Source organism: Sorghum bicolor, chromosome 6, assembly GCF_000003195.3.
Source record: "Sorghum bicolor cultivar BTx623 chromosome 6, Sorghum_bicolor_NCBIv3, whole genome shotgun sequence".
Classification (NCBI taxonomy): domain Eukaryota; kingdom Viridiplantae; phylum Streptophyta; class Magnoliopsida; order Poales; family Poaceae; genus Sorghum; species Sorghum bicolor.
The window spans coordinates 1,884,716-2,028,894 of NC_012875.2; the positions used below are offsets into that span (position 1 = coordinate 1,884,716).

Genomic DNA, 144,179 nt, shown 5'->3' on the forward strand with positions numbered 1-144,179 from the left:
TGATCAAAACAAAACCATTTTAGATGATGAAACCAAAATGGTTCTCTACGACAGTAAAGTGCCAGGAACAGAGATTAAACTTGAAAGTGGTGGATCTATTTCATTAAGTCGTCATATAGTAGCTGTCCCACTGAATGAAGACCTGGTGAGAACCGTAAACCTAAGCACTGTGAGCTTGTTTTAGGACATGACGTTGAAGACCAAACATGCAAACTAGGCCCTTATATGAGCTGCAGGTGAAGATTATTTGGAGCGGTGTCATCAGACAGCATCTCCCCAAGATGTGGAAACTCATTGGGGATAATTTAGTTTTTTGGTGATAGGATCTAAACCTTTATCAGAATATCTTTGCTTACGCTTAGCAGTTTTTGCTTTTACCCCTGTGGATAGTGTTTTCCTTGTGTTCTCCTGCCCTTGGGGTCCTTAATACCCTTTCTGGAGTGTTCTCTTGCTTGTACATAAACTCTATTTTATCTTAATTCAAAGGCTGCCATTACGTCAAAAAAAGAACCTTTGTCGGAATACTGTTACATCTTGAGCGTTAGCACCCAATGTGGAAACTCATAGATTAAACGGAGCAATGTACTTATCTCTTTCAATGCACTAAGCTGAGCTGGGTGAATTGGATTCTATTAATCTATCCTATACTTCTATAGTTGTCGATCACCCTCCCTCTCTAAAACTCCTGTAGATGAACAGTTCCCTCTCACAGAACACTGTTCCCTCCCTCTCACAGAACACTGTTCTGGGAACAGTAACCAGATAAATACCGTTGGATCTACCCTTAGTGACCATCCATCGTCCACGTAGCTGCCTCCCGAAGATTCACGCTTCAACCAAAATCTTCTCCCGTTCCCCAGCGGTATCTCCATCCCTTCCAGCCACGGCTCTTCCCTTGAATCGCAAAAAACGACTCTTCCTTCATGCGCCATACCTTCTCCACCGCCCACAACCCCGGCCATCTCCGCCGCCGCTCCTGCCGAGGCCGCTGCCAGGTGCCGTGCGCACATCTCCATGGCCCCTCCGCCGTCTCTGGCCATACCTTCTCCACCGCAACCCCGGCCAATCTTTTTCACTGGCAAAATATCTGCTTGGACTTCTGGAAATGATCAAAACAAAACCATTCTGGATGATGAAACCGAAATGGTTCTCTACGACAGTAAAGTGCCAGGAACAGAGATTAAACTTGAAAGTGGTGGATCTATTTCATTAAGTCGTCGTATAGTAGCTGTCCCACTGAATGAAGACCTGTGCTCAAAATTTCTGTTTGGGAGAACAGTAAACCTAAGCACTGTGAGCTTGTTTTAGGACATGATGTTGAAGACCATACTTGCAAACTAGGCCCTTATGAGCTGCAGGTGAAGATTATTTGGAGCGGTGTCATCAGACAGCACCTCCCTAAAGATGTGGAAACTCATTGGGGATAATTTAGTTTTTTGGTGATATACAGGATCTGAACCTTTATCAGAATATCTTTGCTTACGCTTAGCAGTTTTTGTTTTTACCCCTGCGTGGATAGTGTTTTCCTTGTGTTCTCCTGCTCTCAGGGTCCTTAATATCCTTTATGGAGTGTTCTCTTGCTTGTACATAAACTCTATTTCTCTATCTTAATTGAAAGGCAGAACTCCTGCCATTACGTCAAAAAAAGAACCTTTATCTGTTACATCTTAAGCGTTAGCACCCAATGTGGAAACTCATAGATTAAACGGAGCAATGTGCTTATCTATTTTAATGCACTGTGCTGAGCTGGGTGAATTGGATTGGGAACCTGATGTGTGATCTTTGCATTATTGGATGTGTTATAGTCCATGCTTTAACTTCCATAGTTAGTTCACTGCCTTTTGATGGAAAGAATGGAACATTGACTGTATCTACATTTGAGTACAGCAAAACATGGCATCTTGCAGTAAACCATGTGTGTACAACAAAATCAGAAGTACTTGATAGTTGATATGATGATTAACTGAGGTGCTCTCCTCGTGCTTGGGCCATCTGCTTGCCATCCTCTAGAGTCTGGGAGAGGCGCGCCAAATTTTACAACAGCTGAGAATTTAGGATTTTTTATAGTATAATTAATTAGGCCCTATAATTAACAGCTGATCATCAAACTATAGTTAGTAACATAGTTCCATCATCTCAAGTTTTTATTGGAATATGCCATTTTATATATAATTATTATGATCATAAGAGCAACGCTGGTGACCAACAAGTTGCTTTTAGTTGTTTATTACATTATACATTGTTATGCACCCCGGATAACAACTTTGACGATGGTCTAACACATGCGCTTGCATTAAGTTCAGTACTGCAAGCCATCTACTCCTTCCATCCCAAATTATAAGGCATGTCAAAAATCTTAGAGAGTCATTTTAAGTTTAACCAAATTTATATGATAAGACAATAACATTTATGATATTAACTAAGTATGCGTGCGTGTTGAGTGTCTGTGTTGTACTGTGTAATTTAAAAAAAAACTAAGTATTATTAGATTCTTCATTAACTATATTTTCATAATATGTCTATATGATATTATAAATCTTTATATTTTTTTATAATTTTAGTTAAATTTTGATTATTCTTAAAATACTCTCTCTGTCTCAAAAAGACCGTTGTTGTTGACTTTTAGACATCATATTTGACCATCTGTCTTATTAGAACTTTTTTATAAATATCGTCTATTTTGATATGACTTATTTGATCATTGGAGATATTTCAATAATAATTTATTTATTTTAAAATTTGTATAAAAATTTTGAATAAGACGAGTGGTCAAACATGATTGGTCAAAGTCAACAACAAGTCAACAACAACGGTTTTTTTTTTAAGATGGAGGTAGTATTTTATAATTTGGCATCGAAGGAGTAAAGAACAAAAGATAGACTAAGCCATCTACAAATGGGCCGAACCCACTTCAAACTGGAATTTCCTATTTCAGCCCACGGGTCAAATGGGCTTCTAGCATTTTGTGGAGAGCGAAGCCGTCCTCTGTTCCAGAACACTCCGGCACGAGCGCGCTACTGCCATGGCGAGCGGCGGCGGCGGCGCTGCGGCGCGGATGGACCCGGAGGCGGCAACGGAGCTGGTGCGGAAGGGTGCCACCCTCCTCCTCCTCGACGTCCCCCAGCGCACCCTCTTCGGAATCGACACCCAGGTCGGTGGGATTGGGCCGCCAACGGTCCCGTCTCGTAGCGAGCTGTTTGGTTTGGTGCGTGCGTCAAACTATGTGACGGGTTTTCACCTCTGCGGCTCTGCCTGCTTCTTGTTCTTCTGCAGATGTTCTCTGTTGGCCCCAAGTTCAAAGGGATGAAGATGGTGCCCCCGGGGCCCCATTTCGTCTACTACTGCTCCCCAAACAGGTATCGGTATCCGCTAGCTACGAGCACTGATTCTTACAGCACTTCAACTACCAGTTATTGGGAAATAATGTCGAGGATTTGCGTTGAGAATGCTTTCAGTACATGAATCGGTTTTCTTTTTTTTTTTAAATCAGTTACTGTCAGTTGTGCTACATATTCATTGTTTTTTTTTTGGACGGCAGCTATATATTCATTCTTCTAGTTTGTCAGATGAAGTGTTGTACAGAATTAACCCAACAGCTTACTTCGAGTTTGAGTTCCTTTTTAACTGCAATGAAGAAGTGACTGTGATGCTTGTTTTACCATGACATGCTCACAATCTTAGTACTTTGGAAGGGACTTTGCTATATGTGACACAAAATTCTAGAATGCTAATCACACGAATTTCCTGCGATTATGGACCCCATAAACATGGTATAGACTCTAGAGTAGTGGTAGATAAGCACTCCTCTTCTCTTGATTGCTTTCATCCAGCCTTGTAACATTCTTAAAACTGTTTGGCAGTGTGTGAAATGGTTGAGTATTTGTGTGCATGCTCCATTTGGTTTACTTCCATTTGCAATGTGTTCTGATGGTCCTTATCTGTACTGCCATGGCTTCATTTAATAGAGAATGATATAGTGCACTGACCGCTTCCAAAATCTGAACACTTTTAGGCATGGGAATGAGTTTGCACCTACTGTCGGATTCTTTCTTACTACACACCCATCTGAGGTACTTCTTTCTATTGCCCTGAAGCATGTGTATTGACTGCAGAGAGGTTATTGTACCAAGTATTCTTTATAGGAGATTAAAATACATTTTATTCCTTGGGTTATTGACAGTTCATAACCTGTGTGCTAAGGAAAATTGTTGTTTTTATATGGATATATATTTGGGATGAACTGTTGAATTGATCAATAAATCTACTAGACTAGACTATGACTCATGTTTCTTTTATTATATTTCGGCAGGCGGTATCAAATAAGATAGTGAATCATAACATAATATGCTTTATATTTATCTTAACCTTCCATTTTTGTACTTTAATTTTCAAGTATTTCTTTAATTTTCACTTAGACACTTACTAAACAGAACAGGTGCATTAGCTGTTAGTATTGTTTATCTAGTTAATCCATTTGTAATAATGCATAGCACATTCTTGTGTTTTGGTATATAATTATTCTGTCCTGCCCATTTCTGAACTATATTGGCTTTTCTTTTTAATCCTAAAGTATAAAGCTTGTGCATAATTTAGATGCTTGTTGCTCTCTTGTGCCTTCGTTTATTTTGTTGTATCCTAAGAATTTGTGCATAACTCCCAAACATACTATCAACTCCCAGCTTTCCAGTCAAATTAATTGAATAGTAGGGAATTCATGTCATTTTCTCTTCTGGATCTGTCAATTTGCAAATTCTTCACCTGTGTCCCTGTTCAAGTTTTCCTTTCGACAGGGACAAGAGGGAGTACAAATTTTCCTTCTATAGGATGAATACAAAAATAATAACAACAATAAATGTGAATATGGAAACTGATGTATAAAATTTTACTTGGAAGTGTGGTGTAATAATAGAAACTAGAAGGGAAAAAAGAATCAAAGTTAAAAGTAACAAAATCCATTCAATCAAAGGTGTCAACTGATGACACTTAACTATATTTTTACATACATACTCATCTTTTTGGTATTTTCTAGGTGATTGTTCGAAAGTGGGATGTGCAAGAGGAACGGCTAATCAAATTGTCAGAAGAAGAGGTGCTATATTGAATACTATTTGAATCTTTTGTCATTGCTGGACCTTCTGCTTTATGATGTCCTGTTCAATTGCTAGTAGCAAATGTGAGATTATGATAATGGATCATTAAACCAAAACAACTGTACTGGCAGTGTGAGCTGTAGTGCATTGTAGTGATGCTTGCATGAAACATTATTCATGCCCTACTTCAATTATTCTTGTTTTACTTCTCACCTTTTTTTGCATACTGCATCACAAGATATTCTACTGAATTTAAATGACAATTACCCAATATATAATGTAGTTAGACAGATTACATTTTGCTATATGTTAGTGTGGCAGCTTCAAATTCTCATATTTTGTCTTTGTGCTTCATGGGCTATGGCTTCATGCATTGTAATTGTAACCATTTTGCCCCTACAACTTCAACCATATAATGCTAACTAATGTTGCTAATAAGGCACCAGATGGATGGACTCAACTGGAATAATGTGACGACAATAACACAGTACATGAAATGTGATTAATTTAGAGAATTTTATGCTCAGCTTGTTTCATTTTGCCTGTTGCCATTGATAAATGATATGCGAAACCTGAAGTGGAAATGAGGATTATGTATTTGTCCCATTGAAGCGCCACAGATGCTTTTTAGTTATACTAAATTTTGTTTTCTGGTAGGATATCAGATACTCAGAAGCTGTAAGACGTTTTGAATTTGATGATCAGCTTGGACCATACAATTTGGATTCTTATGGAGATTGGAAACAACTTTCAAACTACTTGTCACCGAATGTCATTGAGCGTCTTGGTATGAGATGTGTTCCTTGCTTTTGTTTTGATTGTTGTTTGTTGAGATCAATTAGGGGAGTTGAAAATAACCATGTTTGGTATTTGTCCAGAACCAATCGGAGGAGAAATCACAATTGCGTGGGAGTCATCATGGATAGATAGAGCCCCCCAAAGTGACATGGAGAGACGTTTGGTCGAACAACTAAGAGAAGGAAAGTTTGCAAAGAATGCTCCTGTGCAGTCTGAGCGGAGAGGATGCTACTACACAAGTATCCCTGCTTCAATTAAGCATAAGGACATCTCTGGGGGTGACTTGACGGCCCTGAACTTGGACAAAGTAACGTTCTTATCATTTGTAGTCCACCCATAAACATAACTCACCGTGTTCCAAATTGTAGTTCACTTTATTGTTGTTCTAAGTCGAAGTTCTCTAACTTTGACCAAGTTTATAGAAAAATGCACCAAAATCTATTTAGTTTCCTTGCATTTTCCATGAAATATGTCTTGATAATGCATTTACTTGAACTCGTACATGTTAATAGATATATTTTTTTTCTAAAAAAACTTGGTCAAAATTAGAGAAGTTTGACTTAGGACAAAGCTAAAGTGAACTATAATTTGGAACGACTGAAATTAAACAGTACAAGAGAGTGCAATCATAGTTTGATAACACAGGGATCAATAGGCATGACACAACACTGATTTGCTGCTCCTTTGGACTTCCATATGCTTATAATACTACCATCTAAAATCTTCTGAACTATATTACAATATCTGGATAGCCATGGTAAATTTATGTTGTTATTAGTTGGTTTGCTCAATGTAATCCCTGCAACAGATGTCACTTGTTAATAAAAGCTCTGATCATTGAGTTGGCGACTTATTAATTATTTATTGATGAGGCAATTCAACTTCTCAGACAAGTTTGCTGGAGATTGTTTTGGCCAAAAATTATGACGGTCAAGAAGATCTGTTGTTGGGGGAGCTTCAGTTCGCTTTCATAGCTTTTATGGTACTACAGACAAAACTAAATATTGTAATTGTTAATGAGTTAGGGTGCTACTAGAATATTTTCTGATGTATTTGAGTTATGTAGATGGGTCAGTCACTGGAGGCTTTTATGCAGTGGAAAGCACTAGTCAGTCTTCTTTTGAGCTGCAGTGAAGCTGTAAGTTAATTGATGGATATGATTCTTTTGTGGTATTCCCTTAATTATTGCTGAACATATTTATTCTTGTGCTGAATGTGTACATTCTTATCTTGTTGAGTCCATTCCACTAGCCCGTCACTTATGTTGAAAGTTCTCTTGGTTTAATATTTTGTCACATAGGTGCTTTGCTGAATAAGCTTATCAACTTTGAAGTTTGAACTGCCCTCTCAGGAGTCAGGACACATGTTGATGAAATTGAGAAACCATTCTTCCACATGAAACGGTTCAATCACATTACATAACTTTCTTTTTAAGAGGCTTCAATAGCTCATTAACAACAAATAGTAACCAATTAGTTTGTGTCTGAACTTCCTTCTCAACACACATCTTGATGATTTCCATGACTATGGTTTATGTTAAGGTTTGAATAGTTCATTAGTCATTACCAATAGTGGTCACCGTGGTTTGGAAGTTACTGACCTGCTGACACAGTTAAGAAACATTGCTAAGTATTATATTATAAAATTGGATCCCCAAAATCAAAGTTAGATAACCTGAAAGTGAAATACAGAATGAATAGAATACCAGATATCTGCACTAGGAGTGGCCAAATGGCTGGTTTCTATGAGGAAACTGCAGCTGTCCTTTTGAGACCTAACCACTTCGTGTGTGCATACCTGTGTGGGACGAACACCACTTAATAGCTAATTTTCCCTCTTGATTATTTCTTTGTCTGTGACAGATAATTCTATATACTTATTTAACCCTTTCTTTCTTTATCCTTGGCAGCCCCTTCATACAAGGACTAACATGTTTATAAAGGTATTATCTGGGCATTCTCCTTTTTGTTCATGAGTTCAATTTAGTAAATTATTATCATACTAATATAGCAAACCATGGAAACTAACAGATTTCTGTCACCTGCTTTGTGTTTCATTCAGTTTATAAGGACATTATACTATCAACTCAAGCATGGCTTTCAACATACCCAAGATTCCAAAAGTGGGGATATGGGCGATTCTCTGTGTTTGGATGAAGCATGGTTTTCAAGAGACATATTCCTGTACCGTCTTTCCAAGGTAATTTTGCTGATACAATGTTGATACACACATGGATTAAGATAATATTTTTGTTATTTACTAAATTTAATTATGTGGCTAACAGGAATATTATGTTACAAATGTGAATGTGGTGAAATATAAGTAGAGTTAACCATATCTTGGTATGTCAAGTTAGTCCCCAACAAGCTATCAATAGCAGAGCTAAGTTCATAACTTCCTATTTTAAGATTGTTCCGCCAGATGTGTCTTAGCAACATTTCAAGTTCTACTGCATTGAGGGCCTGTTTGGTTCCCACGTTGGAAAACGTGCCTGAGCCCGGCTTCAACGCGAGGCGTTCGAATGCCTGGGGTCAGATGCAGCTGCCTGGCTTGGCTCCCCAGGCGAGGGTGGCAACCAAACTGCCCCTGAGTGCATTGGCAGACCTGGAGCCAAATATTATGTTAATTTGATATCATGTTCGGTTCATGCCCATATTTCAGATTTTCCCACCAACTCATACTGTAGAGTGAACTAAAACTTTAAAGAAACACATATCCTATTTCAGATTTGCCAACTTCATACTGCTGAGGGCACATGCTGAAACTTGTTTTGGTATAATGAATTTTAATTATCTTTGAGTGTGAAATAGTGTGCCTGGAACTACGCCAGCAGCTTAATTAATACTTAACTTGGTTACTCGCACCATTGATTTCTCTTAATTGCTTTTGCAGGATTTCTTTACGGTTGTACTTGAAGCCCCAGTCGTGGATGGAGACCTTCTGTCATGGGTTGGCATTCCTGAACTGATACTTCCACATGTCAACTATATATACATATTATTATATTATACTTGACACCACAAATCATGCTACCAATTTCTGTATTTTGGACTTAACTGACAGCCGGACTTTATATTTTGTGATTTAAATAGCACAAGAGGACTAGTTTTTGTGCTATTGTGATCCCTGGATTATTGTGCACAGCTTTTTAGAAACTTGGTTATATATGTAACCGGTCACTGTAGGATATCTCATATTTCCATCCCATATGCAGGCTAGAAAACTAAAATCGCTTCTGGAGACTACATTTGGGTGGGATCTTGAGGACAACGCAGTGAACCTTATTGATGAAGATGATGAGGTAAATCTGGACCGAGATCAAATGATGTATAGCATTTCTCTGTTACACCTTAGTGAAACTGTTGTTTCCATATTACCGCAGTTTGCTCCTGTGGTTGTGGAAATGGATGGATCATAGGCTACTGAAGTCGGATTCCATGAAACTTCTATTTATGCAGAGAAGCCAGCAGTTGTTCACCCTTTCTACTTTGATCTGTATATTATGTCATGCACAACACTGAGTACCGCTTTACACTGATCTTGCTGTTAGAATCTTACGCCATCTATACTTATGATCTAGGTACACTGGTGCGCTGACTTTTATGAAGTTTTACTGTCTGTACTGACATTGAATATACGACTTGTTTTCCACTTGACTAATTGGTTAAAGATGTAGATAATTAAGTAGGCTTGCTTGTTTAGTGATCCTGTGGTATCTTAGATTTTGAAGTGTTTGGCCTTTTAATACATGAAGAGCCTGAACTCTATAGCTGCATCAACAGCAGCGTATCTTGGATCCTGGTAGAGCTACCAATTATTGGGCATGCTATTGTAGATAACGCAGAGTATATTATCTCTCTGTATATGCCTATAATTAAGATAATGTTAAAGAGAGGATGCCGTCTTTTTTTACTTCCTAAAGTGCCCTTGTGGCCTTGTGCCTTGTTTTGTACATCAGTACATCCATATGTGGTTTGGACTTATGACTTGTATTTGATACGAGATTGAATAACTCGCATCCAGTGATGGTATGGAGTCTGATTTCATAATGAATCGTGTTTCATCTCAACATACGGACACGTTTGGTTGGAAACTATAAACGCTAGCAAATGCCGGTTCTCTGTGTGAGATAGAATAAAAAGGCTCAATGTGTTTTCCCTGTATACAGACACCAATCAAATCCATTTGTGTCGTATGAAAACAAATGAGAACAAGATTAGTAGTGAGCACACTTTACTTGCATTGGGCAGCACATATGAAAACAAGATCGTCTAAAGAAAAAACAGACACAGAAAAGTATTGAAGTATTTAGGTTGTGTACATACATTGGCCGATTCATTGTTCCAGAGCCAAATAAAATGCGATGTGAAACAGGTTCCAGATCTGTTAATGCATTTCCCGCGTTATTTTAAAAATCCTCACGTTGTTCACTTGGCATACCTCAACAACCTTTACCTAGCCCAATGCATCACCATCATCATCATCATCACTACAAGAACACAAGAGGGAGCTAGCTAGGCGATGTCGTCGTTAGGAACTCCGGCACGGCGGCGAGCCATATCAGCTGCTTGCTAGCTGTGTCCATCGTCGTCCTTACTAGCACGGTCAACCTCCGTTGCCATGCCAGCAGTTCCGCCGCCGATATCTCACCTGACGATGACTATGGTGACGACGACGACGGTGGCGGCGACGACGGCAGCTCGTCCTCCTTCTCCTTCTCCTTCACCTTCCAGCCGGACACGAGTTCACCCAGTCTAGTCTTCGGGTTCTACGACGAGACGTGCCCGGACGCCGAGGACATCATCTCCTCCACGGTGCGCAAGCTCTGCCACGCCGACCCCAACGTCGCCGCCGCACTCGTCCGCCTTTCTTCTTCATCCACGTACGTCCAAACCAACCAACCAAACAAACTCCATTTCATCCTCCATCTCACCATCTTTAGCTGCAACAACGACGACGCTCACACACCAAGACGGACGTTGTCTTCTCTACGAGCGGCGTGCAGGGCTGCGACGCCTCGGTGCTACTGGACGGCGTCGACGGCGGCGGCCGGAGATCAGAGCGCGACGCCGGACCGAACCAGGCATGGACGCCATCGAGGCGATGAAGCAGAGAGTGGAGGCGGCGTGTCCAAGAACCGTCTCCTGCGCGGACATCCTGGCGCTCGCCGCGCGGGACAGCCTCGTCCTCGTCGGCGGACCAACCACCTACCCGGTCCTCACGGGCCGCCGCGACAGCGCGCAGAGCTTCTACCACGACGGCGGCGGCGGCGGCATCCCGCCGCCGAACGCCACGTACGGCATGACGCAGGCCGCGTTCGCGCGGCGCGGGCGGGAGTTCACGTACGGAGCGGGAGACCGTCGCGCTGTTAGGAGCGCACAGCAGCATCGGGAAGGTGCGGTGCGGTGCAGGTTCTTCGCCGACAGGATCTGGAACTTCGCCGGCACCGGCGCGCCCGACGACTCCGTCGATCCGGACATCACTAACGGTGTAATAATATTATGATTATTGACTCTTAGCCACATCACTAACGGTGTGTGCTCCTATATATGTTCAATGATGGTGAATGTACATACTCCCTCCGTATCCATATAGAATTTAGAAGTCGTTTATGACAACGATATAGTCTCCAAAACATAATTTTGATCTCTTATTTTCATAAAAATATTTTAAAAAATGATATATATCTATACATACTTTTATGAAAGTATTTTTTCAAGATAAATCTATTTATATAATTTTCACATTTGCAAACTCAAAAATTGAAAAGTTATTGATGATCTTATCCAAAACGACTTCTAAATCATATACAGAGAGAGTAGGTGTATGTACCGGGGCTTCTAAACTAGCAGCCTATTAGAAATCTCATGGACCATTATCCTATTTTGGTCCATGCATAGATCTAATCTTATGAATGGGAATCTAAACAAAATTTTAAGAGGAAATTTGCCTCTTGTTAGTTTTTTAGTCATTTTTTGTCGAACTTAGCTATTTGGCTCTGAAACAAATTTTGTTTGGTTTCTGGCCCTTCCATTGATTCCGTCAGTGTGTTTCGTAAAGCAGCACCCTTGGCACCATGCCTTACCCCTTTGTGAGTGAAGCAACACCCTTGGCACCCTTTGCCGAAAAGACCGAAGTAGCCTTACTTGCCCATGCCTTACCCCTTTGTGAGTGTCAAAGCTGTATTGGAAAAAAAGCAACGACGTCGAATGGAAACCCTAGCCACCACCGGCCATGGAGAAGGGGTGGCATCGACGATGTCTAGCCGACAGATCTACCTTGCTCGGCATCGGATCCACCTTGGGCGCGCCCTAGCACGGCGTCCTAACTGGCCTCGAGGCTGGCTGCCAGCTGCTCGGCCCCAGCTACCAGACTTGCCCAACCCAGTGAGGAGGGGTTGGTCAAGTATGGCGCGTGCGGGGCTGGCCGAGCATGGCGACGTGACGTAGCGCAACGAGCACGGGCCGTGAGGCAGGGTGCTGGCCTCTCAGGCCTCGCACCTAGCCCAGCGTGGCGGGGCTGGTCGAGTAGGGCATGTCGAGGTGGGCCGAGTAGGGCGTGTTAGTGCTGGCCAAGCTGGGCAACAGGCACAAGAAGTAGAAAAAACATGGGTGCTAGAAGCAAAAAAAACACAACCTCTCTAGGCCTGCAATGAGCACAAGAAGTAAAAGAAGGCTTAGTCTTTGATAGATATGTTTGTTCTCATATTTGTAGACTTGAACATCTTCACATGTATGCACCTTTGTTCATGTATAATGTGTTGTCATGTGAACTTGAACATCTTCACATGTGTGCATCTTGTTCATGTAAAACTTATTATTGTGTATGTGTGCACTTGGATCATAATTGTGGATTTTATATGTATTTTAAATAGATATATTAAAAATAATGATTCCATGCTTGAAAAAGTTATTCTAGTTCATTTTGAGAAATTATTGATACTAAGCAACCTGAAAAACCCGTACAATGTATTTGTAGTTTGTTGATGTCTTTCATTCAGCGCCTGAGGCAAAATAGTACTTTCTTTCACGTACAACTTAACACCGTTATCTCACCAAATTAACGAAGGGTTAGGAACAAAAAAAATTGTTTCAGGGCTAAATATATCTAAGTTCGAAAAAAAAGAGCCAAGAAACTAAGAGACATTTTTTTAGGGTCAATAAAATAATTTCCTTAAATTTTAATTAGTCACAATTCACTAGGATTAGAAGAAAGAAGGAAATAACAGCTACATGTTCATCGGTGTGGGATTCCACGCTCAGATCTGGTCTGTTCTGGGCCACTGCGCTACGCTATGCTGGGCTAGTCGTCCTATTTCCTGCAAGTTTTTGGACGCCCTAAGTCCTGTTCCAAGTAGTCATTTCGTGCAAGAGCAAAATTAGATAGTTCCATCTGGTTTCATGGGACATCAGACATACCACCAATTAAAGCCTCGTGAATGAGTGGATCCATGCCTATCATTCATTCCAGCCCAAATAGTTAATTCAGATGGTGGTCTGGTTCTATTCTAACAGTGAAAAGTAAAGCTAGTTTTCGTTCTAGCCCAGTTTTGATTCTATGTCGGACTGAAACGAACACAAATTTTCATTCACATCCAGATTGACCCATTCTCATTCCTGCTGGATTGGCCCATTCTCAGACCTGTTTACGCAATCTGCCGGGAACGGGCCGCCAATCCGGCCTAAACGAACAAGGCCTAACGATATGTCAGTGCGTAACATCCAATTGTGTGTTATTTGAAAAAAAAACATCCAACCTATTATTTTTGTCAAAAAATTATAATATAATGGTCCTAGATTCACACAGTTGGATGCTTACACATGTACGGGCCTGGCATTAGTCAAGGTCAACTCAATACCTATTATTTTTGTCAAAAAAATTATAATATAGTAATATACATGCATGTGTATTAGAAAAAAAAAACAAAAGTAGAGCTAAAATAACAGGGTATTATTCATGACTTAAGCCCAAAACAGTAACCTTCTGGTACTCTCCCTTCCATTCCCACCGGTCCAACAAGGCTCAATGGATTATGGGCCTAATTAGAAAAAAAAACTATAGAAAATATGGGTGTAATTAGTGGGCCGAAGAATTAATGGGCCTCTTCTAGAATGGGCTGGCATAGACCTAGTGATGACATGGTAAGGCAGCTGCCACGTCAATTCCATCATCACCAAATGACGTGGCAAACGATGACGTGGAACAACTCCATGACGTTTAAGTTCATCACTATAGGCTTTGGCTATTGTTGATGACTATGTATTCCATGACGAAATAAAATGGCAATTGGTGACGGCTCTAGTTGGTCTAGCAAATTTATGACGTGAGATACATGACGAATTTTTCGATCGTCATGGCAAGTTACTCGTGACGTATTATGGATTGTTTATGACCAAAGTGATCGTCATGTAAAGCACCATTCCTTATAGTGGGACCAATTTCCTCCAATTCTCTGTCGTGTGACTCCAGTCCACTCGATGGACTCGCATTCACTCAATGTTTCACTGCTTCATAATTGAGTTTAATCTATGATATATGCATCATTAAAGTATTCTCTTAAGTGGTCTTATAATTTTTTTTTTGATGTGTTATATTATAGAATAGAGGAAGTAGATTATTGGAAGTCACCTTACAACCTTAAGCTCTCTTGTACGCGAACTGAACATTGTTACTTTTTTATGTAAACTGTTTTTTTTTTGGGAAAGGTTGTAAACTGAACATTGTTACCTGGAAGTTTGGAAAGAACTGAACGGCATATTGTTGAATCTACAACATCTGTGTAAGCTTAAGCTTTAACTAGGCCTCGCTCACGAACATGTGTCTCTCGCGATGCCCTACTTGTCAGTGACAAATCGTTACAGCTCGCACTTTTGCATCTTTTCGCGGTAATTCCATCTTGCATGTGCCTACAGGGCCTAGTTACTTGTAATGTTGTGTTGCCTGTAGGAAAAGCGGTGCAAATGGAATCTGGTAACATGCATGCGTGTTGCACCCTCATTAACCTCGGGATGGGGGTAATTTATTTGGAGGTCTAAGAGCAACTCCAACCATTATGCAAATGGACTTGGCATTTACCAAAATGCATAAAATTCCAAAAAAAACCGCTCCAATCATTATGCATTTGGACTTTGCATTTTACATAGCTATGCATTTGGAGAGAGAAACTTGGCATATATGCCAAAGGAGTCCGGCTATGCAAATAGAGATCACGGGATTCTCGGTTCCACCTCGCAGGCTTTTTTCTTCCCTTCGCGCGGTTTCCCTTCGCGCCGCCACCACTTCGCGCGATAAGAGAAGCATCGCGCATCCTCCTTCGCCAGCTTCGCGCGCGCGTTTGGACGAAGCAGCGCACAATAGGACGACGCAGCGCGCGATAGGACGAATCTACGACGCCTTCCTCATCAACGCCGGCTAGGTACGCCTTCTTCATCAATGGTGAACGAGAGACGACGGCGGGCTGTTTGGCGCGGGATCGATTGGCCGCGCGGGAAGGAGTGCCGCGAAACAAAATTTCCGAGAAAAAAAAGATGATGGACTTAGCATTTTGCATAACGGTTGGAGATCACCCGATTTTAGCCTTGCCATTTTCATTTGGGGGTTTGCAATTTGCCTAAAATGCATAACTTCAAATGCATAATGGTTGGAGATGCTCTAAGCTTTAAAGTACTAGCTTTGATAGCAGAAGAGGGTGTGGGGTGGGTGGTGTGGACTGTGATTATGTGCTGAGATGCCTTTTAGGGTTTATGCATTACAGGATGTTCTCTATCATATAAGCATATGGTCTTCACTATCTCTAACAGACAATTGTTTATCATGAAGAGTTTCAGTTGTTATTGTTTCCATTTATTGTTGCTTGTGTATGCTGCTTTGAGTTTTCATACATCTCAAAAACAAATTGTCTTGAGATTTAATTAGGTGTGGATCACACAAGAACTTGAGCTACACTTAATTGGTGCCAAGGTATTTGATTTTCAACCCAAAACAAAGATGGTGGAAGGGATTACACCATATCCTTCCCTAGTATAAACACTTCTAGGAATTTAGGACAGGTTTATCATGTCCCTAGTACCACTCTTGTTTTAATCTGGATTAAGTCTACTTTTGGTGCTGATCCATGACACAATTAATTTTAGAAATACGCGATTGACAAATAAGTATATATTAGAGCTGATAATGAAATCCTCGTGAGATAGTACATCTCACACAGTAAAAATATTCCTGGATTATTGCAGCATCTCTTGCTGTAACTTACTAGGAGCACACTCTACTTGGATCTAGAAAACAAAACAAAATGGGCATTGCATTGGGATCTAGAACCTCTTGTTTTTACGAGTAAACCTGTTGGTGCAGTGCCATTGTCCCTGCAGGACAGGATGCAGAGCAAGTAAACTGCTGTAATTTAATTTAGTGGCATCCGGTTAGAAGAACTTTTACAGCTTGCTCGGCATGTACTTTCTCCGGGATCCACATGCACTGCATGATTCACTGCTTCTTGAAGTTTTAACAGTTTAATCTCCACATGGAGCATGTCTTTACATTTCACCTTGTTTTACCCACAACCGATCATGATTCTGCTGCACAGCTTACAATCACTTCTTGAAGTTTGAAAACTGTTATAGTACTAACAACAAAAACGTTCAGCCGCACTTCAGCATTTGGGAAACGTATTTCAGTAACAAAAATTGTAGGGAAAATATTCAAAATTGCTGGTGGAATTTGGCTCTTGAGATCAATCATAATGTCTCGAAATTGCACATTAGTGCGCTGAACTGTGATGTCACTACTCACTATATCTCCCTGGAATGGATACCAACTGTCCGTCAAACTGCGCCAAACTTCCCACTATATATTGTGGCCCGGCCGGTTCTTTCCATTTAGTCCCCCAAAACCAGGAACTAGCAGCATGCATGACATGACCTAACCTAACCAATTTAGTGACACCCGACAGCATGCAAAAGGAAAAGAAACAAGTCAACTTTAAGCCAAAACCTATATGTGCAACCAAAAGTTGATTGGTTACCAGCCTCATTTGACCAGAACTATTAGATTGTAGGGAAGCTTGTGATTTAGAAGACATTGTGGCTGGCACAAGAACTGTTTTTGGAGTTTTCTCGAGTTCACTTTTTACCGGTAATTATGAGGAATATAGGATTAATTAGTGTCTCATGGAGAGGCTAGGACATTGTGAGGTTCCAAAATTGGCCTTGTAATGTTCAGGTTATTAAGTCAGAATATTTTTTTTTGTGTAGTACAAATGTCCAATTTTTTAAAGAAAAACTGAGTTGCAAATTAAATAAAGATAATTGTTATGGTCTGTTACCTGAATGGATGAGTCTAAACGTGATATGAATTGAATAACAATAGGGCAACATAATAACTGTAATTTTAATTCTATTTACACCTTGCTTGATTGTACTGCAATCGACCTCAATCCACGTATATTGAGATGGATTGAAGTAGAAAACTAGTTAATCACAACTACAATTCAATACATATGTATTTGAACGGACTGAAGTGTAGCCAAACAAGCATTAATTACAAAATAACCAGGAGGACAAGATTTTTCCACAACACAACTTGCAAAATGAGCATGCAAATAAATAAACAAATCAATACCATGATTTCAATTTTCAGCTACATTTGTTTTTGTGTGAACCATATTTCTGTATCATGTTGATTAGCAACTACATATACACATCCTCACACAAGGTTGGAGTGCATGCTTTCTTTCTGATCTCATGAATCCAGGAAAATAAACCCTTCAAAATAACAACCTTTTAAGTCATCACTGTCAAATAGACAATGCAGGATGAACCCCACAACAAGTCATCCTAATCCATTGCTATGATGCCTCCCAATTCCTTCTGCTTGACACCGTACCTCAAAAGAAACCCCCCACCCCATTCAAATCAAAACACTTTGAGAGATTCTTTCCCCTGCTGGGCCACAATTGACTACTGTAGTTACCTGCAGGCCTAACATGGCTCCAATTTAAATAGGTAGCCACCAGCCCAGAGCTCGAGGCAAAGTCTACCATTGAGCCATCTGGCTAAGCTGAGACTGTCAATATTTTAATACTAGATTAGACAGAGGTTTAGACTGTAGTGTGAACACTGTAAATTTAGTGCTAACGTGGTAAAAAGTTGTCGAAAGTACTAACCACCCCTCTGAAGTCACATCCATGACCCATGCCACTTTCATTCTGAAGATTACCATTTGTTTCTTACCTTTTTGACAGCTCGTCTTTATGTTGCACAAAACACTCTTGCACAATCACTAATTATTTGTAAGGCCAGTCTCAGTGGAGAGTTTCATAACGTTGTTTCCAAGATTGCCATGTCATGTAAAATGAAATGAAACTTGAATGAAACACCTACTCTCAATGGAGAGTTTCATTCTAGAGTTGGTAATCGTGTCAAGAGAGTTTCATCTAGATGAAACTCATTTCTTCTCTCTTCTTAAATACACTGTCATGTCATCCAAAATGGCTATGTGACAGCATATTTAATGTGAATGAAACTCAGACGAAACTTCCAGTGAGATTGGCCTAAGTACACCACAAAGTGTTGTGTGTAGAATCCACTTCGGTAGTGCAAAATGGCATTAAATTTGTTTTGTTGGCTTGTCTTATATGTTGTACTTTTTCTGCCAGCCAACAATATTTTTCACTCATAATAAATCATCGGACAGTACTTTCAGATATAACTTTTCAGACCAATAATAGTCTGTGTTGACTGTCCGAAGCAATACTTGAAATGGAATATTTAAAAAATAAACTTATAAGATGGATCATGAGGTAAACTTTCCGTACAAGGGAGTGTTCTCGTGATAAAAAACAGATGAGGCTCAATATTGTCTGTTCATTAACAATATTTATTGAACAAAATTGCCTACTCTTTAATTAAGAATGACTTAGTGAACACATTATTTTGAGTTTGACTTAAAATTTATACAAAAATAAAGTGTCACTAGATTCGTCACAAAGTAAATATTCATTGTATACCTATATTTTGTTGTAAATATTGATACTCTTTTTAAGAATTTATGATTAAACTTTAAATTTTTGACTAAATATGGATTAAATTATATTTTTTAAAGATCGAGGTAATATAATCTTTTGCATGACTTTAGCTCGTGTGTAGAAATATATATTCATCCAACAGGGGGTGAAGTATGAATATATACAATGCAAAAGTAAAAGGAGGCCCGTTCACATTTTAAATAGGGCACCTCAGCTCACACTGTGTAGTACTAGTCTTTTAACTTTGTCTTCGTTAGCATCACATTAATTAACCCCTTGTTGGTTGCAGTGGGGATTGTTACTGTAGAGAGATGCTCTACGTTGACAAGCGATACCTCATGTCCGATCCTCATCATTCAAAATTCCATGTGTTCCAACTCAACACTCGTCATGTTACGCCAGGAGTTTTATTTGGATTTAGTAGGTTGTAATCCTCATCATTTGAGTGTACCATAGCAAATAACTGTGAGATATTCATTGATCAACTATTAGCTCGTTAGAGGTAATAGATGAAATATATATTTAGTTAATTTCTTATGTAGTAAAATATGATTAGATACGGAAAGTCTAGATATGATTTTTTTATACTTGATTGATACATATGTGATCCATTAATATAGTAAATTATTTTGACGTTATAACTTTGGACCAAACCGAGTCGACTTCGAGCCTGTTTCGGAGTCCAGGACCAGCGAGGAGTAAAACAGACGTCCAGGACGTATCCGGACTCTGTTTTCAACGTTCCACCTATCCTTGGAAAGACAATTTAATAAGAAAACCAATAACATTGGTTTGAGGTCTAAATTTCTTCTGAGTCATCGGAAAACGTCGAATAAGTCAGCGTCCAGAATCTGTTTCGGTGCTGCGTCACCGTTTTTGTTCCGTTGGACCGTGTATCATTGTTGAGCCCGTTAGGGGGGGGCGCGTCCAGGGGTGGTGATGACCCTTAGACCTTTATATCCAGCCGCCGCCACTCTTGTTACGTTTCGGGTTTTGCTTAGATTATTTTGCCAAGAACAGTTTCGCCGTTTTATCGGTTTGCGAGACCCCAATTCGTGAGATTAATTTTTCATCTGCAAATTGGTTACATTCTTTCTTGTTCTTGCTTGTGTTCTTCAATTCTCAGGCAAAGGACTTAGCCTTCTTGGAGAGATACACTGCAAAATGCCGACTGATAACCAGAGGATATGTGGTACTGCGATCGCAGGGTTTAGCATCGTATTGTTCGGAAGCCGGATCAATTTTTTGTCTCGTTTCTACCAAATCAAAAATTATCAGAACTTTTTAGAAGGTCGAACCACCCTTGTTTCCATGAATACCCTATTGAGAGAAGAATCAGGGATGGAGACCAGCAATAAGTAGCGATATGACGTGTCCTCTTACGAGCGTCCTCAACTGTAGTCGAGTAGCTAGTCTAGAAAGAGTTCTATTGCTTATGAAAACATCTTTAATAGCAATTTACAAATAGCTAACTTGATGAGATATAGAAATAATAAAAAAGTAAATTTTTATTGGCTATCAAAAAGAGAGATCAAATAACCAACAAATCCCAATAGCTAGCGACTTCCAAATAACTAATTTAATACGATCTCCTAGAAATAAATCTCTCACACATAACTCTCCACTATAGTGTTTATTTTTTCTTATCTATATATCTCATCTAGCTAGCTACTCCCTCCGTCCCTGAAAGCTTCAATTCCTAGAATCCGTGTCAGTCAAACTTGTTTAACTTTGACCAACTTTATAGAAAAGAGCATCAATATATATAACATAAAATGAGTATCTTATGAAAATATATTCAATGATAAATCTAATGGTATTAATTTGGTACTATAAATCTTAGTGTTTTTTCTATAAATTTGGTCAAAGTTTTAAAAAATTGACTTAAGACAACTCTAGAAATTGCAGCTTTCAGGGACGGAGGGAGTATTTAAAAATTATCATAAATAGCCAATAGAATTTCTACTAGATAAGCTATTCGAGAACCATTAAAGACGCACTAAGAGACTAGTGGACTATAGACTATTAGTCCCTTGTGTCTAGCAAACTAACGACTAGAAGGGACTAGAAAGTAGTTCTTACTCTCTCCATCCATGAAAGAATCAATTTTTAGAATTCATGTTAGTCAAACTTTTTTAAATTTTATTAACTTTATATAAAATATTAACAACATCTATAACATAAAATGTGCATCTTATAAAAATATATTATATAATAAATTTACTAATATGTGTTATAAATCTTAGTATTTTTTTTCTAAAAGTTTAGTTAAAATTTAAAAACTTTGACTCAATACAACTGTAGAAATTATTTTTGGCGACAGACAGACGGCGGAGTACTCCTACTCTTTAGTCTCATGCAACCAAACCGGCCCAAGTCATTTGAGGAGTCTATATATATCCTAAAAAGTGTCTTAGGATTTATTTGGCAGGACTTCTTCTTTTGCTCCTCCAAAGGAACCGTGCTAAATATTTTTTTAGAGAAGTCATTTTCAAAGAAAAGTAGAGGAGGCAGAACTGTTTTGGCGAAGTCACAAATTATAACTTCTTCAAAACAACTTTGGCTCCTTAAAAAAGCCCCTCACAAAGGCCTTGTTTAGTTTTCAAAAATTTTTGGTTCAGGACACTGTAGCACTTTCGTTTGTTTGTGGCAAATATTGTCCAATTATGAACTAACTAGATTCAAAATATTCATCTCGTAATTTACAGCTGTGTAATTAGTTTTTGTTTTGAACTATATTTAATACTCCATGTATGTGTAGCAAGATTCGATACGACAGGAATCTTAAAAAGTTTTTGGTTTCTGGTATATGAACTAAACAACGCAACAGTCCTGCTAAACGGGCCTTAATCTTGTTTAGGGTAGGCTGTGCAGCTGTAGTTGTAGCTGGTGGCAGCGGCATATGCATAGCATATAGGCAACAGCTAGTTCTGCGCGCGCGCGTGACGTACGCGTGATCCGAGGAATAACCCATGCCGGCATCTTGACATCTCTATGCTCCTCGGCTGATTATTACTGGGTTAGGGAGGGACAGACTTGCAGGGCCGTACTCTGTTTTTTCAATTTTAATGTAAGAGTGCACGTAGGAGTAGGAATCAAACAAAATGTACATTCAGAATGGGAAATGTATTGTGAGTTTTTTTTTTGTTTTATATATCTAGTACTCCTGGGTTTTCATCCAGAATTAGCAAATTTATCAAAAAAATGATAATTTTATCAGATTAGCTAGCATTATTAGACAATAAGGCATATCCAGTAGTAACTTAATCTAGAAAATAATTATGATAATAAGATTGGTGACATCATATATGTGCTTATGTGATCTAAACATACACTAACCAACAAGATTCTAACGCAAAAACTTAGTGGATGATGAAGTTTAGAGATATACCCAGCGACACTAGAGCCAGTTACGCTAGTCGACATATATAGCGCCTGTGTCATGGGCGGAGCTACATGTATTATTGTGGGTGCGGCCGCACCCACGAAAAAAATAAAAAACAGTGATAAATGTCAAATTTTCATTATATTTGCACCCATAAATTATAAAGTCTTGCATCCACAAGGTAAGCGTACCCCTCTCAAATTTGTTCTAGCTCCGCCACTGGCCTGTGGTACGTATAGGAAGTACTGGTAAACCCGATGACGTGTGTCGCCACCATGAAGAAGAGGATGTCGATTCGAGTAGTCACGCCAGCAACATTCCCCAAAAATGTGATTGCGCATATCGAAGGCCTACTCTTGTAGTTGTGTGCGCAACGAACCAGGACAGGGAGAACCAGCGAGCAACAGAAAAGTGTTTTTTTCGGGAGAGAAGTGAGAGACTTTAAGGATGAAGACGATAAAAAAAAAGATCGATAGGAGACCGAATCGCTTCCAATTTCATATTTTTTTTCTTGAAAACAAAATCGATACAATATTATCAAAAACAAATACAACAGTGATATTCAAGTAATTTTAAAAATGTTAATAGTTAATCAGAAAATACATCGATAACGATTGAAATCCATGAGAACAATATCCTCAAAAATGATAACATGCTATACCATAGAATATTAGAAGCGCTATAGAACTCGACCTATCTCACGTGACAATAACAAATAAAGCTAAAGCCATAGTTCACACCATCTTAAATCTCAAATAAGATAAACCCTAGAGTTCTTTAGTGTTTGTGGTCACTAGCTAGAGTCACGAGTGCAATATGTGATTGGTCGATTGCCCTCTTGTTCCTATAGATGAAATACTTGTCACATATAGTTTTTTTTTAAAAAATATGTCTTATGTGCTTGTGTATGCAGGTGAGATGCTTAGATGTGGGCCAATTGAACCTAAAATATATGCATTATATAGTCTGTAGGACTCAAAGTCTTTGAATCGGTAACTAAGCTAAATACGGTAATTTTTAAAAACAGTCAATACACGGGAAAATCATTTACGTTTTCGTTTCCGGCTATTTTTTTATCATTTTCATTTTTATTTTTTGTTTACCACTTTTATTTTCATTTATGCCTGAAAATAAAAAAATAGAAATGATTTCCAAAAATTGAAAACTATCATGTTTTTGTTTTCATCCCTAAGAGACTTAGACTGACCGTGACAAAACTCCCGTAATTAAGTCATAGACAAACATAAGGCAGATAAACTCCCGTAGTTATTTGAATTAAGCGACAAAAGTTATGCCTCACCCGTAGGGATGAAAATGGTACGAATATTTTCCGACCATATTCGAAACCGAATTCGTTTAGAGGGTTGAGATCTATTCGTATCCAAGTCCGAATGTTTAATATCCGATACCGTATCCATATCCGAATACTTAAATCGTATATTTACGATGCCGACATCCAATCGTATCTTATCTGACATTATTGACATTATCCAAATTCGAATCCGAATCCGACCAAAAATATAAAAATAAATATGATATCAGTGATATCCGTTCGTATCCGATCTGTTTTTCATCCCTACTCACCCGCCACGCCAGGCTCTGTTTCCATCCATACTCACCCGCCACGCCACGCTCATGGTCCGGCCGGCGGTGCGTGCGCGCACTTGTGTGGCACACCTATATCTTTTTTTAGCTTCTAAATTAAGATGGATAAATTTCAACTATATAAACTAAGTCAACAATCAGTCAAAATCACGTACGACATAAAACCATGTATCGCTTAATATTATGTGCCATAGAGTTTTATTGTTTTTTTTAAATACTGTATGGGCCAAGCCTATAATATATCCAATAAACATCGGCTTTAAGCTAGTGCAATAAAAAAATTTTATAAAAAGTAGAATTATTGGAATAGTCTGTACCTATTTCCCCCCACGAGCATGCATATTGCATACTCCATATAGAAAATTCATTAGCGTCACATTTGATGGGATTAGTCAACTACTTTGTACTACCACTTTTGGCACTCTCACAAATCCACCACGTAGGTCCACGAGTCACGAGTGCCTGCCTGATCCTTGCCCAGCACACTTGTCGTGAACTCGTGGTAGCATTGCGTTGCAATTTAATTTGCATTTGCATGTAAAAAAAGTATTCAAATAGTTATACAACACACACACACAAAATACTCAGGTCTTGTTTAGTTCCAAAATTTTTTGCAAAATCGACACTATACCATTTTCGTTTGTATTTGACAAATATTGTCCAATCATGGACTAATTAGACTCAAAAGATTCGTCTCGTCAATTTCGACCAAACTGTGTAATTAGTTTTTATTTTTGTCTATATTTAATACTCCATGCATGCGTCTAAAGATTCGATGCGACGGAGAATCTGAAAAATTTTGCAAAATTTTCTGAAAACTAAACAAGGCCTCAAATGGCTAGCTGAAGGAAGGGCAGAGCAGGCAGCACCAGTCGTGGGTGTTTGGTTGACGTTGTTTTAGTATTTTTGTTTTATTTGATAACTAATGTCTAATCATAAATTAATTAGGTTCAAAAGATTCGTCTCGTAAATTATTCTCTAATTGTGTTTTTAGTTTAATAAATAGTATATATTTAGTACGTCATGTATGTGTCTAAATTAACATTCGATGTGACAGACGGTAAACTTTAACTCGTGCAACCAAGCGATCGACCTTAAGTTCCACTAAACTAATCCCTCTCTCAAGAGTTTCATCTCACGAATTACAGGTAAATTATATTTTTACTTATTTTTTTTTATCTATATTTAATATTTTATACATGTATCGTAAGATTCGATGAGATGGAAAATTTTGTAAACTTTTGGAATTTTAAAGACAGGCCTAACTAATCCCTCCCTCCATGCTCTTAATTAATTTGTCAGTGCCATGTGTGCCCCCCACTAATTTCTTTCCCGCTCTCCAATGCGCTCGCACACTACCAAACACCCCCTAGAGAAAAATGAGAAAGAACAAGTAGTAGCACTGCAGCCATCGAGAGGGTTTCGTGGCCGGAGCCCAATGCTGCAGCATCGGCATCGTCCACCTCCCTCCTCCTCCAACTCCAACAAGAAGCAGGACACAAGCAAACACCTTTGAGGGTTTCGAGGAAGACAGACACAGAGAGAGAGAGAGAGGTTCTGACAGCGTGCGAGCTCTCAGCCTCCTCCTCGTCTCCTCCTCCGGCCCCCTGCATTGAATCCATTCTCTTCTTCCGTCCGTCTCCATTGAGATCATCGCCCGGCGCCCCAGCCAGGGCAAGCAGCCCTTCTGCTTGGTGCTTGGTGCCATTTCTGCGGCGGGCACCGCCCGACCCGAGAGCCCGAGACCACACTTTTCCATTGCACCCATCACCAAGCCCCATGCGCCGCCGCCACCTTCTTCTTCCCCTTCTCTTACTCCACCTCCACCTCCTCCTCTTCGCCGCGTCCTCTGCCGCCTCGCCTTCGTCAGAGGTCGCCTTCCTCACGTCCTGGCTCAACACCACGTCCACGCGCCCACCGGACTGGTCACCGGCCGCTTCGTCCCCATGCAACTGGTCCCACATCTCCTGCACCGGCACCACCGTCAGCTCCGTGTCGTTCCAGTCCGTGCACCTCGCGGGCGCCACACTCCCCGCCACAGGCCTCTGCGCGGCGCTGCCGGGACTCGTCTCCTTCGTCGTCTCCGATGCCAACCTCACGGGCGCCGTCCCCGACGACCTCTGGCGGTGCCGCCGCCTCGCCGTGCTCGACGTCAGCGGCAACGCGCTCACCGGCCCTATCCCGCCGTCGCTCGGCAACGCCTCCGCGCTCCAGACTCTGGCACTCAACTCCAACCAGCTCTCTGGCTCCATCCCGCCGGAGCTGGCGTACCTCGCGCCCACGCTCACCAACCTGCTCCTCTTCGATAACCGCCTCTCCGGCGACCTCCCGCCGTCTCTCGGCGACCTGCGCCTCCTCGAGTCGCTGCGTGCGGGCGGGAACCGTGAACTCGCGGGGTTGATACCGGAGTCTTTCTCCAAGCTCTCCAACCTCGTCGTGCTGGGGCTCGCGGACACCAAGATCTCCGGCCCGCTGCCGGCGTCGTTGGGACAGCTGCAGAGTCTCCAGACGCTGTCCATCTACACGACGTCGCTGTCCGGCGGGATCCCGGCGGAGCTGGGGAACTGCTCCAACCTCACCAACGTGTACCTGTACGAGAACTCGCTGTCGGGTCCGCTGCCGCCGTCGCTGGGCGCGCTGCCGCAGCTGCAGAAGCTGCTGCTATGGCAGAACGCGCTGACGGGGCCTATCCCGGACTCCTTCGGCAACCTCACCTCGCTCGTCTCGCTCGACCTCTCCATCAACGCCATCTCCGGCGTCATCCCGCCGTCGCTGGGGCGGCTGGCGGCGCTGCAGGACCTTATGCTAAGTGACAACAACGTCACCGGCACCATCCCGCCGGAGCTCGCCAACGCCACGTCGCTGGTGCAGCTGCAGGTGGACACCAACGAGATCTCCGGCCTCGTCCCGCCGGAGCTCGGCCGGCTCACGGCGCTGCAGGTGCTCTTCGCGTGGCAGAACCAGCTTGAGGGCGCCATCCCGCCCACGCTCGCGTCCCTGTCGAATCTCCAGGCGCTCGACCTCTCGCACAACCACCTCACCGGCGTCATCCCGCCGGGCCTCTTCCTGCTCCGCAACCTCACCAAGCTGCTGCTCCTGTCCAACGACCTCTCCGGCCCGCTGCCGCCGGAGATCGGCAAGGCGGCCAGCCTCGTGCGCCTCCGCCTCGGCGGCAACCGCATTGCCGGCTCCATCCCGGCGGCCGTGGCCGGCATGAAGAGCATCAACTTCCTCGACCTCGGGAGCAACCGGCTGGCGGGGCCCGTGCCGGCCGAGCTGGGAAACTGCTCGCAGCTCCAGATGCTTGACCTCAGCAACAACTCGCTCACCGGGCCGCTGCCGGAGTCGCTCGCCGCGGTGCACGGCCTGCAGGAGCTCGACGTCTCGCACAACAGGCTCACCGGCGCCGTGCCCGACGCGCTCGGCAGGCTGGAGACGCTGAGCAGGCTCGTGCTCAGCGGCAACTCGCTGTCGGGGCCCATACCGCCGGCGCTGGGGAAGTGCCGCAACCTCGAGCTCCTGGACCTGAGTGACAACGAGCTCACCGGAAACATCCCCGACGAGCTCTGCGGCATCGACGGGCTCGACATCGCGCTGAACTTGAGCCGGAACGGCCTGACCGGGCCGATCCCGGCGAAGATCTCGGCGCTGAGCAAGCTCTCGGTGCTGGACCTCTCGTACAACACGCTCGACGGCAGCCTCGCGCCGCTCGCCGGGCTCGACAACCTCGTCACGCTCAACGTCTCCAACAACAACTTCTCCGGGTACCTCCCGGACACGAAGCTCTTCCGGCAGCTCTCGACGTCCTGCCTCGCCGGCAACGCCGGGCTCTGCACCAAAGGCGGCGACGTATGCTTCGTCAGCATCGACGCCGACGGTCACCCGGTGACGAACACGGCCGAAGAAGAGGCGCAGCGCGCGCACCGTCTCAAGCTGGCCATCGTGCTGCTGGTCACCGCGACGGTGGCGATGGTCCTCGGCATGATCGGCATACTGCGAGCGCGGCGGATGGGGTTCGGAGGAAAGAATGGCAACGGCGGCGGCGGCGGCGGGGGTAGCGACTCGGAGAGCGGCGGCGAGCTGTCGTGGCCGTGGCAGTTCACGCCGTTCCAGAAGCTGAGCTTCTCGGTGGACCAGGTGGTGAGGAGCCTAGTGGACGGAAACATCATCGGCAAGGGCTGCTCCGGCGTGGTGTACCGCGTGAGCATCGACACCGGCGAGGTGATCGCCGTGAAGAAGCTGTGGCCCAGCACCCACACGTGCAAAACGGCGGCGGCGGACGTCGACGGCGGCCGCGGCGTCCGGGACTCGTTCTCGGCGGAGGTGCGGACGCTGGGATCCATCCGGCACAAGAACATCGTCCGCTTCCTGGGTTGCTGCTGGAACAAGACGACCCGGCTGCTCATGTACGACTACATGGCCAACGGCAGCCTTGGCGCGGTGCTCCACGAGCGCCGCGGCGGCGCCGGCGCCGGCGCCGCGCAGCTGGAGTGGGACGTCCGCTACCGCATCGTGCTCGGCGCCGCCCAGGGGATCGCCTACCTCCACCATGACTGCGTGCCCCCCATCGTCCACCGCGACATCAAGGCCAACAACATCCTCATCGGCCTCGACTTCGAGGCCTACATCGCCGACTTTGGCCTCGCCAAGCTCGTCGACGACGGCGACTTTGGCCGCTCCTCCAACACCGTCGCCGGCTCCTACGGCTACATTGCCCCTGGTAATCAATTTCTCATGAATTTCTGAATGACTGAATTTCTTTCTGATGAAATCAAAATTGTTGATTGATTGATGAACAAATTGACGACGAATTGAACAAGAAACGATGAAATGCAGAGTATGGGTACATGATGAAGATCACGGAGAAGAGCGACGTGTACAGCTATGGGGTGGTGGTGCTGGAGGTGCTGACGGGGAAGCAGCCGATAGACCCGACGATACCGGAGGGGCAGCACGTGGTGGACTGGGTGCGGCGGAGCAGGGACCGCGGCGACGTGCTGGACCCGGCGCTGAGGGGAAGGTCGAGGCCGGAGGTGGAGGAGATGATGCAGGTGATGGGGGTGGCGATGCTGTGCGTCAGCGCGGCGCCCGACGACCGGCCCACCATGAAAGACGTGGCGGCGATGCTCAAGGAGATCCGGCTTGAACGCGAGGACGTTGCCAACAACGTCGACGTCCTCCTCAAGGGAGGCTCCTCGCCGCCGCCGCCTCATCATCATCATGTTCATGCCAACGACGCGGCGGCGGCGACATTAGCGGCTGCCAAGGCCACGTCGGCGTCGTCGGCGTCGTCGACGTCCAGCACGCCGCCGCTGTGCCGGCAGGGAGGACCCAGCAACAGCCATAGCTGCAGCAGTAGCAGCTTCTCTGCCATCTACTCCTCGTCCAACAAGGCCAAGTCACCCTTTAGCTGATCAGTGTTGCTCAACTGTTGGAGCAAGCTTCTGTGAGCTGTGTAAATGAGAGGATAGTTTTGTTTTGTTTTTTTTTTCTCCTTTTTTTTGGAGGGGCATTTGTTCTTGTTCCCAGGACCTAGGACTAGATCGAGTTGGCTTTTGATGAGTGATCAGTGTATGCTTCTCTGTTCGAATAAAAGGTGAGAATCTGGTTGCATTCCAATGCTGTTGTGCAAGATTTGCTGACGAGAGGGAGTGCCTGACTGTGCACCACAAGCATTATCAGAGATATATGGCCAAAAAAACCTGTTTCCAAAATAAACACTTCTGCATGGAAAATAATCATGATTACACAGTCGATGAATCAGATCAGGCAAATATTCAAACCAAGGAATTCGGGAAGGACTTTGCTTATGACAACGAAAAAGATCACGCACATATTCATATACAGGAAATCTTTGCTGACACTGATGAAACAGATCACGCACACGAAAAAATGAGAGGAATAAACTCTCTCCGTGCAAAAATAAAACAATCTCCTAAAAATCAAATAAAATAGTTTTAGACATATGCAAATAACAAATTACTCAAATTCACCTTACATAGTTTGTGGTAAGCACATGTGTTGCAATATAAAATGGATCTAGGGGCTAGCGTTTAATTCGTGTCAAATCGAACGTTCGGATGCTAACTAGCACTAACACTAGTTGCACAGTAGTCACTAACTGTGACGGTTGTGTTATAATGACCGCCTCGGTTAACCTATTAACCGAGGAAGTTATTGGCCCGGTACCCCGGCCTGGATTAACCGAGGCAGGCCACCAGTCTGCCCGCCTCCAAGGGCCAAAAAAAAAGTTATGGTAAAGTTTTTCTGTAGTAGTGAGTTGAGGAATTGACGAGACAAAACTATTAAGTCTAATTAATTCATTATTACACATATTTATTGTAGCACCACACTGACAAATTATGGACTAATTAGGCTTTCTTATAAATTAGTCTCAATCTGTGCAATTAGAGTTAAATATCCGATATTTATTTTAGTCTCAATCTGTGTAGTTAATCTATATTTATTTTAGTCTATATTTAATAATGTAAGTTAGTGTTAAATATCCGATATGACTAGGATAGAGGGAACTATTCATCCTTCAATCGACACACGTTGTTCTATCAGGTTCTGATGCAAAGACCAACGCATGGGTATTTATCTAGTTTATAAAAAAGTAGTATCAATATTATGTTATAAAATACTTTTCTCTAACATACTGAAGAATTGTATATCATTATATTATACTCCTAAGAAAGAAAAAGGTGGCTAAGGGCCCTTAGAGCAACTCCAGCCCAGCATGCAAATTGGGCCCCTATTTTTTTCATTTGCATGCTGGGCTGCATACAATAGGGGCCTGAAATTGAGTCCAACTCCAGCCCAAAATCCATTGCAGCCTCGCCCGTGCCCCACCCGCGCGTCGCGCCACCGCCCGCGCCCCGCCCACGCCACGCCCGCGGCCCACTGCACCCGCCCGAGCCGCGACGCAGACCCTCCTCCTCCCGCTCCTCCTCCTCGCCTCCCCGTCCCTCCTCTCCGCCTCCGCCGCCGCTGCCCCCTCGCCGCGCGACGGTGCCCGCCACGCGTCTGCTTCTTCGCGCACACCGCGACCGAGCTCCGCGCCGGGGCCAAGGACGAGTGCTCGCCGCTCTCCCTCTCCCTCTCGCCCAAGTCCACCCTGGCGCCGCTCTGGGACTCGCCCCTGGTGTCTCCCGTGGAGGCGGGCCGGAGGTGGGTCGACGCCATCGACGAGCCGTCGTTGGACGCCGCCGACGCGGAGATGGAGGAGCTGATGCTCGCAATGCGGGAGCTCAGCTTCAGGAAGGCCCAGGCGGCGTCGTCCGCCCCCGTCCTGCCTGCGGTCACGGAGGAGAACGGGCCGGACTTGGGGTGGGTGTCGGAGCTGGTGATGTAGGCATGCCAGCACCTTCCCAGTTCCCCAGTGCCGGCGGCCGAGCCCAAGATGTGGATGCCATCTCCGTCCTTCGCTCACTGCCGGCCGGCGTCGTCAAGAGGCGCTTCTCCATCGCCATTCGGAACCGCGGCCGTCGCAATGCAGGTCGTCCTCGGCGCCTTCCTGGCGCTGCGCGCGTGGCAGCTGCGGCGGCTCGACACGGCCGAGGTGGCGTCGGGGCACGGTGGCGCGGTGGCGTCGGGGGCATGCGGTGGCGTCCGGGGCGTCGGGAAGGGGAGAGGATAGGAGGCTCGTGTTCTTGGGGGCCTCCTACTAGAATTTGGGAGCTCTCCTAAAATAAGAGCCCAAGTAGAAAGCCTATTGGAGTTCTCAAACTCCTAAAATTTAGGATGAGGGCCTGTTTAGGAGGCCCATTGGAGTTGGAAACACTCAACATCTAACTATTAAAATATATTTTATAATTAAAATAATGATACTCTTACTCAGTTTTATAGATGCTAATATTTTCTTTTTATAAATGTTTAGTCATGCTAAAATTGTTTGCCTGCCAAAAACGAGATTTTTTTTTTGGTTGGGATTAGCCGTATTGCTGGTATTTTTCATGTGCTTCTTGTTTATCTTCTTCCTGACATTCTTCATTGGCATAGTCAGCTATAATTGAGTACAGTAAACACAAAATAACTTCCAGGCCACTGCAACATTTCTCTCCCCATAAGAAAAATCTATAGCATCCGATTATATTAATGGGAATGGAGGGAGCATATTTTAGTGATACAGCATAGGTAAAATTTTAATGATACAAAAGAACAAGTATAATCTGAAGCCCTTGTGCAAAAAAAATGACATCCATAGTGCAAATCAGGAGGTCATGGATCCTTTTTTTCTAAATAAAATGGAACAGGATGTTGGATCAGCATTCCTTCGAACAATACTTCAAACCATTCGAGTATGCCTCAGGTACTGAAACCCTAAATACATTGTAGTGATGATTTAAACTTCTCTCCCCGTGCAACCTGTAGACTCCACCGAGTGCTCCAGTAACAGGATTGGGGAAAGCGTAGAACACGCGCTTGAATCTATGATGTACAAGTGCCATTGCACACCTTCAAATTAAAGTAGCGCGTAAGTAAGATCAGCAGTAAGAGAAAATATGCGCAAGCTGGATGAAGATTGAACGTACATTGTGCATGGTTCCCAAACAAGGTAGATATCAAATCCTGTGCAGAGATATGGTCTACTCGTTTCAGACAAGTCACCACGGAATGATTCAGATGACGATTGCTCATTATCCTGATGTTTAAATTTGAGCTTGTCAGAAAAAGGTAGGACAAATCAAATGCATTATTGCAACAATAAATAAGAAAATGCAATGAGAAATTATAAGCAGCAAAAAAGCTCACTTTTGTATCCGTCTTTAGCCTTTTTGCTGGTTCATTATCACAACAGTTCTCTGGATTGCCATTTGAATCTGGCTTGGTTATTGAAGTCGAAGACGGGAACATCGTTCTATCCCTCTCAGCAGCATTTTCAATGGCAACCATGGGAGCATGTCTCAGAGGATGCCATGCAAAACAGCCATCACAGGGCAATGGCTTCTGTTCACAAGTCCTTTTTCTCATCCATCCCCAAGGATTTATACATGAGATTTCCATGTTCAAGCTGTTGCGTTTAGAAAGAAAGGATCCTGGCAGTGACAAATTGCAGTCATTATCAGTTGATGCATTCAAAGAGCAGGTCACATCTGCATTCGCTTCAGAAAATGTGTTCCCTTCTTCAGGCGTATCATGCTTGTGTGTCTGGTCGGTGGCCTTTGCAATTATTTGCATGCTTGATGGATCAATAATGATTGCAGCATTGCCCGCCTAGTACAGTAAGAGAACCAAAATGGAAATTAGCAACAACAACAAAAATTGATCAAACACCAAACAAACAAGGTAAAGATACAATTGTGTAAATAACAAAGCTTGGCAGATGAAGTATGCCTGATGAAAAATTCATCATAATACACGAAGGCAGATTTTGACTGATTGAGTGCACCATAGCAAGTTTAGGGATATGTAACTGCAAAATTTAATAGCTCATGGCCCTACTAAGTAATACCCCTCAAAAGTTTAAGGAATACCAGAGTGGTTACCTTTGATAACTGAATAGCAGTCTTCATGCAATTAAATATTGATGGTAATTCCTCCTCTTGAAATCCACGGACAATATCAAGGCTGTAAGTTAACATAGGAGTCTAAGAGAGCAGAAAATTGCATGAATACTACTCAGTAAAACTGCAGTATCCACGCCTCCATGGAAAACTCTATTTTTATCATAAATAAAATATAGTAAAACTTCATCCACGGGCAACAAAACTATGTACAATCCTGCCAATTTGATGCAAAGTATGTTACTGTAATCGCATCACATGCTGTAGCAAATTTTAACAATATTCAAGGAAAAGATATGATTATTCAGATGTAAATCATGACCTAAATTTGAAGACAAACCAGAAGCCCACCCATGGTACTATGCATTCACCAAACATTCTAGGCCCTACAGCTATGCGCTACCACCAAAGTCAAAGCAACAAGCATTAATATTTTATGAATGCAGCTGCCTAAAGAATAAATATGTGGCATATCAGAATGGAGCCATGCCGCTAGATGGCTGGTGTTTCAACATCAGATGGGGCAGATTTCCTGCAACCGTGGTCGGGAATCGAAAATCTTCAGAGAAGTGCTGTGATGGTAACTGAAATGTTATAGCTAGCAATTAGTTCCTTTTGGGCTTCAGCTACAGAATTATTTTCTTTATCTACTTACAAGTTTGGCCTAGAAAATCTTGTATGTTTGAGTGAACTAAACAGAAGTATCTTTAGAAGACGACAAGATTAATGATGTAAAAATACAGCAGCAAATGCATAATGTGACAACTGACAAGATAACAAGGTGTTTGCACTTTGCAGAATGGTGAAGCAGGGAAGGTGGACGCAATGCGATGGTCATGCACTAAGAGATTTAATTCCGAGGTCATTCTAGGCACCTGGATGATCTGAAAGCACCGGAATGATGCCATCTTCAAAATGGCTCACCCTCGATTCAACTCCTGTGGTGCCTTGCCAGAGCTAACGGCATGTTGTATTGTTGTCACTAGAGGCCAGTAGAGGCTACATGGATAGGCTGTGGTCATGTATATTAAGAACAGGCGCAATGTAATATGAGAAACTAGTTGTAACAAGTTCTTTTCTTCTAATCTTCTTAATAATGCAATGAAATGCAGTTCTCCTGCGTGTTCAAGAACAAAAGGAGCATAATGTGACACATAGTGAGGTCATACTCATGTGCAGGATGGTAAGATGTTGGCCAAAGTTTGCATTGTTCCTCCCACTCCTCTTTTGATGTAGCACAATACTTGGCAACCTGTTAAAGACTTTTACCAATAGTAAACGTCAATATATGACAAGGGCACAAGGAAGCTAGATAACACCAGTCATTCCAAAGGATTCGATGCATCTAGAGTGGTAAGATATTAAAAAAAAAGTTAAGAAACTTTTATCAACAAGCCAGAATGACATGCTACAATTTCAATAAAAAATGACAAAATCAAAGCTTCCCAAAAGATAGCAGCATTACTTACTTTCGCAGTAAAAGGACTCAGCTGATAAGTATCCACTATCTTTTGTAGATCTTCAGAAAACTGTATGCTACAAGGTTCAGACCCAGTAGAAACACATAGGATTATTGATAGCTCAGATTTTCCTGCCAAACAGAATATAACATAGAATTAGAGAGTTAATAAAGTTATGCAACATAATTATAAGTTAAATAGCCAGCCTAGCTTACAAAACATACGATGAGCTCCTCATTTTTGTTTCCATGCTACAGTGGTGGTTCTGCATTTCCTAACTTTAGATTAAGGTTTCTGGCATGATTACTTGTTACATGGAAGGTCTAACTTGAAATATTGCTATTGTTAGTTTCTCGGTTTATGTTCCATCCAGAGTCATGATTCTTATCCTTATTCTTTGGAAGTGTTCCGTGTCTCTGATGGGCAAAGCAGAGGAGGACGCCTTTGAATAAAAGGATAAAATAATTACTTTTGCATGTGCAAACATTTACAGTATAAATAAATAAAAAGCATCCAGCAGCTACCTTAAAAATTGAACCTGCGTCCCTGTGAAAAGCCTACTAATAAACATGTGAAAGTAAATTTTAATCAGTTACAAGGTTATTTTCCACTGCAAAATCAATTGTTTTTTATGTATCGATATGCCAGGGAGCATGTCTCCAGCTATGGCATGAATCTTTAGATAGTCATGGCATGTCTTCCATGAGTAGTGCTCTCAGAAGGCAAACAAAAAAAAGAGAGAACAAGATGAAGTGCATATACCGCCACATTCAGTACGTCGACGTACACGCTTTACATGCCTCAGATTCTCCAAAGGGCATACCTGGCTTAACTGCCTGAAAGCAGCGAAACCAAGAAAACATCACATGCTAACACACAAATTGGACGATTTGTCGATTTTGGGTCAAATAGTGAACCCAGAAACATGTGTCACAACTTACAAAAGAGAGAGAGATTAGCATGTTTGCATCATAACTGAGAGACAATATACAACCACCCAATTCAGATAACAAACATGGGCCATGAGAACAAGAAACTTAGCATTGATTTCATATTGGCAGAGAGAACTAAATATAAAAATTGCAATTGAATGTCATCCCAAGTGGATGAAACAGGATTACTGAACTAAAAATGAAAGGAGTACAGGAAAAACAACAGCTAGTTCCTATTCAATAAGAGTTACTAAAATTCAAAAATGAGATATTGGTTCATTTCCTGGACACCATTCCTCAACTGAAAGCATATCCGACCATCTATTATTTGAGCCAAAATATCATAAATATAACGCGATAGTGCCCCCAATTCTTGTTAATTTAAGTAAAAAAATCCTAAGCAGTAAAGAGTATTACTACAATGTTCAAATTCAGACCAAAAGAATAGGGAAAAAAAGGTCCTTTACCTAATAAGAGTATTGGCTAGCTTGGGATCAATCTTGGTGGCCAGCACATCAACTGGCAAGGCAAAGAAACAGTTTTTAATAAAATGAAACCACGACAGCAGGAAAAAAAAATCAGATCAATTAAAGGGAATACCAGTAGAGTCTTGGAGAGAGGGATTCAGGTTGCCCGGGACCTCAATGAGTTCCCAAGCCATGATGACCGATTCTCAATGGAAGAAGCTGAAGTCAAGAAAAAAGAAATCAAGGGAAATTTGATAGGTAAACAAAGCAGTTGTAACGTAGCAGGGCGGCCAATGAGTTGAAAAGTCCTATGGTGTGTTTCGATACCTGGGAATTTGGCCCGACTCATTTGGTGAGCATGGAAATGAGTGCCAAGAATTAAACTATCTGACAAGGAAACAAACAGCTAGACTGAAGAACAGAGAGGGATTTACTGCCTGAACTGATGGATATTTGGACTAATATATAGATTCAAAATACAAGGAAGCTACTTCACTATACTTCTAACAAGCTAGAGCTTGGTTTTGTTCTTTGATACCCCCCACTGAATCAGCCTCCAGCCTTTTATGGTAATGGAACTAAGAACAGTCTGGAATACCAAAACAGGATTAAACTATCGCTATTATGAATGTCTGGCGCTAAGCAAAGAGAAAATCAAAGATAGCTATGACTTCCACTTGCACTTTGAACTTCACTGAAAACACAAATATACCGAACTTCTAGACATTTGCACCCACAAAGTGACGAAACTGAATGCTAAAACATCAGAGTTCCTGGGAATGAGCATCTTTGTTGAAAAAATAACTGATTTCCTAACTAAGCTTGAGGGATTAAACCTCATCCACACATAGTGAGACAAGGCTGGGAAGCAATCAGCTCCCCGCCATTGTCTGCCCCTCGCAGAAATTGCTAAACTACTTCCTAAACCTAGCAATTTGGCAAGAATATTTTTTTTTATAACTGCTGGAGACTGTTCACTTCCCATCTCAAGAGGCGGGAGGGGAGAGGGAGGTGCGTACGCAGGGTCGCCGGCCGGTGCGCGGAGGACGGAGGCGACTGGCGAGAAGCGGGAGGGGGAAAAATGAGGCCCCGTCGGCGCCGACACGCTCCCGGCTGCAGCGGCGGCTCGCGGCTGCGCCCAGCGCCCCTGCCCGCCACTGGCTGCCGCGACGACGCCCGGCACTGCTGCTGCGCGGTGCCGGGAGGTGCGCCCGTTCCGCCGCCGGTCGCCGGCCGCTGCTACCTGGTCGCTAGGGTTCAGCCGTTCGAGGAGAAAATGAGAAGCTGTTCCTGTGCTGGAGGGGAGGCTGGTTTTTTTGGGCTGCTGGGCCTCGTTGGGCCTTGGGTGGGAGACAAAAATATGTTATTTTGGGCTGATTTGCTGTACAACTATTTAGTTTTATTTTAGGCCTTTTAGCACTAGGTAACCAAAAAAAACTATGCTTAGAGCAACTCCATAGCTAAATATGGGTACTTAGAGAAATATGGGTACTTAGAGAAAAAAACACAGCTCCAGCAGGACTCTACTAAAACCTCCAATTTAGAGTAGGCACCCATATTCACCCTTCAGACCCCGTTCCTATGGAAGAATGGGGGCTCACCCCAAGGACCTCATCCGATTATTCCTCATCTGCGCTCGTACGAAATCACGCATCTAGCGACGGACACTGTGGCTCTTCCCTCCCCTCCGACGCATGGTTCGTAGCCCCATCGCGCTGGCCTCCTCCTTGCCCTTCGACGCGGCGGGCGGTTCCCCGTGGATCTCCCTCCAGCGGTGGTCGCAGCAACACGAGAAAAAGCTCCACCGTCGCTTCACCCTTGCAAGGGCCACATGCCATTGCCCCCACCTCCGCCGCCTACGCTCCTCCCTATGGATCTCCCTACTCTATGTGTGTGAAGGATTGGGAGAGAAAGATTTGATCCAATAATGAGTGGGTGCTTATATCATTGTCTGCTCGTATGGATTTTGGGGCTTTTGTTTGGGGTGCGTTGCTGGAGTGGAAACAAAATATTAAGCCAACAAAATGGAGGGAAGTAGGGCCCTGATTTGGGTGCCTCTGAATTGCTCTTATGCTTTGAAATATAGCGAACATTAGTTATGTAACCAATTCAAAAAATTAGCCAAATCATTTTGTAAAAATAAATTTAGTTATTATTAAAGAAAAAAACGTCTTTAGACTTTCTAAATTTCTTGGAGATGCTTTGAAATATAGCGAGTGCTAGTTAGGTAACTAAAACAGTTGATGGTAGGTTCAAAATGGTGGGCAGAGACGGTGCCATTTTTTTTTCACACGTGCATAGCAAAAAGAAACTTGAAGCCGGTGTAAAAAATCACTGAGTTCATAGATAAAGAATAAGAAAGCAAAGAAAGAAAGAAATCATAATATCAAAGACTGGATTGCCTTCTCGAGTGAAGATAACACTTATGAATCGTCACTAGGAACTTCTCACGTGTGCCTTTGGCACGAGGTAACATAAGAGTGAGAGCGAGAGTGATGATGAAAAACCTTCTTACGAAGAACTTGCACACACACCATCTAATTCTTTGAAGAAGTTTGCATTAAACAAAAAAAAACAAATAAGTGAACTAAAATCAAGGACAAATAATTGTGACAAAACTACCGATTACAAAATTATAGAAAATCTAAAAGCTAAATTAGCTACGCCCCCGGCCCCCCTATTCTGGAATGTAGTTCTCAAATCCAACGCATTCAGAGGACAAAAATCAATTCTACATTAAATAATTTTCATTTATCAATCAATCACCATTAATCACGTTGATGATAACATTTGATTAGAAAATAAAATGATGATACACGCATTTTTTTTCTCTTTTTATTGTGTTAAAACTTCTAAAATGCACTATTTACATGAAAGAGGGAGTATTTCTTTGCCGTTATTTGTCATGCTTATATTGGCCTGCGAAATAATACATGTCTATGGGAGTTTTATTTATTTATTTTTGTTCTTTTGAGGGAACAAAATAGAGTGAACTATGATTTCGGAAAAAAAAAGTGAACTGTAATTCTGAACATATATGTTTGATAGGAATTATTATGGGCTTTGTTTGGTTCCACTTGCTAAATTTTAGCTAGCTAAAATTATTTTAGCTACTCTTGGGTGACTAATAAAACTAAACTATTTTAGCTTTTTTAGTCAATGTGTTTGGAACTTTAGCTACTAAGGCCCTGTTTAGATGCAGCCAAACAACCAAAACTTTTGGAGAAATGAGCACTTTTTGAAAGAATGATCTAAACAGTGCCTTGTAAAATTTGGGCTGTAAAGATTTGAAAGTTGAGATCTTAGAGCTCCAAAACTGTGTAAACTTAGAGGCCCGTGTCTTATATGTTGCAAACCAAAAAAATTGGAAAGCATCTAAACACCTATTTAGAATGTAAAGTTTACAACAAAAATTTTGGGATGTAAAGATTTGAGATCTAATCATGCCCTAAAGTGACTAAACTTGCTTAGTTTGCATTTTTTTAATCATGAAACAACATTTTTTTCCCCATATATATCATCTTCCTCCTTCGCATCCACCACGTCCTCCGCCTCGTCCGACCTCCGACGAGTGCTCCTCCTTCGTGGTGCTCCAGCGCGGCTCCACGGCCGACGCAACTGGGGTTTGGGACGGGGATGGTACAAGCCGAGGACGGGGATGGCCGTGGGCGCAGAGGTGGCCGGAGCCGGGGCCGCGGCTGGCGCTGTGGTTGGCCGCGGTTGGGCGCGAGCCCTCTACGGCCGCCGCGTCCTCCTCCTCCTCCTCCTCCTGCGGGAAGAAGATGGAGATGCCACGACGAAAGAAAAGCGTTGCCCGACCAACCAAAATTACCAAACCCTCGTGCTCCGATCCGATCCGCAGCATGCTGCCGCGGCCGTTGCCGCACGGGGTCATCGAGGAGATCCTCCTCCGCGTCCCGCCCGACGACCCCGCGAGTCTCGTCCGCGCCGCGGTCGCCTGCAGGCGCTGGTGCCGCCTCGTCGCCGATCCGGCCTTCCGCCGCAGGCGCCTCGAGCTCCACCGCGCCACGCCGCCCATGCTCGGCGTCGTGTGCGACGGCATCTGGGACAGCAAAAGCCCCTACGCCCGCTTCGTCCCCACGTCATCCTGCCGCCCGCCCCGCGCCAACCACCGCGGACTGCGGTCGTTCGACGCTCGCCACGGCCGCGTCCTCCTCCACCACGGCGGCGCCTACACGGATTTCATCGTCTGGGACCCAATCACGGACCAGCGGGTGGAGCTCCCCAGCCCGCCATGCTATGGTAGACTGAAAGCCACGGTGCTCTGTGCTGCCACCGGCGTGTGCAACCACCTCGATTGCCACCGCGGACCCTTCATCGTCGTCCTCATGGGCACCAATGGCGAAGGCATGTTCTGCTGCATCTACTCGTCGGAGTCCGGTGAGTGGGGCAAGCCGACCTATGGTGATCACCCTGGTGACAATGTGGAATGGACACGCAGTGCCCTTGTGGGGAACACACTCGTCTTCGCACTAAGTGGCTATCGCAGAATCCTTAAGTATGATTTGGGCACGCAACAAATGTCTGTGATAGGGCTACCTTATGTACGCACCCATATGATATTTACAGACTTTGTGCCAATTGAGCTCACAACTTTGGAGGATGGTCGGCTCGGATTCGCAAGGGTGGAGAAATCCACTGAGCTATGCCTGTGGTCAAGGGGCGAGGGTGATGACGATGTTGAGGGATGGACACTATGCAAAGTCATTGATCTCAAGGGCCTGTTCCCGCTTGTTGACTCGTTTGACCTCAAGAATTGTCTGGTTGGCTTTGCGGAAAGTGTTTGTGTCGCTTTCGTGGCAGTGCAAGGTGGGCTCTTTACTATTGATATGAAGTCTGGACTGATGAAGAATGTATCTGTGGGCTCCGACATCTGCTGCGCTGTTCCCTACATTAACTTCTGCACTCCAGGTACTTAGTCTTTGGCGCCATGACATTCTTTATCCTGTTGTAGTCTGCTTATTTGTGGAGCTGTGCTCAACAATTGTGAGTTATGCAAGTGTAACATGAAACTTTTAGAAAAAACCTGTTTTATTCAGCAATTACACCTGCTAACCTGATATGCATGGATGGAATTGCACCTTTCAGTCTGATATGTATGGGTTGTTGCACCTGTTAATCTCATATGGTTTCTGTTTCATTGAGTAGGAAATCCATTACCTTGCATAACCTTTTTACAATTCAAATATCAACCCATTGTCTATCTGAAACCATATACATTTCTACTATGGATGCTTATGATGTGTCAATGTCACACAGCAACACAGAAATATGGTTGGTAATATCTATATACTGGAAAGGAAAAAAAAGAGTAGTTTAAGCCCATCTTCTCTTATAGTCTTATGTCCTATCTGGATTTTTAAAATAAGTTACTTCCCTTTACCTTTTTGGTAATCATTAGCAGTAACTCATTTATCCTTGTAGTTTATTTGAAAGATATTTTTGGTTTGATCAAATATATTACCTAGACATTTGATTTTACTATCCCAATGTGACAATATGTGCATGTGTCAGCAGCATTGGAAGCACCCTCTAGGGATGATGGGCAAAGGGTGGGTATCTCAAGTGTTTGAAAAGCTAATGTTATTGATGTGCAGGCAGTGGTCTTCATAGTTAAGGTAAAATATATGCAGTAATAGTAATGAATATTATGTGGTTTATGTTGGAACAGACTCTTTATCATCAGTCAAATTATCAATGCTAGCTTCATTCCATTTCTCCTTAAGTTGTTTTTTTGGGCATGTTTATATCTTATATCTTTTAGATTTCATCAGTGCTCATTAAATGGTCCCATGCTCGGCTTAATTATCTGAAGCAGCTAGCACCGTATTATATCCTACATGGGATTGGTTAGAGTAGGAAGAAAAAGAAGAGGTATAATCTTCTGAGATAGACTCTGGTATTTCGTGTCTGAAACTCTGAACCATTGTTCCTACTGCTAAAAAGAAACTGGATGGACCAAATCTGTGTGAATTTTGATCCCATGCTGCTTTGCTCGACTAGAATTATTGGCTTTGATGTGTAATTTCTGTGGCCTACACAATTCCTTTTCAGTAAAAACAGAGTGTGTTCAGCATATGATCTGCTCTTTCTTGCATTCTGATTAATGCAACTTTGGTAGGGATTGAAAATGATGGGAGCAATGATTAAGCTTTTGTTTGGTTTAACAGATCTACTAGATGCTGACACAGATACATAAATTAGCTGCCTTTTTGTAAATTATTTTAGCAGAAGAAGCGTAGTCGTCCTTCATGTGCTTCACCACCTTGCCTTGTTTTCCTGCTGCCTTCCTATGTTCCCTGTATGATTGCTGCTAGTACTTTCTTCAGGAATACAGAGTAATTTATGGCTGCCTCCTGTGTCCTCATATAAGCGCAGTTTGTACTTGTTTGTAAGGTCATATATGTATATGATGTTCCACATAAGTGCAATTGTTTATGCAAAGCATATGTGCTTTATTTGGAAAGTAAACCGATGATGAATGATGGTTTAGCTGAATAAACATATTTAAATAGTTGGACTTCTGGTTGAATAGACCTATTTTAATACGGACCCATGGTCTATTCTCACGAAGGATATATCAGTACACCCTGAAAGCTTGAGACTAACGCAACAGTAATTTCAACTTCCAAGGGCAGAGAACGAGTAGGAGTGTATGTATCATGAGCATTATAGCTAAGAGGATATGGGTATATATTATGTATGTTGTAAGCAGGGCAGACATACTTTATGTGTTGCTGCTGTCAAATTATTATATTGGCACTATCTATTTATCTGGTGTGATTCTTGTTCAAGTGGAATTAACTAGGAGAGCATCATTCTCATAAGATGCTTACTGTGTTAAAAATTAGTCATAATTCTTGGTTGTATATTTTATGGTTAATCCTAATACATAGGGTTATCCTTTTCTCGGTGGGATCTTTTGGCAGTCTGACACTGTTCATTGGCCAGACCTGCATTACTGTCATGATGTAAAGCAGTATAGTGATTGTTAAGTCAGAGGGCTGAAGTTCTTCTTTTTTTTTTTTGGCATTTTCTGCACCATTTTACAGGTTGCGTATTACATTGCCTTGCTAACATAAACATGGGGTCTAGGAGACTCGCAAGCTGGCAAGACAATGTATTCCTTTGGACAAAGATTAATAAAAGCTCTTATTGACCTCATTTGTTTCCTAGTTCAGATAGTGGACCAATATGAATACTATCTTCGATTTGTTTATCATTCTATTTCATTTGAATGTTCCACATTGGTTTTCTTATGGACATCCTGTGCTACTCATGTTATCTTGCTTGTTTCCCAAAATCTTAGTAAATACGAAACAAAACATTTTGTTTGTTTGCAAGCGTTTGGACCTGCATGCATACTTGTGTTTTTCTTTTTGTACGCTGGCTAATCTGGTATGTATGGATGCAATTTCACCTGTCAATTTGATATGAACGGGTGCAGTTACAGCTGTTAATTTGGTATGGTTTCTCTTTCATTGAGTGGGTAATGCATTAACATAAGATTCTGCAGTGCAAATATCAATCTTGCCTACCTGAAACCCATTCCCACTATGAATGCTTATGATGTATCAATGTCACTTAGCAACATATAAATGTGGTTGATGATATCTATATTTGATTAATAGTGAGGTTAGCCTTGAATTTTAAGTCCATCTTTTCTTATCGATCAAGTGATTACATGTGGTGGATCTGTGCTTGATAAGTTAGTTCTGTTGACCTTTTTGGTTAATGATTATTTGCAGTTATTTATTGATCGCCATAGTTTATTTTGAAACACATTTGTAGTTTGTATATTCTCAATTTGAGCAAGTGGATTACAGGCAATGTGTACGTATCTGCAGCATTGGGATTTGGGAGTGCTTGCCATCTAGGGATAATGGACGACTGATGCCTGTAGCGCTTGGGATTCTAAGGCTGTTGATGTGCTGGCAATGACCTTCACAGTTAAGGTGATATGTAATTAGTACTAAACCCTGTGGTTTATGTTAGAACAAACTCTGATTAGCATAACTAGAATTGTTGGAGCTGGCTTCTCCTTAGGGTTACTTTCATGTGTTTTCATGGCTCCTTTGTGTTAACTTTCTTGGATCGGTCAGTGCTCATCACACCATGGTGTCCCATGGTCTGTTAGACTAATCTGTGTCAGCAGTTAATCTGTGCAGTATCCTACTTGGCGTGGAATCAATATGGTTCTTTAGGTTAAAAAAAGGTGTCTATTCTAAAGAAAATGAGAAATGAATTCTTGCCTCCTTTGCTCTGTATGGGAAAGCTATGTTGTCTTTGATTGTTAACAAGCACTACAAGTGAACCAGATCTCATGTTCGCTAGGTTGTTTTTTTGGCTGATGCTGACTTGTTGTGAAAGAAAAATACTATTTTATGACTGGCTGATCTGGCTAATAAGCTCAACTATGCTCTTCAAGAAAAACATCATCGACAACGACATATGCGAGATCTGCAACAATGCCACGGAGTCTGCCGAGCATATCATCTGTGACTGCAACCTTGCCTCTCAACTATGGCAGCGAATCGGCTTCGACAATGCTTCGGCAGGCCTTGATGGCATTCACACCTGGGTACCTCCGGCAACCGTAAAGACCTTGCCACCTTCATAGCTATTTGTTGCTGGCAGTTATGGAAAGTCAGAAATGCCAAGGTCTTTAGAGGCGAAGGCTCGGATATCTACCAGAGCTCATACAATCCTGCAAGTCTGTTGCTGCTCAATGGAGATCAAGGCTTCCTGACGCTAATAAGCACATTGCTGACAAATGGGTGCTGGCGCTGGAGATGGCTAGGCAGGGACTAGAATAATTCTACAACACCCTCCCTCTCCATCCCCCCCTCCAATGTATCTTCAACTGCTGGACCATGGATCGTCGTCTAGGCGTTCCTATGCACTCCAATCATTGTAAATTACCATAGTGAGGCATTAAGGGCTACAAATTAATTAAGTTTGTCCTCACCTCAGGTCATTGGAAAAGTTATGAATGGTTTTTGGATACAAGTAGTCTCAAAAAATTGATTTACAAAGACGGGTATCCTAAGATGATCACAATGATTTTCAAAGGAGTTTATCTTAGGATACCAGCCTCCCTAAATGATTTTTAGAAGCGAGCATTTTTCCGGAGATCTCCTAATAATTATGGAGGTATCACGAGATGTGTTTGAGAGTCTTTCTTCTAAAATCAATTTTCTTCTAGTGTGCGACGCTGCAACGCCCACAGGTCCAATAGCCCACCAGGTGAAGAAGTGGATGACGAGCCTGTTCGCTTATCAAGTTATGCGAACGGCTCCGACATCTGAGTCCGCAACAGAGGGTGTCAGGGCAAGAAGCAGCAGACGACGAATATGACACGGGCAACAGCTCGCAGCGGATGAACCTTTAGATTTTAATCCTTGTTCAATTAACATCTCCGGGGTTAAAGGCTCTATATTGGCTGCTCAATTAACTTGTCGGCAACTTCTTCTGCCGGTCTATCCACACCAAAATTGACAGGCACAGAGATCCAAAATCTTCACCTCAAAGTGTGTTTCTACTTGGTTATAGATATATGTTGCGCCAATATTGTCTTCCCCAAATCCCCTGGACCAACAATTGGAAAGAACAGTCAAGTTATGATTTTGGCTCTCTTTCTGCCTCCCAAAAAATTCAGAGATCTCTGAGGTGGTTATGGGTCGTTTCTTAGCAATAGTTTTGGAGGAAAATGGTGTGTGTGACCCTAGTCTGTCTGTTGGCAATACGGTTGCAAGTCCGCCAGATTGTGCCTTGGAGCTCGTCTTGGACGAGGAAGGAATCATCACTTGTCGTGCAGAAATCCTTGCTAGAAATCAAAACCATGCGAGCGTCCACCGGATTGTGCCGAATTAAAAGCATGAGCAAATGGATGCCAACCTCGCTGCATCAGTAAAACTGCTCAACTGCTCAAACATACTTAGCCATCAAGTTTCAGATTTCAGACTTGCCCAGTTGCTTCACAAGAATTTTTTACCCTCGCATATACATTGAGAGTTTGAGACTGAGCTTGATTCACATGCCCCACCTATTGGAAACAAGGGCTTCAGGCATCCAGAAAAAACTTCTAGTTTTGTGGCAGTTTAGTAGTATCACAATAGAACAAGAAAAAAAATGCGTCTGAAACAAGAAAGTTCTGTTTGAGCACCAGATGAGCAGTGATCCATGTAAAATGATAAAACCACAAGCCTGCAACAACACAAGATCATAATTTACAAGTAAAAGTGTAATTCTAGCTATAGCACTAGGTAACCAAAACAGCTATGCTTCGAAATATAGCAAGCACTAGTTACGTAACCAAAACAATTATGCTTCGAAATAGAAGATTTTATTTATTACAATTTCTATAGATGCAATTTGCAATTTCGATACTGAGAAAAATTCTGATTTATATTGGGACAAAGACAATTTTCAATTATTTCTGTACACAGATGAGAACAAAAATTTAATTTATAGAATAATATGTGTAACACAAATATGTTTGATGTAAATAACAATAAGGAGTGACAGAAATATGTAGTGATTACCATTGTGACTCTCTATTCGCTCCGTCCAAAAATAAATACACCTCTAAAGTTTAAATTTTATCCTATAATATAAAAACTATACGCATAAATATTAATAGGTAAGTGTCAACTATGGGCCTGTTTAGATTTGAAATTTTTTGGTCCAAAGAGAAAATTTTTTGTGGAATTGGAGCCTAAGAACTAAACGGGGCTAAAAAATTTTGGGGCCAAAATTTTGGGCTGCAATTGTGCACGCACTCCCATGGAAGTCCACCAATGACAACTGCAACTGCATGCAGCTCAAGTTGTCATTGGTGGGCTTCTATGGAAGTGCGTGCACAGTTGTAGCCCAAAATTTTGGCCCCAAATTTTTTTGGCCCCGTTTAGTTGCCCCAATTCCACAAAAAAATTTCTCTTTAAACCAAAAAATTTGAATCTAAACAGGCCCTATAGGACCCACCCATCGAAAAATCAACCACACGGTATTATCCTTTTATTTACAGTAAAAAGTCTCTTCATATTCTAGAAAAAACCACCGCCCCTTTAAAAAAATCGGCAACAAACTTGCCTCTAGCGTGGTCACATATCCGCTTGATTGTGTATGTAGAGGCGCAATTCACCAAGACAAAAAAACACACGGCTTTTCAGCATTTCTAGCTGCCTGCAGACATAGGTCATGTTTAGATGCAGTCAAATAGCCAAAACTTTTAGAGAAATAAGTATTTTTTAGAAGAATGGATCTAAATATGGATTTGTAAAACTTGATCTGTAAAGATTTGAAATTTGAGACCTTGGAGGTCCAAAACTATGTAAACTTGCTTAGGGGCCCGTGTCTTGTGTATTGTAGATCAAAAAATTTGAAAAAGATCTAAACATCTATTTAGAATGTAAAGTTTACAGTCAAAAGTTTTGGAATACAAAGACTTAAGATCTAAACAGGCCTATACACTGTGTCTGCTCGTTCTCCAAGATCAGCAACGTCTGTCTCCACGCACTATTAGCATAAGACGACGCTAGACGTCATGGTGCCAAGGTTGGCGCCATGTTTCATGACACAGACACCGAGCTATCCGACGTCACCACCATGTCACTATACAACAGTGGCGGAGTCAAGATTTTTGTTTGGGTATGCCGAACAAAAATTTTCATATACAAACTAATATTATCTATTTAGCAATTCGATAGAATTTCTTAAAAAGTATCTAACAATTTGGTACACAACTATTAAGGCCTTATTTAGTTGCAAAAAGATTTACAAAATAGACACAGTAGTATTTTCGTTTATATCTGAAAAATATTGTCCAATCATAGATTAACTAGGCTCAAAAGATTCGTCTCGCAAATTACAAACTGTGCAATTAGTTATTTTTTTATCTATATTTAATGCTCTATGCATGTGTCGCAAGATTCGATGTGATGGAAATCTTGAAAAATTCTAATTTTTTGGAAAGTCCTTGTTTAGTTGGCAAAAAAATTTGGATTTCGCTACGTAGCAATTTTGTTTGTATTTGGTAATTATTATCCAACCGTGGACTAACTAGGCTCAAAAGATTCGTCTCATAAATTACATGAAAATTGTGCAATTAGTATTTTTTATCTATATTTAATGCTTTGTATATGTGCCGCAAGATTCGATGTGATGGGGAATCTTGAAAAATTTTAGAAACTAAACAAAGCCTAAACAAGGTCTAAATGGTATAAGTCTCGATCATCGTGCTTTTGGAAGGAGCGGGTGAGAGCAGGTACGAGACGAAGAGAAATTAAGTTTTTTTATTGAGGCCTTGTTTAGTTCTAAAAAGTTTTTGAATTTAACAACTGTAGCATTTTCATTTTATTGAATAATTGTCTAATTATAGATTAATTAGACCCAAAGAAAAAATAGCGGGCTATAGCGGCGCTGTAGCTGCTGGACAGGCTTGCCGCTAAGTTATTTGTATTTTTTCCACTATCACAACTTTCACCGCTATTACGCGCTATAGCGCCGCTAAGTTGCATTTGTTATAACAAATTTCACCGCTATTACGCGCTATAGCACCGCTAGGATAAATCTTCTCAGTTAGACTCTCAAAACTCCATCCTAGACTAGATTATTATTTATTCGTTACTACTAATTTAGTATTTTGGACAATGAAGCTTTCATGAACCATATTGTAATGTCATATTGGTATTTTGTAATGTTACTTTGACTTATGGAAACATATTTTTATACATCAAATTTATAATTACCATGTCTTTTTCATCAATTACTCGTGTTTTTCATGTATTTTTTATAAAACGCTATCTATCATACCGCCGCTATAGCACTACTATAGTTGCATAGCTCCTGAAAAAAGTTCCCGCTATTTTCAATAGCCCACTATTTTAAACTTTGAATTAGACTTAAAAGATTCATCTCACGATTTACAGTCAAACTATATAATTAGTTTTTGTTTTCATCTGCATGTATATAAAGATTCGATGTGATGGGTGAAAAATTGTTGGGTGTAAAACTTACAAGTATATTTTTTAGGTTGAGCTTAGGACATGCCATGCCACATCCGTGTCATCCACTCGATCCGCCCATGCTATTCGGAAGGCTCGGCGTCATGACCTATGACGCCGAGATGTAGTCATAGCTTACGGCACCGAGAAAAGAGTCTAAAGTTGAGTTTTTGATGTGTAATAAAGGGTTAAATGAGAATTTGTTACAGAAAAAGTACTAAAATTGTAAAAAAAAAAAAATTGTGATCTGACGGTCTCTGGTAGATGAGATCTGCGTGTAGCTACCGTTGGATGGCCGATCGACGCTGCTGCGTTGCCGGAGCCGATTCCGCTCCAGCTCCAGGCAGCTCGCCTCGCGCCGCACTCCGCTGCTGCTGCTGCTGCTTCCATTTCCCCTTTCCCTTCCCCATCTTTGCACTAAAGAAGAACGGCTGCATCCAGGCCAGCTGCTGGCGATTCCACCCACCACAGGAGAAGAAGGGAAGGCAGCCAGAGCCAGTTCAAGTTGGCACTCCCACCGTCGACCCATCGATTGGATTCCTGATCCATCCCAGCCTACAGTCGATCCTTCCGCTGGTAAGAAACCTTAGCTAGGTGTATTTTTTTTTCTAAGACTTACTTGTGCTGGGACATAGATGGATCTGTTTATCTAGTACCTGCTTGTATGTGCAATCAAATCTCCTTTTTTTAAAAAAAGGGAAAAGTTTCCTATTTAATCTACAACCATGACCAACGCAGTTCATCCCTCCCTCAGTCATAGAGGTAGATGATGTTTGCACTTGCACACTCTGATTTTGATGTTTCCTCTTGGATTAATATAAAAATGCTAAAAAATGATGCATCTCTTTCAGTTTCCTCTGAAGTATGATCTATAAACAACTGAGGAGGGTACGAAGGAAATAGTGACATAAAGCTTGATTCGGCCAAAGATCAATTGTTGGCTCACAATGGCTCAGCAGACGGCTTCACCGTTGAATGATTCAGCAGTTCTTGACGCCAAACCCTTGCGTATGTTGACCCCCATGTTCCCTGCCCCACTAGGGCTTCACACATTCACCCCTCAAAACTCACCGTCAGTTGTCTGTGTGACCCCATTTGGACCGTATGCTGGAGGCACTGGATTAGGGATGGCTGCTGGTGTTCCTTCAATGTTTGCAGCACCAGCTCCTCCTACAGATCCCAGGGGAGAGCCTGATAGAGTTAATACAAATGGAGCTGCTCATGCTAATGGAGCTGCAACCAACAGTTTGGCCACTCCTTCCTTACAAACTCCTCTATCAGCTGGGACACCAGAATCCAGTAAAACGAAGAGGGGCAGACCCAAGCGTGTGTCAGATAATATGGTTCCTTCAGCTACTTCAACTCCTCTGGCTCCCACGGTTTCTCCAATTCCTTCACTTCCTAAAGTTCCTTCACCTCCTCAAGAAAATAATAATGTTGTTTCCCCGACACCTTCTTCAGCCACCCCACAGGAATCTGGCAAGAGGAAGAGGGGATGGCCCAAGCGTGTGCAAGACATTCATGTCCTGGCAACTCCTTTAGCTCCTCAAGCTGATAATACACCTGTTCTTGAGACGCCTCCTGCACCCACTGTACATGAATCCGGTACAAGGAAAAGGGGACGTCCCAAACATTTACAGGATAGTTTGGATACTTCAACACTTTCAATTCACTCAAAAGATAGCAAGCCCACTTCCCAGACACCTGCGACCACCTCACCTGAATTTGGTAAAAGGAAGAGGGGACGTCCAAGGCATGTGTCCGATGGTTCAGCAGCCCCAAATCATTCAGGTTTCTCAACTGTTGATGCAGCAAAACGTGGACAGCCTAGGAAAATTGATACCAATCTGTTGCAGCTTCCAACTTTGTCTTCAGATGATCCTAGGGAATCTGCAGATAATGTACTCATGATGTTTGACGCACTGCGGCGGAGGCTTATACAGCTGGATGAGGTGAAGCAAGCTGCAAAGCAGCAGCATAACTTGAAGGCTGGGAGCATCATGACTAATGCTGAACTTCGTGTCAATAAGAACAAGCAGATTGGAGAGGTTCCTGGTGTTGAGGTTGGTGACATGTTCTACTTCAGAATTGAGATGTGCCTGGTGGGGTTGAATAGTCAGAACATGGCAGGTATTGATTATATGTCTGCCAAGTTTGGTAATGAGGAGGATCCTGTGGCTATTAGTGTTGTGTCAGCTGGTGTGTATGATAATACCGAAGATGATCCATATGTTCTAGTTTACACTGGACAGGGCATGTCTGGTAAAGATGATCAAAAACTTGAGAGGGGTAATCTTGCACTGGAGAGGAGTTTGCATAGAGGCAATCCAATTAGAGTCATTCGCAGCGTAAGGGATTTGACTTGTCCAACTAGTAAGATATACATATATGACGGCCTTTACAAGATCAAAGAAGCCTGGGTGGAGAAAGCGAAATCTGGTTTCAATGTTTTTAAACACAAGTTGCTCAGGGAACCTGGCCAAGCTGACGGCATTGCAATGTGGAAGAAAACTGAAAAATGGAGGGGAGATCCATCATCTAGAGATCATGTTATCTTAGGCGACATGTCATATGGTGTGGAAAATAAGCCTGTTTGCCTTGTAAATGAGGTTGACGATGATAAGGGTCCTAGCCAGTTCACCTATATGACCAAATTGAACTGTGGGAACTTGCAGTGCTCGATGAGAAAGATGCAAGGATGCAAATGTGCAAGTTTATGCCTCCCTGGTGATAACAACTGCCCTTGTACACACCAAAATGCTGGTGCACTTCCTTACAGTGCTTCAGGTATACTTGTTAGCCGCATGCCTATGTTATACGAGTGTAATGATTCCTGCATTTGTTCAAATAATTGCCGGAACCGAGTTGTACAGAAAGGTGCCCGGATCCATTTTGAAGTGTTTAAGACAGGAGATCGTGGTTGGGGTCTTCGTAGTTGGGATCCAATTCGAGCTGGAACATTTATCTGTGAATATGCAGGTGAAATCATTGACAAAAATAGTGTGAATGGAGAAGATGACTACATCTTTGAGACCCCTCCTTCTGAGCCGAGTTTAAGGTGGAACTATGCACCAGAATTACTGGGTGAACCTAATCTTTCTGGCTCAAATGAGACACCCAAGCAATTGCCGATCATCATTAGTGCAAAACGAACTGGCAATGTAGCTCGCTTTATGAACCACAGCTGCTCGCCTAATGTCTTTTGGCAACCAGTTTTGTATGATCATGGTGATGAGGGACATCCACACATTGCATTCTTTGCAATGAAGCATATTCCTCCAATGACAGAGCTCACATATGATTATGGTCAGAGCCAAGGTAATGTTCAACTGGGATCCAATTCTGGTTGTCGGAAGTCTAAAAATTGCTTATGTCGGTCCCACAAGTGCAGAGGCTCCTTTGGATAATCAATCCTGTAATGAATGGATTTGGTCATATTTTGCCATACAAGGTTAGTGATTTTTTATTCCTTCCTCAACAGTACTTCTCCAAAAGATGTTATTGTTCCATTTCCTGCTATCCCTATGATTCTGTAGTTCATGTGCTAGAAGAATTGTGATGCTTCTGCATTGAGGAGCTGTGTGATGCTTATGATATATTGGTTAGGTTATATACATCCCAACTGGGAGTTTGTATGTTAGTTCCTTCCATTAAAATGAAATTTGGTATTAGTTTGTTCTTTTTACACTCTTGTAGTCAAATCAAAACTCACAAGACATTGGAATTTTTTTTTTTCAATGACAGGAAACTCAAATTCCATTACCAAGGCAATTATTAAAAAGCCATAAGTGTATAGATTGTGGAAACAAAATATTAAACACTAAAACTGTCAACGCCCCTGATCAGAAAGGAAACATGACAATGTGGCAAAGTCCAACTTAACCAAGACAACGAGCAACTACAGCGAATAAATGCTGCTTCTTTATGTGCCCTGTGTGTTTTCACTCAAGAAACTTGGCCCATTTATGGTTCTATTCTTGTGCTGATAAAGTGTCCAATTTGGCAAAATCTAGGAGTTGGAGAATCCGAAATGTATATACTGTTGATTGCTAATTGTTTCTTAATACTCAAACTTGAAACATAGAGTGGTGGTGGGTGTGAGTGTGTTTGGGTCTATGTATGACTCCTTTTTCTTCTACTAATGCAATGATATGCAGCTCTCCTGCGTGTTCGAGAAAAAAAACATAGAGTATTCACAAAAGACTCGTTCAGTTTGATCAAGCCTAGTGTTCGTAGAAGCTCTTTTGCTTAGTTTTGTGACAGTTCATTATTTTGTAATACACCCAATCTGCTGAATGGAGTCTCTTCTCATTTATTCCATTTTTCTTAGCACAATTTTAGGAAGCTGGATTGACATGTGATAGATGGGCACGCTAGTTAAACTCAGATCATTTCTAACCTTAGGAGTAGAGACCATCGCTGCAAGCCCTTCAACATTTTTATTTAACTTAGCACTATCGAAGCCATGTACTCCCTCTTTTATAAAATGTAAGGTATGGTTTAACTGGATACTGTCTCCAAGATTATACTTTTGTCCATTAAATTTGATCTAAGGTACTAATGTTGTATCCTATAATCTACAAAATTGTTGGCTAATCATTAATCAAAGATTATGAAGGTGGGGGCATGATATGCGCACCTTCCAAAAAGAGGGAGTAGTCTTGATTTTTTGATGAGTGTGACATTTTGGTTTTGTCCAAAGTCAAGATCTTAAGTTTGACCAAGTTTATAGAATAGATTGTCAACATTTCTGATACCAAATAGATTTACTATGAAATGTATTTCACGATAAACTTAATAATATTTATTTGATATGGGTGCATTTTTTATACTCCCGGGAGTAGTTACTCCCATCTTCAATAAACCACTTTACATATATGTGCATACTAATTTATCAATTTGAGAATGTTTATATACTCATTTTAAGATACTTCAAATCTTAGTACATGAAATTTTTTCAAAAGAACCCATATTTTTTAATATATTACTAAAATGCCACTACAATACTATATAAAATAAGTACAACCATATACTCTATGTATACTTGCATACTTGACATACATACTACCCTAGATGGTTTAGTATGTTCATATACTACATCTACATACACTTCGTCGGGACATATACCCCAAAATCTAGAGATATACACATGGGAGTAACTACTCCATGAGAGTATGAAATAATTTCCCATTTAATATTATAAACATTTGTATTTTTTGTATCAACTTAACTAAATGTAGGATTGTTTGACTGAGGACAAAACAAAAAATGATACTCCACGAGGGAGGTAGTACCACGTTTGCAATTAAACACTTTATAGTTCCACAATTATCTCTCATTCCAATGATCCCCGTCTTTAATATCCTGCATGTGTATTTATGGTCCATATATGATGTTTACTACCTCCGTCCCAAAATAAATCAACTTTTACAGTTGTCTTAAGTCAAACTATTTTAAGTTTGACCAAATTATGGCACCAAATTGATATCACTAGATACCTCATCAAATGTTTGGTGCTTAAGATAGTTTGCCTTTAGGTGGTTTTAGGAATTAGTTTATTTTAGGACGTCAAATTTAAGATAGTTTGACTTTAGGTGATTGTAGGAAGTGATTTGTTTTGGGACGGAGGTAGTATCTTAATTGAACATACTCTGATAAAATCACTACACAAAGGGGAATTTGAAGTTTTGAATTTCAGGTTTGTGATACTGAGAATGAAATGAACTAATAGTGCTGTTTCGTCGTTTTCTTCATTGATTAATTCTCAGGCCAGAGTTACCCAGATGAAGTTGTGGAAAACGCCATTATGCAGCTCCATTGTTTCTATATGCCTTCATGTGGCATTATGATCTGTTGAATCTACTGTTGCACAAAACTAGTGAAGAGTGCCAGTGTGTGGAATCTGTATGGTGTAGTTTTGATAATTGATACAGATGTTGGGAAGATCATGTACCATTGATTACTCTGTACAATAGCCATAAGTTCATGAAATTTATCAAATGCTGTGTAGATGCAGCCAAATAAGAGACTGCTGTGTAGATTTTCGTGTTCCTTCAAAAAGAAATGAATGAATTGGAGGCTGGAATGTATAGGTCGATGAACGGTCCTATTAATGTCTCTAGTAACATGGAAACCATAGACGTAACTGTAAGCAACTTTTTGGTTCTACAATATTTCATGATAGAGATCCAGCACACAATCAAGACATCAACTCAGTTCATAAACATGTTACAGTCCACATGTACACAAGCTCAACGCGTCCATACTAGTGTACAACAGCAGCTAGAACTAGAATATATACAAGGTCGAGCAGCAGCAGCAGTCTGATTCGACTGATATTTACAACGGACAACATCTGGCGAGAACAAGCCTAACAGGGGACCTCACTCTCATGCTTTGTTGTTGGGCTCAAGAGTCTGGAATACGTCCGAGCGAGTCACAATTCCTGTTACCATCATGAAAGATGTGGGCATCATTTGCAGAATCATAACAAGAAACTCCAACTTCTTATATGTACTGCTATGTATCCTCATAAAATGCGCAGGGAGTAAAACCAGGAGTGTCAATACTTAGTAGCAAGTAGCAAGGTGGGTAACTTCAACTAGGTACATTTTCAACAAGAAAAAAAAAACATCTGGATAACAGGTTCCTAAAACAAGATCAACTATGTTTAGCTTCCACCTGAAGTTAACTAAACCACTAGCATTGTATTGTATGGCATCTTGATTGCTTTAGTGAAGCCTTATTGTCAGTGACTGCTCACAGTTTTGCAGTTAATTTTGTCAAGTGCGTGTTTTAAAAAGTTGGCACTCCAAAGTTTTTGTCAGTCTGGGCCAGGTAAGTAAAACCGCACTGTTGAAAAGTTTTTTTGCTCTATTTAGATACAGACTTTACTTTATTGATGTAGTCCAAAAAAAAAAATGAGAGAGTGAAGCAATCTGGAAAACCTTACCGATCACATGCTGTTGTTCATTCACAACCGGTATCCTGTGAACCTTCTCCTTAAGCATTAGCGCTGCAGCCTCTGCTCACATAACCAGCAGCAACATGTTACCAAATTGTTGTAACGACAATATTGTCCATGTTGGTTACAGGGTAGCTAGAGGGGAGTAAAGCCTATTACCCAAGACAGTCTTATACAGTGTCAGCGTTATCGCAGGAGATGACATGACTTCACCTACAGTTGACTCCATCTTCATCATCATGACAGACAACAACAAGCGTGAAAAATTAGTCGATATATAGCATGCAAACCAAAGGTATCAGAAATGGCTGCATCTTCTTTAACGTGCTCTTAGGCCGAGCCCATGGGCGTGCGACCATAAAAATCAGCCCAGCAGGAGAAGGCCCATGTATACTCATTTGAGAGCTAGCAGAACTGTTTGTACAATTTTAATTTTGTTCTTAATTATCATCTTTTGAAGCCATGTCTTCTGAAAATCGATTTTGAAAATATGAATCTGGTTCCCAAAAGCATAAGAAGAAACAAAGAATCGAGGAGTTAACTCAATCTTAGAAAGGAGCAACAGATAGATTTATTTATTATAAAAGAATCGCAAATGTCTTCCGGTTCTCAGACGTACACTTGATCAAGCTCCTGCACTTGATAGTAATATTAAAAAATGATCCTAGAGATCATGCTTAAAGAACACACTGTGAAAGGGTGATGTAAAACAAAACATTTCCATTTACAACATTGATCCACACAGTATGCGAAATGCAGATCATGCAGTTTCCATTTAGTGAATGGTATTGTATTGTATTGTATTGTATTGTATTGTATTGTATTGTATTGTATTGTATTGTTGTCCATCCCCATTTTTCATGATTTGATAACTAATTAAGCAATATAGTTAACAAGCATAAAAAAGTGAGTGAACTGATACTGACCCCATTGGGCGCCTTGGCCTTGTCCTTGTTGGAGATGACCCCAATGCACCTGCCGTCGTCGTCCACCACGGGCAGGCCGGAGTACTGCCGCGCGGCGAAGAACGCGTCGACCTCCGCTAGCCGCTGCCCCGGCGTTGCCACCTGCACCGGGCGCGACATCACGTCGGTGAGCTTCGCCGCCGGGCTCATCTGCATGATGCCAACCGAATCAATCATATGGAGGGAGGAATCGTCGTCGTCGTCGGCGGGTGTCGTGGAGGACTGAAGAAGGAAGCGGACGTACCGTACCTGGTCGGAGGTGACGATCTGCGACTCGAGGTAGGCGCGGAGGTCGGCGTCGTCGATGATGGCCGCCGGGGGCACGTCAACGTCATCGAGCGCGGCGGACGGCACCACCACTACCAGCGCCGCGCCACGCCGCGCGTTCTTCCCGCCCTGCGGCATGGCGCGCAGCAGGGCCGCCGCCGCCGACGGCACCGGCGCGCGGCGCCGCGCCACCAGTGCCACGGCGGACGGCGGCGGCGGGACGGGAAGGACGACCGCGGCGGCGGACGCGGGGGCGGAAAAAGGCGTCAAGAACGCCATGGACGGCCGCCTAGCTGAGCGAGCAAGCAAGGAGCGTCGTCGTCTGTTTGCGTGCAGGCTTTCTGCCGCCGTCTATATATGTTTACGTCTACTCCGGTGTGCCCACTTTTTGTTGCATTGCATGCATGTCCGATGCACTTTGCGTTTTCTGTTTTCGGTGTCGGCTTCAGCACTTTGCATTGCGTCCCATTTTCCTTTTTCCGTGTCTCCATTTTGTTTTCCTTTTGTTTTTTTCTTGGTTTTCTTTTCTTTTTCCAGTTCGTTTGAAGCTTATCAGCCGAATCTACCAGCTATATTCAGTAGTGTTTTTCTCTTACAACAATCAGCCAACACTGATATGGTTTATCAGCCAAACCAATAAGTACTTTCCTCCGATTTTTGGCTTTTAGTGCCTTGTTCTGATTTGTTTGTTGCGTTCGTCCTCTTCTTCGTTGGGTTTATGTTTTTCATCTAACACGGAATAATTATAATATTATGGGTCTTTGAATCAATATTATTCATTAATCATATTATTCATCAATGAATCCTTCTCTAAGAAACAAAGATTTTTCACCATCAAATTAAATACTGTGAAAGATTTTTAGCTTTTGGAAGGTCTTAAAGGCTAAAGTTGAGGTCTAAAAACTCACACGGAAGCTGAAACAAACAGAGCCGTGCGCTCGGCTTCTACTTCTCTTCCTCTCTTCTTTACCACATGGATATATATATATATATATATATATATATATATATATATATATATATATATATATATATACCATTTAATCCATCATCAATCAAGTGACGATTAACGGCCGGGGAGAATTCAGCATACGTTAAAATATAATTTAGAATATAATAATAAAAAAAATTGTCAAATTAAAAGAAAAAAAATATAATCTTGTGCAAAAATAGGCACAGATACACAAACATTCAAATAGGAAGTGCCTCCACACTAGTAAGCGACACCAGTAACCGTGACAAAATTAACTTGTCACCTTGTGCGGGTGGTCACTAGCTAGTGTCATTGCGTGACTTGAGAGAGGTAGTTTTGTCTCGCTCTCGCTTGGTGATGGTGGTCCTTCTGCTCGACGTTTAGGGCGCCATTGGTGTCTTCTTTCTCGACGTGGCCTGGCTCGCACCAGCAAACCACTGGCCACGCATTTCAGCTACAACTATGGTCTTGTTTAGTCCTTGTTTAGTTCACCCCAAAATCTATTTTTTTTAAAAAAAATTTCGTCATATAAAATTTTACAGCACATACATAAAACATTAAATATATATAAAAAATAATTAATTGTACAGTTTATCTATAATTCGTGAGACGAATTTTTGAGCTAGTTCTGGATTAGCCAATAATTGTTAAATACAAATAAAAGTGCTACAGTTTTCAAGTTTGGTTGGCATCAGTCCCAGCCCTGGAGGCGGGCAAGCAGGGCGGCCGCCCTGGCCCCCCAATTAGACAGGGCCCCACCCCAAGTATGCAAACCATACAATAATTTTTAAGGTATTTATATATTTATATGAATTGTTGCATATGAATATTGCTTTTGCATATAGAGTTAAGTATTTATGAGTATATATATACAAGTACTATTCTACATCTTCGAACTGTTGTACTGAACAAAATTTAGTATCGTTCAGTATTTGCGTTTCGGTGTTGTTTAGTTTTCTGTGACCTCGGTGTAGTACTGAATGATATTCAACGTTGTTCAATACTATTCAACATTTTTTCTGCTTAGTTTTGGCTTATGATGTAGAATATTAGACCCTATTTGATTCCTCCTGCTAAATTTTAGCCAGCCAAAACTATTTTGGCTACTCTTTTTTAGTCAGTGTGTTTGGAAGTTTAGCTACTAAAGTGACTAAAATTTAGCAAGGGGAACCAATCAGGCCCTATTCTAGAATAACAACAAGTACAGCCTTGTTAGTTTCTAATTTTTTTTTAAGATTTCTCGCCACATCGAATTTTTTAGACGCATGCATGGAGTATTAAATATAGATAAAAGAAATAACTAATTTCACAGTGCGAGACGATTTTTTTGAGCTTAGTTAGTCTATAATTGGACAATAATTGCCAAATATAAACAAAAGTGCTACGGTAGCTAAAACTAAAATTTTTTCCTAAGGCCTTGTTTAGTTTCTAGATTTGTTTGGTTTTAGGTACTGAAGCACTTTCATTTTTATTTGACAATTATTGTCCAATCATAGACTAACTACGCTCAAAAATTTATTTTATGATTTATAGACAAACTGTGTAATTAGTTTTGGTTTTAACTACATTTAGTGCTTTTATGCATCTGCTGTAAGATTCGATATGACAGAAAATCTTAAAAAAAAAGTTTTTGGGAGAACTAAATAATATATAAAGGCCCTGGATTTTTTGTTTCGCCCCGGGCCTTAAAAAACTCAAGGGCGGCACTGGTTGGCGTTCACGTGCAGCCAGGCCACAAAGAAAAGACGATGTTTGGTTGTACTCGTTCACATGTATTCATCCGCGCGCTTGCGTGCCGTTGCCATCTGCATCGAGAGCGAGCCAAGCTCACGAGAAAACTGCTGGGAACCAGGCCGCGCCGCCGTTCGTTTTGCACCCAGACGCTGGGGACAACCAAACACCCGTAAACTGCACAAGACCTGCCAGGCCAGGCCAAATCCATTCGATGGCTTTTCTCAAGATTAACATCAAATATTATGGCTACAAGTGTTTTATAGCATGATATTTTTTCCATGGGCGTGTGGCAATAGTTGAACGAGTGTTTTTTTTTAAAAAAAAAAAAATTGGAGCAAGATAGTTGAACGAGGTAGAATGGATTTTTTTGTTGCCCCTTGGAGCCATGTCTATGCGGCTATGCCGGGCCGGCACAAATGGGCCGGGGAGAGTAGCGGCAGACAGCCCACGGCTTCATTCCCTAGATAATAATACTGTAATAGTAATGCAAACACATGATAACACAGCAATAAAACGATGACAGCCGGGAATGAGTGCCACAACGACATAGCTAACACAGCATGAGTGTTTGGAGTCTTGGCACATGTTCAAGGATTACACCAACCAAGGTCAAAGGTGCTGGTACTAGTTCGGGGAACAACAGTCTGAGGTCATCATCATCATCTACATACATAACCTTCGAGTCTTCTTTGCACCTAAAGTCTCGCCATCTCAAACCTGTTCTTCTCGTCCTGGAAAAAAAGAAGTCCTGAATGTCAGCAGCACATAGGGATCATCAGGCTCCAAACATGCTCAGCACTAAAAAATAATGATATTACAAATGCTTTCCTAAAAAAAATAGTAACTGTATACAGATGCGGGGAAAAGGGGACCTGTACATCTGAATTCTGTTATTTTTATGATTTATATACACAAAATTCCACTAGTGGTCATGCTAATCAAAAGCTTCAGATCTCCTCAGTTCTGGTGGCTCGGATCAGATGCTTTCTTTCCTTAGCATTACAAACTTAGCAAAAGATGCATCAAGAACAGCATGGCAAATAATTGGCATGCAACTCTATAGCTTTCTCGTCTTAACTATTTCAATGTAAATATGTGGTTGCCAAATGTTTCAACACCAACTGCTCCCAGGACATTGGTGCTGCTTCAGACATCTAGTTAACTCCTAGTCCTTGTAGCAACAGATGGATATTAAAGCCTGAACAATATTTGGGAACTATATATGATTTTATTATTTGTCTTTTTCCACACTTCCCCAACCAAAAGAGTTACTGCATAGAAGAGAAACTGATATGGAAATGTGATCTATACATAAGCATTTGAATTATAACATTTCTTGAATTATTCAGAGATTTCCACTAGTGATCCAGGTTGTATATGCCATTTGTGAAAAACTGCTTAGGAGTGTGCCTAACAGGAACACCATCACTTTGTTAATGTTGTGAAGAGTAAAGGCACACTCAGCTACCCATTCAAATTTTCAATGGTTGTTGCTCAAGTGCTTTGTTTAAGTAAGTATAAAGTTAAAAACACAAACTCCATCAGAGACCCATCAAGAACAGAACAACAGATAATTGACATGTCACACTACAATCTACAGTCCCAAAATGCATGTGGCTTTGTTGCTCTATTTGAGACATCAAAAATTTTGAAAAGCCACCTAAAAAAATTTGTCCAAAAAAAACATATATAATTCAAATTGTCTTCCCAAATACTTCAACATGAAAATCAGCACTAAAATTATAGCATATGCTTAACACAAATTATTCTTAAATGCACTTCCCACTCTGCCATACCCATGTGATTCAGTGCAAAATAGAACTTTTTCATAGAAAGCAAAATAGCATTGTTGAAGTCATGCCATGTAACCCAGAAGGAAAAAAAAAAAACACAGAACTCATACTAAAAACCACAGGATGACGAATTTCCTAGTGTTCTGAAGATTAACTTAAGTACTTAACGAGTTGTACATGGTTAGCAGGAAAAAGCAAAGGTAATGAGATTCCTTTGGAAAGGGAAAAAATCATAATGACCTTAAAGGAATAACAAGAGTTTGAAGGTAGAATGAGTATGCAAATTCTTTGGAAGTTAGGCACTTGGCGGCTTGGTGTATCTATGGATGATCCCTAGTTCATGCTTGGCATTTTTTTTAATATCATAAAACCATAAAAGGGGTGTTCCATGGTACTCAGTAGCAGTATATCCAAGGGGTTGGACTATGCAGTCACAATTCAAGGTATTGTATAGCCAAAAATCTTTATTTAGAAAACCTAGTAAAGATTTTATAACACTGAACATTTATAGCATGTAAACAATCCGGATGTCCTATATGGCTATATCCCATGGCATCGCTGCTTCAAAGAGAATAAAAGATTGTAACGTTGTTTTCTAAATTTGCTGGGTCAAACAACGACCACACCTAAAAACCAATGATCATCATATCAAAGAACTTTCCATGAAATGTAATATCAACAGAAGCAGAAGGCTCTTTATTTTATACAGTAGAATCAAGTGAAACTGTAAGTTTTCATTTTCCCGTTGCTAATCCAAAGCACAAGGGTGAGTTACAGGAACAATAACCAGGAATTTGGGTGGATATTTCATAAACAGACCTCAAAAGCTTGCTTGAGGTACTCAAGCTCCTTGTCTAGATCATTGACTGCCTGGGAGTAGGCCTGTGTTGGGGAGGACTGGCTGGTAGTATGGATCTGTCCACGCAAGAAAAAATTAGACAGTAGATGAATAAGCCAGTGAAGTGAAACAGAAGAAACAGCACAACATGTACCCTACCCTGACGATGATCTTGTACTGAAGTGGATGAGGGAGCTTATAGCCAGCAAAGAGCACATTTGGGTCTCTGTGCAGCTGCCTGCGAATTTGACAGCCATATGGGCATCATACATTTATATAACAGAAAAGAAGATAACAATAAGATCACCAAGAAAACTATGCTCACATGCGGACAATGTTGCCGATGGTGTGGTCCTCGCGCTCGATAGTGAAAGATGCTGCATTCACGATCTTTGTGTCCCTCTCATATGACACCCTGAAAGGTTAATCATCGGTACCAAAACCAAAACAAAACCTACGAGTAAGTGTGCATCCAGCGAATTTATTTATAAAAGCAAAAGCACAAGCAGGTTAACCATCACAGGATTTGTGGCACTGCTTAAAATTGGTATTACTATTTTCTAGAGAAACCAGAAACCAGGCACACCAAAACAGGCCAGCGCAACAAAGATCAATGATATATACTGAACCGATTTCATGTGGTAAGTATGGGGGGGACTGGGAAAACTTACTTCTTGGTGCCCTCAGGCACGACAAAGCGCTCATAGCGATCTGGGGCATTCATCTCTGATCAAGCCCTCACTCCTGCCTCTTCAGCCACTGCGAGGAGTGTGGTTTCATCACGAAAAAATTCATCGCAACAGTCAGACTTGGCTCCTAAATTCTAAATTAAGAGTTAATAAAAGGAGTCCTAAATTTGTGTCTGTCCAGCATGCGCACCGTTCCCAGCATAGGAACTGAAAAATAAAAACACATTTTAAAGATGGGACCCTTTTCCGTACAGGATACACATCACAGAAGAAATTTTACTTTTTATAACATAGACGGATAAACCTACTAGCATGGGAGGAAGAATAATAGGGTTTAGTTGAACCCAAAACAAAATCGATAAACGAAAAGCAGTTAGTAATCCAACCACGCAGCTAGCGAATCCGGCAGAATGTTGACGGATTGGAGCGAACGAAGAGGAGCATTCGGATTCTAGGGCACCCACCCACCCCACCCAACCAGCAAAATTAGGGATTAGATTTACCAAGAGCAGCTCGGACGAAATCGATCGATCTGGTCCTGGATGCATGGCGTACCTGCAGTGCAGAGGACGAGGGGAAGGGCCAGCCGCAGGGGAACGGAGAAGGGTTCCGACGGTCGTCGTCGGCGGCGACGAAGGTTGCTGCAGCCGCGCGGCTCGCGGGGACAACGGGGGGCAGCACAGTAGGGAGCGAGCCCTACTATGCAGCTCGCCGACCACCAAAAATTTTGGGCGGGTCGCGCATGGGCCGGCCGGCCCGCTCCGTAGCTTGCGCATCACGCTGGCATGCTCCGTGGGCTCGCAAATGGGCCTTCTCGAACTCTCGCTCTCGCTCCGCTCGCTGGGTCTTCCCTTCCACGTGAGGAGAAATATTATTATTATTATTATTATTATATTACTAGGAAAAAATAGTAGAAGCAAAAATAATGTGTAGGAAGAAATTGATTTTTTTACAACAACATAATATTATATATTAAGCAGTCATAATAAAAGGAGGTTCTCAAAAGGGAGACCTTGTTACAATAAGGTCCTCTGGCCGGAAATAAAAATAGCAGCGTCGACTAAGACGAGGAGGTAGACTCTTCTGTCGTCGGAGGTATACGAAGGGGCGGACGCGTGCATCTAGATGGACTGACCGCGCATTGCGACGGTTAAAGGAGGGTCGGTGAAGCATTTAAAGATGACACAATCCGATAACCGAGGGATGATGTTAATGACGTTGCCTTGAATTGAACACAAAAACTAACATGGATTAAAAATGTCATTCACCGTCATTACAATACCACATAAATGGTTAGATGGTTAGTACTATTATGAAACATTACTATTATAATAATAATGTATGAGGCTATGTAAGTCAGGTCGGGCCAAGCAAGCACATCGTGCCAGAATAGCAGTCGAGGCACGACCCTCTCATCACTCATCAGAACAGGCCAGGATGGCCCCGACGAAAAAATAAACAAAAAGAGCGGTGTTTTTTATATGTTTGACTATTCATTTTATTTAATTTTTTTATAAATTATAAAATAAATAAATTATTAGTAAGGTATCTCTAATAATAAAATAAGTCTCAATAAAATATATAATATTTTTATAAAATTTTAAATAAGACGAATAAATAAGATATCTAAAATTCTCGGAGGGAGTATATTCTTCGAAATGCAGCATTCTAGAAGACAGAGGTGGGACCACTGACGGTGATATCGCAACTGTTCAACTAAAAAAAGAAAACTAGGGCCTTGTTTAGATCCAAAAAGTTTTTGGATTTTGACATGTAGTGTTTTTGTTTTTATTTGACAAACATTATCCAATTATGGAGCAACTGGACTTAAAAGATTCGTCTCGTGATTTACAGGTAAACTGTACAATTAGTTATCTTTTTTATCTATATTTAATATTCCATTCATGCGCCGCAAGATTCGATGTGATGGAAATCTTGTAAAGTTTTGGGTTTTTGGGTGCATCTAAGGGCCTGTTTAGATCCCAAATCTTTACATCCTAAAACTTTTGGCTGTAAACTTTACATTAAAATATATGTTTAGATGTTTCCCAAATTTTTTGGTCTGCAAGACACATGACACGGGTCCCAGCAAGTTTACACAGTTTTAAAGCTCCAAAGTCTCAAATTCCAAATCTTTACCGCCAAGTTTTATAAGCCCCTGTTTAGATCCATTTTTCCAAAAAGTACTCATTTCTCCTAAAGTTTTGGTTGTTTGACTGCATGGCCTAAACAAGTCTTAGCTTTCAAGTCTCGACATCATTTAATTTGCTAATTATTTTGCCAATCACTCACAAAGTACCAACAACTAACATACGGCCTCCCCTCCGCCTCCGCCGGCCGGCATGATGGCGTCCGGCGGCGAGCCCCCGGCTACGAAGGTCGTCCTCCTTCTCGTCCCCCACATGGACGCGTCCTTCCACGCCGCGCTGCGCGGGCGCTTCCGCGTCCTCGACTTCTTCGCCTCCTCCGAGCGCTCGCCGCTCCCGGCCTTCCTCGCCGCCGCAGCGGCCGCTCCGGAGCCTCCTCGTGCCGCCATCGTCGTGGGGGCGGGGCTGATCCCCGTGGACGCCGCGTTCCTCGACGCCGTCCCGTCCCTCCGCTGCGTCACGTGCCTGGCGGCGGGCGTTGACTTCATCGACCTGGACGAGTGCGCGCGCCGCGGCGTCGTTGTCGCCAACTCCGGCAGGGTGTTCTCCGCCGACGTCGCCGACCACGCCGTCGGCCTGCTCATCGACGTGCTCCGTCGCGTGTCGGCCGCCGAGCGGTTCGTCCGCCGCGGCCTCTGGCGCGTGCAGGGGGACGGCTACCCGCTCGGCTCCAAGATCGGTGGCCGGCGTGTCGGCATCGTCGGCTTGGGGAACATCGGCTCACAAATCGCGAAGAGACTCCAAGCTCTCGGCTGCACCGTCTTCTACAACTCGAGAACGCGCAAGGATTCCGTCCCTTACAGATACTTCACCAGCGTTCACGACCTCGCGGCGGAATCCGACGTGCTCGTCGTCGCGTGCGCGCTGAACAAGGCGACGCGGCACATCGTCGGCAAGGACGTTCTGGAGGCGCTAGGAAAAGACGGGGTCATCGTGAACATCAGCCGCGGCGCGAACGTCGACCAGGCGGAGCTGGTCAGGGCGCTGCAGGAGGGTAGGATCGCCGGCGCCGGCCTCGATGTCTTCGAGAACGAGCCCGGAGCGCCCGGCGAGCTCTTTTCCATGGACAATGTCGTGATGACACCTCATGTGGCTGTTTTCACGGCGGAATCCATGTCCGACCTCCGAGACCACACCATTGCTAACCTTGAAGCCTTCTTCTCCGGTGAGCCGTTGCTTACGCCGGTGCTTCCCCACTCACCGGTAATGTAGCAAGTCATGGTGTTTCGCTGCCATTTACATTACGTGATTGAAACTGAAGCCAGCGGATTTTTTAGCTCTGTTTTGTAACTTGGCACTGTTTAAACTTCTCATAATGGATTTGTGGTCTCTGGATTGTTGCTTAGCTTGGACACCATGAAAAGTCCATCACTGCAACATAAACAAGCAACCTGCAACATCTGAACTCTGTTTTCAGCAACACTGTAACATCAGTAAGACAGTAATCTGCATCTGTTTCTGAAGATTCAAGCAAACATCACAACAACCTATTCAAATCATTCAGAATGTACTGTTGACTGATTTGTTGTGAGATTCGACTGATAAGCTCAAACGAACAAGGCGACAATTTTGACCTCTAAATTTATAACTTGACCCCGCGAAAAGTCTAACACCATAACATAAACAAGCACACATCTGAATTTTGTTTTCAGCAACACTTCAAACTTGTGGGAGAAGAGTAATCTGCGTCCAAATCAAATATATTTCTCAAACTTTTGTTTAAGTGGGAATATCTTTCTCAAACATTTTTTATTGGGATGAACCTTTTCATTGTACAGCTTGGGCTTTGTGCTTACGAAGAGGACTTTTTCATTGTACAGCTTGGGCTTGGCTTCGTAAGTTGAAGAGAATACTTTCTTATGTAATGTAAGCACATTTTCCTCATGAAATAAAACATTTTTCATTGAACAAAATATTTTTAGTTATTACATGGGAATATTCATAGGCAATAAAAATTTAATAATCGCTATTGTGTTTTTTTTCCTACTGGGCCGTTTGTGGGCTGCGTGCACAGTCTACTCAGATTTGGAGGAGCAGAGCACGGTCATATTCGTTCTTTTAAGGCCTTGTTCATTTCCGAATTTTTTTTGTTTTGGGTACGATAGCACTTTCATTTTTATTTAATAATTATTGTCCAATTATAAACTAATTAAACTCAAAAGATTTATCTCGTGACTGTGCAATTAGTTTTTGTTTTTGTCTCTATTTAGTGTTTCATGCATATGCCGCAAGATTTGATGTGACGAGTAATTTTGAAACGGGATTTCTATTCATCTATCGGTTGTTGTTTTGTCTATTAATCAATCAGTTTTCTACGGCTGTGATTTTGTTGTCATTCGTGCTATCTTCAATAGCTTTCTTTCTTGTTGGGCCGTTTCAGTTTCGTGTTAGGCTGTGTATCAGCAGTAGCGGGCCGTGCAGCTGCAGCCGCGACCCGCCGTGTCCGCGCCGAGCGCCACGCTAAGCAGCTGCTGCCTTTCCGCCTCGTCCCGAGCCTCCTCGTCCGTTGGTGCTGCTCGTGACCAACGATCATGGGACAGTATTGGATATGTTTCCCTACAAAATAGAACTGTAAATTTGTACTGTCTTTTTTTTTTGAATAGTGCTCGTATGCAGATATGCAGTGTGAAAATGTGCCATGAACATATTATGACTATATAGGGAAAAAAATTATTGGATCCTGATAAATAAGTATAGTACTGCTTGAGCACGTTGCCATTTGTAAAGGAAATGAGAATTCAGTAATCTGTTTCAGTATCTGGTTCATTTGTCAGTTGTTCATTTATAGAAGTTGTCCTTTTATTCAGTTTCAGTTATTTTTTTAAGTGTTAGTGGTTCAATATTTATGTTATTTAGAAAGTTTGCTTTATCGGAGTTAAATAACTTGTTACCTAGTACCATTGCCATTTATTTTTTGAGTGTAATCTTTTGTGTTATCTTTTAAATTTGTGTTGTAGATTTTAGTGGGGTGGTTCCATTAACTTGTAGTTTATTTTATTTACAGGGCAAGTTTTTGGTAATCTGATTCCATTCGTTACTAGTTTTGTCAACGGTTGAGTTTCAAAAGTTGTTTTTTTTGTTTAGTCAAGTTATTTGTTCAATTTACTTCAATGAGTTTTAAGATTTAGTGTTTCATTTTATTTTTCATTTTCACTTTTATTTTTATTTTTGATGGGGAGCAGAGGTTTAGCTCTGGGAAGAATCCAATGCCCAACTTATGTAGTTGCCAAGGCAAGAGCTGCAACCCCTCTGCTCCTTCTATTCCCTCCTCTTCTCTCATCTACTAGAGGAAGACGAAGATGTTGTATTCTTCTATGTTTTATTTTCTTCATCCGAGGTGTTTTTTTTTTATAAAAAAATTAAGAACATGGAACGTCTTTGTAGAAAAGATTAAGACAAGACTTGCCCCAATGAATCCAATTCATCCTCTAAGTAGAAAAGAAGTTGAGAAGGATAGCATTGATGCTATCAGCAAGGTTTTTTCTCTCTCCTTGTTTCTATTGGTCAGTTCAACCTAATTTAATCTTTTTAAAGTTCTATGGATTATCCTAGTTGTTCGGACTTTGAGAAAATTGATTTCACTTTGAATGGTTTGATAATTTATTTGGCTTCACATTGTGTTCATTTTTTAAAAAATATAGGTTATTCAAAATAACCCCATATATGCACCTGGGAAACATGCTAACAAAAATCTTGGTGGTTTGAATTTTGCTAAATCATTTGTAAGGGTAAGTATAATTTTTAATTTGTTTTGCTTTCAACTATTCTTAATCCTTAAAAGTTTTGTCTTAGTTTTTTTGTTTCATCATTTTTTTCTTGGCGGTCAGGTTGATTTTTTATGTTCCACATGAGGATGTGAGGTGTCTCTTTCCTTTCTCTCAAGTGAATGAATCACATCTTGTGGAGATAGGTAGTAGGATGTGATCCACTCATTGTTTGAGATCTGGTTGTTAGCGGTTTTAGTTTTTCAATCACATTTTTTTATTGTACTTGGTTGGTTAATTTCTGGTTGTTTTATTGTCCCATATCTTCTAGATTTTATATCAGTTTGACTTGTGACGTGTTAGTCTTTGGTTGGTTGAAAATCTGGTTGATTTAATAAAACAAAATCAACTGAAAGTTGTGTAGTCACTCCCGGTTGTTTCTTTCCTGTATATTGTACTGTATCTCATCCGATACAATTGCAATATCTAATGAAACTAATTTAATACTATAAATCTTGATAGTTTTTTCATAAATCCGATCAAAGTTCAAACTCTAAAAATCTGTTTATTTAGAAAGGGAGTAATCTACATCATTGCAAAGATGAGAGATTCCCTTTGCAGCGTTGCAACAAAGTGTGGAAGAAGCAATTGTAAGAGTTAAGCCTCGCTGGTGAAGGGTCGAGGTGACGGATTAGAGAGGGGTAAATAGTTCTTTTTAAAATTTATTACGTCGGCTAACCGAAACAAATGCGAAATTAACACTATCGGTCTAGCCAAGACTACACCCCTCTATCTAAGTTCTCTAGCATCTTGAAAAGATCCTAAACAAGCAAGCAATGTGCTACCTTAGCAAGAGCTCACCTAACTAATTCTAGGAGAAAGGTCACACAAGCTTATGCCACTAGTACTTTGCAAACCGATGGAGCTCCTACACAAACTAGTAAAGCAAAGTACACAAAGCCTAAGCTCACTAGCAAACTCAATAACAAGGCAACTAATGCCAAATTAGAGAGCGTAACTTACTTAGCTACACAAACTAAGCAATGTGACTAACAAGGTTACACAAACCAAATTAGTCACGCAAGGAAACTACCTCTAGCAACACAAGCAAGAAGATAACTAGCAAGATACACAAGCTAACTAATTACAAGAGCAACTACACAAGCACAAGTATATGAATATAAGAACAAGCTTGTGTTAGGGACTTGCAAACCAACGGGAAGAACAATGTTGACACGATGATTTTCTACTGAGGTTCACTTGGTTGCCACCAAACTACGTCCCTGTTGAGACAAGCTCCATGGTTGCCGCCGTTCCTCTTGCTAGTGGTGACCCGCAAGTCACACTCTCCCACGTGGAGTGCTTACCACAAGCTCTAGCACTTGACCTGGCCGAACCACTTGTCGCTCTTCACGTCTCGCTCAACTAGAGTTTCTCTTCGCAATCCCCACGGGGTGAGCATCGTACCCCTCACAATCTCTTCTCCGGAGCACCGCACAATCTCCTTGCGTGCTTCGACGGAGTCACAAGCCACCAAGCCATCTAGGAGGTGGCAACCTACAAGAGTAACAAGCACCACCGGCTTGCAACACGAACACCTAGTGCCACTCGATGCAATCTCTCAATGCAACGCACTAGAATCGCTCACTCACACAATCGGATGATCACTATCAAGCATATGTGAGTTAGAGGATTCACTAGCACTCTCCAAGCATGGACACTAAGTCCCAAGGGTGCTCAACACCAGCCAAGGCCGGCCACCACTTCTATTTATAGCCCCAAGGGCTAAACTAGTCGTTACCCCTTTACTGGGCAAAAGTTGAGGGCACCGGACTCACTGCAGGGAGCCACCGGGCGCTCAACCCCCAGCGTCCGGTGCTCAGGCGTCAGCCACGTGTCACTAGCTGTTTGAACTTGACCGTTGCCGCCAACGGCTACCACACGCGCGCGCCTGCACCAGCCACATTGGACGCTCTGCTGCTTCACACCGGACACGTTCGGTGCACACCGAACTCGTGCGCAGAGAGCACCGCAAACCCACAGGGTCACCGGACGTGAGCCACCATACGCACCCTGACCGTCCGGTGCTCTTTAGTCAGAAACACCTCGCATGCACTTGCTGACGTCACCTCACATCGGACGCGCAAACAGTATCCTGCCCGCGTTCGGTGCCAGCGTCCGGTGTGCTCAGCTCACACACGCCAAAGTCAGTCACCTCACCGGACGCACAGAGGCAGCGTCCGGTGCTACCAACACCTGCGTCCGGTGAGTGTTTCTCCCGCGACTTCTCCAAACTTCCCACCGGCACAATAAAAAATATACACTTAATTTTCTCAAAAGCGCCGAAAATATAACTTTGCAAGCTCGGCGGGAGGGAGAGAGGAACCCACACCACTCTCAACCCTAGGAACTCCACCTCCTTTGTAAAGTGTGCCCACACCAACTAGTGTACACCACCAAAGTGCAAGTGTGTTAGCATTTTCATAAACATTTTTCCAAAGGAGTTAGCCTCTCAAACTTGCCACGCCACTTGATCCTAACATGTATGCAAAGTTAGGTCGCTCAAGTGGCACTAGATGACTGATATGCAAACAAGTTTTCCCCTCTTGATAGTACGGCCATCTATCCTAAATTCAGTCATAAACTTCTCTACGCACCTATGACCGGTGAAATGGAAATGCCCTAGGTTATACCTTTGCCTTGCGCTTTCCATTCCATCTCCTCCGATGTTGATGCAACACATGCACCAACCAATCACCAAATGATATGATCCACTTCATATCATCACGTGACCATATTGGTTCATCGATCTTGACCTCACTTGCTCTTCACCGTTGCCTCGGTCCATCGATGCCAAGTCTTGCTCAAGCTTCACCATCACACGTGGTCCCTCGCTTCAAAGCCTCCGACTTGCCCTTCACTCTTGCAACCGGTCCATCAAGCCAAGCCTCATCATGATCTTCTCCACCTTGAGCTCCTCTATCATCATATAATCACCTGTGGACTAATCTCTTGTGTATCTCACATAAACACTATTAGTCTACCTAAGTTGTCACTCAATTACCAAAACCAAACAAGAACCTTTCAGTTGGGTAGGGCGCTCTTCCAAGGGCTTCTCCGGATGAGCCAAAGTCATTTGTGGCTCTTACAAAATGGCACCGAGATATCTTTTCCACTCAAAAATAGCTTCAAACGACTTCTCCTACTAAACCGTTTGGTAGGACTCCTCCGCAGAAGCTAGAGCTAAAGTCAAAGAGGAGCCTAACCAAACAAGTCCTTAATACCAGCTTTGTTAGAGGAACATGATGAAGATGGATTGTGACTAGATATTGATGCTTATACTTGCTTAATGCACCATATTCTACGTTAAGGCCTAAGTAGGCACCTGCTGTATCACCATTGCTAGATTTGTATGCTTTACTTCTTCCATTTTAAATTTATGATCGGGCAATATTTGAAGCATCTTCAACAATACTACTCAAAACAGCCCTTCAACTTTCACGATGCCTATTTTCAGCTATTGTCTCCAATAACAACCCTCAATTTAGGGCCCCCAAATTCATCATAATAGACACTACCATGTGGAACCCACTCGTCATTCTCTATTCTTCCTTTTTCTTTGCTCTATCAACTGAGCTTGCCTACCTCGCTTCATGGGAAATTGTGCGCCATAATCCACCACAAGGACGAGGGTCGACGAGGAGGCAATGTCTGGTGAGGGCTGGCACGGTGGCAACACCCTGGGAGGATGAGAAGGTATTGCCACCTCGGGGCAGCGCCGAGGGAGGGACCGTGTGTGGTTTAGCGGGCATGGAGATATTATCTTCCTTGGGATGGCTGAATCCAACCTCAATGGACTTGGAGAATGGGGTTAGCGGTAGTGGTGGTGTCACAGCAAGGGGGGCATCTCACTGGGTGGAGAAGGGCTAGTGACAGCTATGAAGGCATGGCCGAGCTCAGCGCAACCGGATCCAAGGAGGGAGGGATGAAGCGAGCACGAGAGTTAGCGGGAAGGGAGAAACCATCAAACTAATTTTTAGGTGCTCTCTTTTTATTGAGAAGCAAATAGTGCGAAGAAGAAATTGGAGAGTAACAAAAGTAGGGGTATTAAAATGTCACCTGTTTATGTGAAACTTTTTGATCTACTGCCTAAAAATAGAGTAGGGATCCTGTTTACATAGCTAGTCTGCTGAAATTGTTCTTAAATGATACTTTAAGGACAAGGGGGGATAGTTGGGGCCACCTCAAATAGAAGTACTCCCTCCGTCCTAGTATATAAGGCGTAACCACTTTTTACTCATGTCCCATAATATAAGGCATGCTCTTTCACAGACATTAAATATGTTTTTGATCTTTGAACCAGAGGTGGTTACGCCTTATATACTGGAACAGAGGGAGTAACCATGATGATAGTAGATGTGTGGGAGCTCTCGGAAGCCATGGAGACAGTAGAGAGGGGAATGAGAAGCAAATGAGGTGACTTTTTTTTGTTTGCATACGAAAACAATTTATACAATCTTAGCATTTCTAAATGCTAGACACTACACAGCTTGCAACATGACACTTATTTTTTGTACGTTCCTTGGATTGCCAATATATCCTTTGCCTCTAAAAAAAACACTATCTAAAATAAAAAAAATTACCAGTTTGCAACATGCTACTTATGTTTTGTACTATGGAGTAGTATTGATTAACCAGTAATAACCAGTAGTGGCCGAGCCACGACCCCTGACCGTGATGCAATCGGAGTATCTGACGGCGTCACCGGCTGACGGGGGCCACATAGCAGAGACACACACAACACACAGACTGACAGACACAGTTCCGTTGGATTCTCTCTCTTGTCTCGCCTCCCACTCCCCAATCCTCCTCTGCTTCCAACCTGCCTCGCCTCCTCCGCTCCGCTTCGCCGCCGATCAGCCACGCCGCCGCCTGCCCGCCTCCCTAGGTGAGCACCACCATCTGGAATCTACTCCTGCTGACGGGTACCTCCCATTCCATTCCCCCCGCCTGCAATCGAACCGACGGGCTCGGCTCGCCTGACCCGCCGCGGGCGCTCCCTCCGTCGTTCAAATCGACCCCACCCCCGCGGCGCGCGCCTCGGGTCCCCGCCTCCGCGGATCTCCGGTGAGTCCTCTGTCACCCGCCACCATCCGTGACCCTGCGTCGCCCGTGACAGCGTGCTTGGTGCTACGGACGGTGAAATCGTCTGTGGTCGTGAGCGGACCCTAAGTCCCCCCACCCGCTCGTGATTTGTCTCTGTTGCTGTGGCTGTGAATGGGGATTGAGATGTTCTGTTGATTTGTAGGGTCATAATAGCCCTCTTGTTGAATTGAATGCAACGGACTTGCTGTATTTGGATTGGTTACGGACTGTCTCTACCCCCCTCAGGAGTTATAGTTAGGTTCAGAATTGGGAAGCAATAAAAGGAAATGTTTACTCTTCTCTTGTTTATATTGCCATTTACTGCTGGTGCTGTGGTCAGGAGGCTCTAAAATAAACTTCATCTGTGTATTGCTAGTTTAAATGACGCTGGCTTGTGATGCCATCTTTTCAAAATCACTTTAACTTCACTTTTATGCTTCTTAGTTTCTTAGTTGTAGTGCCGTTAGGTCAATAGAAATGGGTGAAATCTCAGCACTTATTTTCCAGCTTTTGGGAAATTCGTTATCTCCTGCAATGTCATTCCATAGTCCATACGAATGTTCGCATTTATTCAAACCTTTACATTGTTTGCATGACTGTGTCCTGCAATCATAGACTGAGTTTTAATGCATGCGCTCATTTGTGATTTGAGAAAAAAAAGCAATCAAACTAGTTGCATTATGTGTAAATGGCCTCAGCTTTAGGTATGCTGTCACTTAGAGCTTTTTACTATTTTAGCACAATTTTTGAAACAGTTTTAGGTTCACAACAGGGAAGTCATCAACTCTCTTACGCTATTTATCTTGCCTTTTATTTTACTGCTAATCCTGTGGTCCCTGGCCAGCTGTTAAACCATGTCAATTTCGATTTCACTTTTCAATCATCAGAGTATATTTTGGTTCTTGTGTTTTACTTTGTATTTGATTCATGTTCTCGATGCAGCATACACATTTAGGTAGCAGCTGTTTTGTGTGGATATGAAATGAGACCTGAATGGTTTGAATAAAGAAAACACAGTTAGGAGTCCTGCGCTGATTTCTTTGCAATTTACAGTGAAGCAAATTCATTTATGCTTGATTTGAAAAAAAGAAATATTTACTTTGCTATGTTTCTTGTTCTTATAAGCAAACAATGCCCATGGGAAGGGAGGGACTTGGACTAGTGTTATTGTAACCTGTAATAAGGGTAATCATGAAAGGACCCCAAATTTTACAGAATGGTGTTTTGATCTAAGAGTCAAGAAAGAATGCTAACCACTCAGTTTGGCATAATGGCTGTTACGAATCTTGCACAGTTAACTGCTTTAAACTGACAAAGATGTTCATTTCATATCATTTTAGCTGGTTAGTTTTTGCTCAATTGAATCTTTGTTCTCTTATTTTTTATGCTAAAACTGCCAGATTAGTAGTTTTCTTTGTCTCTTTCTATCAAACTAAAAACAAGCTATATGATCAAAGATAAAAAGGAGCATGTTAACTAGATTATTTCTGGGTAGTTTTGTGTCTTTTGGTCCCTGGTTGCTCACTAAAAAAAAAGGTATTTTAACATCTGACTCTGTGCATTTTATATTTGGTTGGAATTTGTAAATTTTGATTAGAACAGCATAGTAGGAAACAGAGTCAGAGACTGTTTCAAAGGCAAGTGCAGTGGAGGAGGTCTTGAATTGTTCTGTTTTTCATCTCGCTTTTAAAGTGTTCAACTAAATGCATTGCTAAGAAAATAGTACACTGACATATGAAAACAAAGATGTGTGTAAGAACAAGTAGTATGGCTCCTTTTACTAGCTCTGTTTTCCATTATTTCAATTCACCAATATTTTTTGAGTCCCCTGTCAGTCTTAATGATGGTGATCTTCTTACTCCCTCCACTTACCTGCTTATGCATTGCAGGTTTAATTATGGTTAATAAACGTGTGTATTAATGTACTGGAGGAGCCTGGCCTTCTAGTGACAAGCAAGTAGCATTATTGGTGAAGAAAACAGCAACAGCTGAGTTACCAAAGAAAGGCAAAAACTGTAAATGTCTCAAGGAACTTCTCTGTTGCCAAAAGATAAAGGACCTACCACAGAACCTGGAAAGGCTATCGGCATCAAACGGCTGCAGACTGATACTCCCTCAGGTCCTGCATATCATAATGTTTATGTACGAAGGAAAGTAGAATCTGAGCATAGTAAAGCGAACCCTTCTCAGGAGTTGAAAGGTAATGGAAAAGACAAAGCAAAAGAGCTGGAGGCATGCCAAGATGTTCAGCATGAGGAGGCCAATAAGCCCCAAGTGGCATCTCCTATTGCTGAACCTGTAGAACTTGTATCTGCCAAATCTCCTGAAAAATCAAATGCGGAAATTGTGCTGGAGAAAACTGAGCCACCAGTTCCTTCCAGCACTGGCATTCAAGAGGAGGTGAAACAGCCAAGCATAGAATACTGGAATGAGAGATTTAATCGGTTACAGACATATTTGGAGAACTGTGATAATTCAACCCAGGAGGGTTATTTGCGAAGTAAGAAGTTTTTTTAACACCACTAATAATTCGTAGGTTTCCCCCCTCGCAGAATACTGATTCCCTCAGTTAATTTCAGAGCTTAGGTCCCTTTCGGCTGCTGGGCGAAACATGCATGCAATTGAGCTGGAGAAAAGGGCAATACATCTCTTAGTGGAGGAAGGTGATAATATTACTGTTATTCTTGCTTCCTTACCATATTGAAGGTTATGTTTGTTTCATTTGGACTGTCTTGTCGCGCAGCATTTGTATGCAATACCACCTCAATAGGCTTCCCCTGTACTAACCCTTATCCTGTATGTGGTGCCTCATGCATCCCCATCCTATATATATACTTCATGATCTTCATCCATTGAAGTATGTTCTTTACACTACGCTCCTGGCCTCCCTCCACTTATCATTTGCTGTTGCCTTGCCTGCACCTTGAGAAAATTCAGAGCTTAAGCACAAAGTGTTGCATTGTATCCATGATCCCACATGTATCCAAGATTGAATAATGCCTTGTATCCTGTCTAAGCCGTTCTGTCTATGGTATCTTGCAACCACAAACGGTACTTGTATTTATAGACATCCATGTTTACACTTCATCTGTCACCTAAATAAATAAATAAACAAACGATTAACCGTTATGATTTTGGTAGTTTGGTTTGACATCTTTGCAATATACTGACAATTTACTTTAGCACAACCTAGTTCATGTTTTCATTATGAAAACAGTATATTTGATTTTGTAGGGAAAGAGCTGCAGCGAATGAAGTCTCTGAATGTTCTGGGGAAGGTTTCCCCAAATGCTCATCGAAGCTGACACCTTTGCAGCGATAGTCTCTAATGTGATGACAGTGTAACAGCTTAGAGCTGTATGTATGCTCAAATACATTGCAGAAGCATGTTGTGCCTGTGTAACACCTTTTCTTGATTTTCCTTTTTTTTATCTATTCCATTCCCTGCCCTTTTGATGTAATTTTGTTGTAATGCTATGTAATTAGCCGTACAGATAAACCTGCCATGTTTAATCCTAAACCTGACTTTTTTTGTTTGTTCCTTTGTCATGTGATTGTGATTTATTTATGTGACACAATGAGAGGTACAGTTGTTCATAGTTTTGCACGCTTGTGGAATAAAAAGATTATTTATGCTTGATGTCCAACTTTTGGCCCATCGGGATGAGCCCCTAATGGGCTAAAATATGGGCTTTGCACTTGGGTCAGAGTGGCTTCTTAACTAAAGGCCCATTCAGCTCTAATTCACTCATGCTCATGAAAAAAAGACATCGTTTGCATATTTGATGATGATTGATTGTTTACAATTTGCAGGTTTCCATTTTTAAAACACGCATAACGTGTTTCCATTTTTATAAAGTGATTCCCTATGGTAGAGGATAGTCACTATAATTAATGTGATGATTTTACCTCTGCATTATCATACTCTACCACCATGTGCTCTGCCACCACACCGCATAGATTTTTCGTGGCATAAATAAACAAATTCCAGCTTAGATTTTCGGTCAAAGAAAGAACGAGAATTTTATTTATTTATTTATTTACACCATCGTCAAATTTTTATTCCCACGAGTGAAACGTAGGCAGACACATCGATCAGTTTTGTGTTTTGCATTGCCGGCTGATGGGCCGATTTCAGCAAGATAATGCTGTGCTCTGCAGCCACATGGGCAGATGCGAAGAACAAAGGATATACACACTGGAAACCTTTGCCATACACACAATGGAAAAGGTCAAGAATGTAGCACTCATGATACAGTTCCTGAAAACGGCTATGTATTTTTGTATTCTGCTGCGGTGCTCATCACATTTATTAGATAATAAATAGCATAAATTCACATTTAAATAAACATTTGGAACAGCAAAATATAATTAAAAGAACTGCATTTCACAACAGAAACCTCTATAATATAGTTGTCGTGGTAATAAAAAGAAAAAAAGACTGAAAATTAGCACATGGCAGCTTATCATGCATGTCAACGAACTGTTGATAGAGAGTACTGATAGATGACGAACGAACTGAAAACGATAGCATCTCAGTTTTTGTTTGTCATCACTATATTTCATTTTTTTTACAAAATAAACATTGCAGCACTTTCGTTTACATTTGATAAATCTTGTCCAATCATAAACTAACTAGGCTCAAAAGATTCGTCTTGCAAATTACACTGTGCAATTAGTTATTTTTTTATCTATATATATTTAATGTTCCATTTATGTGTCGTAAGATTCGATGTGACGAGGAATCTGAAAATCTTTATATATTTTTTTAAAAAAACTAAACAAAGCCTATATTGATCTGTGCAGCCACACACAATGCATTGGTGATTTGGTGTAGCTAGCTAGGAAGATAAGGCTGTGCATGCACTGCAGCCACGTACATGGGCATGCAGATGAGCTGGACAGCAAGGATACAAACTGGAAACCCGGCCTTTTGCCAGTTGCCACACATACAAAAGTTGGATCGACGAAGTAGCATTCATTCATTCATTTTCACTAGTTGTTGGAGCAGACAAGCCATTTGATCGAGCTTGCTGCCCGTGTGGCGTGGGGAAGAGATGCTTGCATTGTATGGTCGCATGCTGGTGTATATTTTCTCTTTTTTGGACTTTTTTTGTTTTCTTCGAAAATAGCATATCATTGCTGGAATGAGCAACCGGCAATGCCGATTATCCATCATTGGATTGAAATCCAACATTAAAAGTCAGGTTAGAGATAGAGAGAGTGATTACAATCGGTGGGGTAGTAGTAGTGTGTACACGGCACCCTATTTGCTTAGCTGAAAAAACATGGTTGAAAGTACTGTTTACTAATTTATTATAAGAGAAAAACACTGCTAAATATTTGACAGATTTATAAAAAAGACATGCATGGACAGTGGTAAGTGGGATATATGGGATGCACAGCTCCTTTACTTTTTTTTTTTTACTATGGTCAATAGCATCCGTCATTCTTCATCATGGATAAACGTTTTTGGTCATGTGTTGTGGACATGCTGACATAACATCGTCTTTGCTTCCAAAACGGTCCTCTTCCTTTTTGCTGCTTGCTAGCTATCTACATTATGCGTTGTGGCTTCACCTTAAAGGTAAATAAAAAAAAAATTCACTGCTTGTTGCGCCGTCCTTCCGTGGCATATACTCTTTCTGTCCCTTAAGTATCTATAGTTTACGTCTCCTAAAAAATAACTTTATCTAATTATACATTAAAAAAAATATTAATATATAATTAGTATTATTGAAAATATCTTTAAATCTAGTTTTTTAAATAAATTTATTTAGAGATACAAATGTTACACGTATTTCTTAAACAACCCCATCTAACCATATTAACAAATGAAGACAAGAAGCTAGCTATTCTTCTCTCTCACTCATGGTGAAACCCTAGATCCAAAAAGTGGCTCAAATTGAGCTAGAATGAGCAAATTGAGGCAATAGGGACATAAACTAACCTTTTTTAGCAACCTCCTTCCCAGAAATGAAGATCAAAACCTCCCCCCTTGTACTTGAGAAATCTGGAACTCCAAAATCGCCCCCAATGGAAGGTGGGTGCAAGATACTGTTCTAGTCGGGGAGGAAGAATGAGTATTTATACAGAGATACCACAGGCGGTTGCTTAAGCCAACCACCGCCTGTGATAAACGGTTTCCACATGCGGCTGGGATGATCTCTGACACCGCCCTATTTATACCACAGGCGCGTCGTAACTGGAACCGCCTGTGGTATAAAAAGGGGTGCCAGGTATGAGCCTGATTCTACTAGTGTTCTACAAATCGAGTCAATTATGTGATATATATACCGACAATTGTTTAGAGACAGAGGAAGAATATATACTCTAAATTTTACCACTCAGGTTAGCCAGTAGGCTTATATATTTATCTGTAAAAAGGAGCTTTCCTAATACCTATCCTATCCAACACCAGCAGGCAGGCAGGCACATGCCTTGTTTTACAGTCCTGCTGATTCACTGGTTACAGCCCATTATTAGCTCGTGTGGTTAGTCACTGCCTGCATGGTATATATGTAATTCTAGGACAATCTATCTCAAGTGACACAAAGTCAAAGTTTGATCAAATTTATAACAAAACCAAGATTGATCATACTCATTAGATTTATCATTAAATATATTTTATTGCGTATGTGTCTATAGTTTTTTTTTTGTAAAATTTAGTTAAATGTGCATGAGGCAATTTGACTTTGACCAGATTACAGTTCAATCTTTTTGAGGAGTTAGGTTTCGTTTAGTTTCGAAATTTTTTTGGTTTTTTTTGGTACTGTACCACTTTCGTTTATATTTGACAAATATTGTCCAATCATGGACTAACTAGATTCAAAAGATTCATCTCGCGATTTACAGATAAACTGTGCAATTAGTTTTTGTTTTCGTTTATATTTAGTGCTTCATGTATGTGCCGCAAGATTTAATGTGACGAAAAACCTTGAAAAAAGTTTTTGGTTTTTGGATGAGGCGTACTAACAACATCGATATCGTGGAGGATCAAAGTTTACGTCGTTCTCAGATCGACCAAAAAGGAAAAAAAGAGAAAAAGTACCGATCAATGCAACAATCTGCCACGACAAAATGTCAACTCATGGGGGGCCCGGGCGAAATAAGTCAAAAGGTATACATAAAGCTGACACGACCTGCAATTTATATCATTAGTGGAACATGTACAGTCGGCGAGCACGCGGCACGTCACCGCCACCACCAACACTACCGAACGGCTGCTCGCGCGATCGATCATGCAGGCAGGCACCGATCGAGCACGTAGTAGATGCTAGCTACGACAGGGAAAAAGGCGCGCAGTTGCATGCATGCAATTGCAAAGAGATCGATGAGATGGAGGAGCTACCAAAAAGCTAGCTAGCTGATCGAGGAACAACCATGCATGCAATAATCTGCGCCGCGACAATCGCCGGGCTGATTGAATTGAACAGTGAACGAACGTCCGATATGATGCCTGCATTTCATTTCATGCATAATGCAGTTGTTGCGGTTACACCGGCAGTTTCAGCACCAAGAGGGGTCTCGATCGATCTGCGACTGCGATGGATGATAGATTGGAGTGTGTACAATAAAGTTCAGTGCTAGCTAGACCTATCCCTTTTGGGCTAGCTAGTTTGTAAACTCAAATCCTTTTGAGATTCTGAACTTTTTCTAAGGTGAGTGAGTGAGCAATCCACGAGAAGCAAAACCTGACGCGCATGCTCAAAAGCATTCTATATATATATATATATATATATATATATATATATATATAGAACTAATACTCTGTAGCTGGCTACAAAATAACTTATTTTGTAGCCACTTTGAGTTACGATAATTACTATATTAATTTACAAGATTATAGTAACTCCTTACTAAGTGGTTTACTATAACATTACGGTAAATATCCTCATGTGTTATAGTAACCCAACTATCGTAAATATGTATACATATTATCGTAAATTAGTATATAAAATTGTCGTAAATGGAGGTGGCTACAGAATAACATATTTTATAGCTAGCTACAGAGTATACTCTTCCTATATATATATATATATATATATATATATATATATATATATATATATATATATATATAATAAGTTTATTATTAGGTCCTCGTCTGGAATACTTTTGAGCATGTATATATGTTTGGGTGTACATGTGACCTCTATTTTGCACGATCTATAGAAGATATGCATGGTTACAACTTGCAATGCCCTAAGCTACCTGCAGTTTCACTGCTCCTACTTTGCCCACAATTATTCAGACAGTGCCATGCATGTGCATGTCGCCTCCTGCATATTTATTCTAGCACAAAAGGAACTTTCTGTTTCGTAGCTCGGCGGACACGGTAGGCATATATGGCTCAGCTAGCTAGCTAGGCCTACATAGGAGTGATCTGATGGCTACGGTGTGGATACTATAGTAAACTATAGATATATGAAGATGTTTTGATTTCTAAGCATTGTACATGATAACTGGTATGAAACCTTTTCAAATTTTTATCATAGTCTGCATATATGATATCTTGACATCGTCTCCACAGGTTTCATAAGTTTCATGATTTTTAGACTTCGTTTGCTTTTTATAGAATTAAAAAACACTTTATCCGTAAGTTCGTGGTCATGTTTTGTGAACAAGATGTTCGAAATTTCAGGTAACTTCCTAGATATGGCCTCAAACTACACTCAATTACATGAATATCATTTCTTGAATCCCTAAATTCCATTATTCGATGCACGTGCAGTTTAAATTTGTATTTTTCTAAAAAAATTAATGAAATGATATAAAGTAACTAAATATAGCAAGAAGCCACAAAAATATACCAAATTCTAACATGTAGTACCAGGTACACTAGGAGGGCGGTACAAAAAATTTTAGAGGCTAAAATAAAAAAAAACTTTGCGAGTGCCAAAATTTGACACTCGGCAAAGAGTAGGTTTGCCGTGTGCTAAATAGCTGGCCCTCGGCAAAGAGCGATATCAGGGTGTTGGCCGTTACCTGGTATCCCTCTTTGTCGAGAGCCGGACACTCGACAAAGAGGTCATTTGCCAAGTGTCTGCCATTATCAAAAGTCGGGCACTCGGCAAAGCCTTCTTTGCCAAGTGCCTTTCTGTGCCGAGTGTAATGTTCGGCAAAATTGCCCTTTGCCGAGTGCCCGACAGTTGGCTCTCGGCAAAGACTTTGACACTCGACAAAGCCCCTATTTCCGGTAATGGCAGCGCCACTGTCTACTCGATCCTGGGCAAAATACTAGTGAGTTAGAAAAGGTTACTATATACTATTTTGGAAAAAGGATGATAGTTGAAATGACCCTTTCTAGCTAGCTAGAAAGAATGCAATATGAAATAGTGTTCAGTCAAATTCTATATAAAAAATATTACTATAGCATATAATTAGATTCGTTAAAAAAAGATTTCATAGTGTACATAAGTTATAAATGTTTGATTCTATTTTCTATATAAATTTAGATAAAATTAAGATTGAGGTAATTTGGCTCGGACCAAACCTAAAATTTAGGTTTACTATAAAACTGTTTGATACTATTTTCTATAACATTTAGACAATTTGACTAGGATCAAACCTAAAATATTTGATACTATTTCCTACAAATTTTCTTAAGTTTACACAAGCTTATAAAAAGTATTAATACTTATATTTCAATATATTTTTACTACAAAAATATATTTTATAAGCCAAATGATATAAAATTCAAAGAAATATATATAATACTAATATTTAGGATGGTTAATAAATATCAACCAAATATAAATAAAAAACACTAATATTTATAATACTTAATAAATATCATTAGATGACTTCTAAAAGTTTGAATTGTATTTAGGACGGAGGAAATAACATCCAAGATCAAACGGTTGATGGATGATGAGCACTACACAAACAAAGACATGGAAGAAAGGAGTACTAAATCAAGGAGAAACAAGTCGAGGAACATTATATTCTATTCCCTTCATCCCAAATTATAAGTCACTCTAAGAATCTTAGAGAGCCAAAGAATTTCAAGTTTCATTAAATTTATTTGATAATATAATAACATCTATGATGCTAACTAAGTATTATTAAATTCTTCATCAATTATATTTTCATAGTATACCTATTTGATGCCAAAAGTCTTTATAATTATTTTTATATTTTTGGTTAAACTTGAGATGCTTTGACTCTCTAAGATTTTTAGAATGACTTATGATTTATAAGGCCAGTCCCGATGTAGTTTTATTAGAGTTTTATAGACGTTAAATAAGCTAATGTGGCACTATATTAATAGAGAGAGATGATAATAGTTTTATGAAAATAGACAGAGTTTTATCTCTTCTGCATTGTTTCTAAAAGCGTTACAAACTGGGTCATGAAACCGTAGCCTAACGGAGGGGAGTAGCTAGCTACCAACCAGTCAGCCGGCCAGTGCATGCATGCATATTATTGGAACAGTGTGAATGTCGTACAACGAAGGTTGGCATGAGTTGCAGGCTTGCAGCACACATTTAAAACAAACCGGCGATGATAATATCGATCATTGCAAAATAAGTTGATGTCTCTCTCTCTGTCATGCGTGATTTAAGCCTCTCCTGCAGATCAGTGTAATATGCATGATGTGACCAGGAGGCATGCATGTCGTCGTGTAAGAAAAATTTAGAAAAATGAAATTGGTTACAGAGTCCATTGTGTCCATCCAGTTGGGCCTTGTTTACTTCCTTAAATATTTTGTAAAATGTTTCAGATTTTTCCGTCACATCGAATCTTTGCGGCACATGTATTAAGTATTAAATATAGATAAAAAAGATAAGTAATTACACAGTTTGTATGTAATTTGTGAGATGAATCTTTTGAGCCTAGTTAACCTATAATTGGACAATATTTGTCAAATACAAATGAAAATGCTACTGTTCACATTTTGTAAAATTTTTTGCAAGTAAACAAGGCCTTGTTGCGCACGACCCAGGCATCAAACTGCTTGTTGCATTGCATGCTAATCTTTTGCCAACTGACGTGACGTCTCCTCCTCTCCAACACGTCGATTAGTCTTAACGTACGGGTTAGAAGAAGAGGTACTGTACCTTGCTAACCGTATGTGTGCCACCTCCAGTCTGATCTGTTCCTACGACGTACTGTACCTTGTTGACTAATTTCAATCTTGTACTACTACGCAACCAACTTTTTTGTCAACCATTGTGACGTACACAACTGTCGATTATATATGTCATCATTGGTCGAGTGTAGTACAGTACAAAATAAGTCATCATTTATTCATCAGAAGAAAACGGTCTAATGAAAATTAAGCTAATAACCCCCCAATGGCGCCTATGGGTAGTATTGCCCAATTGCGTGAAATGTGATTCTGCTGCCAAAAAGCAGAAAAGCAACCAAACATGTGAAACTTGAAACTTCAGAAACTCCTTTTTTCTCGGAAGCAGACAACTTATACCTTTTTCTAGCACATAGTTCACAGTAGTTTTTTCACAGCTAAATTAACCAAACAGACTATTATTGGTGAGTTCATAACCTTTTTCTAATTTTCTTGACTATATGAAACATCCCAAGGGAGGCTTTGGTTCCTGCGGGGCAAGTATTTTTTGGCATATATGATTAACAAAATGCATGTTTTAGCTTGTATTTCTAATATATTTATATTATTGAATACTTGTAATTCTCTTGAATACTTGTAACAACCGATAGATGTGTCATTTTCATTTTGGTTCAATATTTAAAGTTTTATATATACGTTAACAGTGTTTTCTCACAAATTATATCATGTGTAGCTTATAAACCAATATTGTGTCAGATAATTTTTGTAATTTGAGTGGGATTGTTCAATCTTTACGCCAAAACATACTTATTCCTGACTACTATTCCTTTTCCAAATAAAATATGTGCATTATATGTGTAAGAAGTTAAATGAAAACACAACCTTTTCCATATTCTAGCAAGAAGTACTCCTATAAGAGCAAGTATTATATATATATATATATATATATATATATATATATATAGTAGGCTGTAAGCCGGCTAAATACTGAAGTGGATGAGAGAGAAGAGGAGAGAGAGTAAAAGCGGGCTATAAGGTTAATTACGCCCGGCTCAGACATAAGAACCAAGAAAGTTTGTGAGAGATAAGTGAGCTATTTATTAATAGTGGTGAGCTAACCATTATATGAGTAGACTAAAAAAACTATAAAAAACCTTACAGCCAGTAGCCAGCTGTATTATTAGCCTTGCTTCTAATTCGTCTACAACTGGATCGCAGAAGATTGGAACATGCAACGATGACGACAGAAAATGCAGCAAATGGGGAGACCAAAAAGTGGGAAAAGGTAGGTACTGTAGTCAGTTTGGATGGTGAGACGACGGTGACCTGTTATCTGATTCTCCTCCCACTGGGAAGGTTAGCAGTTATTTTGATACAACACACGTCCCCAGCGGCAGGTAGCAGCACACTTTCAAGTGCACAGACAGCAGCTAACTGATGGTCGTATGCAACAGAATTTTGGCCATACATGCTCGCGCTAATATAAACGCCAGCTAGCTGATGATTGTTAATTAATATAATGGTTGGTATATATTGAAAGGCTCTTCTTGAATTCGATGATTGGGACATGCGGCTTGCCATGCATGTCGTGTCACTAACTAATTTCGTTAATTGGAGTAGTGATAAGCTAACGACGACCACACCAACTTCCTTATACCACTGCCCAAAAAGCAGTGTTGAACAATGGTTGCTAACTATGGGGAATAAATTAAAACACCGAACGATTGTTCAAGTACAAATTTCTAACTTATATCACCGGTCGCTGTTTCTATTTGTACCGCGCCTCCACGCATCAGCCATTGAAAAACCGGTCGGTCAAAACATATATTAGAGTCAAACAATTGGTGAGGTATAGTTCATTTTCTTTTGGCACACTTGTCCCAACCCACTTGCACACAAAATATTTGCATGGCCCATCAATCACACTCTAACGCACCAAACCCTATGTACGCTCCAATGCCAACACACCCTCCGAAGCCACCACTCATGGACTTTCGCTGTGAAGCCTAGCTAGTTGTGCTCCTCACGGGGACCTCGGGTTCCACCACCACCACGGTCGCCGTCACTACCATGGTCGTCGTCCCTACGACCACCATCTCCGTCATGTCTTGTATGTTGTTGTCGCCTTTCTTCACCCTCCACCAACTCACGGCGTCGAGCGACCATTAAATGGCCCGCTAGTGCAAGGGAGGCAAGATCCATGATCGCTCATACGAGGGAGATCAGATCTGCCTCGTGCTCGAGTACCTCTTTACTATGCAACACCGTCACACACTTCTTCATACTCATCGAATTTAAACTAGTTTGACGGGTATAATTTTCATACTTATAATTTTGGTCATGCTCGCGTCCAGACATCTGATGAGATTGAATCCCATCGGACGCCCTCCGTCGGCACGACCCCCGCACCAGCCCCCCGCACCTATACAAAAGAAAAGTCATATCTCGCATCGCCCTCGTCTGCATGACCACGTATCGTCCCCGTCCACCTGAACAATACAAGAAAAGTACAGACCCGCACTGCCCCCACACGCACGGGAGAAGTGGATCGAACCCTCCCTAGCCCTCGTGCGTACGAGATCTGCCCCCTCTCTCGACCTCGTCAGACCCCTAGCACCTTTGCCCGCCGCCAGCTCGCCCCAAAGCCTGGCCCCAACTCGCCACCCTCCCTTTGCTGCTGCAACAGTAGAATGCAACATCAACCGAGACCTAATGCAACAACTGAAGAAAACCATTGCAACATTAAACCCGAATCTAATGCAATAAAAGAAGAAAACCGTTGCAACACCAAGCTAGTGAGCTCGACGGAACCCTAGCCTATTGTGACATCAACCGAGACCTAATACAACAAACAAACAACCCATTGCAACATCACCCCAGATCTAATGCAACAAAACAAGAAAAACCATTGCAACATCAACCCAGACCTAATACAACAAACAAACAACCCATTGCAACATCACCCCAGATCTAATGCAACAAAACAAGAAAAACCATTGCAACATCAACCTAGAGAGCTTTTCGGAATCCTAGCCTACTGCAACATCAACCGAGACCTAATGCAACAAACGAAGAAAACCATTGCAACATCAACATAGACTTAATGCAACAAACGAAGAAAACTATTGCAAACCCAGACCTAATGCAACACACGGAGAAAGCCATTGCTACATGGTGAGGAGTTGAACCACGGAGAGCTCGCCGGAACCCTAGTCACCACCACATCTCATAGATCCAGAGGGAGGAGTAGGGGAGGTGGTGGAGGAGCAGATCCAGAGGAGGAGGGAAGGGGAGAGAGGCCTCGGATCCAAATTCATCCCCACCTACCTCGTCGAAGCCATGCCGTCGTCATTGTCTCTGGATGCATGGAGGTGAGAGAGCGAGGGAGAGAGAGCAGGAAGGGAGGGAGGCGTGCTCTCCTTGCTATAAGCTGCTGCTGTCGCTCACACTTCGGTGGCATAGAGGCACGCAGAGGTCGTTGCGAGGGGAGGGATGGAGGGAGAGAGGGAGGGGTGGCTCGCCAGGCGTCGTGGGGTGGAGAGCGTGCTGACGAGCAGCCTAGGCGGGCGTGGTACTGGTGAGCCAAGAGGGGGCGCCTGCGCTCGGGCGAGCGGTGCCGCGGCGGCGAGCGACATAGAATGGAGCAGGCGACGCTCGAGTGGGCTGCGTAGAGGAGAAAAAGGAAAGAAGATAAGGCAACGTGGGGAGTGGAGGAGGTTGCGCCACGTCCGTTACGAACGGTAAAACATGCGTTGGACGCCCTGTGTCAAGTATTTCCATTGTAATTTTGTTAGGTAGAAGGAGTACGTCATATATAGGTCTTTGCATCCGGAGTTTTTTTTTTTATAGTGCATCCCACATGGCCAGATTGCCTTCATTGAGACCAGGATGAATGTGCACACACACACACACACACACACACAATCACTCACTTAAGTAATAAAAATAGTACTCCCTCCATCCCAAATTGTAAGTCATTCCAAGAATTTTGGAGAGTCAAACTTTTCTAAGTTTGACCAAATTTATATTATGAAATAATCATTAGTATGATACTAACTAAGTATTATTAGATTCTTTCTTAATTATATTTTTATAGTATACTCACTTTACGTTATAAATCTTAGTATTTTTTTTATAATTTTGGTCAAATGTGAAAATGATTCTCTAAAATTTTTAGAATGACTTACAATTTAGGATAGAGGGAGTATATAAACCTTTCCGGCCATCCGTCGTCCTCAATTCATGGAGAGGAGAGGAAGCCACAGATGCATGCATGCATGTGAAGTTGTGTGCGATGTGAACCTTGTCTGCCAGTCTAGGGCACACGATAATCCACGGAGAACGTGCGTGTGCATTGGGCTTCTGTGTCTGCGCAGAACTGAAACGGGCTAGCCACACTGCAGCCATGCAGATGCATGGGACTGAAAAGCTTTTTTTCTTTTCGTGGACGATCGAGGTACGTCGTATGTGCATGGCGTGCATCCACAAACTTGAACGAGAGATGGGTGTCACATTGTATATGGCAGGCAAGAGAGAGGGAGGCAGAAGGAAGCCCATGTGCATGCATTTTGGTGATGCACATGCACATCCCATATATATGTTAGCACATGGATTGCTATTGCATCCGGCCGTAGGTGCCTCACATGGAGGCACAGGAGAAATTCTCATGGGAACATATAGCTAGACTTTATTTGGATGGATGGGCTGATTTTTCTTTGGATCTGGCTGGGATTAATGCAAAGCTTTAGAATACATAACATTCCACCTGAAAGTACTAGTCCCTCCATTGCAATTTATAAGATGTTTTGTCTTTTTAGATATATTACTTATACTATGTATTTATATACAGTGTATATATATCTAAGTATATAATAAAAACTATGAATTTGAAAAAGTCAAAACATATTGTAATTTACAATAGAGTGAGTAGATTTTAATTCTAGATGGATTTGTTCTTTTAATCTGGAAGGATGGAAGAATTGTAGGAGACTTGACTCTTTTTGTTTTTCTAGAGAGCAGCGGTTGACAGTAGTAGGTTTGTTTTCTTAGAGAGCAGTGGTCCAGCAGAAAGTATTGCTGGCTGATTTGTTGTAAGAAAAAATATTATTGCATAACTGATAGATTCAGCTAATAAGCTCAAACAACTTCTGGCTGATTTCTAGAGAGCAGGGGTTGCATGCGGAACAACAGCTAACCGACGGTCGACAGCATGCAACACGTAGTCGGGCGTGATGAGCATGTGTGGTGTGGAACGATGCATCCTGCTTTATTAGCCATATACAGTATCATGCACTAGCTAGGCACTACCTAATTAATCTAAGCCAAAAACGCAATGCAGTATTACCCCTACTATAGCTAGGAGTTGTACCAGTGGTGTGAAACGGTGAGCGCGCGGTCGATTGACATTTGACACAGCCTCTCTGTCCCCTGCCCTGCCCTTGACATTTTTTTTGGACAAGACTGACCTTGATCATCCATGAAAAAATCGGCTGGATTGCTAGCAAAATTTATATAGACTTCATCACTTGAATTGATTCATGAGCTGATTCTACTATAAACGAACGACCTCTTAGTGTGGAATGAGGTGAGGTGGCAGGGTAGAGTCGCGAGGGTGGGGTAAGTCATGGAACTCGTTGGGCCGCAAGACAGAGCGGAGTGGTCGGCAAGACGTCGGGATGGGTAGGATACTCCATAGGAGGATGATCCGAAGAAGTAGATGTTGTGTCCCAAAAGGGTATGCTTCTGGTTACAATGCCAAGTTTAATTTAACTAATTAATTTATAATATGAATATATATGATATTATATAAAGGTACAAGATTTATCATATAATATACTTTCATTTACACTTATTTTGATTTATAATCATTGATACTGTTTTTTACAAAATTGTTTAAACCTAAAATAGTCTTCACTGGATCTAAGGGGTTATTTAGCTCCATGCCACAAGAAGCCACACCATAGTTGAGGGTGCGCCACAAAAGTTCACGTAGATGTTTGGCCCATAATAACCCATAGAAATTTGTAGTTTAAACAGGTTCTTACCATAGGTTGTAACTGTATTCTCGACGCCACAACAACAACATTACCACACCTAAGTATTGTGGCCGGTAATAAAAAACGGCCCCTAAGTCTTTTTTTTGGAATAGAACACTATGCCAGATATGATTTGTAGGGACGGCTCCAAAGCTCCGTAAGGACGGCTGGTCCAACTGCCCCTACAAATATTGAGCCACCCTTACAAATGATTTTCTAGAAACTGCAAAAAAATCCTCAAAAAAAATAGCAAAACATTTTATTTTGAGCCAAGAAGGCCCCCGAGGAGGTGCAATTCTTACCATAGGTTGTAACAGTATTCTCGGCGCCACAACAACAACATTACCACACCTAAAGTATTGTGGCCGGTAATAAAAAAGCGGCCCCTAAGTGTTTTTTTGGAATGGAATACTATGCCAAATATGATTTGTAGAGACGGCTCCAAAGCTGTGTAAGGGTGGCTGGTCCAACCGCCCCTACAAATATTGAGCCGTCCTTACAAATGATTTTCCATAAACTGCAAAAAAATCCTCAAAAAAATAGCAAAGCATTTTATTTTGAGTCAAGGAGGCCCCCCAGGATTCAAACCACCGACCTCTCTTCTTCTCCCTCTCGTGCACAACCTCCACTACAACTACACCCTTTTGTCAATTGTGTCTATGTTTTATTTCAGTTCCTTAAATATTATACTAAACCGAGTGTAAATTGATTGTTTGAGGCCATAAATGAATTCAAATCAAAAAGTTATCAACTACAAAGTTTCATAACTTTTTGAGATCTATAATTTTTATTTAGTGAGTTTCTTCATCTGAGGCTATTTACAAAATTTGAATTTCAAATTTTAGAAATTCAAATGTATTTTTGCATGAGAAGATGATTTTAAATGAAAAAGTTACCAACTAGAAAGCTTCATAACTTTTTGAGACCTACACTTTTTGTTTAGAAAGTTTTCCATTCGAGGTCATTTGAAAAATTGGAATTTTAAAATTTTGAAATTCAAACATAATTTTACATGTCAAGATGACTTCAAATCAAAAAATTACCAACTATAACATTTCATAACTTCTCAATATCTAAAAATTTTATTTTGATTATTTCATCATCCAAGATCGTTTGAAAAATCCAAATTTTTTAATGCTCAAAAGATTCATCTTGTAAATTTTTTAATGAATTACAATCTGAAATTACGAGCAAAAGATTCATTTTGAAATTACAGGCAAAAATTGGTGCTGGCTCATCAATGAGGACTTCAAATAAAAAAAGTTTAATAACTAATTTTTTAATGAATTACAATCTGAAATTAGGCAAATCCAAATTGAAACATAGTTTTTCTTAACAAAATGAATTCAAAGTTGTCAACTACAAAATTATATAACTTCTCAAGATAGTATATTTTAGTTATTTCTCCATCCGAAGTTGTTTACAAAAATTCAATTTTAGTACTTTATTTTAAATATTTGGTGTCCATTTTTAAGGGCGGCTCAATATCTAACCGCCCCTATAAATTGATTTGTAGGGGCGGCTGGATATTGAGCCGCCCCGACAGATAGGTTTCCATTTGTTGGGGCGGCTAAATATTGAGCCGCCCCTACAAATCGATTTGTAGAGGCGCCTGGATATTGAGCCGCCCCTACAAATCGATTTGTAGAGGCGCCTGGATATTGAGCCGCCCCTACAAATAGAGAATCATTTATAGGGGCCGCTCAATATCCAGCCGCCCCTACAAGAAAAGACCTCTGGCACTTACAAATGTTTTTTCGGGTAGTGGAAGGATACCATCTACAAATCTCACTTAGAAAAATTAACTATTTTAACTTTGACTATCTAAGAGAATATTAATATTTTTGGCCTGGATATGCTTCTTTTGTTTTGGAGTGTTTTGTCATTTAAAATAGCTGATTCCATTAATAAACTTGCTGTAAAACCTAATGGAAAGAGTAATACGTGGTGTTTGACGCGCACCTAAGTAGAGTGTCGACCATATTTTTGTAAATTTGAAAATGTGGGCTAGGGTAAGGTGAAATTGTAAAAAAATTCCGGAGATAAAAGATCAGTAAATAAAGAGTGAGGATCAAGTATCTGAGATTCTGAGGAAGATGTCTCGAGTAAGAAAAAATAAAGAGATAGTAGGGGAGTACATACAAAACAAGGTGAGCACAGGGGTTATGGTTAAGCCACAATGGGAGCCGGATATGGCAGCCCTCACTATAATTTGCATTTCACATATCCTAGAATAAATTAATAGCCATGGCGACAAAGCCATAAAGCATGAATACTGACATGAAGGAATAGCTAAGTCCGAGACATTTCTTTTTGAATTAATACTGTGGGGAAACAACCCCCCAGCAAAGAACAGCAGAGTATAAGGCCAGCAAGGAGCTGACAAAACACCACCCACAACTCACACTTACCTAACAGAAAAAGAAAGTGCGAAGAGAACAAAAACAAGAAAAAGAGCTACACTAGACTACACTAGACAACCAGTTGATAACTTACAAGTAGTTATATGTTGGCAATTTGGCTAACAACATTAAATCTGTGTGGATTTGTGGTGCCTGCCTTGTGTTCTGTGTGGATTTGTGATGCCTGCCTGTGATTGCTCAATATTTTCTTTTCCCTATGTTCTTTGGTGTGAATTTGGGACCTTACAGGGAGCCATTTATCTCTGTTTTTTTTCTCAAACAACATAGACTTACGTGTTATTTCATTAAGAAAGAAAAAAGAAGGGACTGTGCAAAATGTATGGAAATAAGTGGGAGAAACGTCAAGAGGTCTCCCCTATTTTATCCACTTCTCGCTGGTCTCTTTTCATTCTTGGACTCTCTATTTTAGCATCCATAAATCCCGCTTGCATCCCTAACAACAATCATGGATTCTTGGGCTCTCCATTTTAGCATCCATAAATCCATACTGTATTTTGTAAGGTTGCAGTATGTCACAGGCATTCAGACAAGTCACAAGTTCAGTGAAGCCAAATTTTGCAAGGCAACTTCAGTTTTTGGCCTCAACCTTCCTAGCGTTAGAAGGAAACCTCATACACGACATTTTCCAAATATAACCTCAAGAACTCAGACGGATTCCAAACGAAGGATGGGCGTATTCTTTACAAGCTCAACAATACAACAATACAAAGTTTGAATTGGTCAAACATAGCACTGTGATTGTTTAATTCTTAACAACTCCTTCTAAAACCAACTGAAACTAGATATGGTAACTGTATGTAACGCGGACAGAATCGGCGGCAGCTGCGCCACCCCCTTCTCCATGGGCAACCCCTAGGACAGACCGCGGAGTCCACCAATGGCGGCAGCAGGGGCGGCGGCGCCCCCTCCACAGGCCCTGGCTGGCCCGTTCTTGCCGCTGATGGTCACAACCCTTGTTGGGCATGTGATACAAATATATTTGCCAAATATATCTGTTGATATTTTTCATGAGCTTAGATGGTTTGAGGCCTTTGGAGCACAACTGAACTGCACTCACTGTTTTTCATTTTCATGTCCATAGCAATTAATGGTTTGTCAGCCATTTTGATCAGGTTAGTGTTTGCAGATTACAGTGGCGTTTTATATTATAGTTCAGTGTTTATAGGAAATATAATATTAGTCTCGCACTTGAAAAGGTTGGAAGTCGATTGTGTAGGTCTTTTAGCAGTACCAGTTGCTGATTGGTTGCCTTCTTTGCAATATCAAGTTAGCAATATTTTATAGATGGATATTCCTAGAAGATTATTCTTGGCAACAAAATAAGTAGTCTGATGCATCCTGCCACCAGATAATTGAAGATCAAATGTAGTAGTCTTTTTACTGGTACCAGTTGCTAATTTATTGCTTTGCTTGCAAACTGAAGAATAATGACAACTATAATTGCTACTGTCTCTACAGCTGACCTAAGATATGAGTTTTTATTTGCTTATGTGAAAATTGGTTTTAACCCTATCACCTGAAGCGCTGGATAGTAGTTGATGGTTGGCCTACTAATAATAGTTGCTAATCGGTTGTTTTCCGTGCGAAATGAAAACACAAAACTCAAAAGTAGTTCTGAGTACACTTGAATTGTTTCCTTGAATGAGATGAGATGATAGTGGCCTTTAGTTCTTATTGTTACATTAATTTAGAACTAAATCTTGATTTGTTTTGACCTTTTTATCTACCAGATAATGCTTTGATTCTTAGTGTACTGTTGAAATTCCCTCCTGATATTTTTTGTGTGTGTATTGTTCTAATTGCTTAATACTTTCGTGAATCACTGGTTTCCGCCTCATAGCAAGAGCCAAAAGATGTGATCTCACCGATAGCAACAGCCAATATATGCGGTCTCATCACTGATGCATTATCCCCTTCAATCCACTAAACTATTAAGGTAAGAATGAGTACTCATTGTCCCCTTCAATCCACCAAACTATTGAGAGGCAACAATGAGTTCAGGTATTGGCATGTAATCTGTATTTTTTTGTGAGACCCCCCTACTCCTATAAGTACCTCCACAGAATTATGATCTCACTACTGATGTATTATCCCCTTCAGTCCACCAAACTATTGTCTCTTTCAGTCCACCAAACTATTGAGGTAACAGTGACTTATGGTATTGGCATGTAATCTGAGCTGAGCTATGCTCAGTTCGCTGGCATATGGATAGATAGAAACCATGAACATTGTGTAAAAAGACCATACACTCAGTGTTGTTACCAATAATAAGAGTTTCTTCTTATGTATTTTATATTATTGTCTTACATGTGACAGTTGGTCTGGCGCCAGGAAGGACGCTTCCTTTTCTACTATATATATATATATACTGCTTTGTGATCTTCCTAACACATATACTGTCTTGTGATCTTCCTATCTCGCTAGTGAAAAGTGAGAATGAAGTCAAATCCGATCCTCGCGGCAGCAATCGGGTTCTTAATCGGCGTTCATTTTTCCGTACAAATCACATCAAAGCTATTCCCGTTGAACCTTGTTGGTGATGGAAACTGCAACGCCAGCGGCAGCAACATATTTGCCAGATTTTCAACACCGTTCAGAAATAGCACCTCTAATTATACTGCAGTTGGGACTCCTCTGTTGCAGTCAAATGCCACTTCAGATTCAGAGGTGCAAACTCTCAACTTGTCAGAAATCAAGTCCATTTGTAGAGACGTTTTATAATTTCAGACATATTATTTAATCATTTGTCTTATTTTTTTTATAAATATTATATATTTTGTTAAGACTTTATATACATACATACATACCTACCTTGGGGGCATGTTTGACGTTTTTTACATGCCTGTTGTGCCGTAGAAGATTGCTCTGGCGGCAAAACCAAAAGGGGCAGAGCGGCTACCACCAAACATTGTTGTTCGAGAGTCTGATCTTCACCTGCGCCGGCTCTGGGGACACCCGCGTGAGGTCTCTCTCTCTCTCTCATGATCTTCATCCGCTCATCTTTCGTTGCTTTCATTTAATTTGCTTCCAATCATTAACTTTACTGAGTCGACACTAAAGCCTTGTTTAGTTCACACTAAAAACCAAAAACTTTTCAAGATTCCCCATCACATCGAATCTTGAGGTATATGCATGGAGCACTAAATATAGACGAAAATAAAAACTAATTACACAGTTTACCTTTAAATCACAAGATGAATCTTTTGAACCAATTACTCTATGATTGGACAATATTTGTCAAATAAAAATAAAAATGCTACAGTCCTAAAAACCAAAAAGTTTTTGGAACTAAACAAGACCTAAATTGCGCCTCTTTTTTTTAGATCGTTCTTACAAATGGTTCCCATCAAGAGCCGTCGCTACAAACCTATTTGTTGGGCTACTGGTTTTTACAAACGAACACCGAATAGTAAAAATTAAGTTCTGAAATTTGTTTTTTTCAAATAACCTTGGATAGAGAAATAATCAATACAAAAGTCGTAGATCTCGAAAAGTTATTGAACTTTGTAGTTGACAAATCATTTATCACTTATCACGGTTTGAATTTCTCAAATTTGAATTTTGAATTTTTCAAATGACATCAGATGGAGAAACAATCACAACAAAAGTTGTAGACCTCAAAAAAGTTATAAAATTTTGTAGATAACAACTTTTCATTTCAAATTATTTGTCAAGCAAAACTATGTTTGAGTTTCTCATATTTAAAATTTGATGAAGTTTTCAAATGATCTCGAATGGAGAAACAACAAAAACGAAAGTTGTAGATCTTGAAAAGCTATACACCTTTATAGTTGACCATTTTTTATTTGAAATCATCAAGCTAAGGATAATTATGTCGAAATTCTTAATATTTGAAATTCAAAATTTTCAAACAACATCAGATGGAGAAACAACAAAAACAAAAGTTGTAGATCTTGAAAAGTTATATATCTTTGTAAGTCACCACTTTTTATTTGAATTTGTTAAGAGTACCAAACACACTTATTTTGAAGTTGGTTCAGCATAATATTAAGAGAAACAAAATCTGATATGGGCACGAGTGTGTGCAGTGTAGTAGTTAGAGGGAACACACGACCCTGAGGTCACGAATTCGAACCCCGCTAGCCACGAAGTTCATGTTTTTTGCATGAAAAATCATCTGACTTGGTCGCTCGGTACAAAAAGGAAGGCAAAATGTTTTAGACATCCTTATCTTTCGGCTTTTAAAAGAAGATATTACAAAAACAAGGTATAACTGTCGACTCTTTCCTATCAGGATTTTACAACCTGAATACCAAGAGAGCACTATTAGAAGAGAGCATAATAAGTAAAAGTTGACACCATCTTTTACTTTTTGGATGGTCGGCAAAACTCGATAACCAATACTGCAGAGTCAACAAATTCAACTAAATAGAATCCTAAAACAATCTTATTAGAGCACACGCGAGACCGATAGCAATGAAATTCACGCAAGCAGCAATCATCCGAGCAGAGCGCGAGAGTGGCTGCTTGGTGGGTCCTCCTAAGACTTAAAAAAATTGCTATATTTTTTATCAGATCTATAATTTCTAGAAAATTAATTTATATGGGCGGCTCGTTTTTCAAATGCCCCTACAAATTGATCGATTTGTAGGAGTGTCTTGAGAACCACCCCTACAAATCATTGATTTGATTTGTAGTGACACCTGGGTAGAGTTGGTTAGGCAAACCACCCCTACAAATACCCTGAAAGCCAGCCCTACAAAGGCTTATGCAATAGTGCGATAAGCCTCCTTATATATCCCTAGATATACTAAGCACATGGCCTCATGTACGGTTGAATTGGGCTGACGCGTTTAATTAGTAAGTATAAATTTTGTTTGGTGTCAATGCAATGAGCAGGACACCCCCACTCGCAAATACCTTGTGGCGCTGACAGTGGGTTACAGCGAGAGAGTCAATGTCAATGCGACAGTTCACAAGGTAATTAACACTGTATGAAATTATACGTTATACTTGACTGATTATATTGCTTCCATCCTGGTTTCTGATGGTTTGCTGTAAAAACTGAATGAACACCAATATGATATGGATCGATCGAGCAGTTCTCGGACAATTTTGATGTGATGCTGTTCCACTACGACGGTCGGACGACAGAGTGGGACAAGTTCGAGTGGTCCAAGCAAGCCATTCATGTCAGCGCCAGGAAGCAGGCCAAATGGTGAGCAGCAACAACATAACAGTTCCTTCTTTTGGTAGTGTGTGGTGCATCATGCACTGAGGCCTTGTTTAGTTACACACCTAAAATCTAAATTTTTTTCAATATTCCCTATCACATCGAATCTTACAGCACATGTATAGAGTATTAAATATAGATAAAAAATAACTAATTACACAGTTTATCTGTAATTTACAAGACAACTCTTTTAAGACTAGTCTATAGTTAGACAATAATTATCAAATATAAACAAAAATACTACGGTACCCAAAAACTTTTCAACCAAAAAACTAAAGAAGGCCTGAAAATGCAATGGAACAAACACATGCATCAGATCATTTCCCCATGTATGTAGGTGGTATGCCAAGAGGTTCATGCACCCCAGCGTCGTGGCGCCATACGACTACATCTTCCTATGGGACCAGGACCTTGGAGTTGAGACCTTTGACGCGGAGGAGTACATCAAGATTGTGAAGAAGCACGGGCTGGAGATTTCGCAGCCGGGCCTGGACATCACCAGGGGGGTCAAGACCTATAATATCACTATCAGAAGGAACGACACCGAGATGCACACGTAAGTACTGTATTAGCTAATAATAACTATACTTATGTTTTTTTTACAATAGTCCATTATCTTCTCATTTTGTCCCTCGTTTCGTTTTAATTAATTTGTGGAATGAAATGGGTTCATCCATCATCATCACCTTATTCATCACAAGCTAATAACTAGTATTAATATGAGATATAGAGTCATTTCACTAAATTTCAGGAATATACGAATATACTCATATGTTGGATCACCACATCTAGAATAATTGATTTCTCAAAATAAACACCATGTAAAACCTACAAAGATGCAGAAACACTTTCTTTCTTTCTCAAAGGAAAAACACAACTTCTTCACTAACAAATGGTCAAACAAAACTCTCAAACACTCTGTCCTTTGAAAGTTACACCAAAACAAAATAACTGATTCATACTCCATCAGAAATGAATCAAGTACAAGTACAAAACAAATTTGTATAGTTGGATCTATCCGCAAACCGATTAGGAAAACATAGTAAAAATGTGATTTACATAGATATATCTAGAGATGTATAATAACTTATGATAGTCTTTGTAAGTGAATACATATATACGATACATGTGTTACTGTAACTCATAATGATATTTACCGTAATGTTATATTAGATCACTTAGAATGAATTGTAGGAATCTCGTAAATTCATACAATCGTTATGGTAACTCACTACCACAAACGTCAATGTTAAAGACGGGCGAAACACATTTCTAGAGGCACAGGGTGCACTGCATCTGGATGATGGTCATTGAAAACCACAATTTCCAGAGGCGGATCATTTGCACATCTCTAAAAAATAAATTTCCAAAGTAAAAAAATACTAGTTTGAAGAGTTCTGTGTAGGCTGACTAAACCCATCTAGGAAGCTTGCCATCTCTAGATGCAAAGCACCGCCACTTCACTACCTCTAGTGTCAATGAAGCAAGAAGCCACCACCAGTGTCGGGGAGAGGGGTTGTTGCCGCCCTAATCAGCTCCAGATCAAGCCACCGGTGCTAGGGAGAGGGCCACTATCGCCCCAATCTACTCTGGGCCAAGCCATCAGTATTGGTGAAGGGAGAAGTCAATCCCAAGCCTAGCCACCAAGCCTGTTGAACTGCTTGCCCCTAAGGACGATAGAGAGAGAACACATGAGGGGTTGTGTCGATAGTCTGAACTCATCAAGAGATATTGAAGGCCTCACCAGATCAGGTGCCCCCACGCTTGGATCTCACAAACCCTATGTTGTACATCCTCCTTGCCACAAGTTGTGAGAGCAGAAGAGAGGGAGTGACAAGAGGAAGACGAGAGGAGCGCCGAGTTGATCTCGCCGCTGCCCCTATCATCCCCCACCTCTGTGTAGCTCCTCAGCCCCGCCGCCTCCAATGTGCATCGACCTCATAGCCATGCATCCTCCCCATCATGGGCTATGAGGATCTGCTAGCCTAGGTAGAGGCATAGAGCAGACAAGGGAGGGTTCAGAGGGAGAGGAAAGGTGGTTGTGTTGTGTGGCGAGGGAGTTGTGGCCCATGTGGGTGGTAGAAGATCGACATTGTTGCTGCGCCATGTGGTAGAAATGTTAGCATCATCGGTGTTGACTTAGCTTAGTAATAGAGGCGAGCCTATTAAGAGGCCTATCTTTGAAAATAAGATTTATTTCCAGAGGCAGACCCCTTAAGAGGTACGTCTTTGTTAATTGATATTCAGAGGCAGTGAATTTTTAGGTGTCTTCGTAAATCAGCTAGTTGCCTCGGAAAATAAGTAAGGTATTTTTGGAGACTCCAAGGTTGTTTGTTCGCCTCTATTAATAAAATGAGTTTTGCCTCTTAATTTTTTTTAGTAGTAATTCAAAGTATACATAAACTTATTATGCAGCCAGTTTGAGTCACTACTCTTAGTCATACACTCGAAGAGATAGCATGCTTAGATCATAGGAGGATCACTCGGGGATTGAATTGTAGCAAAGTCACTGAAAAGTAGCCTAGCTTGTCTTCGAACCTGGCTAGTTCTAGCCGGTTTCGGTAGTACTCAACAAAATATGCCTTGAAACTTCTCCAGTTAAGAAGCCCATTGTGGATGCAGACCTAGGGTTTCTTTTACAACTAACCTACGATTATTCTAGGGTAGGCAAGCCACCTAGCAACAAACATCGCCGGATGCTTGTAGAATGGCAGATATGGGATTTGAAAACATAGTTTTGGAAAATGTAAAATAATGTTAGGATAAGGTGAGCTTATCTTGTTGGGGGTGGTGATGTCAAAATTATTATAAATTGAAATCCATGCGAAATACAAAATGCAATTTGATTTTGGGCGGAGGAAACCGTATTGTCCGGTTTTGGAAACTGACTTAAATAGTTTCCACGATTCTAGATCTTTCCAAGGCTATAATTCTCTCATCCAGACTATACATTCCGATTGTCTCGATGGGAAAAACATAATTGTAAAGCATAATTTACAGTTTGTTATAAAACTGGCCGGCCAGCAGGCTGATTGTTTGGGAACAACTACCCCACTTTGAGTGCCAACTCCTACAATCTACTTTGCTTTAATGTCCGAGAACATGTTAACAATAGTAACTAATACTGTATGCTCTGACAATCTAGATCTCTTTAGTTCTCAATCCATTGCCTTGTTTAGTTCCGAAAAATTTTAGGAAATAGACACTGTAGCACTTTCGTTTGTATTTGACAAATATTGTCCAATCATGGACTAACTAGGCTCAAAAGATTCGTCTCGTCAATTCCGACCAAACTGTGCAATTAGTTTTTATTTTTGTCTATATTTAATATTCTATGTATACGTCTAAAGATTCGATGTGACGAAAAATGTAAAAAATTTTGCAAAATTTCCAGGGAACTAAACAAGGCCTAAGGCTCGTTTGGTTCAGCTTTTCGAAAGTGATCCTGCTGTGCTAAAAATCAAAATGCCAACTAAAAGGGTCGAATTTGAAGCTGTTTTCTCAAAAATATCACGTCAACCAAAAAGGTGGAACCTAAAGCTGTTTTTTTCTTCTAAAAAGCACTTGCTTTCTTGTGTTACTATTTTCGTAGCACCTTAAATAATGGATCCAAATTTTCGTTCTCTGTTTTTCTAAATGGATGGAAATAAAGAGATGTTTTGCACCTGTTCCAAAGGTGTAAGTTTCATAATTTGTTTCAACCAAACATTCTATCGCTCTTTGATAGCACATAGCTCACATTAGCCTTTCTCATATCATACATAAACTTTTTTTCCCGGCTCACAGTTGAACCAATGGAACGGTCACATATATATGTTTACACAGGTCGACGTCTGCCGGGAAGTGCAGTACCGACGTGCACCATCGGACGTGCAGCGGGTTCGTCGAGGTGATGGCTCCCGTCTTCACCAGAGAGGCCTGGACTTGCGTCTGGCACATGATCCAGAATGACCTTGTTCACGGCTGGGGTCTCGACTGGAACTTCTGGAGATGCGTCGACGTAAGAACTCATCAACATATATATGATATATGCTAGTAGAATAATACATAGTACAATATGAAGCTCTGTACAGACGGTTCGAAAGTTATTTCTACAAGTGTTTTTCAGAACCGCCAGCACTAGGGCCCAGTGAAAATAAATCTTTCCACCACTAACGGTTACCACTTAATTACTTGTTACTACGTTTTGTGTGTGTGCAGGAGCCTGAGCAGCAGATCGGTGTGGTTGACGCGCAGTATGTTGCGCATCACAAGGGGTTTACGCTCGGGAACAAGGGCAAGGACATCGCGGATGGAAGCCGTCGCAAGGTCAGGGACCGGGCGACGGCTGAGTTTGGCATGTTGAAAGCCAGATTGTACAGCGCGGATAGGGCCCAGGCAGCGGCTCTTCTTCCACAATCGAATGCAGCGCCACCGTCATAGATCACTAGCTCTAGCTGTCAACATCACATGCTAGGCAGTTGTAGAGAAGAGAATTGGGAGCCAACACAATTCTGTATTGATCTTGGAGAATATATATATATATATATATATGAGCTGTCAACAGCAGTATATATCCTCTATGATGTAGAGCAAACTTCACCACATTGCTTATATATGATTGCTATGTTATGTCTTGGATTCTTATTATAAAGGTTTGATATATATGACCACACACCATTGTTGCCTGTGTGCTAGGCCTTAATTAGTTTACACTATTGTACTGAGTATCAGAATGCATTGTATCCGACCGGTATATATAGAGTGTGTTGGGTTCACGTTTTGGCTTTTGGCCTGGCTAGCCAACTAAGCCTGGGCAGCCAAAGTCTGGCCGAGAAAATGTAAGATGTACTTGTTTGGTTACACTAGCTAGCTTAGCTCTTGTATAAATATTGATGTGTTTGGTTGTCCGGTTTATCTTGGACGGGATCACCTCGTCTCTATGCTAGTAAGGTTACCTGGTTTAGGCATTTCAGTGAACAAGTGGTGAGCATGGACACTAGCTCCTTTTGAGTAAGCACATACGGCATGCCGCTGCAGAGACGGGAACGAATCTAGCAAGCTGATGAAGGAATCGAGCAACTCCAGGGCAGCGAGAGCGGGGCAATGATCCTGGTGTTTAAGCATTAACCAAGGCAGTGACATTTATACCAAAGTAAATGAAATATAATGTGTAAACATGCATGATTAGCTTCTTGTTAGGAGGGTCCCATGCTTCAAATTTGATTACAATGTCGAGATCAATATTCACTTGGGTATATGCTTCAAAAGATTGGAAACGACTAATCTTGATTGAGCTAACATCTTCAAAATGGATTGCTCACGTGATGAAATGGATTGGATGGGAGTAGCTTCGATGGAACTTGTACTGACATCCTTCTCTATGGCTATCTCAAAGTAAGTCATAAATAGTTGTGTGAAAGGAAAACACATAGTGGCTCGATTACAGAATAGTTATTTATCAGAGGAAATACCAAATTAGAAATTGTTTCATATAGTTGATGATTTGCAGTAAGAGATGCAGAGTTCGTTGAGTATATTTAATAAGCTGAACAAATGCGTACATTGAAAAGACAGACAAAGGGCCAAACTGCATTTGCAATACATTGGAACCAACACTTCCACTCATATCCTTTCTAGTAGAGATTAAACTTGGTTCACTCGCACATGGTCTAACAGCTTAAAAGATTGTCTCTGTTTATACCTTGCAGAGACAAAGAAATACTCTTGATATTTCTTCCTTAGAACTACTTGCCCCTGCACACTCCTTGCCCCTGCCAAAATAATTTATAATTTCTAACGAAGGGAGTATTATGCTAGCTATTTGATCGTGTAAACCGCTCCACTTATATTCGTGCAAGACATGAAAATAGATGCTATATTTGCATTCATGGAAATGATGGTGTGGCATTTTTAAAAGCCACTTTGTATCAAAATATTCACGAATTGTTTTTTTCAAAAATAAATTCCTTTTGGTTTTACGATAGTGGACTGCATGAGTATTTGTGTTCACTAGCGGAACTGTGTAATAATTGCCCTGATTCTATCTTTTGATAGAAGAAGCCGGGTATACAATATCCATTATCTAAAAAAAATAAAATAAATGTGTTGGCGCAATTTAGCAGAGATGTTAACTCCCACATTTCGGACAACAAAACAACAATTAACAGGCTCCATTCATTTATCTTATAAACTGTACTTTTTTTTATTAATCAACAATGTTTTTCTCTCATGATAAATCAACAAATGATATTTTTTATGGGTATCGGCCAGCAGGCTAGCGATGCCCGACCACCATGATTTTTTTTATTTTTAGTCCAAATTCGAAACATATTTCAAATTTAATCCAGTTTCAAATTTTTTTAAAAGAGTAGCCCGTTTGGCCCCGCCACCATGCATGGCGGGGCAAATGAACTGTACCCCGTCATGCATGGCGGCGGGGTACAGCTGTCACGTGGCATGCAACACCAGGCCCCTGCTGACGTGTACCCCGCCATAATCCATGGCGGGTTAGGCGTTCCCCGCCCCCCATCATGGTGGAGTATTCCGTCCTAAAATAATTGTTATTTATATTTTTAAGAGATAACTTTGATTAAAATATATATGACAAAGTTATTTAAAATACGTAATTAATATTAATGGAAAGATCTTTAAATCTAGTTTTTTAACAAACTTATTTAAAGATATAAGTATTATATATATATTTTATAAATCGAGTCCAACCGATGATACGAGAAAAAACGACACTTAAATAGAAACTAAGGAGTTACTCCGTATTTCAAAGCTGTTAAAGTCATGCGGTCGCAAATAACAGTGCAAACAACTTTGACTTAATTTATAAAAGATACAATTTTTAATTTCAAATAAATTTATTAAAAAAATTAAATTTAAATATCTATTTAATGATATTAATTTTATATTATAAATACAAATATTTTTAATATATATATAATCAATGTTATTTTTCGAGAAGCAAAAATAACAGACATTTAGGAACAGGCAGAAACAGCACAGATGATAGCGGTCTGGGGCTCCGCTGCGCCTGTAGCAGCAGGCGAGCACAGTGCTGTGCTGTACTGTGTTGTGTTGCGGTGTGCTACCTCTTCGTTCTTAAATATTTGTTGTTTTTGCTTCTCGAAAAAACTTTGATTAAATATTTATAAAAAATATTAATATTTATAATATAAAATTAGTATCATTAGATAAATATTTAAATCTAATTTTTTAATAAATTTATTTGAAGTTCGAAATATTGCACATATCTTTTATAAATTAAGTTAAAGTTTTTTGCACTATTATTGTTGCGCCACAAGGTACCGCATGTGCAATATTTATATCTTTAAATAACAGCTTTGAAATACCGAGTATTCTCTTAGTTTCTATTTAACTGTCATTTTCTCCGTACCACAAATTTGACTCGATTTATAAAAAATATATACAATATTTATATCTTTAAATAAATTTGTTAAAAAACTAAATTTATATCTGCATGATGATGCGGTCAAAAGGATTAGATTTAGAAAAAGAAAACTTTTAGTGTCAAAATCGAAAATAGTTTAGAAAAAAGGTTAGAACTAAAAAAATCTTTTAAGTTGCCCTGGACGTACCCCGCCGCCTAACCCGCCATGATGGGTGGCGGGATACACTTTGCCACATATCCCGCCACGTTAGTAGGCCCCTAAGGGCTGCATGTCACATGGCAGCTGTACCCCGCCACCATACATGATGGGGTACAGTTTATTTGCCCCGCCATGTATGGTCGCGTGGACAAACCGGCTACTCTTAAAATTTTTTCGAAACCGATTTAAATTCGAAATATGTTTCAAATTAAAATCACCACCATCTCCCTCGCTGCCGATAGCTAGCGGTGACTACAGGGGATCACCGCCTTCTAGTCTCCGCTCTCCAGTCTCCACCAAGCACCGTTGTGCCATATTGCCGCCCTCCCTCCACTACTCTCTCACCACTCAGTACATCAAAAATAATTTTATAAGGCAGCCATCTATTTTCGAAGACACTAAAAAATGACAGTCTTTGAAAATAAATTAACAGACCTGCTCTGAGAATGAGGTCCACCGCTGTTTTTATCTGGCCAGATGAAAGAATCTTAGTTGACTTTTATTTTTTTAGAAAAAATATATATTCACTCGTTTCGTCTAAAAAGAATACGGTTATTGTTTTTTGAGAAATCAAACAATTTTAAATCTAACTAAATGTATATAAAAAAGATATTAACAACTATAATATCGTATAGGTATTATTAGAATAATTATGAAATATATTCTGATAGTTACATATATAGAGACATAAATATATTCTGATAGTAAACATAAATTTTTTTATAAGATTTCTTATCATATCGAATCTTACTGCACATGTATAGAGTTTTAAAAATAAATAAAAAATAACTAATTATATAGTTTGCCAGTAAATCACGAGACGAATCTTTAGTTAGTCTATAATTAGACACTAATTATCAAATACAAACTAAAGTGCTACGGTAGCGAAATCTAAAAACAATTTAGATCTAAACAAGACTTTGTAGAGCTTAATTTGCTTTGCTTACAGTACAGAGCGGTCATTCCTTTTGCTGCTGCAGTACTACGTGATTCACCAATTGCAATTCATGAGCGAGCAGTCATGCATGACTAGAACAGTGCGCGGCATTGCCGCGCTTGGAATATGCCCGCACATTGTTTCTAGTGTTCGTAGATAGACCATATTTTAATTTAATTTAATGAAATTACACTTATAGGCCAACTAAAGCCTAGTAGTAGTTTGGATTTCTTTTAACATTTTTTTGAAGAAGCTGAAGCGACGGCCAAAGATGATGTAAATTTTTTATTTATCAATATTCTATCAGTACCTCTCTAGAGTTTTCTGTATCTTGAGCTCAGAAGACACCGGCTGCTAGTGACATCACTCATACCGTTAGATTGTCATCCCACGGATGACGTGACGAAATACCTTTTCACTACCGCGACGCGGTTTAAGTCATTAGAGATGTCCCATGGACCTCCTTGGATCATTCCTGTATATATCCATCTCACGCAGACAGGCCTGCTCTACTTCCTCCGCTGCTTTGTCCACGGTAACTCTGCATGCTCATATTAATTGCTGCATACCGTAACATACTGCTCGATCTATCCAAATTATAAAACACTTGACTTTTTTTTTACACTAAGTTGACTACTCGTTTTATTTAAATTTATGTAAAACATCACTTCTTTTGTCTTAGCTTGGTTTATTAGTAAAAATTTTTCAAAAATGGCTTAAATTTGACTAAGACGAGTGGTTAAACTTAGGATAAAAAAATCAAACGTCTTATAATTTAAAATGTAGAGAGTACTATCCAAGTAGTATTGATGATGGCCTTGTTTAGTTCCAAAAAATTTTTGCAAAACAGGTACTGTAGCACTTTCGTTTATTTGTGACAAATATTGTCCAATCATAGACTAACTAGGCTCAAAAGATTCATCTCATCAATTCCGACCAAACTATGCAATTAGTTTTTATTTTCGTCTATATTTAATACTCCATGCATACGTCTAAAGATTCGATGTGATGGGGAATCTGAAAAATTTTGCAAAATTTTTTGGAAAGTAAACAAGGCCGATAATAGTAATATAGGTTCAGTTTTTTCACCTAGCTACTCGCGGCAGGAAATATAAACATATACTGTACTATTATTATATATAGGACGAGCAACGTCAACTCGTTAGTTGGAAAAGGGCGTCGGAAAGAAAGAAGAAAAAAAAGTTGGAATGTGAGTGACATGGCCTGCCCCCAAATTATTGATTGATCACACACGATACGCACACTCAGCCTTGTTTAGTTTTGAAAAATTTTTTGTTTTCGATATTGTAACATTTTTGTTTTTATTTGACAAATATTATCTAATTATGGACTAACTAAATTTAAAAGATTCATCTCGCAATTTACAGGTAAACTGTAAAATTGGTTTTGTTTTCATTTATATTTAGTGCTTCATGCATGTGCCGTAAGATTCAGTGTGATGAAAAACCTTGAAAAGTTTTTGGTTTTTGAATAAACTAAACAAGCAACCGCCAATGCAGCACCAAACATACTGATGGATTTCAGCAATCTCTAGCTATAGTAGCTACATGCAGTTAAGCAAATTGCCGGTTAGATTAGTCTAGATAGGATAACGACTCTAGTACGGATTGAGAACGAATAACCTTTGTAACGAATTTAGCCTTTGTACTATGTAGTGTACCTACCATATCAAATCCCACTTTGTGGCTACTGCTTCGTTCCAAAAGGGCAATCATTACTAATTGTTATAGTTATAAACAATGTTTTCTGATCGTCCGACTTAGCATTTGATTAGGGCCTCCGATTTGATCAGAGCGATCAGAAATCTGATCATCTGATTAATCATCGGTTAATTATGATTAATCGTCCGATCAGACCTCTTGGCTAATCAGAGCTAAATTGGTAGATGGGCTGCTTTTGGCCTAACCGCTTGGGCTATATTTATTTGGGCCATACCTATTAGGGTTTCTCTTATATAGCTTACCCCCACTCTCTCTCCTCAATCCTCTCTCCCAACTCCAGCCATCAGCTGCTGAGCTTGCTGCACATACATCTGCTGAGCCTGCAGTGTGCATCTTACTCTCTCCTCTTTCCCTTTCAGTTCCAATCCAAGCAACCCGCTGCTGCTTGTTGCTTCCTCCTCTCTCTTCCCTGTTGCAACTACAAGTTTACAACTATATACATATATAATATATAGTCCTGCTATATGTTGAACGATTATATGGATAATTAGATTGATCAAAGTCGATTAATCGTCATGATCGTTGATTAATCATCCTGATTGTCTTGATCGGTACTAGACCGATTAGAAATGATAAGGAAAGAAAACATTGGTGTTATAAATATATGAAAGTATTCAAAAACTTTTTTTTCACGAGCTAAACAAGGCCTCACTCCAATAAACAGAAAAGACAGATTTGACGACTAACATGCACGAGGACGATGGAAATGGCAGCAGCTAGTACCAAAAGTGTGAATTCGCATGGTGAGAGGGCGACTTGCTATCCAACTCTGGTAGACGCTATAGTGATAGCTTTATTATTAGTTGTCCCTTCTCCATAGCTAGCGAGCAGCGGTTGCATCTTGCATGCTCAACAACAGCTAACCAACGGTCGACAGCGGCAACAGGATTTAGACGGCCGGCCGACGGTTGCGATGCGTCTTGCCTAGGCAGTATCTAATCTCTAATCTAATCTACTGTAATCTAATAATGCACAGCACTATTATTATTCTACTATATAGGAGTACCACTACTATAGTGTTAGATCGGAGAGTAGATGTTTAGTACATGTTTCAGTTTGATTTTCAACCCTAAACTACTATCAACCAGACAAGTTTTGTCCTTTGGTTAGTTTCAAAAACGGTTTACTATTTTCTAACATAATAAAAAAAACATGTTTTAATATGTAAAAAATCATAACTTACTTAGTTCCTATTTTTTTTATTGCTTGTGGTATGATTTATTAGAGACATGAACAAATAAGATTTAAATAACTCCAAATGATCACCAATGAATAGAAAATGGTATTATCACCACATTTTTATTTAAAATAGATAAGACATTCTTTTTTTAGAGATTAAAATAATGTTTATTGATTTTGAAAATAGAAAAAAGAACACCTTTAAAACTAGACAAAGGTCAAAATATGTCCAGTTTCGACACAAGCTTGTTTGGAACAGCTCCCCAACTCTAGATCCACCGAAAAATAGCTTCATTGTACAAAAAAGTTAGCAAACACTAGAGCTCCACCAAATTCAGATCCACCAAGTGGACCTAAGGGCCAGATTCAGCAATTTGGTGGATCTCCTGAAGAGGTGTTTCACCAAACTCAAATTGGTGGAGCTAGAAAAAAAATACCCACCACTACCACTGATTACACAAACATACAAATTCATTATGTTTCTTCCCCATCTCTTCTTCTTCTCGCGTCGGACTACCCCTCCCGACCACTACTCGCTCGGCACCCTCCCCTGCCAGTCAGCGAGCCGCCTCCACCCTGTGTGCTCGCCTCGCTCCTCCACTGTGTCTGCCGTCTAGCGAGGCTGCACCTGCCCTCGGCACTCCAGCGAGCTCTCGACTGCATGGCCCCCACTCGTTGAGCTTCCGCGCCTCACCCGTTTGCCCCATCACACACGAGAGGCCGCATTGGATGCTCGCTTGTGAGCTCCAGCCCCTGGCCATCAGCACGGCTAGCTTGGCGGGGCACACCCCATGTCCACCGGCTTAGCTAGCCTGGCGAGGGTGGGCCCACCTGGCCGCCGGTGTAGCTGGCTTAACCAGGGCACGGCTCCCCTAGACACCAATACCGCAACGTCTTTTCGTTGCGAGGAGGAAGAAGACCATGAGTATTTTTCTAAACACTAACACATATGGTCTGTCCTAAGGATAAATCAGCGAACAATACTTTCAACCAAGACTTTTTAGTCATGACTTTTGAACTTCATATTCTTCTCTATCATATACTAACACCCTTTCTTGGAATGGGAGGAGTAGTTCGGATCTAGCAGGGAGTAACCTGTTCTGCCGTTCGTCATCACTCTGTTCACTAGCTACTGGCTACTGCCATGCCCATGCTCGGTAGACGTCCTCTGTTGTCGATAGAAGCACAGTGTACAAGTGCATGCTTGGGTGGCAAATGCAACGCGATGCGAGCACATTTCGGTCAATTCTCAGTTGGTCGGTGGATGCGGGTAGAGTACCACATCCACATGCCGCTGTGCGTGGTAGTTTTTTCGATGGCCACGCCTGGACCTCGATGCAGCATGCAGGGACCAGCTACTGTTCTGCCTTTACCTGTCGATCTGTGCGGCTGGAGACAGACAGCAGTCAGTCACTGCTTCACCTCGCCTGGCCCCGCATCAAAGCATTACGTCAGTCTCATAGAGAAGTTTAAGGGAATGTTTGGTTGCTAGCCATAATTTACCACAACTAACTTTAGGTAAGGGCCTGTTTAGATTGGAAACGAAAATTTTTTGGGTGTCACATCGGATGTGTCGGAAGGATGTCGGGAGGAGTTTTTAGAAACTAATAAAAAAACAAATTACATAGCTCGTCAGGAAACTGCAAGACAAATTTATTAAGCATAATTAATCTGTCATTAGCACATGTGGGTTACCGTAGCACTTAAGGCTAATCATGGAGTAACTAGGCTTAAAAGATTCGTCTCGCGATTCTTAACTAAACTGTGTAATTAGTTTATTTTTTTATCTACATTTAATGTTCCATGCATGTGTCCAAAGATTCGATGGGATGGATGAAAAAATTTTGGGTAGAGAACTAAACAGGGCCTAAGTGTGGCAAGCCACAAAAGTGTGGCTAGCAAATTGGTTGCCACACTTTGTCATGTCTAAAGGAATCTTGCCACACTTTTTTAACTCTATGACATGTGGAGCCCAAAAGAATCATGCCTAAACTTAGTTATCAACCAAACACTTGCCAACTTGGTCAAACTTTTCTAAGGTAAAGTGTGGTAAAGTGTGGCTAGCAACCAAACAGCCCCTAAGTGTGTTTGGTTTCATGATCAACTTCTATCCTGGCTAGAAAATAAGCCAGACTAGTTTAAGTCTGTCTCTAATAAATCAAGACAAACTTGTTTAGTTGGCTATACTACCTAAGCCTGGCTAACAACTAGTTTGTTTGGTTGGCTAAAGTCACCTCTTCTTTGTGCAGGTAAATTCACCCTTTTCAAGCAATTCATGGAACACCTTTAAGGCGAGCAGAGAGAGCAGAGGGAACAAGCCATGACCGACGCCGCAGTTTGTCATGTCGTTGCTCGTGGGCCTCGACAATGTTGCAGTCCTCCCTACCACCATCAACGATGCCGCAACGTTGATCCAGTGGTTGGTCTTGCAAGCGAAGTAGACCAGAGGGGACCCGTGCGTCGCCAAGGCCATGGATCTCAGTCAGGTCTTCATGTCGAGTGACATGGCCGGTGGCACCATCGCGCACCACTTCGCTCGGTGGCACCATGTCAGGTCCAGGAGGAGCCGGAGAAGGACCGCATCACAAAGAAGGACGGGGGTGTCACGGAACACATCTTCGTCTTGGTCGTGGTCGACTATGCCACGCGCGCCTTCGTAGTGATGGCGGCGGTGGGAGGAGGAGGAGGAGCATGGACGGGAGAAGGAGCGCCAGCGAGGGAGGAGGAAGAACGTCGGCGGGAGAGAAGGAGGAGTAGCGCCGGCGGGGGAGAAGGAGGAGTATCGCCGCTGGTAGGGGAGCACTGGCGGGGGAGAAGGAGAAACATCGGACGGTGAGAGAAACTCAGCTGAGCTAGTCGGAGCCTGGCTCCAAATCAAACCTGACCCATCCAAGCAAAATGCTAGGTTTGGAGGCCAACCAAACACACCATTTATGTCCTAGTTTCTAACCCATCTGATTTTTAGAAATAGTGTAGAAGACTGTTATGGGGATGAAACTCTCTCTGCTCCCATGAAACTCTTATCATCTTTCACTTCATTAATACGGTGCGACATCAGCATATTTAATGTCCATGAAACTCTGATGAAATCACATTGAGGCTGGCCAGATGAGCATTTTCAGATCTTGTTTTAAGATTTCCCATCACATTGAATCTTGCAGCACATGTATGGAGCATTAAATATAAGTAAAAAAAAAACTAGTTACACAGTTTATCTACAATTTACAAGACGAATCTTTTAAGTCTAATTAGTTCATAGTTGAATAATAATTGTCAAATACAAATAAAAATGTTGTAGTAGTCAAACCCAAAATTTTTCGTGAACGAAACAAGACCTCAGACGGGTTGCCTATTTTAGATAACAAAGCATTTCCTAAGACGGCCATTTTCAGACGGGTGACGCGGTGTGGGCAGGCGCGGGAAAGCTAAATTTACAAAATTAATTTCTAAAATTAGAAGAAGAAAAAATGGCTGTAGTACAAAGTTGTTCACAGATGATGCAGAAATGGGAGGTGTGCATGCATGCAGTCAATGGGTGTTGACGTGTGTTGTGGTCACTGCTTGGTGCTCACCAGTCACCACACGCCAAGCTACCTGCAGCTCAATCTTGCTTGCATATGCACAGGATCTCGCATGTCTCATGTGCTCAGCTTTGCTCATGTGTGCAGTATTAGCGTACAGTACGTATCTTCATGTCGGTAGTCACCAATCAAGGCCGTTGGCCTCTACATTGTCATTGTTTGTGGATTCAGGGTACTGGTATATTGGAGTATCTATGATGCTCTTCCCTGATCTGTTGGTTTGTGTGAACCCAGTTTACAAACAGGCTTCCTCCTCTCATTCTTGATGCAACAACCTATATGGTGTGTTTTTTTTGGCACATTATTAGTTGTTTTCTTCCCATACCTAATATGCGAATAGTAATGAAGTCACTTAGGAAACAATGTCATCAACAATGAAAAAAATGACAACTTAAAAGAAATATGAGTAGCTAAGATGAGAAAAAAATAGCAGGGGTTATTTTTGTGAAGTAACTGTGGGCAGGACTCACGGTTTGTGTTCATATGTAGTCATCTAAAGGATATGACAGAGGTGATTAAGCGCGGGCAAGGGCATTGCAAGCGTGCATACATGTGAAACGATTCTAATGAAGCTGAGGCGGCGAGACAGCAGAGGTCCCCAGCAGCTAATAATATCCAGATGCTGGCGACCTCGTACATGTATGTACCCTATTTTTATCATCTTCTCTCCTCTCTTTTTTTTGTCTTTATGTTTGATTTTTTTTTTGTTTTATTATTATGTACCCTGCGGCGCATTATGATGATCTAGTCACGCTTCGGATGAGATAAACAAACATCAGCATATCCATCAGACAAAAGTACAGTGCTTTTTTGGAGAGAGCGAGAGAGAGAGAGAGATTGTACTAAAGTGGAGTAGTGTTGGTAACTTTAATTATCCAGGGGGGCAATGTACATGTCTCTTGTTGCTTGCAGTCGTTTATCCTGTATTACAATTTGTCTCAAAATAAACTTATTATGAAAATTATTTATAATTAATCTAATGATACTTATTTTGTCTATTTGTACATAATTTTAGTCAAAGTAAAAATTGTTTGACTTATCGAAATATGAGAATTGCATTTTTTTATGGACAGGGGAGTAACAAAGTTGACAACAAAAAACGCATGACTTAATAGAAAAAAAACTAACATGACTATCTAACATAGTATGATAAATATGAAATTAATTATAGTAATTAAACGGTAATGATACGGACCGAGCGTCGGGACTGTCGGACGTCGATTCCACGCACCCACTCCTTATTTTATCACAGACACATCTGACTCCGCACTAACCGCACACTACTTTCCTCATTCCTTATCCTTTTCTCCACAGCTCACTTCCATGGTGCTCGCACCTCTTCGGTTGCCGCTTTGCCGACTCGTCAGGACAGACGCCACACGCCACTTCGCTGCTGCCCCGTGCCGCTCATCGGCGCTCCCTCCCTCCCGGTGCTCGCGCCCCTCCCCTTGCTACCTCACTTGCTTGTCAGGACAGACACCGCGCGCTGCACGCCACTTCGCTGCTCATCGATGCTCCCTCCCTCCCTTCATCCCTTCCTCCTCCACGACCTCCATGCAACCTTGCTCCCACTCTCCCTACCGGAGACAAGGACAATGACGGTGGCTTTGACGAGGTAGGTTGGTTTTCTCTGGATCTGAGCCTTCCTCCTCCCTTCTTTCTCATCTTTCTCCTTCTCCTCCAGATCTGAGCCCTCCTCATCCTCATCCCCATCCCCATCCTCTGGATCTGAGCCGCCTCCTCCTCCTTCTCCTCTGGATCTAAGGCACACAATGATGGCTAGAGTCTCGATGAGATTTGAGATCCTATTTTCTCATTCATCCTGCGAGATTGAAGGTGATGGGCCAGGGCTAGAGCATCCTGGACCTCGAAACCCATCCCCTTGCTATTTTGTACGCTTTTGTTGTTGTTTCTCTATGTTGTAATAGATTTTTGGGGATGTTGCAGAAGATGATTTTCAAATGTTGCAATAGATGTGAATCATATGTTACAGAAAGAGAGTAATATTTGTTGAGATTGTTGCAATAGGGTATTTCAGTTATCGAAATTACCATTTACAAATGTTCCAGCACTGAAAGGTGATTATTGAGTTGTTTCCATCTTTTCATGTTTCATTTTCAATTTTATCATGTTGCAGTACTACTACATGAGATGTTGCAGTACTGCATGAGATGTTGCATTAGTTTTTTTTTCTGATGTTGCACCTTGCATTGTGATTTTTGTTTCTGCCATTGCAGTAGCTTCGGTTTGATGTTGCAACAAGTAATTCTTCTCTAGACATGTTGCAAGCGTTTTGATCTGGATGCTGCATGGTGTTTTTTGCAAGTGTTTCATTAGCATGTTTTGAATGTTTTAGCTATTTTATACTAATGTTGCAAGTGTTTCATCTAGATGTTTCAAAAGTATATCTGGTGTTGCAGATAGTGTATTTTAGATGCATGTTTCATAAGTTTCATCTGCCTTCGGACGTATGTTGTAAATGTTGTATCCGAATGTTTCAAAAGTAGATCCGGTGTTGCATTGTGTTATAACAGTCCAATTTTTTTTTAATTTTTTATTGTTATTAGAAAACACTAAATTAATTAAGGATTTAAAATTTTTGTAAAATATTCCAAGATTTTATTCATTATTGCTTTTATAAAATGAGGAAAAGGTGAAATTTTAAAACTTTTATAAAATTAGGTGAAGGGTGTTTTGTTTTGTTATGGTGTAATTTGTGCCCTAGCTTTGTTTGGCTTGTGTAAAAAAAAAATGAATTACAAAATTTCCAAAGAGCCACGTTTAGGTCCTTTTGGTTTTCGGAAAAATAAAACTCCAAAAGTCATATTTAAAAATTAATTTATATTTGAGTGGAAAAATAATTTAAAAATATGTTATTCAGAAAATATGCTTTGTTTCTAAAAGTAGTAAAGAAAATAATTCTTAAAATAACCTCAAGTTAATAAATCAAATTTTGGTTTATAAATATGGTGAAGAATTTGGTTCAAAACCTTTTTAAATAAAAAGAAAAAGGTTTTCCTCCTTTCTGGGCCGGCTCCCCGCTCCCACGGCCCACTTTCCCACTCCCCCTCTCTCACCCAGCCAGGCCGCGGCCCAGCGCCCCGCCTCGGCCCGCTAGCAGCGCGCACCCGTTGCCACGCGGGGCCCACTTGTCGGTCGCTCCAAGCAGCTGACGCTGCGGACCCACGCGTCAGCCGCGTCTCCCTCCTCTCGCCGCACATCTCGGAAGCCGCAACCGCCGTTTGATCTGAGTCCGAGCGCGCCCCACGAGGTTCGTCGGCCTATAAAGGCCCAGCCTAGAGCCCCGCGCCCCCCACGGAACCCTAGGGCAGCAGCCGCCGCCTCTTGTGCTCGAGCCGTGTAACACCCTAAAATTTGCTCCTTTCGAAATAAATAAAAATTTATTTAGTTTTGTATTTGAGTGCTCATGAAAATATAGGAAAAATAAATTTGCTCCTTGTTCGGTATATCTTTATCTTTTTCTACAATCAAATTCCTTGTATTCAGCCTATGCTTTAATTCTGAGTGTCTCAAAATCTTTTCTTATAACCCAAATCACTCCGTTCAGTTCCTCATCCGTCAATCAATCTCTAAAACTTACCGGAAATTATTTCAGCATTTTTCTGGAACATGTTTCTATTTTTTTGTGAGCTCTATATACTTTATTGAGGTTCTTATGTCTAAAATGTCTCTGAAAAAATTTCGCTAATTTTTAGAATTTTGGAATATTTCTCATGACTCAAATAGTAGTTTTAGATTTTCTAGAATTATTTTAGTCATGGTATTAAATAATTCCGAAAATAATAAAAATCCAATCCTATTCTAACTCGACCCAAAATCCTGCGTATATCTATCTCATGTATATATATATATATATATATATATATATATTATCTATGTATCTCTAGATTTAAGGTGTATATGACCGGACGAAATGTATATAGACAAAGTATATGATCATACTAGACCATCTAGAGTGATATGTATGTTAAGTATGCATACATACATAGAGTATATGGTTATACTTATTGTATATAATATAGTAGTGGCATTTTAGTAATATATCTAAAATAATTTTTTTTTTGAAAAATTTTCGCGTGGTAAGATCCTGAGTATCTTAATATGAGTATATAAACATACTCAAACTGATAAACAAGTATGAATACATACACAATGTAGTTTATGAAGATGAGAGTAACTACACGTACGTGTACAAAGGAATTTCCATATATATATATATATATATATATATATATATATATATATATGAGTCGACGTGCTGATCACATATCTTCAACTTGCCGCATAGCAAAGTTGGAGAATCTCCCGCAATCTTTTTGTTCCTTGTTTTTATGTGATTTCTTCTCCTGGTTGTCGATCTCTCCTAGGAGTCCTTGTTCTCCGCAGCTCATCCCAGGTTCGCGCATCTGCTTTGCAGTTGGGGCCTTGTAGTCCAAGTGAAGTCTGGCCATCGTCAATTCACCATCAATCTATTACTTGCCCTGCCGCGAAACCTGAATATTCATGGCTTTGGTGCAGCCAAGCTTCAGCACGAGGACATGTCGACCACATCGCCACCCACGTGACGTCATCTACATCATCGGTGAGAAACCCTATATATATATATATATATATATTCCTTGACGCATCTAGAAATCATATCCAAAGCCGCCGTCTACTTTATCAATTCCATTGACTCCGCCGCCGGAACTCCAATGTTCCATCTTGTCACGGCAGGTATTGTTCACGAGCAGCACCATCGTTGTTATCAGAAGCATCCTCGGCGCATGCAGCTTCAATTAGAAACTCCTGTACGTGGTGCCGTCATTTGAAGATCCCAAGAGCCACAGAACCATGGTTGAAGGGGTCGCTTTTGACCTCCACTTTTGCCTCTGCCGTTCGTTGCTGCAACGCGAGGTTTGTCCTACTCGGAGCTATCCTGTTGGATTCTATTTTTGTTTTTACTTGTAGCCGACCGTGTACCCTATTGCAGCAATATTGGTCTGAGAATATCACCTCGAGAAGAAGCTTCGTCGAGCTGCGGTTGTTGGCATTCTCGTCTCCTTGGCACCGGAGTTCATTGCCGGGCCATCCGGCGAACCTATGGTAGTCACCATAGTTTCATCTGCTGCAGCTACCTCTTCTGCTACCGCCGCCGCCGCTGGCACTACTGCCGTTTTGGTGTCCGGTGCCAAACGTCTGCATGTGATCAGTATCATCAATTGCCTAGCTGACGTGCACACCTACGTGAAGAGTCGTTCGTCCACCTGTCAGGCGTATATACAGCGCGAGTTCCATCAAGCTGCCGAGCTTCGCGTCAAGGGTTCAAAGGTGTGGACACGTCAAGCTCTCCTTGTCCAGGATAAACACCTAGGTGAGATCTCCATCATCTCATCTGCTCTGCTCAATTACTGGCGGTTCTAAATCCAAATTGCTAGCTTGATGACAACGAGATGATATCACCATGACATGGATTTGTTTTATTGGCGTTTCCCATTAGAAATACAAAGAAAATACACTAGCTTGTTTTAGCCATAAAATGCTCATTTTAACTCTGATTTGATCTATTCAAGTTGCGTTAGACTCATAGTAATGTAATCTACGCGTTAGTGCTAGTGCTTTTCATGTCACATATTTTCCATATATTACTAAATATTAATTGCTTAATATGCTTGTAGTAAGTTTTATAATTAAAAATAATATAGGTTTGTCACGTCTGTCCTTTGTAATTATGAGCATGAATTTAACTAATAGCAACTTGAATGTGTTTTGATTATATTTTTCTTAGACAATCACGATATATACCATAAACTTATTTTAGTGCTCGCATGTTACATTATTTTACAAGTTAAAGTCAACCGGTATAAACAATATAAAATTATTTATAAATAAAATATAATTAGTTTTAGCTTGACTTTTGAAAATAAATATGTTAACATTATTCTGAATTAATAACTTATATATTATTTTGTTTACTTAAAATATGTAAGCTTCTCTTTTATAATATAAAAATATCGTTAATCATTTCTTTTAACGATAGGTTCGGTTTCGGTGCTTGTTGCGATCTTGTAGCATCGATTCTCTTTTAGTACGCGCTTTTATCTTGTATGGTGTATTGTTCTTAGTGGTTTCTATTGGTTTCTTGTATGTTTGTTGATATGCTTGGCTGCTACGATCTGCGAGTAGAAGAGATGTCCATGAGTGTCGAAGATCAGAAGGTGATGATCAAAAGTTGTTGATGTGCGGATTGAGCAAGTGTTTAAGGCAAGTATAACTTGGGATCATCCTTGTTACCTACACACTTTTAATACATATATCATATGCATGTGTCCACCTTGACGACCTTAGCAAAATCATAGATGATTGTTATCCTGAATTCCTTGTTACCTATTTTGATATGCATTTGGGTAGCTTTTGCTAGTGCTTGATTATTAATCCATGATCTTGTAACATGAATATTTGAATACACAATAAGCAATAAAATAAGCTTTCTAGCAACTTGAACATAAAGGGTGGAAAGAACTCTAGCTTTTGCTAGATTGATCTTGACCCTCCATAAGGACTTATCCCTTGGCAAAAGCTGGGACAACTCGTACAACCATGAGGGCTATATGGCTCTGGCTTTAGTCAAGTATGAGTAAGCTTTTCTAGCTTGTTAGAGGTTACCCGAAAGGACGGAGGGGCTGAACCGTTTTGGGTATAGTGCGAGCCCCTGTCCTTATGTGTATAGGCTGCGCGTCATTGTGCCATTTGGAAGGGGGTATCTATATCTGCGCGCAAAGGAAATCTTGCCTTAACATGTTAGACGAACCTTTGAAAGACTTCATAGTGAACCCTGCCGACCTTCCTTGGTAGTGGGTTAAGAGGCTGATCACCTCGGGCGAAAGGGTAAATCACGACTCATGGGTAAAGATATACAACCTCTGCAGAGTGTTAAATCTGGTATACTAGCCGTGCCCACGGATACCGGCGGCCCGGAAAACTGACGGAATAGATGGACACTGATGAACGTGAATAATGATAATGGTTTATTATGTTGTTTATATGTGTTATTCTTAATTCTTGTATACACTGATTATGTGGTTATGGGATTTAATATGCTACCTTGATATTTGCTATCCAATAATTAAACATGCTATCTACTATTAAAAGCTAAATGCAGTCAAACCAGTGTCAGCTTATTGAGCCTCATGAACCCCTGGTTATACTTGTTGAGTACGATATGTGCTCACTCTTGCTATTTTCCACCACTCCAGTCCACTAGAAAGAGTTGATTAGAAGGATGGAGTCATGAAGGATGTTCTCAAGATACAAGAAGTGCTAGGCATATGTTACTCCCAGTCAGCCGTCCCTGTGAAGATTTAGCTTGAAGATTAGTTATTGTGTTACGATTCTCTGATGTAAGTGTTATTTATAAGTATGTATGTTTTCGTTATATAACATTGTTTCTGATACTATTGCTTGTGTTGTTGTATGTGTGGACTTTCTGGGCACACATATAGCTAGCCTGGTTTTGTTCCTTAAAACCGGGTGTGACAAGCCGCGAGCCGCCATAGCCGCCGCCGTCCCGAACTCCGCGCCGCCGCCGATCTCCGCTGCCGCAACGTCTCCGGCAACGAGGACCGCCCCCCGAGCTTCGCGTTGAGGTGAGGAATCCGTCGGTGCTCCTCCCGTTCGCCCTCTCTCTCTCAGTCGCGTGCGCGCCCTCGCCGTAGTTGCGCCGCCGCCGTTGAGCCGCTCCGCCTCGCGCACCCGCCTCCACGGCCACTCCCGATTCTCGCTGACGCGCACATCGCGCTCGCCCTGGCGCGTGCATCCCGCCCATGCCCTCGACGTGTCCGCCCGTGCCCCGAAGCGCCGTCACGGCGAGCCGCAGTGTCGCGGCCATGCCGCCGCCGCCGCGCGCGCCCGCCCAGCCCGGCCGTGGTCCACCGTGGACCCACGGTCCACCGCCCGCGCCGCGGTCCAAAGGCATGGGTCGTGGACCCGCCAACCCCGCAGGGCCACGTGGCCAATCAAGTTGGCCACCCCGCGCCGCCCTGGTCCTTTTGCAAATAAGCCCTCGCTTTTATTCAAAATCAACCCGCGGTCCTGAGTAGTTTAGACATAATTAGATTTAAGTCCTGTTTTTAGCAGTTTAGCCCCTGGATCCGTCGGTATTTACTGGTTAAGTCCAAAATGATTTTAAAATTCAGTTTTAATTATTTAAAATACGAAAATTAGTTCTGTTTATTCACAGTTTTGCCACTGACTTAGTTTTGGCCATAGAATCCGCGTTTTAATTCCGATTGAGCCCGTTCTTGTCGCGTTAGGTTCGTATCGACGTAAACTACGCTTTAGCAGTAATAGTTACCTCGGTTGACCATTTAGGTTTTCACCATAAATATAAAATGATTAATGTCTTATTAAATGCCTTTCTAATCTATGCAAGTAATTTAAGTTTATAACTTTAGTTTTTCTTAAACAAATATTAATATGTTTAACGTCAATGTGTTTTGTCTTTTCAACTGTGACTTACTTAGTCTATCCTATTTTCATAAATGCTTTGTACCAGTTATGTCACCAATTATATATTTTCTAGGCTATAAAAGATAAAGTGACTTAAATGGTATATAATTGTTTATAATTAGAATATGACTAAACATTTAGTCCTAACCTTTATATTTCTTTATAATTTGGTCAACTCAACTTTCAGATATTTCTTTGAATAATCCATCACCTGTTTTCTTAAAATACGACCAACGTATAGTCGTCTTCTCCGTTTCACTTCGAGCCTCGATAGTCGTGTCTATTTAACTATAGCTCCGTTCTCAATCGTTCTTGCGTTGTCACGATCGTAGCAATAAGTCGTGTCGTTTAGTGCGCTCTTTCTAAGCTTTTCTTTTGATTGATGCTTGTTCTTAGTCGTGATTGTTTGTTTGTCTGTTTGTGTTGCTTGTTTGCTACGAGTAGAAGAAGCGTGGTTTGTCAGCAGTGAAGACCAGGAGCTAAGGACCGACAGTCGAAGCAGAAGTTGGAGATCAGAAGAAAGAAGCTAAAGAATTCTAAGCAGATATACACTGAGAATAAAGGCAAGTGCAGACACCGTTTGATCATTTTGAACCTACTCATTAATGTCATTTACTTTACATGCATGTGTCCAATGAATGCAAACCCTAAGGACATGACTAGCTTTACTTACTATTCCTTGTTCACCTGGGGTTACATATATGGGTAGTCTAGGTTATACTAGGTTTGCTTAGCTGCTCTACTCATCTTATACACATGCCTAAACAAGTAATAATCTCTACTCAACTTGATGCTTAAACTGTGCTGAATCTTTGGTCACTGCGGTGATGGCGATGTTGGATGCTTACGAGCATCGTGATGATGGTGGTGACAGGGGGAGCGGGTACTGTTGGTGGTCCGGTTTGCCGGGCGTATCCGTCTCTGCTCTCCGTAAGGACTTAGTCAGGGAGCGGGCCCCTGGAACTTACAGTGCAGCTCCAAGCTATATGGCTCTGGCTTGACTAATTAGCAGGACCTCCACTAGTAGGGTGTTACTTTCCGGGTAGGCGTGAGGAAGTAACTTGGGTAATGAATATTAAGTTAGCGGCTGCTCGGTACGCCATGGCTATGGGTATTGACTGTCGAGCGCCCCGGCGAAAACTTGCGAGTGGCATCCTATTAGTTGGACCCTGTGAAAGGTCTCGTAGTGAGACCCTGCCTGCTCACCTTGGAAGTGTTTTGGGGAGTCGCGACCCCGGGCAAATGGGAATCACGACTTGGAGTGAAAGTGCACACCTCTGCAGAGTGTAAAACTGATATATCAGCCGTGCTCACGGTCACGAGCGGCGAATTTTGGTTGAGGTTGCTACCTCGTGCTTTGGTTGAGGTTGGATTCACTGGATTGATGAGCAAATTGGATTCACTGGATACTTGGAGGCGAAATTTGGTTGAGGTTGCTACCTCGTGCTTTGGCGGAATGACTATTCCGTGTTGGCAGGATTGCTATCCTGTGTTCTTAATTGGGACTGCTATCCCATGACCTTAATGGGGTTGCTACCCCAAGTTACTATCCGAGGTTGCTACCTCGGTGATCTTAATAATAATTATTATTATAAAGATGACTAATAATATTGTTAATTAACCTTCATCTAAATAAGGGTTGGGATGCTTTACCCATATTTAGTAATAGGTTGTTTTAATAATAGAGTTGTAATAAAAGCTTGTCAACTTAAAAAGCTCACCTGCAGTTAAACAGTGTCAGCTTTTCCTTTGATTAAGCCCTGCATGTCATATACTTTCCGCCTGTACTTGTTGAGTTCGACATGAACTCACCTTTGCTATTTCCCCCACACCCCAGTGTGTAGTAAAGTGCTGCTCAGAAGAAGGACACAGATGCTATGGAGTTTTTTTGAAGCTTATCAGAAGTGCTTGGCGTACGGAGCCCCCAGTCAACCGTCCCTGAGAAGATTGGAGCCTAAGAAGTTTAGCTACTGTTTCCGCATACTCTGATGTTTGTAAGTGTTAATATAAATATATTTTCCGCTATATATAATATTGTTTTTGATATTTCTATTCTTTGTTGTATGTGTGGACTTCCTGGGCACACATATGACGACTCTGGTCTTATTTTAAAAGCCAGGGTGTGACATGTGTCTTCGCTTTTCTCCTTCCTCACCTTCTGCCTGTTTCTCTCCTTTTGGCACTGACTGGGCATCTGCCACCTCTCTTCCCTCCTCTGGATGTTGGCTTAGCCACCCGCCGCGCTGCTAGTCGTGTGCATGCGCGTGAGCAGCGAAGGGGGTGCAAGCGAGGACTTCCCAAGGTACAGTCGGGGCAGTACGGCTGGGTCCAAGCGGTGCGGGCCTATGTGGGCGGGCGCGGGATGCAGGCGCTCGAGGGGAAGATGTAAGCGGTGTGGGCTCATATGGGGGAGTGCGGGATGCAGACGCGGGGAATGATGTGCAGACCTAGCGTCTGGACACGTGCGTCCGTCCGGACGTCCGGGCGCTAGCAAAACCGTAAATTAAATTAAATCAAATAAGTTAGCATACACATGAAAACACATGTTAGATACAAAATAAGTATCATTAGCATGACTAGCTCATCATGATTTTGGACAAGCATTTGGATGACTAGCACATCATTTGCAACAAGAAACGTGGCAGTTAACAGCACACTTTCAAGTGCACAGACAAACAGCTAACTGCTAACTGATGGTCGCATGCAACAGAATTTTGGCCATGCATGAATGCTCGCGCTAAAACGCTAGCTAGCTCATCATGATTGTGAATTAATTAATGGTTGGTATTATTGAAAGGCTCTTGAATTCGATGATTGAGACGTGCGTCTTTCCATGCATGCCGTGCCATTGTGCCACTAACTAATTTCTTTAATTGGAGTACTGATTTGATAAGGTAACGACCACACCAACTTGCTTAGAGCAAGTATTATAATACAGCCAGCTGTTGGCTGTAAGATTTCTTTATAACCTTCTTGCAGTCTACTCATATAATGGTTAGCTCATCACCATTAATACATGGTCCACTTGTGTGTCTCATAGATTTTCTTAGTTTTTGTGTCTGAGCCGGCTGTAAGCTTACAACCCGCTTTTACTCTCTCTCCTCTTCTCTCTCATCCACCTCAGCATTTAGCTCGCTTATAGCCTACTATAATACTTGCTCTTATGGCCCTGTTTTGATCTACCAAGAAAAAGAGATTCGAGGTAAAAGATGAGAACGAGATCCATACACTTGAATTCTTGAATGAATGAATTATTGAATGAAATTCTAGAATCCGGCGATATATCTACCCCAAATGTAGTATCTAGAGATTTTTTACTATACAAAAGCAACAGTCACTATGCATATGAAATCAAAACACCCTCATTTTCTTAATCCCGATTCTACATTCATTCCCTAGAATCTAGAATCTCACTTTGAGAACAAGATCCAAAAACATGCCATGGTGTGCTGGTGCCAGGCTAATAGGTTGCTCCTAGAGTGCCTTGAGTACGTGGCTAGTTTATATTAAGGCCCACGCATTCTGTATCCATATATTGTAGAAGTTTTTAAATTTAACTGAGAGGCAAAAGCTCCTGCCTCTTACGTCGAAAGCACATACGTGCATCGTGGTTGTGTGCAATGGGAACAAGTGACTGCTGCATGCATGCATGGGACTTGGAAAAAAAAAAAGAAGGTTTCTTGCTTTTGCTTCTTTGAGGGTACTCCCAATGTAAAAACTATATACATATTAATTTTTATAAATACTATACAAACAAACTATGGTCCTAATGGATAGTTTCTATAGAATATTTCTCTCCATTCTCAGCCAATTATATCACTTCATGTCTTGAATTTTGTGTAGACATAGTTTATAACTTAGACACAGTTTCTATAATTTTTTGCTCTCTCTCTCTTCAATAACTACCTTGCCACATTAGCAAAATGCTTAGGTGACATTACAATTAATGTCTATAGAAACCATGATGATTTCTACATTGGGAGTGCCCTGAATGGGTTTGCACATGATTCATAAATGGTGATGGCAATATTTAGGTCATCCTCAGCATGAGTTTCATAACATTGTTTCTAAGGCCAGTCTCAGTGGGGGTTTCATCAAGATGTCATGCACATTTATTAGAGCGTCATGTCAGCAAAACTGCACTTTTTGCATGAAACGAAGAGGAGAGAGAAAGAAGTAGTTTCACCATGGTGAAACTCCGCTGGCGTTGTTTCCCACGCGATGAAACAGGATGAAATCCCCACTGAGGACTAAATCGTTTCACCATCTTGCATGTGATCCAATCATTTTACATTAATTAAATGCTTTGCCCAGTCTAGGAAACATCAAGGTGAAACTCATGTATTGTGGAGGTTGTTTCATTGTTCATTTCATTGATGCTCTGTCAACAGATTTGTTTTGGAAACAGTGGTCATTGAGACTGGCCTAATACATTCATATTTTCAGAACAGTACAGAAGAGTTTTTCCATGAAACTCTTGTCATCTCTCTCTTCATTAATATAGTGTCATATCAGCATATTTAATGTGTATAAAACTCTAATGAAACCTCATTAAAACTAGCCTTATACACATTAAGTTTTTTCGTTCCATTAATTTTTTTTTGGGATGGCGTCTTGAACACCATGCCAAAAAGTTCAGTGCTAAAAATGTCACCGAAGATTGACGAGTTATGGCATAAAAAATGACCTTACATTCTTTTGGGAAACTATGGTGTCCTCATAGCTCTGGGAACCAACCAAACGTTAGCCGAAAGTGCGGCCTCATAGCTCTAGGACGCCTTGTTTATGTGGCTGATAAGCTATGTAAGAGAAAAACAACTAATAAGGTCAAGCGAACAGGCAGGTGCATAAATGGAAAAGTAACGTTTTGTGTGTGCGTGCATGCGTGGTGGTGGCGGTGCCGTTAGGCCATTCTCAGTGGAGGTTTCACCAAGATGTCATGCACATTTATTAGGACGCCATATCAGCAAAACTGCACTTTTTGTATGAAACGAAGAGGAGAGAGAAGGAAGTAGTTTCACCATGGTGAAACTCCGCTGGCGTTGTTTCCCACGCAGCGAAACAGGATGAAATCCCCACTGAGGACTAAATCGTTTCACCATCTTGCATGTGATCCAATCATTTTACATTAATTAAATGCTTTGCCCAGTCTAGGAAACATCAAGGTGAAACTCATGTATTGTGGAGGTTGTTTCATTGTTCATTTCATTGATGCTCTGTCAACAGATTTGTTTTGGAAACAGTGGTCATTGAGACTGGCCTAATACATTCATATTTTCAGAACAGTACAGAAGAGTTTTTCCATGAAACTCTTGTCATCTCTCTCTTCATTAATATAGTGTCATATCAGTATATTTAATGTGCATAAAACTCTAATGAAACCTCATTAAAACTAGCCTTATACACATCAAGTTTTTTCGTTCCATTAATTTTTTTTGGGATGGCGTCTTGAACACCATGCCAAAAAGTTCAGTGCTAAAAATGTCACCGAAGATTGACGAGTTATGGCATAAAAAATGACCTTACATTCTTTTGGGAAACTATGGTGTCCTCATAGCTCTGGGAACCAACCAAACGTTAGCCGAAAGTGCGGCCTCATAGCTCTAGGACGCCTTGTTTATGTGGCTGATAAGCTATGTAAGAGAAAAACAACTAATAAGGTCAAGCGAACATGCAGGTGCATAAATGGAAAAGTAACGTTTTGTGTGTGCGTGCATGCGTGGTGGTGGCGGTGCCGTTAGGCCATTCTCAGTGGAGGTTTCACCAAGATGTCATGCACATTTATTAGGACGCCATATCAGCAAAACTGCACTTTTTGCATGAAACGAAGAGGAGAGAGAAGAAAGTAGTTTCACCATGGTGAAACTCCGCTGGCGTTGTTTCCCACGCAGCGAAACAGGATGAAATCCCCACTGAGGACTAAATCGTTTCACCATCTTGCATGTGATCCAATCATTTTGCAGTAATTAAATGCTTTGCCCAGCCTAGGAAACATCAAGGTGAAACTCATGTATTGTGAAGGTTGTTTCATTGTTCGTTTTATTGATGCTCTGTCAGCAGATTTATTTTGGAAACAGTGCATTGAAATGGACCATTTACACTGTTTTACCTGCGCTTTCACTAGCTAGCCAGGAGCAGATGAGGGGCGTGCATGCATGGATGGATTGACGACGGATGGAATGCACGGCACGGCACGGCATGTAATAAGTGGTGCAAACATGAGATTTTTACTGTGCTGACCGGCCGGCCGGCAGTAGACATCGGAGGTGATGGTGCACCGTCCACCGTTCGGTCGGCCGTTTCACAGGCAGCATCATCCTCCCAATATGCATAGCTTCCACTTTGCCTTGCTCTGCTTTGCTTGAAGAGCGGCCATTCCTTTTGTTGCTGCCTGCAGTAGTACGTGCTTGACCAATTGGCAATTTGCAATTCATCGCCTCGCTCTGAAAAGCTCGTGCAATCATGCATGGTGTCGCAATGGTAGACCAGCTTGTCGGGTGATCGAGTATCCATCCATCTCAAGCACGCACAACGCAGGCAGACCTCTGCTTCCCCTCCTTTCCTCTGCTGTTTGTCATCCATCACTTTGGTTGGTGGTTGCTCATGTTAGGTCTTGTTTAGTTTCCACCCAAAAAAATATTATCTCGTCCTATTAAATGTTTGGACATATACATGGAGCATTAAATATAGATAAAAAATAACTAATTATACAGTTAAATAAAAATTACGATATAAACCTTTTAAAACTAATTAATCCATGATTAGCCATAATTACTACTATAACATACATGTGCTAATGCCGGATTAATTAGGCTCAATAAATTTGCCTCACGGTTTTCGAATGAGTTATGTAATTAGTTTTTTTTAACTATTATTCGACAACACGATATCCCATAGACCAATCCGATGTGACAATTAATTTTTTTTTTTACCCGTGAACTAAACAAGGCCTTAGTGCATATATTATATGGTATTATGGTAACATACTATAGATGATATGGTAGGTTCAGTTTTATTTTTCACCGCTACGGTACTCTCGATAGAAAATATAACACATATATATAGGACGAGCAACGTCAACTCGTTAGTTGGCAAAGGGCGTCAGAAAGAAAGGAACGAAAAAGGTTGGAAAGCGAGTGACATGGCCTGCCTCAAATTATTGATTCATCACACACGAACAGGATATACACTCCTCACTTAACCGCCAACGCCACCAAACCTGCTGCTCATGGATCTTGGCAATCTCTAGGTATTGTAGCTATATATTATGCAATTAATTATGCATGCGACGATCGAGCTGAGGTTCTATATATACATTATTCTAGCTATATATATCATGATTGCACAGTGGATCATATATATATATATATATATATATATATATATATATATATATATATATATATATATATATATATATATATATATATATATATATATATATATATATGTGTGTGTGTGTGTGTGTGTGTGTGTGTGTGTGTGTGTGTGTGTGTGTCATACTTTATGAATATATATATGATCTAGGTCGTAGTCATACGTGCAGTGTGTGTACAAAGACAATACAAGTGGTGCTCGAGTACTGTTCATTTCAGACACCAAATCTAGTACAGTACGTGCAACTTATTTGTCGTTGGCTATACCAAACGCAAGCAAATGCAAATGTATGCCGGTTAGACTGGTCCCTGCATCATAGTATATATCAATATCATCATGCAGTTCAGTCCAGCGGATAGGTAGTACCAACAGCAACAACAACAACAAACGAGCGCCGCGTACGGATTGACAAGAACTTTGTAACGAATTTCGCCTTGGTACAACGTATAACAACCGCATCAAATCCAACTTTGCATTCCAAAAGGGCAATCATTGTTATTAGTTCAATGACTGTTTATTGGTCATGTATGGACTCCAGGCCTGGCCCTTTTTTAATATATGATGATCCATTGCCAATAGTGGAAGGATCCGAAGAGCTGATCGATGATGATGGCAAAAGGCAGCTTCGTTCTCAAATTAAAGCCTAGCATGTGCGAAGCTAGTTCTGTTTCTTTCTTGATTTCTTTTTAAGATTTAGGGCAAAACAAAGAACAACACACACATGCCTAATAATTAATTGGATCGTAGTATCTCTGGCTGAGAAAGGCAAGATGTGCTGTTTGAAAAAAAAAATGAAAATGGCTTTACTGATTGTCTACTTAAGCCACCAGAAAGCTAGTAACTAACTCCAATAAACACAAAAGTCAGAAGTAACGACTAAACATGCTTGGGTGTATGTGTATAGACACAGAAGAAACGGCGCCTGTGTATTGGTGACACACAAGAGCGAAGACGAGGGAAATGCAGGGAACAGCTAGTAACAAAAAGTGTGAATTCGCATGGTAAGGCCTTATTTAGATGCAAAAGATTTTTGGATTTTGATATTGTAGCACTTTCGTTTGTATTTGACAAATATTATTCAATTATGGACTAACTAGGCTTAAAAGATTCGTCTCGCGATTTACAGGTAAACTGTGCAATTAGTCATTTTTTAATCTATATTAATGTTTCATGCATGTGCCGTAGATTAGATATGATGGAGAATCTTGTAAACTTTTGAGTTTTTAAGTACATCTAAACAGACGTTAAGAGTGTTAGTATGTCCCGTAATATCTGTCGCTCGAGAACCAAGCTGCCATTATATACACGCACGCTCCCTGAGCGACACATAAAAGGGGATGGAGGTGGTATTTGAGATGGTGACTTGCTATCCGACTCTGGTACACGCTATAGTGGTATTATCAGTCCTCCCTTCTCTGCAGCTAGCGAGCAGCGGTTGTACAACAGCACAGTTAACCGTTTGACGGTTGCGATGCATCTAATGCTGCACAGCAGTATTACTCTACTAGAAGTACTGCTACTATAGTGAGTCTCATCAGAACAGAGCGCGGACGTTTAGTGCACGTTTCAGTTCGATTCTCTCAACATTAAACTATAAAACTGGGTACGGGACATCCTCTAACGGTAAACCAGACAGATTTGGTCCTTTAAGTTATCCAAACATAACTATTGTATTTTAAATAAACAAATGAAAGTAATACCATTTCTTCATAAAAATGTTTAATTGATGGTAATCTATTTACTGTTATTTGGATCTTATTCATTTCTTCATGTGGTTTTATTGTTAGTGGTATGGTTTGTTACAAAAATGAATAAATAACATTTAATAATAGATCACCAATGAGTAAATAAATATTTTTAGGGAAAATTGGTATTATTGTCGCATTTTTTTTATTTAACATAAAGAAGATATGAATTTTTAGATATTAAAACAATTTTTGTTAATTTTTTTTAAAAAATAGAAAACCACATTTGCAACTAGCTAAACTAAATATGTCCTGTTTCGACAGTTAGAGGGTATCTTGTAACTAGTTTCATAGTTGAGGGAAAAAAATCAAACTCTTGTACAACTTGAGGGCCTGTTTGGATTGGAGGAATTATAAAGGAATTTCAAAGGAATGCATTCCTATGGAAAGTTTTCCAAGATTGCTGTTTGGAATGGAGGAAAGATGTATCCCATTCCAAAGGAAAGGATTCCTATCATGTACAAAACATAGGAAAAAAAGCATCCATCCAAACTCAAGGGAAATCTTATGCCTTGCTTGGTCACTCACTCACTATGGGCCTGCAGTTGTGACTCAAGGGAAATCTTAGAAACATGTGACTAAATCTATTCCTGCAATCCAAACAACTCAAAGTATTTATTCCTGTGTTTTGGAATACCATAGTTTTTCACCTTTCACTCTATCATATTCCTACATTTTTTTCTATTCCTCTGTTTTGCATTCCTTTGTTCCAAACAGGCCCTGAAGGTTGAAGACAACCTTCCCTGCCCTTAACAACCAGCGCTCATATGAGATGACATCCATTCATCCATGGATGACACACTCACACACATGGAGATGCCATCGCCACTTGTGAGTAGTACTGCCTCCTCGCGCCCCGATGGGCAAGGCAAAACATTCAAACACTTAAAAAACACAAACATCTCCTCATGTGAAATCTTGGTTCCACAAGGCGTGGGTGATGGACGGGGTTAAAAACAAGAAGCTTCTCCACAGACCCAACCCTAAAATATCGCTCTCAAAAAAAACCCTAAAATATCTCTCTTATGTGCGCGTGCAACTGGGCACGGTGATAGGAGTGTGGACAAGGCGAGACGCCAGGGAAGAGTTGCAAGGGTGAGGACTAATATCTAGGGGTGGGGTGGAAGTAAGGTTGCAAACGGCGCGGCTGCGGGAAGCCCGTCCCGCGTCTGCACACGCCGCTTGCTTGTAAGCGGGAATGTGCAGCAGCCCGTTTTTTGCCGCATTGGCTTTGCGTCTTTTGCGGCGGCCAGCAGTCCCGCCAAGAGCTTGTTGCTCGAGATATTGAGGAAGATGAGCAGCAGATGGGCGGGCATCAGCGCTCAAGCTCAGTCCGTGGTAACTAATAGCTCTGATGTATGATGGCGTTCAGCACAACATTCACAGTGGCAGCATGGCTGGTGGTGTACACGACAAAACTTATGTGGGTTAGAGCGGCACCGCCGGCTTACATGGGTTCACCACATGAACACGTTATGAGGGTGCGGGATTGCGGACGGGATTGCGTGGCCTTGCGGCGTGAGCCAGCCCGGCGAGTTGACGGCGTGACCCATGCCGTTTGCAACCATAGGTGGAAGTCATGAAAGTCGCTAGGGCACAGGATGAGGCGGAGTCGCTGGTAGGGTGTCGGGATAAGTGGGGTGGACGAATGGACGGTGGCTACGACGCCACTATTTCACGAACGTTCAGCGGAAAGGAAACCAGCGGTCAATTTCCGACAGCCATTTGCTTTTCTTATTTGAAAAGTGCATATGTTACTTTTTATTTTTGGACATGATAGGAATCATTTCTCTCTCTTTTAAAGCATCCAATTCTCTTTTCACTTTCTTTTGCTAGATCACTTGTCCTTTAATATTTTTTTTATCTTTTTAAGAAGCATATGCTCATAACTTATAAAATAGAATTAAAAAGCATAACTTTCACGATAAACTTAACAGCACTAACTTAGCAGTGCTTCTAGACAACATAAGTTCGAGGAATAACTCAACATTGCTAACTTAGTAGTTCTCAAAAAAGTTATACTATATAACTTATGTACATAAGTTTACTCCCACTATTTCAAATTATAAGGCATATTGACTTTTCTAAATTGAATTTACTATGTATCTAGACACAACTATATATGTATACATGTAACAAAATCAATATATGTAGAAATATCAAAACATTTTATAATTTGGAATAGAGGGAGACATAATTTACACAATACAACTTATGTACATAAGTTACACAACTAATACGCTGGTGTATATAGAAAGTTATGCAGTTATTATACACAAATAGAAGTTATAGAATACAACTTATCAGAATAGGTTAGCAGCATAACTTAGCAGAATAAGTTAGCAATATAAATTATATGTTATAAGTTAATATACATAAATTGGTACTAGAAAAATAAAAATCTTCGAAACATACAGAAGTGGGGTCTAGTTTTGTTCGCCTCGTCACGTTGAACACAGCGGTGTAGACGAAATTAAAAATAGATACATCATTTAAAAGTTATAGTAATTTGAAATAAATGTTTTGCTTTTTTTATAATGACGTCAAAAGCAGAGGAAAAGAGAAGTGAGGGGAGGGGGAAGGAGGGTGGGCAACCGGCATGTATTAGCTGTCAGATCATTCGCTGGATATCGTTCACTGGATTGAAAACCACTGAACGACCGTGAAAGTGGAATTGTGCGGTGGCTAGAACAAAACAAAAATAGAAAAGAATAGAAAAGGGAATAAAAGAGAAGGGTCTCCATTTTTTTATCATGAGAAGTTATTCATACATTTCCAGTTCTGTGGCGCGCTAGAGCTGCCTTTAAATCCAAAACTTTTACACTACTCTACTAATGAAGGGCGGTACAAAATAGATAGAGTCCCATAAACCATGGAAAGTGACAGTCCAAAGAGGTACAAGTGAGATGGATGCACTTTAGGGGTGTTTGGTTTGAGGTATTAAAGTTTAACAGGTACTATAGCAGTTTCATCTTATTTGATAATTATTATCCAATCATGGACTAATTAGACTTAAAAGATTTGTCTCTTAAATTACTCTTCAACTGTGTTTTTAGTTTTATAAATAGTCTATATTTAATACTTTATATATATATATCTAAACATTTGATGTGTGACGAGCAATAAACTTTAACAGAGCAAACCAAACGAGCCCTTAGTTTGACGGTAGGTCTGAATTTGTTTATTCAACCCCTTCCCGCCACCACATGCTTTCAAAAGTCAAAATGATCCACATGTGTAGACTAGTGCAGCTTTCTCTCCACCCATAGCGAGCTTCTTTTACACTCTTTTTATTCTTCTTTGTATAATCAGTCAGTAGCAGTCACCAACCTTTATATAAATATATATACTAGTAACTTTGCACAACTAATATGATTTTCTTCTTAGTCCTTGTTTAGTTCTGAAAAAATTTCGGATTTCGGCACGGTAGCATTTTCGTTTTTATTTGACAAATATTATCCGATCATAGACTAGCTAGACTCAAAAGATTCATCTCGTAATTTATAGGCAAACTATGCAATTAGTTTTTATTTTCGTCTATATCTAATGCTTCATGCATGTGCTTTAAAATTTGATGTGATAGAGAATCTTGAAAAGTTTTTGGTTTTAGAAATAAACTAAACAAGGCGTTAGTAACACACTTTTATTTTAATGGAAGCAGTAGTTCGGATGTAGCAATAACCTGCTTCACTCTGTTTATTTTAATGGACAGCAATAGTACCATGAGAAAAGCAGCACAGTGCAAGTGCATGCTGCAATGCGATACTCTCGGTCAATTCTCAGCTGCTCGGTGGATGTGGGCATGGTAGTTTTTTCGATGGCCACGCCTTGACCTCCTCGAACGCCTCTGCCGCCTGCCGGAGACAACAGCTTTTGTCACCTCACCTCGCCTGGCCGGAGACAACAGCTTTTGTCACAATCAGTTAACAATAATTTTAGTCTTTAATTTTTAGACTAGCGAATAGTAATATAAGACTCACTGCTAGAAAAAGATGAGCAGTTTCAGACGGGGCGATTAACGGAGGCTTCATATCGTTACAGAGCACTTCATATCGTTACAGAAAACAGAGCATTTCAGAAAGGCGGCCATTTTCAGACAGGTGACGCGGTGTGGGCAGGCACGGGAATTACTATTTTAATTAATTGCTAAAATTATAAAATTAATTTTCAGAACTATTATTTTCCCTTTTTGTTGTAGTGCACAATTATTTTTTCCTTTTTGTTGTAGTACAAAATTATCCACATATGAGGCAGAAGCGGGAGGCATGCATGCATGCAGTCAATGGGTGTTGTGGTCACTGCTCAGTGCTCTTACTGGCCCTCGGCCTTGTTTAGTTCACCCAAAAATTAAAAAAATTTCAACATTCTCCATCACATCGAATCTTGCGGCACATGCATGGAGCATTAAATATAGACGAAAATAAAAAGTAATTACACAGTTTGCCTGTAAATCGCGAGATGAATCTTTTGAGTCTAGTTAGTCCATGATTGAACAATATTTGTCAAACAAAAACGAAAAAAACAGTACGTATCATCATGTCGGTAGTTACCGGTCAAGGTCGTTGGCCTCTACTCGTACATCTGCGATTCTCTTCCTTTTGTTGGTTTGTGTTAACCCAGTCTATAAACAGACTTATTTAGTTAGTAATTTCGTATTATATATTATGGCTCCATGCTTGGGTCTGGACGATGTGGATGAAAAATGTTTTCTTTTAAGAAAAAGCACAATATATACATACACGTGTTTGATACTGAGTGGAACAGAGTGTATTATATGGGTGCTTCCTCCCATTGGTGGTGTTTTTCCTCCACATTATCCTCCACATTACTAGTTGTTTCTCTCCATACGTAATATGAGAATGGTAATGAAGTCACTTAGGAAACAATGTCATGAACAATGAAAAAATGGTAACTTAAAAGAAATACACTATAGTGGCTATGAGAAAAAAGATAATAAGAATCATCGTGAAATATTAATTGTGGACACTTACGCAGACTCATGACATACGTTCATATCTAGAAGGATATGAGATATGACAGAGGTGATTTTTTTTTTTACACTGAACACTGCAATGAGGGAGATAGACCCCCAAGTTATAAGGTTTAGAGTCTCCCTGAGGGGGCATCCGTTGACATGATTTGTATCACTATATATAGGCTACTGAGACAGGTCTAGCTACATTTTGGTTAGGGATTTGTATAGTATAGCTTGTAAAGCCTGACGTGCCAGAGTGTGGGCTGTGATGTTGTCATTTCTTTCTATTTTCAAAACCCTCCAGGGTCTTGTTTAGTTCAAAAAATAGGAAATCAACATTGTAGCACTTTTTTTATTTAACAAATATTGTCCAATTATGGACTAATTAGACTCAAAAGATTCGTCTCGTCAATTCCGACCAAACTTTGCCGATAGATGAGAAATATTCTGTACAAACCTTTGCGCCTTGTTTACTTCCACCCCAAAACTCAAAATTTTTCAAGATTCCCCATCACATCGAATCTTTAGACATATGCATGGAGTATTAAGGCCTTGTTTAGTTCGCAAAAAATTTCAAGATTCCTCGTCACATCGAATCTTTGGTCGCATGCATGGAGCATTAAATATAGACGAAAATAAAAACTAATTGCACAGTTTACCTGTAATTTGTAAGATGAATCTTTTGAGACTAATTACTCCGTGATTGGACAATGTTTGTCAAATAAAAACGAAAGTGCTACAGTAACCAAAAACCAAAATTTTTGCAAACTAAACAAGACCTAAATATATATATATGAAAATAAAAAGTAATTGCACAGTTTGGTCGGAATTGACGAGACGAATCTTTTGAGTTTATTTAGTTTATAGTTGGATAATAATTACTATAAACAAACAAAAGTACTATTATGTCGCGAAATTTTTTCATGGAGGAACCAAACACGGCCTTGGATGAAAGGCCTAACATCCCATGATGGGCATGGTCAAAGTTTGGTCCAATGTAGAAGGTTGCAATGGGGAGGGCATTGCAAAGTGTGCATACATGTGAAACGATTCTAAGCTAGAAGAGGTCCCCACCAGCTAATAAGCTCGATCCAGATGCTGGCGACCTCGTACACGCGTACCCTATTTTTTTATCATATTCTCTCTTTTTTTTGTCTGTATGTATTTGTTTTTTGTTCTTATTTACGCACCCTGCTACGCATTATGATGAATCTAGTAACGATTCGAACGAGATAAACAAACATCATCCATCAGACAAAAGTACATACGGTGCTTTTTTGAGAGGGAGAGAAGTAGTGTTGGTAACTTTAGGCCTTATTTAGTTCACTTAAAAACTCAAAAGTCTTTTTAGATTCTTCGTCACATCGAATTGTACGGTACATATGCATAGAATATTAAATACAGATAGAAAAATAACTAATTATACAGTTTGTCTATAATTTGCGAGACGAATCTTTTGAACCTAATTAGTCTACAATAATTGCTAAATAAAAATAAAAATAAAACAGTATCCAAAAACTTTTCATCTTCTCAAAGTAATCTACATTAGAGCAAGTATTATAGTGGGCTGTAAGCTGGCTAAATGCTGAGGTGGAGGAGAGAAGGGAGGAGAGAGAGGAGAAGCAGGTTGTAAGCTTACAGCCAGCTTAGGCACAGGAACCAAGAAACTTTGTGAGTGAAATAAGTGGGCCATGTATTAATAGTGAACTAGATGAATTCCCCGCGCGTTGCTGCGGGATTTTCTTAAAAATAAATCATTATATACATAACATTACTATATGGTATTCAGTCTATTATATATGTATACATATGAATTTGACTTTTATGCATTTTATTGTATTAGATGTAGTAAAAGATAATAGAACAAAAACTAATATTTGGTTACATTATAAAGAAATTAATTGGTGATGAAACAAATAGTGTAGTACATGACATGTATGTTAATAGATTAAAGATTTAGTATTTCACATGATATAGATGACATTGTTATTTTTTATAATTAATATGGGATGACATGGACTTAGTGAGGAATGATGTGGACACTTTGCATGAAGAGATATAACATTTAGTGGGTCACTTAGTGGAGAATGATGTGGACACCTTGCATGAAGAGAGAATTCATCTAGTGGGGTTTAGCTTTATAAGAGTTATAGATATCTAACTATTTTATAGGTGGGCTGAGAGAAGGCTGCAAGGTTTCTTGCAGCCAGCAGGTAGGCTATTAAACTTGCTCTTACCCAAAAACTTTTTATCTCTTCAACTAAGTAAGGCCTTAATTATCCAGGGGGCAATGGAGTACGTGTCTCCTCCTCCTGCTGCCGCAGTCGTTTATATCCTGTAGTATGTCCACTACTGACTAACATGCACGATTAACTAGTACTAGCGCAAATGCATCTACTAATGCTGTTTAGATGTAAATTTTTTTTGCAGTTTGACATTGTAGTATTTTTATTTTTATTTGACAAACACTGTCCAACCATAGACTAACTAGACTTAAAAGATTTGTCTCGTGATTTACAGATAAACTATGTAATTAGTTATTTTTTATTTATATTTAATGCTTCATGCATGCGTCCAAAGATTCCATGTAATGAGAAATCTTGTAAAGTTTTGGAATTTTGAGTACATCTAAACAAGGCCTAAACAAGAGTATACACCTTCCAAAATAAACGTACATCACGCTTCTTGAGAAGTTAAAATGTTTTAAGTTTGATCTAATATTAGTATCAATATGTATATCTTGAAATAAGTTTATTATACATTATTATTCCACAATCAATATAATGTTGCTTATTACACACATTAAAAATATCAGTATTTTAAGTATATTTACCTACATTTTAAATTTTGATTTTTCGATAAGCAAGATGTCTATTTATTTTGAAGCGGAGAGCGTACGTGTCCTGGATGTATTTTAGCTAGCATTACTAGCTACTTACTTTAACCGCCGGTCACACACCAGTGCCGCCACCACTCGCTGATGTGTTACGTTGGTTCTCCAATGGTCGTATAAGGCCTCGTTTAGTTTCAAAAATTTTTACAAAATGAACACGGTAGCATTTTTATTTATATTTGACAATATTATCTAATTATAGATTAACAAGACTCAAAAGAGTCATCTTACAAATTACAATTAGTTATTTCTTTTATCTATATTTAATGCTCAATGCATGTGTCGTAAGATTCGATGTGACGAAAAATTTGAAAAATTTTGCAAATTTTTTTGGCAACTAAACAAGGCCTAAGAGAAGAGATGTCTAACGTTACCTCCACCTCAAAATAAATCAATTATAGAACTGCTAAGTCAAATTATTTGCAGTTTTACAAACCATATACTTTCTGTGTCCATGAAAGGGTATAATTGTAGGATGTTACATGCCAAACTAACTTAACTTTGACTTAATTTACAAAATAGTACTCCCTCCATACCAATAAAGAAAGTATTATTTATACTTTTGTGAAAGTATTTTTCAAGACAAATCTATTCATATGGTTTTCACATTTTCAAATTCAACAACTTAAAAGTTATTCATGATTTATATTTTCAATGTTTAATCCAAACCTTGTCCAAAACGACTTTCTTTATGAGTATGGAGAGAGTACTAACAATTATACCTCCATCTAGGCTTACTATAAAAACATATTAATAATTAATTAATTTCATGGCATTCATCTTGTATTATAAAAGTTAGGACATTTTTTTATATATAAACTTTTGAAACCATGTTTCTCCTCTAAAAAATGATGAGAAATGCATTGTTGGACAAGGGAATAGGTAAGAAAACATCTATAACGCAAAATGCATAAACTGTGAGAACATAGTGCACATAATAAATCGAACCATTTAATTAGGCCTTGTTTAGTTGGGGCGTGAAAAGTTTTTAGGTGTTACATCAAATGTTTCATAGGATGTCGGAACGAGTATTTGGATACTAATAAAAAACTAATTACATAATTAGCTTGAAAATTGTGAGACAAATTTATTAAGCCTAAGTAATATGTCATTAGCACATGTGGGTTACTATAGCATTTAATGCTAATCATAAACTAATTAGGCTTAAAAGATTCGTCTCGTCATTTCTAATCAAACTGTATAATTAGTTTATTTTTTATCTATATTAAATACTCTATACATGTGTCTAAATATTCGATAGGATGGGTAAAAACTTTTTAGATAGAGAACTAAACGAGGCCTTAGTATTTCGTTTGTAAAAGAATTTGTCTCGCAAATTACAGTTAAACTGTGTAATTAGTTATTTCTTTTATCTATATTTAGTGGTCTATGCATATGCCGTAAGATTTGATATAATAGAGAATGTAAAAAAAATTACAAAATATTTTGAAAAGTAAACAAGCGGCCCAAATGAAATCTAATGAAGAACCAAGGTACGCACGCTTACAAATTGTAGGCCCCACACGCTAGCGATGGCTCAAGCCTAGTTGCTCCAAATACCAAAAAGTTTTTAAAATTTCTTATCACATCGAATCTTGCAACACATGCATGAAGCATTAAACATAGACGAAAACAAAACCTAATTACACAGTTTGCTTATAAATCGCAAGACGAATCTTTTGACTCTGGTTAGTACAATATTTATTACAAACAAACAAAAATGTTATAGTAACAAAATCCAAAAAGTTTTCACAGTGTCATGCATTGGATGCCAACGTACGACTCTGTCCTGTAGCAAACAAAGAAACGACCCTGGCCTACGGCAAACAGAGAAGCGTGGTCGGCTTTATGCTAATCTGCCTCTTCCTGTGTTTATGTACGATACGGCCCATGTATGAGATTCGTGGACGGTCCTGTTTGGATACTCTAGCTCGGTTAGAAGTTAGAGTTAGTTTCTAGCTCAGGACTAGCCTTAAATTAGCTCTAGCTGAAGACATGTTTGGACGCAAGGGTTAGAATGACAATATCTAATCATTTGACTCATTTGAACCATTTTTCTATTCAGATTTGGTGTGACAGGCTCTCGTGTGGCCTCCTCTGCTTACAAATGACACAAATAAATTATTTTTACAAATCAAGCATCGAAACCATATTAAATTTTAAATTGTCCATACAAATGACATGTCTCACACGAACTTACAAGTCCTCAATCAAGTTAAACAAAAAATTTTACACTCCATGAAACAAAGCATGAGCTAATTCATCACGGAAGGCATTCAAGTTGACATCTTGAACAAGAGGTTCATCTTCTGGCCATGTTGATGCCGCAGAACTAGGCATTGGGTTATAATTTTCATCCACATCACAGGCATCAAATTCTCTATCCGCAATTCTGCTCTCTCGAATAAAATTATGAATAGCCATACAAGCAACAATAATTCTAGTTTGCTTCTCTTCTGGAAATCTTGGCATGTTCAACATAATCCTAAATTTCATCTTGAACACTCCAAAAGTTCGCTCAATGACATTTCTAACTTTGGCATGTGCATGGTTGAAGATTTCTTTCATACCTTGTGGCGATGGGCCATTTCTCCATTGCTCCACATGGTACCTTGTACATCTGTATGGTGAAAGGTAGCCCGAACGGTTTGGGTACCCTGCATCAACCACATAATACTTCCCTACACATTTTCGAAGGCTCACAGTGAGATAGATAAACAAATGTAATTAGATACATTTTTTTGCAAGAATGTTCAAGTAGCAAACCTGATGGCGGATGTGGAAATTTGTGATGATGACTAGTTATGGCATCTTTGAAAACTCTCATGTCGTGTGCTGAACCAGGCCATCCCGACAACACAAAGGTAAATCTCATGTCAAAATCACAAATAGCAAGCACATTCTGACTGGTCTCATTGTGCCTGTTCAAGTATGGAATCCTCTTACTCTTATCCACCACAACCTTCACATGTGTCCCATCTATAGCTCCTATGCACTCATTGAAGTGTGGCCAGAATGCTGGATTTTCTAAATTTGGATGCACCTCTGAAAATGTTGGGTCCTTGGGTTTAATGTTGTGATGTGCTAACCTAAGGAGACATCTCAAAACTCTGTTAAATGTCCTACTTAGTGTCTCCAGAGACCTCCTAAAACGATTATCAGCGTGTCTAACTGACTGTGGTGCACAAACAATCCATAAAAACATAGCAAGAGCCTCTACAGATGTCATTTGCTTAGTGGACTTCAACCCATACCTCTCAACCAAAGTATTATGAAGCCTATAAAATAAAGGTCTCTCAACCCTAAACATGTTGTAACATTGGGTATCCTGAGATAGTGTCTCATGCACCCAATCCAAACCAGAATCCCCAGTGACTCTCTTAGGTAGTTTCATGAAATAGTTATCAGAGTACATACCCAAGATAGGAACCGACTGCAGAATCAAATTTTGTTGCTGCATCAAATTATTGTGGCACATGGATATAATTTCATCCTCACTTGAGTTGCCTCCATCATCTTGTTCTTCCTCAATTGAGTTGCCTCCATCATTTTGTTCTTCCTCACTTGAGTTGCCTCCATCATCTTATTCTTCTTGCTTGATTTATGTAAAAAAACTATCAGCACATACCATAAAGGTTCATGGATAAATTTAAATAGGTTCAGCACTTGACATCATAGCTCATGGATAAATTCAAGAAATTAATACTCTAACACTTGACATCATAGCTCATGGATGAATTTAAATAGGTTCAGCACATAGCATACAGGTTCATTACACCACAAAGCAAATAGTTCAACGCCTCACACACAGATAAAGGTTCAACACATAACATAAAGGTTTATTACAGCACATAGTTCAACGCCTCACTACTCCATATTGTTGTCAGTGCACCATTTCTTGAAGTAACCCAACCTAAGCTCAGGAGTTAACTGGCCACAAAAAGAAATCCCTTTGGTACTCTGTTGCAAACAACTTTGACATAGCATACACGTTGTCCACGGTTTTCTCAACGCCACACTCAAATGCAAGCTCCTAACACATCTTGACAGAAAATGCAGCCTTCTCATTTGCACGTTTCTGTATTTGCTTAGTGTTGGCTGCAACAGACTCTTTGAAGGTACTGGCTATCTCCTTCACAATCTTGACCATTGGGCTCTTGGTCCTCTTCACTGGACTGGTCAAAGTGCTTGTAGTGCTGCTGAATGCCCTCTTGCCTTTCTGGCTCCTCTAGTAGTAGGTGTTGCTTCAAACCCTTCCTCTTCATTTTCTGTTCCTGCATCTTGGCCCTCATTATCACCATAATCATCTCCAGGAACAAAGGTTGTGGTTCCATCCACAGTGTAGCCTCTGAATAGTTCATCAAGCAAATCCTCGTTTCCTGGAGGGCTGGTCAACAACTTCTTTAGGTATGGTTTTTTCTGTTAAGATATGAGAGCAAAAAACATGATCAG

The 144,179-nt window shown here is 40.7% G+C and overlaps 10 protein-coding genes and 1 pseudogene across 14 annotated transcripts; 8 read left to right on the forward strand and 3 right to left on the reverse strand.

The window, feature by feature from the left end:
• LOC8065987 (protein AAR2 homolog) lies at positions 2,950–9,617 on the forward strand. Its single transcript, XM_002446021.2, has 13 exons — positions 2,950–3,151; positions 3,274–3,356; positions 4,013–4,070; positions 5,030–5,089; positions 5,748–5,877; positions 5,969–6,195; positions 6,778–6,870; positions 6,955–7,026; positions 7,798–7,830; positions 7,950–8,087; positions 8,781–8,837; positions 9,103–9,189; positions 9,271–9,617. The coding sequence occupies exons 1-13, from the start codon at positions 3,023–3,025 to the stop codon at positions 9,304–9,306; spliced, it is 1,203 nt and encodes a 400-aa protein (XP_002446066.1). The 5' UTR covers positions 2,950–3,022; the 3' UTR covers positions 9,307–9,617.
• On the forward strand, positions 9,637–11,457 carry LOC8065988 (annotated as a pseudogene).
• LOC8065989 (receptor-like protein kinase 2) lies at positions 25,239–29,518 on the forward strand. Its single transcript, XM_002446023.2, has 2 exons — positions 25,239–28,619; positions 28,736–29,518. Exons 1-2 carry the CDS (start codon positions 25,679–25,681, stop codon positions 29,311–29,313), a joined length of 3,519 nt encoding a protein of 1,172 aa, XP_002446068.1. The 5' UTR covers positions 25,239–25,678; the 3' UTR covers positions 29,314–29,518.
• On the reverse strand, positions 31,966–37,546 carry LOC8065991 (probable inactive tRNA-specific adenosine deaminase-like protein 3). 4 transcript variants are annotated; one of them, XM_021463800.1, is made up of 11 exons: positions 37,284–37,522; positions 36,592–36,651; positions 36,398–36,483; positions 36,265–36,316; positions 35,628–35,701; positions 34,875–34,996; positions 34,575–34,657; positions 33,388–33,469; positions 32,654–33,115; positions 32,434–32,543; positions 31,966–32,356 (listed from the first exon to the last, which is right to left on the reverse strand). In XM_021463800.1, exons 3-11 carry the CDS (start codon positions 36,456–36,458, stop codon positions 32,164–32,166), a joined length of 1,239 nt encoding a protein of 412 aa, XP_021319475.1. In that variant the 5' UTR covers positions 36,459–36,483; positions 36,592–36,651; positions 37,284–37,522; the 3' UTR covers positions 31,966–32,163. The 4 variants fall into 4 exon arrangements, with proteins under 4 accessions (XP_021319475.1, XP_002447455.1, XP_021319473.1 ...); XM_002447410.2 differs by lacking the exon at positions 36,592–36,651 and having other exon boundaries at positions 37,284–37,546; XM_021463798.1 differs by having other exon boundaries at positions 36,398–36,651.
• Positions 39,753–44,336, forward strand: LOC8080290. The gene is made up of 3 exons (XM_021462974.1): positions 39,753–41,196; positions 41,803–41,903; positions 43,338–44,336. Exons 1-2 carry the CDS (start codon positions 39,753–39,755, stop codon positions 41,856–41,858), a joined length of 1,500 nt encoding a protein of 499 aa, XP_021318649.1. The 3' UTR covers positions 41,859–41,903; positions 43,338–44,336.
• LOC8065992 (histone-lysine N-methyltransferase, H3 lysine-9 specific SUVH1) lies at positions 49,655–55,380 on the forward strand. Of its 2 annotated transcripts, none has more exons than XM_021462514.1 (3): positions 49,655–49,865; positions 50,141–52,740; positions 53,034–53,796. In XM_021462514.1, the coding sequence occupies exon 2, from the start codon at positions 50,237–50,239 to the stop codon at positions 52,694–52,696; it is 2,460 nt and encodes an 819-aa protein (XP_021318189.1). In that variant the 5' UTR covers positions 49,655–49,865; positions 50,141–50,236; the 3' UTR covers positions 52,697–52,740; positions 53,034–53,796. The 2 variants fall into 2 exon arrangements, with proteins under 2 accessions (XP_021318189.1, XP_002446071.1); XM_002446026.2 differs by lacking the exon at positions 53,034–53,796 and adding an exon at positions 55,058–55,380 and having other exon boundaries at positions 49,656–49,865.
• Positions 55,432–57,914, reverse strand: LOC8065993 (inosine-5'-monophosphate dehydrogenase). Its single transcript, XM_002447411.2, has 5 exons — positions 57,468–57,914; positions 57,180–57,368; positions 56,413–56,482; positions 56,242–56,313; positions 55,432–55,734 (listed from the first exon to the last, which is right to left on the reverse strand). Exons 1-5 carry the CDS (start codon positions 57,762–57,764, stop codon positions 55,679–55,681), a joined length of 684 nt encoding a protein of 227 aa, XP_002447456.2. The 5' UTR covers positions 57,765–57,914; the 3' UTR covers positions 55,432–55,678.
• On the reverse strand, positions 60,669–64,256 carry LOC8080291 (DNA-directed RNA polymerases II, IV and V subunit 11). Its single transcript, XM_002447412.2, has 6 exons — positions 64,068–64,256; positions 63,495–63,582; positions 63,149–63,238; positions 62,983–63,061; positions 62,805–62,900; positions 60,669–60,923 (listed from the first exon to the last, which is right to left on the reverse strand). Exons 2-6 carry the CDS (start codon positions 63,545–63,547, stop codon positions 60,888–60,890), a joined length of 354 nt encoding a protein of 117 aa, XP_002447457.1. The 5' UTR covers positions 63,548–63,582; positions 64,068–64,256; the 3' UTR covers positions 60,669–60,887.
• On the forward strand, positions 65,791–67,122 carry LOC8080292 (glyoxylate/hydroxypyruvate reductase HPR3). The gene has a single exon (XM_002446027.2). It carries the CDS (start codon positions 65,855–65,857, stop codon positions 66,869–66,871), a length of 1,017 nt encoding a protein of 338 aa, XP_002446072.1. The 5' UTR covers positions 65,791–65,854; the 3' UTR covers positions 66,872–67,122.
• Positions 74,183–78,049, forward strand: LOC8065994. Its single transcript, XM_002446028.2, has 4 exons — positions 74,183–74,490; positions 76,398–77,008; positions 77,088–77,171; positions 77,743–78,049. Exons 2-4 carry the CDS (start codon positions 76,528–76,530, stop codon positions 77,811–77,813), a joined length of 636 nt encoding a protein of 211 aa, XP_002446073.1. The 5' UTR covers positions 74,183–74,490; positions 76,398–76,527; the 3' UTR covers positions 77,814–78,049.
• LOC8065995 lies at positions 96,435–103,614 on the forward strand. The gene is made up of 8 exons (XM_021462975.1): positions 96,435–96,514; positions 96,550–96,589; positions 96,855–96,962; positions 98,859–98,939; positions 99,062–99,177; positions 99,530–99,748; positions 103,018–103,192; positions 103,393–103,614. The coding sequence occupies exons 1-8, from the start codon at positions 96,435–96,437 to the stop codon at positions 103,612–103,614; spliced, it is 1,041 nt and encodes a 346-aa protein (XP_021318650.1).

Bases quoted from the DNA above. Each gene is read 5' to 3' on its own strand.
- LOC8065987 (XM_002446021.2), top strand. From the start codon at position 3,023: ATGGCGAGCGGCGGCGGCGGCGCTGCGGCGCGGATGGACCCGGAGGCG. The intron at 5,090-5,747 runs GTGCTATATTGA...GTTTTCTGGTAG, and splicing joins TCAAATTGTCAGAAGAAGAG to GATATCAGATACTCAGAAGC. The intron at 8,838-9,102 runs GTTGGCATTCCT...TCCCATATGCAG, and splicing joins ATGGAGACCTTCTGTCATGG to GCTAGAAAACTAAAATCGCT.
- LOC8065989 (XM_002446023.2), top strand. From the start codon at position 25,679: ATGCGCCGCCGCCACCTTCTTCTTCCCCTTCTCTTACTCCACCTCCAC. The intron at 28,620-28,735 runs GTAATCAATTTC...GATGAAATGCAG, and splicing joins CTACGGCTACATTGCCCCTG to AGTATGGGTACATGATGAAG.
- LOC8065991 (XM_002447410.2), bottom strand. From the start codon at position 36,458: ATGGCTTGGGAACTCATTGAGGTCCCGGGCAACCTGAATCCCTCTCTC. The intron at 35,702-36,264 runs GTAAAGGACCTT...CGCTGCTTTCAG, and splicing joins CTAGCCAATACTCTTATTAG to GCAGTTAAGCCAGGTATGCC. The intron at 33,470-34,574 runs GTATGACCTCAC...GTTAACTTACAG, and splicing joins TCTTACCATCCTGCACATGA to CCTTGATATTGTCCGTGGAT.
- LOC8080290 (XM_021462974.1), top strand. From the start codon at position 39,753: ATGAAACAACATTTTTTTCCCCATATATATCATCTTCCTCCTTCGCAT. The intron at 41,197-41,802 runs GTACTTAGTCTT...ATGTGTCAGCAG, and splicing joins CATTAACTTCTGCACTCCAG to CATTGGAAGCACCCTCTAGG.
- LOC8065992 (XM_021462514.1), top strand. From the start codon at position 50,237: ATGGCTCAGCAGACGGCTTCACCGTTGAATGATTCAGCAGTTCTTGAC.
- LOC8065993 (XM_002447411.2), bottom strand. From the start codon at position 57,764: ATGGCGTTCTTGACGCCTTTTTCCGCCCCCGCGTCCGCCGCCGCGGTC. The intron at 57,369-57,467 runs GTACGGTACGTC...GGCATCATGCAG, and splicing joins AGATCGTCACCTCCGACCAG to ATGAGCCCGGCGGCGAAGCT. The intron at 56,483-57,179 runs GTCAGTATCAGT...ATGATGATGAAG, and splicing joins AGGCCAAGGCGCCCAATGGG to ATGGAGTCAACTGTAGGTGA.
- LOC8080291 (XM_002447412.2), bottom strand. From the start codon at position 63,547: ATGAATGCCCCAGATCGCTATGAGCGCTTTGTCGTGCCTGAGGGCACC. The intron at 63,239-63,494 runs GTAAGTTTTCCC...TTAACCTTTCAG, and splicing joins GTGCCTGAGGGCACCAAGAA to GGTGTCATATGAGAGGGACA. The intron at 62,901-62,982 runs GTAGGGTACATG...TTGCGTGGACAG, and splicing joins AGTACAAGATCATCGTCAGG to ATCCATACTACCAGCCAGTC.
- LOC8080292 (XM_002446027.2), top strand. From the start codon at position 65,855: ATGATGGCGTCCGGCGGCGAGCCCCCGGCTACGAAGGTCGTCCTCCTT.
- LOC8065994 (XM_002446028.2), top strand. From the start codon at position 76,528: ATGTCTCAAGGAACTTCTCTGTTGCCAAAAGATAAAGGACCTACCACA. The intron at 77,009-77,087 runs GTAAGAAGTTTT...AGTTAATTTCAG, and splicing joins CCAGGAGGGTTATTTGCGAA to AGCTTAGGTCCCTTTCGGCT. The intron at 77,172-77,742 runs GTGATAATATTA...TTGATTTTGTAG, and splicing joins ACATCTCTTAGTGGAGGAAG to GGAAAGAGCTGCAGCGAATG.
- LOC8065995 (XM_021462975.1), top strand. From the start codon at position 96,435: ATGAAGTCAAATCCGATCCTCGCGGCAGCAATCGGGTTCTTAATCGGC. The intron at 96,515-96,549 runs ATTCCCGTTGAA...ATGGAAACTGCA, and splicing joins GTACAAATCACATCAAAGCT to ACGCCAGCGGCAGCAACATA. The intron at 96,590-96,854 runs GTTCAGAAATAG...GTTGTGCCGTAG, and splicing joins TTTGCCAGATTTTCAACACC to AAGATTGCTCTGGCGGCAAA.